The following is a 144179-nucleotide window of genomic DNA, read 5'->3' as shown; positions in this document are numbered from 1 at the left end:
ATTGAAGCCAAGGTCAGCTCAGAGCCATGGATTTATACACCACAGGCTTCATAGATCTATACCTATGCTCTAATACCTATGCTTTTCAATCATGCTGGTAAGCAAATTAGCTGGTTATTTCTGCTCATCAGTTAAATAGTTATTAACATGAACATTGCCATCATTAGGCCTGAGTTAACACACAATTCAGATGGATGGGACTGTTTTTTCAGGCTGTTGTCCTCAGCCTCAGGAAGACATCTGAAAGGTTTACTTGATAGTATAAAAGCAACAACGCAGCCCAGAGATTTTACAAAGGAGTCCTAAAATCTGCTCTACAGCTTCTCTCTGTTTCCCACATCTGCTTACTTAAAAAGTCTCCTCACATGTAATTTATCTGCATTAACTTAATGCACTAACCTAATCATCGTGGAGTTCCTCATTCCTCAGGGTTGTAAGGCCGCACAGTGCCATACTGGAGTGGGCACACTGCTGCCATCTCATATGAGCTAAAATTGTGCTTTATTTTCTTGTTTTGTGAGGACCTGGGAGATGTTCTCTAGCTTCAGAAGACTTAAAAATTATCTCCAGTCATCAAGGGGACAGACGCAACTGAATAATGTAGCTGTCCTTACCAGGGAACTAGATGTAAATAAGATTGCTGACAGTTTCATCCAGAACACTACAATGAGACATAATGTCTTTAAACTGGGATGTTAGTGAAGACAGCTTGTAGATAAGTGCAATGATTTTAATATATTGTAATTCCTAATAATGTAATTATGTAGTTCATAACAATTTAATCATTATTAAAATAGTAAAGATACCAATGATAGACATATTCAATAACTAGAATATGAAAGAAGTGTATAAATATGCTGAAAATAGCCCCCCCCCAAACCTGGCAGAGTGCCCCTCCCGCCTCCAAACATACACACCTTTTCCAAAGCACCCATGGCAAAAACAAAAGTCAGTGCCTATGGAGCCCAGGACTACAGCTTGAATCTAAATTGAGATCCTAGGTGGAATGGTTTTTGGCAGGCTTCTTGATTCTGCTAATATTGCCATGTTCCTTTGATTGTCATAGATTTATAGTCTGCCTCCCTATAATTCTAGGTAGTCTGAATAATTACCTCACCTTTCACTCCTTGAAACAACAGAAGCTAGAATCACTTTGCAAAATGGCATGTGGATCTACAAAATTTCTGTTTTCAGTATTGCCAGTCCCTTAATCTTCACAAAATTTGCTGTGCATGATTCACTATAATTCAAACATTTTAATGGGAAAAGACAGAACTGTAAATTCTCCTCACTTACTGCAAAGATCCCTGGCTTACTACACACCACATTCTCTTTAGTTTTCTCTCTCACATACTGAATGTATTTTGCCCTTGTCTCCTCACCTAGTGATAAACCAGTAGGGAAAGGTCTACCTAATACTGCTAGCAGTGTGTACTCAGCTCAAGTGATAAAGAATGAAGATCATATGGCAAGTCCAGGCTGACGATGATCCCACAAAGTTAAAAGAAAGTCACCCCCACCTCAGACCTGATTTTCAGTCCCCAGCTATGTTTTGAACTCATGGTACCTAAGAGTAGGATGGATTAGGGCACTGAGCTCCCATGCTGACTTCATCAAAGCTTTCCTCTGAACATCTCCATTATCTGAACAGCTCTGTTAACCAAACCTATTATCTTTCCCCCTTGGTTTTCAAGTTGAGAAAGGGAAAGCAACTTCTTTAATGGCCCACAGATTGATGATTAACATTTTACATGTCCCTGCTGGTAAGTAAAAGAACTGTTTTGTGGACAGTGAAAATGCATGAGAGAAGGAAGCGGGAGTCAACTTGCTTTATTAAGTTGTACTGCTTCATTAATCACAATCTTTTTTTATTGCAGTGCTTAAAGCCAAATCTATTGTACTTCTCTGGAATGGATTAGATGAAAACCAAGTGCTCTTAATGCACCTTTGACATCTGGCCTAGCAGCTGGCTATCTGCTGTATTGCTCTTAAGACGTGTCGGGAGCCACATTTACTGTGACCATTCTAGCCCTTCTGATTTAAGCTACTGCAGAGGGCAATGAATTACCTTAAAAGAGCTCCTCTGTAAAACCCTAAGTTTTATACTGGACCCCTGCCAGCTTCACTGCTTCATGAGTATGAACAATCAGACAATTGAACTGATTTGACTTTACCACTCCTGGAGTTTCATTGCCTTTAACCTGGGGATGTAATGATGGTAATGCCATACTAAGTGCCTCTCCTAGGAGGGGAAACGTGGGCTGCTGGATCAAGTAGGGCACCCATTCTTGTTAGTTGAAAACTGCACTGATTTGCAGCAAGGGTTGACATAGATAGAGCACAATTAACTCAGTTCTGAATGCAGCTTATTTTCATTTAAGGCTTTTGGAATTACGAAGTGTCCTGATTTTTTTTTTTAATTGTGAGCACATTAAAAGACACGGGTGTTCCTCTGAAATTCTTTAAATTCTAACAACTGCTGCAAAAGGGTCAGCCCAGATGGGGTCCACCCAATCACACCCACAAATAGACACATGTATACAGAGAAGAAGAAAAAAAGAAAGACCAGTGTGACTTTGTACTGCACACACACGGACGCTGCATATGGAGGTGACCATACTTCTCTGATGAGGCCACAGCTGGAATACAGCAACGTATTATTATGTACACACACTTACATACATTCCTCTAGGACTTCTATGGGAGGATGTATCCCTTTTCAGTCTCTGGAATGATGTCCAGACCCTCTGTAGGTCATGCCAGCTCCATAAAGTCTGGGAACTAAGTGATAGTCCCACAGTCTCCTTCAAACTCCCTGTGTCTCTGCAATGGCAAGCTGCAATTTGCATCAACTGCAGCACTTCTAGTCCTCTTCTTCTTTTCCAATGTGGTGAGGGGGCCTGCAGGCTAAATAAAATAATCTGGCAATGTCACTAGACCATAATCCTTACAACAGACCCTTCTTGTCTTTGCACTGCTCCACAACTGTTTCTCCCCTCTCCTCCAGTCTGGCTCTCACTGCTTCTACTTATAAACACCCCCTTCTCTCCTTGAGGTCCCATTGGTTCCTCTTTCAGAGAGTGACTCTGGGTGTATCCACAATGGAAAGCACCTAACCAGCTACAAAAAGCCAATCAGAATGCTTAGTGCCTGGCACACCCAATTTCTGGAAGATTCTGGTCCAACGTCACCCTGCCTGGCTCTGCCAAGTCTGCAGTCAGACACATTATCCCACAACAAACACGAGTACCAAGTATCCTCCCCCAGTGTTTCTTCCCTTATTCACACCACTAAATGCTGTGATGTAAGCATGTAGGTTACACCAGCAGAAGTTTATTCAACGTCCTCCTTCCTACTGTTCCATTCCAATGATTGTTTAATAGTCACTATGCTAAGTTCTCCCTTCTTAGTCTGACAGCTCTCTGGGCAGGCACCATATTACTTCATATATTTGATGATCAAAAGTGACCATTATGATCATCTACTCTGACCTGCATAACATTGTCTGTAGAAACTCACCCATAGATTCCTACGTTTCATGTAGGAATTTGTACAGAACCATTTTCAGGTGGGTTTTGTATGAGGCCTCTAGGTGCTACTGCAATATAAATATTATATTAATAAAGACTAGTAAAAGCTCCTTGCCCCAAGTAATTCCTAAATATTGTTAGAAGGATTCACTTTGCAAATGCACAGCTTTATGAGTAAAATGGATTATAAGAACATAGAACACCATTCATCTTTGACGCCCTCCCCGGGTTAATTTCTCAGATCCAAGCTGTGGGTCCTTGAGGAGGGAGGGGAGTACAACGGAGGAGCTTAGTGACCTGCACAACAAAATGATGAAGAACCTTTAACAATGTTTTTTGGTCTTGAGGCCCTTCTGCTGGCTGCTAGGCAGTGGTTAATCGACAAACACTTCATCAAGCTGTGCTAATATCACGCAGACAATGCTATTACGCAACCAAAAAAACTAACAAAAAAGCCCTTTTCATGTCAGAGCCTTATGAAATATAAGTGGGGAAAAAAACATGTCAACAAATAAAAAAAGTCACAAGGGCCCTGACTCTCCAAACACTTGCTCATGTCAGTACTAATTACTCACATAAATATCACTACTGAAGCCAAGGGGAGTATAGATCCAACCCAAGCTTGGTAAATAACGATATCTTGGGTGGGACTGGCCAAGCTCTGTTCCTCCTGAAGTTAAGGGTAAAAATAACACTCACGTCAGTGGAAGCAGAGTTAAACTAATGCTGAAGCCTTTTGAAAATGAACAGCCTCATCAACCTTTTCATGCAGATACACCCAGAACAGAAATGGGAAAGGGAACAACAAATTAGTTTACAAGCTCATCACACCAGTCCAGCAGGTGCACAGTACAAAACAACTTTGGAGGCTTTTCTGTCATGGAGTCGAAGCTGGAAATAGTCTATTTTGCTATAGGATGCTCCAAATTGAAGTGCCAAGTGAAGCACATGATCTTGCTGGAGCATTTGACTACCTCAAGAAGGGGAAACAGGGCCTCTCTTTTGGAACAGTTTGATAGCTTTGCCACTCAGAACTCGGTCGTCCTCTTTTGACTGAACACAACAGGATGCTTTCTGTACTGTCGCCCTCTTTTCCTTTCCCACTTGCACTCTTCCTCATCTAGTCCGTATTCCTCCAGCCCCCATTCTCTCTGTAGCTGAGCTGCTCACTACAAAAACCTATGACGTTCACAACTGTATTTTCATTTTGAGTTCAGCATGTCTAGGAAGAGCAACTCTGATCCCCCAAACTACACTTCCACTGTGCTGCTTTCTGCTTCCATGCAATTAGCAATGCTTCTGAGCTGCATGCAGTATTCTGAGGGAACACAGGCTCCAGTCCTCTTTACGGCCAAGCCAAACTACTTACTGCCCAGAAAAGCACATGAAAAACTCAGAAGTGAGCAAGTATAATATAGTGTGCATTATAACTTTACAAATGCATGCTGTTCAGTCTCCGAGGAGCATCCAAAGAAGAGCTAGGAACCAATTGAGTTGCACAAAGCGCTCAGCTTGTTTACTTCTATTAATAAAGAGCTAGTGTTTGATCATACCCAGGGTGTGTCCTTAATGATCCTTCCAAAGGTCCTGAGCGCCAGTGGCTTCAATCCATGCACAGAGAGTAGCCCGTGGCTATTCAATCATACTGGATGTAAAGCATATCGCTTCACTTAATGCTGTGTTCTACATTTGTAAATGTATATTTGCAGTGGTTCCCAGACCCTTTTCTGTCTTTATGAGCTACCAATGTTGTAGTTAGCACTGAATGGCTATAAAATTACTTGACTATGACATTTAAATTGCACAAGAAGTAATGTTTAAGCCTGTTTTGGTATGGATGACTTCAAACTTCTCAGTTTAAACTGATATTTCAAGAGCAATGTTACTTGTCATGTTCCTGTGTACAGAAGAAGGGCCTTGCAATGAGTCCATTTTGTTTGTTAGGAAGTTTCATGGTACGTGACCCCTTGCACTAGATCATGATACAAAATAATAGAAAATGGACAAACTAATGTTTAAACTGGTATGAGGTGTTTGGGGGAGGTGAACTACAATTATTGTTTAATCCTAGATGAACTGGTGAGGTGGCTTTTGATAAAGCCTAAATTTCTCAGGTTCTTTATCATAATGCTAATCTAGTATTGCTGCATATTAGTTGTCACCAGTAGTTTCTTTATCCTTATACTATATACCATATAGGGTTTATCAAACCTATGCTGACTTTGCAGTCTCTACATCATTCTCTCATATGTTACCATCTAATGAAATCCACTCAACCTTATTCTGAGGTGACTTAGCTTTTCAGTGTCTCACAAAGACTTGTTTTGTGGCTGTTAGACTGAACCATAACCAAATTTGCTTCCCTAATTGACAATCCTGTATGATCATTTGAAAGTACACACGGCAGTTGTGGTTGTTAAGTAACTTAGCATTAAAGAGGATCTCTGTTATCGCTCGGCATTTTATTCTAGAGTTTATATAACTCCCTGAATAGTCTCATATCATATGCACTAGATCTCTTACCTGACGTTACAATAACATTATAATATTTGTAAATTATACACATACATATGTTTTGTTTTTGACCTTACAATGGAAATATCAAAGTGAATATCTATTATAAGCTGAGCTGGTCCAAAAATGCCAAAACATTTGTGTGAAACCTTTCATCCAGACTTGTCATTCTTTTGGTGGAAATTCTGAAATCTTGCAACAAGCTCTAGCTATAAATTAACCATACATTTTCATAAATTCCCACTGACTTAAATGGGTCCAATTTACATGTCTAGTCAACTATATAATTCATATATATGTATGCATATATATTTATATATACAGTACATACATATGAAATGTCTGGTTTTTTTTTTGTATAGTTCTGTATCTTTTAAAATCAGGACCAAGTAGAGGTGAGTGTGAAATGAAGTGTAAAAATATAATTAAAAAGACCAAAAAAGAATTTGAAGAAAAGCTAACCAAAGACTCCAAAAGTAATAGCAAATTTTTTTTTAAAACACATCAGAAGCAGAAAGCCTGCTAAACAATCAGTGGGGCAACTGGATGATCCAGATGCTAAAGGAGCACTCAAAGATGATAAGGCCATTGCGGAGAAACTAAATGAATTCTTTGTATCGGTCTTCACTGTTGAGGATGTGAGGGAGATTCCCAAACCTGAGCCATTCTTTTTGGGTGACAGATATGAGGAACTGTCCCAAATTGAGGTGTCCCAAAAAGAGGAGGTTTTGGAACAAATTGATAAACTAAACAGTAATAAGTCTCCAAGACCTGATGGTATTCCCCAAGAGTTCTGAAGGAACTCAAATGTGAAATTGCAGAACTACTAACTGTCATCTGTAACCTATCATTTAAATCAACTTCTGTACCAAATGACTGGAGGATAGCTAATGTGATGCCAATGTTTAAAAAGGGCTCCAGAGGTGACCCTGGCAACTACAGGCCAGTAAGCCTCACTTCAGTACCAGACAAATTGGTTGAAACTATCGTAAAGAACAAAATTGTCAGACACATAGATGAACATAATTTGTTGGGAAATAGTCAACATGGTTTTTGTAAAGGGAAATCATGCCTCACCAATTTACTAGAATTCTTTGAGGGGGTCAACAAGCATGTGGACAAAGGAGATCCAGTGGATATAGTGTATTTAGATTTTCAGAAAGCCTTTGACAAAGTCCCTCACCAAAGGCTCTTACGCAAAATAAGCAGTCATGGGATAAGAGGGAAGGGTCTCTCATGGATTGGTAACTGGTTAAAAGATAGAAAACTTAAAAGATAAGTCCCAGGCAGACTGTGAAGAGCTACAAAAGAATCTCACAAAACTGGGTGACTGGGCAACAAAATGGCAGATGAAATTTAATGTTGATAAATGCAAAGTAATTCACACTGGAAAACATGATCCTAACTATACATCTACAATGATGGGATCTAAATTAGCTGTTACCACTCAAGAAAGAGATCTTGGAGTCATTGTGAATAGTTCCCTAAAAACATCTACTCAATGTGCAGCGGCAGTCAAAAAAGCGAACAGAATGTTGGTAATCTTCAAGAAAGGGATAGATAATAAGACAGAAAATATCATATTGCCTCTATATAAATCCATGGTACGCCCCCACCTTAAATACTGCGTGCAGATGTGGTTGCCCCATCTCAAAAAATATATATTGGAATTGGAAAAGGTTCAGAAAAGGGCAACAAAATTATTAGGGGTATAGAACGGCTTCCGTATGAGGTGAGAGTAATAAAACTGGGACTTTTCAGCTTGGAAAAGAGGCAACTAAGGGGGGATATGATAGAGGTCTATAAACTCATGAGTGGTATAGAGACAGTAAATAAGGAAGTGTTATTTACTCCTTCTAATAATACAAGAACAAGGGGCCACCAAATGAAATTAATAGGTAGCAGGTTTAAAACAAACACAAGAAAGTATTTTTTCACGCAACGCACTGTCAACCTCTGAACTTCTTGCCAGAGGGTGTTGTGAAGGCCAATACACTAACAGGGTTCAAAAGGGAGCTAGAAAGATTCATGGAAGATAGGTCCATCAATGGCTATTAGCCAGAAGGGGCAGGGATGGTGTCCCTAGCCTCTGCTTGCCAGAAGCTGGGATTCAGTGACAGGGCATGGATCACTTGATGATAACCTGTCTGTTCATTCCCTTTGGGGCACCTGCCATTGGTCACTGTCAGAGGACAGGATACTGGGCTTGATGGACCTTTGGTCTGACCCAGTATGGCCGTTCTTATGTTCTTATGAGTAATATAAAGAAACATTTTACAAAAACAAAAACTTGGCTTGTTATCCCATTTCTGTAAAAATCACCCCAACAACAACTATGTGAGTGATACCAGACAATCACTATGCTCTTGAATGAATTCACACAGAAATATGATTAAAAGACAAAAATACCATATCCCTGGACACTAAAAACTATGGACTTAGCAGAGCTACTGAGTTTATGGCCAATTACAACAATGTGTAGCACTCTGCTGCCTGCTAACGCTCCATTGTCCTATGCCTGCAGAGGTGTTTATTGGCCACATTCTTTTAAGTGGTCTCCTACAACATGTGTGAATCCCTTATGCTTCACAAGCTGCTGTCCGACATGGTATTTAGCTTGAACACTCTAGTTACCTTCCCCAAGCCTGAAGAAGAGCTGTGACTCTTGAAAGCTTGTCCTGCCCACCAACAAAAGTTGGTCCAATAAAAGATATTATCTCATCCACCTTGTCTCTCTCCTATCCTGGGACTACCAGGGCTACAACCACACTGCAAACAAATAGGCTAAGGTAGTCCAAATAACATACCAGCAGATTTTGAATAAATTTATTATGACTCATGTCCTTTAAATGATTTTTTTATAATGGTTTAGAAATAATTGTTCTACTTACTCAGGTTCTTACACTGTGCTGATCACCATGGTGTCTGTTAATGGCACTATACCTGTGAAAGAGGTTGATTATGTCATTCAGCAAAGCAATAATTTTACTGATATTTCTCCCCAGGAAGACTAGTGAGATGAGACAAGCTGAGACAGAGGAAGGGCAGCTAAGTGAAAGGGACACATGAAATAGATGGGTATCTTTCACAGTCGTTGTAAAGTACAGCACTGCCTTTGATAGTCTTTTGCTCAGAAAATCTAGTTCAGTATAAAAATATAGTTCAGTATAAGTATTTACTCCACTGCATTTTTTACCTTCTCCAATGTATTTGCAGCATTCCCTAGTCTTAACTTTACTGCAGTATTTCTAACTCTAAAGTCTATGGATTGTAAAATGTCCACTTTTTAATGCTGCCCACTGTGTAAGCTTTAGTATGTGAACCCACTGTTAAATTAAACAATAATACTACACAAACAGCTTGTATTGTACTAGCGTTATGAAAAACCTGTTGCTGCTTTACTATGCTCAGCTACACTTTCTGCATCTTAAATAATAGGTCAGATTCTACCACCCCTTACTTACTTGGGCCCTTGTGAGGGGGCACACCCTCTCCCTAATAAGGAGGCCACTAACAAGCTGTCTGGGGCTCAGCCAGAACTAACTAAATGCACCCTCAAGGAAGAGGCAGATTAAGATTTATTGGGGCCCTGGGCACAAAGAATATTTGGGCCCCCCACAACACTCCTCGCAATGGGGCCTTGCCACCTGCGCCTACTCTTCCTCCTGTGGTCCTGCCCCCAATCAGGCTGGAAGCCAGAATCAGAAGCCAGACCCGGGCCATGGTAAGAGTTGCCCAGGGAACCGAGGCTGCTGTGGGGAGCCCCACACACGCCACCTGCCCTGTACAGCGTACACTGGGGGCGGGGGCCACAAGCCAGAGGCTGCTCTTGGACACCTTGGTCCCCTGCCCAGGACAGGTGGAGGGTTTGGGACTCCCTAGAGTGGTCTGGGATCCCTGGGCAGCTCTTACCAGGGCCCAGCTGCGTCTTCTGGCCTGGCCTCAGGGGAAGAGGAGGAGCAGGGGGCGGGGCCACAGTTCCAGTGCTGGTGGCCCTTCACTTCTACACAGATTCCTGCGCTCCTGGAGCCCAACGAAGACATTCACCTGTGGCAGGAGAGGAGCACTGACTGGAGATGCTGCTGCGGCTACACAGCTAGTTACACGAGTTGCTTCTTTGAATCGGACACAAGGGTGCAGCCATTGAACCACACTGTGCATGGAAACATTTTGGCAGGGGTGTGGTCTTAATAAGACACCTTGCTGCAAACTATCTTCCTCTGTCCCCTGCCTTTCCCTGGCAGCTAGATGGTGTTGGCAGAGGCAATTTGCTCTCTCACGCTCTCTGTCTTCTCATTGAAATGGTGGCTTCGCTGCATGATGCCTCCTTAATGCTGGGAGAGGCAAGCCGAGTGTGCAACCTGCCCCCTCCCCAGCCCTCCCCCCAAACAGCACCAAGTCTCAGATCCCAGGTCAATTGACTGGGGCCTTTCAGCGCTTGGGCTGTGGGGCCAAAAATAGCAGCGTAGACATAGGGGGTGGGAGGTGGGAAGCAATTACTTAGTCCTGGCTGGAGGAAGTGAATTGCACTCTACAGTGCTGAGCTTCAGCTGTGGGGCATGGGGCTCTGGGCTTCTGCTGGGGGCTCGTGGGGGGGAAGGCTCTTGGGCTCAGGGCTTCAGCCCTGCAATTTCTGCTAGGACTCGGAGGCAGGAGGTGCCAGGGCTCAGGGCTTCATCCCAAGGTCGTTGGAATAGGGCCAGCCAGGGGGCCATGGCCCCATCACTTTTAAAAGTGGGAGGGCTATGCCTTCCCACTTTTTACCTGCCTTAAGGCTATGGATGCCTATTTTGGTTGGACATATTCCTGAAAGTTTCATCACATGACAATCTTTAATTAAAGATTAATATTTAATTCCTGGAGCCTCCAGGGCAATCCTGGGGGGGGGGGGTTGGCAGCCCTACTTAAGGGTGAGCAATGGGGAGGGGGTGGAGAGGTGAACATGGGGATGACAGTGCCTTGGGGGAAGAGGACGTGAGGCGGCAGGGCTTTGGGGGGAAGGGGTGGTGCAGGAGCTCCCGCAGCTCCTGTAACCCTGTGGCTTCTGCAGGGTCTTGCGGGGCCCATTTTTCCAGAGGCCCATGCATTAATCCACCACTGCCTCAAGGCTTGCTTGGCTTGCGGGGAGGAAGCTTAACAAAGGAAAGCCTGCCACAGGCCGGGACAGCAACTAGAGACAGACTGCTGTGCTTCAGAGCCAGCTGGTGACATCAGTGAAGAGGGAGATAGTTGCACACCCTGCAGCCATGAGACTGTCTGGACCAGAGACAGAACAGGTGCAACAAAAAACAGGGATGTCGTGAATGGACTCAAACCCTGATCAGGACACTAACAAGTCAAGTCCCAAAAGGGTGACTGAGAACTGTCCAAGAGACTGAGCATCATTTTTCCCCCCGTACCTGAAAACACCTGAAGCTCGTGTCACACATAGCGGTTCCCCGGGGAATACTAACTGACGAAGGGACTAAGTCCACCTCTCAGCTGCTGTGCGAGTTATGGCTCCTTTTAAAGGTCAAACCTCTGTAAAACCATCTCTTGCTTCACTGATGTAATCAAACAAATCAGATATGGAGGCAAACCACCCCACGATCACCTTTTCAACTGGAGGGGTGTGGTATGTGCAGGGAGGTGCACACACTCAGCTTATTAAGGAGAAAACTAACAAGCTCTTCTGGGCTCAGCCAGCACTAACCAGACATTTGTAGGGCTTGCTTTGACTGGTGGGAGGAAGGGAAAGCCTGCCACAGGAAAGGGAGGTAACTGGGGGAAATCTGCTGTGCCTTAGCTTAGAGGGTATGTCTCCACTGCAATTGGAGACCTGGGGCTGGCCTGTGCCAGCTGACTTGGGAGCAGTAGGCTTAGGCTAAGGGGCTGGTTAATTGCTGTGTAAACATTTGGGCTCAGGCAGGAGGATGGGAGGATCCCCAAGCGCAGGCTACAGCCCGCAATTAAACTGCCCCTTAGCCCGAGAGCCTGAGTCAACTGACACGGGGCAGCCACGGATATCTAATTGCACTGTAAACATACTCAAAGACAACTGGTTACAGGGTTAGCACGACAACTGGTTACAGGGTTAGCACAGCAAAGAGGCAGCCAGTCACCGACCCTGCTGCCCTGAGACTGCCTGGACCAGATAGAGAATGGGTGTTTCCAAAAGTTTCCAAAAGCTGAGGGGTAGGGGATGGACTCTAACCATGAAGGGGACTGGATAAATTCATGGTGGCTAAGTCCATAAATGGCTATTAGCCAGGATGGGTAAGAATGGTGTCCCTAGCCTCTGTTCGTCAGAGGATGGAGATGGATGGCAGGAGAGAGATCACTTGATCATTGCCTGTTAGGTTCACTCCCTCTGGGGCACCTGGCATTGGCCACTGTCGGTAGACAGATACTGGGCTAGATGGACCTTTGGTCTGACCCAGTACGGCCTTTCTTATGTTCTTATGTTCTTATGAGGACCCTAAAAAGTCTACAGACCAGCTAGTTCCCAAAGGGGTGACCGAGAAACTGCCCAAGAGACTGAGCACCTTTTAATTTCCTTTCTATTTTCTTACTATGATTCAACCTGTCCTCAGGAAGGTGTGGGGGAGGAGGGGAAGGAGAGAAGGGAGAGAACGTTTATTGCTTGGAGAGTCTCTTGTATGCCCTGAGAAGGACACTGAGTGCCAGAGAAGGGAAGCAACCCAAACGGTGGTGCAGTGGGGGCTCAAGGGGCCCTCATCCACCACAGCCCTGATTCAATGATATTTAGCTTTAACCAAGTGAGTAGTCCCACTGACATCAGACGGACTACATGTGTGATTTGTGTAAAGGTTTGCAGTGTCAGGCCCTATGTAAAGATATTTAGGCACCTAAAGGCACAGATAAGTACCGAGTGGGATTTGCTGCCTCTTTAAATATCTTTAAAAATCTAGCCTTATGGCCTCAGACTCTGAAGATAGTGACTTTCTGTAGCAGTGTTAGTCACTTTTATTACACATAGGTCAATTTTAAAAATATATGATTGACATGGTCATCTTTTCAGTTAGGTGTACTGATTAGAAAATCTTATATTACTCTGAATTTTCCATTCATAGAAGTGGCTGAACTAAAATCCGTCACTCTTCTACTAGCTGAAGCTTTTTCTTAAAAACAAACAAACAAAAAACTCCCCACAAAACAAACCCAAAGAAATCTCTAACATTTACATATTAAAAGTTGCAGTCTAATTTAAATGGTAAATTAGCAGTTGTTTTGGTGTATTGAGGAATACATATATTATACGTCATGCTATAGGTAAAAGAAAAAAAATCCTGAAAATGTTCTCTTTCCTGACTTTTTTTTTTTTTAACTTCCATCACTGAGTAAAATGATAAACCTACATCCCCCACTTCAGAATAAAACAAAGACAGAAGGCAAGTTTTATTTTCTTATACAGTTTTTTTTTAATTCAGCGTTAAAGAAAGGAACTTCATCAACATTGATTGTCATTTACAGAAAACATTCAAAAATCATGTGTGCATTATTATGGAATGCTAAAAGTATTGAACTAATAAATTACAGGACATAAAATAAGACAAAAATCTATTACATTCTAAAGCAATATAAAACCTTTTTATTCGACAGGGATGCTGGTTCTAGGATATTCATGATTTAAAAAAAAAACCCTCAATGGTCACTTTCTAAATGAATCAGGCTGTAGTTTTACTCACATACACATAAATTAGGGCTCATATATTAAACAGGGGAGAAAGAGAGCAGAGAGAGATCAGAAGAAAACTGCAGATGTAAAAACAGTAGATGATATCCTGGCTCTGTTAAAGTCAATATGACTTTTGCCATTGACTTCAATGGGGCCAGAGTTTCAACCAATATGTCTCTTTGTCATTTGTGGTTTTGCTTTTTGCATCTACAGGCTAGTAAAAATACATCATTCATTATTATTAGTATTATTATTATACAATTAAGCTTCAGAAACAAAAATCAATGTTGGCTCTAGGAGGCATTTAGCTTTAGAAAGTACTTTTCATTCTGCTTTTAGTGTGAGTCATTTTTTATTCTATCTATTTGATTTTTTTACACTCGTTGTCAGGCAATGCAGCTCTGGTGTGTTGCCAAAGTGGTGAGCATGCTCATTGAGTAGCAAGTTACCCCGCCTCCCCCCCCCAAATCAAATTAAATCAATTTACAACAATGTAGCTACAGCCAAGCACCAAATAGCTCAGGGTTTTTAAATCTGGGATTTAACATCTCACTTCACTCTAACAAAAGTAATTGGAAATAGGATAAAAACATTAAATCTTTGAAACTTGGAAGTATATGAAAAATCATATCCGCTCACAATCCTAAAAGCAAGGAAGCATTTTCAGGGATATTAAAAATATTAGAAAGTTTCATTTAAATCTAAATAGCTATTTTAATTTTATTTATAAATTGGTAATCATAAAATACTAGCCATTAAAATCATATTTAGGATGCAGGAAAGGCATCCAAATGGTTTGCATCTTATTTATGCTCCTGCTTGTGTTGTTATAGCTGTTGATACACTGGACACAGTTTCTTTTTTCTGTTGTGATCTTTAAAATGTTTATTTGGTGAAGGTCAGTTATGGCTTCAGATTACAGCTAATGAGTGGCCTGACCTCAAATTTGAATAAGAAATTAAAAGCATACAAAAATATTTAGTTCATGGGAAAGAAGAATTTGTTTTTATTAATATAATTCATGCTGGAAAGATTCATAAAAGCCATATGTTGTAAGAAAACATTATTTGCTTGAGTAACCTTTTGCAAATTGTATTGTTCAACTGCAGTCTTCAGGTATTATTAGCACAATATTCACTTTACAGACTCATTGGGAACAGGTGTCATTGACAGACCTGTCTTATTTTTTCCCCATTACAAACTGAAGTATACTCTAAACACCAATGGCTGATCAAAAGGCTTTATCTGTTACAATCAGTTTCCATTAAAAACTGAAGAAAACATTACACTCATAGGAAGCAAGTACATAGTTTGCTCTTTGATGTTTTTTCCTGTTTAAAAAAAATTGTTACAAAGTCTTATGCTTAAACAGAGACATAGAAAAAATCAGTGTATTCACTGTCCCAAGTTATTTACAGCAAAAATTACAGAGACAGCATACATAGTAGTAGACCTTCCACAAGCATATATTAAAAGTAATTGCTTTTGAAAAAATATTTTATTTATCCTCTACATTTCTACAATACATACTCAGTTTCTGTTTGTTTTGTTTTAGTACTTTCTTTAGTGTTAATCAGATGAGGCAGACAATGCAGTAGTAAAATAAGGGATTTCTGTAGTCATTCAGATTCCTAATTTATTTATAGATGTTGTCCATCAATTACAGCCAGGGCAATTAGTTTGACATGGGAATCATCCCATAGAGATTAGCATAAAACTCAAAAAACACCCTACATTTTCTTGAACTGCGTGTGAACAGTAGCTCAGTTAGAGTTTCGGTTGTGCTTTAGTCATGGCTACAAATACAGTCACTGAGCTGCTCCCTGTAGCCCACTGGAGGTCACACTGCAGTAATGCAAGAGACAGAGATTACCACAGCTAGTTCACTTGTTATGCTATTCAGTGATTTTTTTTTTTTTTATAAGAAGTGCATGAACAAATCCCCATCTACTGCACACAAATGCATGGTCCACACTTTAGAACCTCAAAGGGTTACATTATTATTAGAATTTCATATTAACAACAACAAAAAATTTGCCCGATTCAGACATTGAAGTGACACATTTAAAGAAAACAATTATAGTGCATTTGAATCCCAGAAGAAGCTGACAGACTAATCTATTTACTTTGATTTCTTAAGCTGGGCGTCTAATCAAGACAAATATAAGTGCTTTTTTTTATAAGCTGTTTTTAAGTAGAACAGTCTTCAAGGTAAAGCCTGTTCTCTGTGGCTGCCCATCTGGCCCTATTTGTTCTTCAATGCATTTGGGCTTTTGCTGCTTGAATAATAAGGGACCAATGTGGTTACAAAATTGAAAACAAGGAGACAATTTTCTAATTCTGTCCAGATATAGTTTCACTGTTACCAATGTATAGCAATAAACAAGGAGCGTTGCCTTGCCTTGAAGCATATACATGTTTCCCAACAGCAGTATCTTCAATCAAAGATTACCAAGTCCAACAAATATGGAAAAACATTGTCATATCTACAGTAGATGAAGTTTTTTCTTTATGTTTCTGTACAGAAGACAGCGTGCAAAGCAAACATTTTCTGCATGGATAGTTACAAAGAAACACTTAGAATTTATTGCTGCTATATGTTTTCTTTCACTCTCCCTATATGATGCGGTTGAATTGTTAGGATGATAAAAATATATACGTACAATACATCAAGTTACTGAACTCACTGTCAACAGTATTATTCTCATTGTCTGCAATAAATGTTCGGGCAATATTAAGCGCCAAACAAGAATCTAGTCCTTATTCTCTGATGCATTTGTGTGTTTCCTTAGTCTTTTAGTGTAAACTAAATGGAAGGATTGTTTAAAAAGGACACTAGCAGATTGGCATAATCCATCCATGTCATTGTATATTTTTTCTCTTTTCACACTGGATATTTTTTTTCTATAGTGCAGGCTGTGCATGCAAGTGACTTTTATAGTTAAATGATCTGCTTCTAGACCACTTCAGAGACTGTGCATTAGCGGGGCATTACCATTAGTGATTTACAAGATTAACTGTGAGAACCATAAAGTCCAAGCCACTTGCCTATGCTGGCAGAGAGAGAGAGAGACAAAGGAGGCAGTTTCCTGCCTTCCCAGTGGAGAAGGTCTCACAAGGCTCCAGGATAAGAACAGATCAAGGCTTCTGTGGGGTGAATTAGCTTTAAACAGATTCCAAAGTGGGCCAGTCACTTCACAGATCTTGAGTGTCCCAGTCATGTTTGAGGTAGGGAGCTCTCTCATTGGTCAGGAGGCTCTGCCTTCTGATGTGCTGATGCACTACCTGTGGATCTCCATAACCTCCATGACAGGCTCAAAGTAGCCCAGAAAATTGAATAGCCTAAATTCAAGTGATGGCTACCAGTATAAGAACTTGGCTAGATAGATCGATAGCTTTAAACCACTGGTAGCAGGGGTCTTAGTCTCTCCCTTCCAACTCTTGATGTGAGGTTTCCCATTCACCCTCCCTATATGGGGGACACAGAGGTAGAAAGGGATCCTAGCTGCCCCCACCTCTAATAAACTTGGGAGAAGTGATGTGATCTTATCATGGTCAGAGGATAGGAACAGCTTAGCTAGGTCAGGGACCTGGAGGGAATTGATTGTGCGTGTGTGTGCATGTGTGCGTGTGTGTTTTCAAGTTCCCTGCACACGAAGGGCAAGGCAGTTCTTGTAAACAGATGAAGTAGGGGCCTGGTTAAGGCATCGAGGAGTAGGACTGGGGAGGAGGAGCATAGTGTCCCAATTCTAGTGTAGTTGGAATATGGGAATATCATGCCTCTGATGGATTAGTAAAAAATACCAGTGTCTCAGCCAGAGATGAGCATAAGCTCAGAAGGACATGGATATATGCTAGGAGAAGAGTTGGTTTAGTGGCCTGGATGGGGACTGGGTTTGATGATCTGATACATCCACGAGAGGGAAGGAGAGTAGTTAATCTCTTTCTTTTCTATTGCTTGCTCGCAGTGATTATTTCTCCATATGGTCAGTCAGCAAAATGGTGGCTGTTACTACCAACGTTATCATTTATTCTGTGTCCTAGTCCTTCATCCTACATGCCTCCAGCCATTCTGAATATAGCCCACATTAATGGTACTTTACCTCAGTACCTTTAAATCAAACTTTCTTTTGTCAATAGTCTAATTCAGTAAATCATACAGAGCTAATTTACATTCTGATTCTGTGGGGACATTTGAAAACATGAATTAATTGCTCAGAAATACTGTAATGAATGTGAAACAATAAGTGAAGAAGGTACTGCACTGAGCTGAGGAAACAATGACAGTGAATTCAGTTTCTAACCAATGTCGTTTCTAATCATTGGCTTGAAAGCCTTGTCTGGATCTCTCATTTGGGCATCTAAATGTGTGCCCTTCAAAGCCCCTAACATTCTTTTCCTTATTATTACCATTATATTTATTTTTAATAATGAAACATCCCTGAGTGGCATACAGTGCAACATCTGCATCAAGCAGTGATTGTCATTTACAAAGTGTGAAACTTTAAAGGAAAGAAGAGGACTAATACTCTGATCCACTGTTTCTACAGGATGTCAGAGACAGTAGGTAGTCCTTACAGTGGAGGCAGAAAGTGCTGGGTAATGTTAAGAATAGATAGTGTATTTTGTTAGTGTCGGGGAAAAGGAAGCTATTTTTTGGGTTTCAATTTCAACACAGATATTTTTACAGGATGTGCTTAGACCAAATGATGGTGTCATGTTTCATTCTCATCTCATTAGCCAGTGATATTTCAGGAATGCCTAATATTGTATAACAATATGGCCAAATCCTCCAGTCCAAGCAAGGGCTTTGTGTGATTCTGAATGCAGCACAACCAATGGAGATAGGCTGCATGGGGAAGGTGTAGGGAGACTGAACACCCTTTGTGACATGTTCTACAGCTCCATAGTAGCATAGGAGAGATTTTGGGGGCAGGGGCCAGGACCTGTGATTATGCAGATCTACCAGCCAGAACACCTTCCAGCACATCTGAGGCTACAGTAGCCTCCAGGAAGCAGCTCTACTATCATTCCACAACTTGGAGTGGAGGTGGAAGGTGGCAAGGGGAATGTTCCTTTCCCAGCCTTTGCAGAGCACTTCTCTACACAGTTTATTTACACAACTGTTCACAAGGAACAGGATTTGCCCCCTTTTCTGTGTAAATGTCATAATGGGGAATGGGAGGGGGAACAAACCAAAGCTAACCCAAAGAAAAACTCACACTATTGCAGGCTACCTACGATGAACATAAACAAACAAAAAAAACCCAATCACTTCGTAAAACTTGTCTTGGGTAATAAACTTTTCATCCTCCCCACCTCCCTAAACACATAAATTGGCCCAATCTAAACATCCAAGGTGAAGTGGAGGAAATAAATTATCCCATGTGCAATGGAGCTGAAATTAACAATGGGAACCACAAAGTAAAAACATTAAAACAAGTATGAAGGCATTGGGCAACATTTGACATGCATTCTACAAAGCTCAAATGGGAGCTCCAAACTCTGAGGCCTTTGATTTTATCAGGTGCCAAATACCTCCTGGGAGGTGCTGCGGGCCCTCTGATTTCATTAGCTATAACTGGAGCTAAGGGAGCTCGACAAATTGCAGAATCAGACCCTAAATGCTGCCAATCACAAGCCAATCAAAACATATATTGTATTTGGAAACTGCTTGGTTTAATTGAGTGACTTCTATTACCCTGTTTTCCTAGCAATCAGTAAAGTAATTTTCCCATTAAAAGGAAATATGACTCTTGGAATTAATTCTTTACACAAAGAGCTAACAGGAGTGACATTTACATCAAAATTAAGTCTCTGTAGTAGTGTAACAAGCCATCTACATCTGTCTGTTCAGACGGTGCGGATAATTTGGTTCAATGTGGCTGAATTATCTGAGTACAATACTAGAAATGGAGGAGCAGGTATAATTTTTTAAAATTTTCTTTTTTTGTTAAAGCACTGAGTAAATTTGGATAATCAAGGCTTTAGATAATAATAATAGGAGGAGGATTAATCAGTCATTGAAAATCAGTCTAATTTAAAGTGCTTGCCATTAAAAATTTTACATGTATCAGCAATTAACTGGCTGAAATATGACATAGTCTAATTGTAGGGAAATAACCTTTGCTGTCTTTGATATAACTGTGGAGTAACTAGAGATACTAATAATATATAAAATGATGCACAAATATTTTCTGAAATAAAATAAATAAAAACTATGTTCCGTTTGCTGTTAAGTGTGGAGCTCACATTGTACATTGTTCTTAAGACGGTTGTCATCTAATTCATGAAAAAGGTATCAAATCCTCAATCTTTTCAAATTTTAGCACAAATGAATCATCATCCAAAAATTTGCACTAGAGTGCATGATTGATTACTCATTGTTCTCTGGTTTTTATAAGTTTTAGTCATCCAGTCAAGGAGCAAGAACAATACCATTTTACTTAAATTACCAGTCTCACGTCATAGCTAATCAACAGCAATTAGCAACTAGTCAAAGTTTGCAAACAAGTTGTATCTAAATTTGTTTGTATTAAGTATTCAGTGAATACTAACAAATAAATTGGAAAAAATCAGGGTGTATGTGCAAATTATTCAAAAGCAATAAAAAAGTGGGATGCTAAATTGAATAATTATAGTGGTAACTGTTGATACTGTTGCCTTTTTAATGGTGATCAAGGTTCTGTGAATCAGCAATTTTTAAACACCACTGTTATACCCATCTTAATGCAGAGTGGCAGCAGTGCACATTAAAAGTGGTCTAAGAAAAAATCCCTGTTTTCTAATCCCAGTTTGGACACTGCTTCTTCTGTAGCCTTTGGCAAGGTTCTTAATTTATTTGCCTTAGTTTCACCATTTTAAAATAGGTATAATAATCCTTATGCATGAGGAGTGTTGAAAGGTTTAAGTGGCTGAGGGTTAAGTAAGTGCTTTGATGATGAAAAGCACTATATAAATGCTAAGTAATATCTTTTGTGTCTACATCAAGTTAACGTGACTAGAGTGCAAGAGGTAAAATTCCCAAAGATAGTTGTTTTATTTTATGAAAGGAAAGGAATGAAAAACTTTTCAGGAAGCAACACAGCATAATGAAGTACTGTTCTTATTTACCCACGTAACAAAGCCTTATTATTAACTCCCCCAAAAGGACAATTATATTTAATCATTTTCTCTATGGGTCTGGAGGGCGGGCTAAATTTATTATGTCTGGTCACCACAACACTGAAACAAACACTTTGAGGGTTTTCAACTATATGTTTTTGTTCTTGTGCTTAAAAAAAACAAGCAAGGGGGTAATCATGTATAACTATAAATATACTCTTCTGAGCTACTACAACCTGACCTGGTGAGTAGTTTTATTTTTAACTGTATTCACATTTATTTGTTCTTACTGTAACGTATTTGCATACCTTGATTGTCTGACTGTCATGGGGGGCACTGAGTAAATTTGGATAATCAAGGCTTTAGATAATAATAATATGAGGAGGAAGAATGGAATTGGGGTTCTATTCATCATTCTACCACAGATGTCCTGCATGGCCTTGAGGAAGTCACACATTGGCTCTAAATTCTGCTCCAGATGAAGTCAAGTAAAACTCTCACTTACTTTGGAGGTACAGGGTCAAGCCCTTAGTCTTCTTGTGCTTCACTTTCCTCCTTTGTAAAATGGGGATATAAATACATTCCTAACCATACAAGGGTGTTGTAGGGTTAAATCAGTATTTGTAAGTTGTATTGAGATGGAAGTTGCTATAGAAGTGCAAATTTTATTTGTTTATTTTAACTGAGGACATTTTTGGTGCAATTAGTAGATATCAGGGGACATGGCCCTGGTTTGGAAAACAAGGTGTTTCAGAAATGGATGTACAGTACAAAGGAATTTTGCAAACACAATCAGGTTTACAACAAATCCTTTCCCAGCAGAACTACTTCAGCTGTGCATTTTTTGAGATTAGAAAAAATGATCTAGTCTAAAACTATAGGTTACATGCATAATAGAGGCTTAAAAAAATTATTGCTGTTGTGTCTTATCTGTGATTACTAAAGAAAACGAGCATGAGAGGCAAACAATTATTAACTTTGCCCAGATAGGCTCCTCCCAAGCCAAATAAACAGAAGAGTGGCCAGTGGGGGAAAGGAAAACTCCACAAAATTCCCTTATCAGAGTTTCCTATGGATTCTTTGATAAGATGTGGGGTTTGGTCCCTGAGGAAGGAGGAGGAGGAGATTCAGACCAGAACCCTGCAGATCCCTGGAAATGAGCTGGAGACTCAGGGCTACCCATGTGGAAACCATGCACTTCCACATCAGCTGTGGAGTCTCGGGGTGTCTCCTCCAGCTCCCTATCAATGCAGTTCCACTGTGGAGCCATACGGACGGGGCTTTCCATGCAGGCTGCAGAAATCCCTTTATAGGGTAGTTCCACTGTGCTGAATGACTCAGGCTGTATTAATTTCTATGTGGTTTGGGGGTGGGAGAATGGGGAGGGAAATTCATCTCACTGTGGCCCCCACGCACAGAATTCTCCCTCTTTGCCAGCTATCCACACTCAGGTCCCTGAACTTATGGAGAAGCCTCCACAGGATAAGGGGACAGTAGGGATTGTGCTATGGGGGAAGCTGAATCCCTCATCTTTCCACAGGTGGAAGGTCTATTGTGTGTGGATCTGGGAGAGACAAACACATTCTTCATTACTGTTTTTTCAGCTTGTGGTATCCTCCCACTCCCCTCTGCCCAGTATCTGCAGCACAAAGAGACAGACATGAATACAAACCATGGATCTGAACACTCTCAGGTTTGAGAGCATGATCTGGGACCGATTCACATTTGCATTTGAATGCTGCTACTCAGGCCTATCTCTGTTTTTAATTCAAATCTGTAAAAAAAAAATCACATCTCCTCACTTGCCTATCCTGAACCCCTAAAAGTAGCACCTGAGCAATATATTTTTATGAAATGGAAACCCTCCATTGTCATCCAACAGCTTACTGTGACTTAGCTGGCGACAGAGTATCACTGTCATCATCACCCGCACCACCATCACCACATCACATTTTTACTCTTCAAAGCTATATTTTAGGCCTGCTCCTGGTTCAACTGAAGTCAATGGGAGCAAGATGGGCCCTGTATCTATTTATCTAAGAAGCGCTAATAAAATATAATGTTTGGCTGATTCACAATAATGTTCCGTTTGGGATAATTTACATTTTGACTCTGTGGTTTAGATACTTTACTGGCATGCTGTGTTCATTTTTATATATGCTTTATTCCCGTAACAGGGATAAAATTCCAAATCACTTTTCCTCTGTCCATTTGAACCATCCAGACAAGGCTTTTGCATCATTGATACAATCTTAATGTTTGATTTACAGACTGCATACTGCATAGACACACTATATGACAAGTTTCTCAGAAGCGATACCATCCTTTCGTTATACATTGGTGAGTGAGGATTTAACTCTGCCTCGCAGAGCAAAATCCTGATTGCCCAACATAAATCTAATACATGACTTGGAGAGTAAAAACTGCAGGAGAGCCTGACTGAGCATCCTTTGAAAGTAGGCATGGGATTTTTAAGCTACAGCATGTGCATATACTACATATATATATGTCTATAGTACATATACATATGTATATTTCATATATGCACAACAATTTCCAAGACAGCTATAAATTTCCACATGCATTAAACTATCTAAAAACATAGAAATAGGCAAGTGTAATAAGTGGAATTTTCTTAAATTATATTTGAACAATAAACAGCAAGAGTAATACTGCAAAGTACCGCTCTATTCTCATTTATATCTACAATAAAATTCTATGAACAGTTGTCTCCCAAAACATACCCCAATAAAATAAAATAAAAAAGGTAACACCCAGTGTCCTATATTTGTATATTTATGGTCAGTTAAAAAAAAAAGAAGTAAAAGAAAGACAAGAATAAAAGAGCCCCACTCAGAGGTGCATATTTACATTCTTCAAACTGTAGCGGTGAAAAATAATTCTATTAAGTGCAGGACATTCCTAGTGTTGCAGTAGTGACATTTTTAATAAGTCTTCATGAAAACATTTCTTTTGTCTTAACAGTGATGCATTCCAGGACTATGTGACAATTCTATCTTCCCCTTCACTTGCAGCCCGTGGTAGAGTCTGGATTGAAAAGCTCCTTGTATAATGGAGGAAACAGTGTATTCACTATATCTGGATGAGATTGCTTAAATACCTGCAGTTTCTCTCCATGCAAGTTGCAAAGTGCAGTAATGGTTGGTATCTTGGCTACTAACTGTAAGGGAAAAAAAAGAGCAAGAAAGTGTTTAGAAGAAAGCAGGGTTTCCAGAATGAACAGAGGTAGCATCCTGCTGGGTGGAAGAGTAACTGAGAACAGCGAAACCTGTTTAAAATGACCACCCCAACTGGCAATATCAAATTGTCTAGAAGAAACTGTCTTTTAATTAAAGGCCAAACACAATTGTCCTAGAAACCTTGGTGTTACTTTAAAGTGGCCATTTAAGAAATAGGGCTGCATATTGGAGGTGGTCCTTAATGAAGTCTCATTCCCATAATAGCACCAAATAAAACCACTAATGGTTGGAGTGAAAAAGAAGGAAATAAGATAGGGTAGCAGGGAAAAGAATAGCAACTCTCTTTCTTTTCCCTAGAAAAACTAAGCATATAGCTTGCTACTGTTAACTGAATCAAAATACCACTACATAAACCTATAGAATTTCCTGTGGAAAGTAACATATTTTTGGTCTAGCAGCAGATTTTTGTGCAGTTACATGAGGAGCCTACCTAATTAAAATGTCTCCATTTCCTCTGAATTTACAATTTATGTAATGCATGCAACACATTTCATAGTCCTTCCTCTGGCAAAACTCTGACTGAAATTAATGGGAGGTTTTTTATTTATTTATTTTGTTTTATTTATTTATTTACCAGGACTGCAGTATTAGGCCTTGCTTTTCTGATGACAGTTTCAATATCTTTTTTACAGTGGTACATATTTTTGACAGATATGAAATCTCTAAAAATTACAAAATAAGTATCCTTGTGATCCTTACAGTGGACATGAAAAAAGCAGAGGGCCAGATGCACTATGCACTCTCCATTTGATATTCTAGAACAATGCGCCTACACTTTCCCCCAGTGTTAGCAGATATGTGTATAGGAACATTTCAGTAAGAAGCCTTACCAACCCAATTGACAAAGCTATTGTCATAGTTCTACTGAAATCTGGAAGGGACCATCCTCACTTCAAGTCTTACAAATTTTATTTCTCTTTTAAACAATTACAATTACAGCAACTCAGAAGCAAAATAGTTTGGCCAATAGAATAAAGAATAAATACCAGATTTATTCAGAATGATCTATGGCTGTGAACTGTCAGGGATAACTCAATGCTATGTTCCCCTTATGTGATTACAAATTCCAGAATTTATTACCCCCTCAGTCGAACAACTGAAACAAAATATTATAAAATGGTAACACTTTCTTTCTTACCCTTATTCAGTGGGGAAATATATTAAGACTGAGCTTGCTTTCTGAATTCTTATATTAATATCTTCCAGAGTCTTCTGACTCTCATTCTCAGTGAATTCTTTAAAAAAAAAGATTACATTTTGAATACTGCATTAGATAATCTGGTAATGACTAAATTACCACTTCACCTTTGGCAGCACTATTGCTGTTCCTCCACTTTGAAATCATTCTCTATCAAAGCCTTACTTTGGTTATCAAATATATAAGAAGAATTATAATAGAATTGCTATGTACATGTTGGCAACACTCCTGAATCTTAGGAACACTTGTTCCGTTAATATAGTCATGAACTAGCATGTTCAAAGGATCTACCTTTGCCAAGGTCTCATCATCAAGATGGTTCTTCTGAATCACATGTTGAAGTGCAAAATAAATCTTTTCCTGAAGTTTCTGGACCTTTCTTGGTTCTATTAGCCAGGCTCGATCTGACAAAGAAGAAAGGCAAGGGCTAAAGCCAACAAGAACAAGGAAAGAAGGCTCATCCACACATAGGCACCACATACCACGCTGACAAGGGTTAATAATAATTGCATTATGCTGAGGGACTGCTATGCTATTAACACATGATTTCAGAGGCAGAATATTATGAACTATTATAAGATCACCTGGGAGCTCAAGTCATGGACATGAAGTACATCTTGCTACCAATGCACTGCCTTTACATGTTTGAACTTGACTATGTGGACTTTAAAAAAAGGACAAACGAGAGAAAGATGTGACAAAATGGACAAACTCCTGCAAAAAAATTAAACAAGGTCCAAGCAATTCATTTATTCTCTGTTGTTTTTTGGTTCATATTTCTCTATTTCATATCTCACAGGTGAAATACAAGTAATGCTATCTGAGCGTCTATTGAGTACAGAAAGAATAAACAAACTGATCAAAGTAGTCACACCGCTTTGACAGTAATAAAATATAACAATTTAAAAATTAAAAATTAAATAAACTAGAGTCTCAACTGGGCTAACATTTTGAGACCAACATTTAAGTCTGAATGAACAGAAATAGTTTCCTTGAAAAGAGTTTCTTAATGCTTTAGATGAATTTTTTTGTTGCAACATCTTGAAGTGCAATTATTTAAAAAATGCACTTCTTTTTAAATGGCAGCAGATAAACTCTAAATTATCTGGGAGAATATGTCTACAGAAATAGCTGCTTGGAAGCTATCTTGCTTGTACTGAAGTCAAAGGCAAAACTCCCCCTGATTTCAGTGAAAGATGAGGATCTATATTCTCCCAACTCATGGCTTCCTGAAACAACCATATGGCAAGTAGTGCAGCAGATCTTAATTCAATTCTGAGTCCATTAATACAATGCATTTACTCTACCAGTAAACTTTTTTTGTTATCATGCTGCAAATCTCTCTCTCTCTCTCTCTGTCTATTCAGACTGAATCTTAGAAATAGTTTTTGGGTTTCCATCAGGAAATGAAAAATCCTATCTTAGTGCAGAAGATGAATTTTACAGGAAGAGCCAGGAGGTGCAGAAGAGCCCTTCCCCCATTCAGATGCTTATTTTTTTTAATTAGAGGCAGAAGTGAAGTAATGGCACCAATTGGATTATTGTAAACTAACCATTAATATAATTTATCATACAGGCCAGATAATAGTGATGTTTCAACATATAATTAACAGGATACTATCATTTTGTCAGGTCCTGTGTGAGGAGAAGTGCATGAAAAGGGTGTAGCATGAAAATATTGCTGTTTGGAACACACTAGTCTGAGCCTTTGCTGAAAAGAGACAGAGCTGAGGTCTCCAGACACTGAACAGATGCTCAGAGAAAGGAACCTTGTTAGAAAGATAAAGAATCTTGTTCACATAAGGTAAGCAACTGGATTCAGTAACAGCAGTAGCAGCAGTAACAAGATTAGCTAATAGCTTACATAACACCTGCCTAAGTGAGCATACAGTAATATTCAGACTTCATATACTAAGTGTTAAATTTTATGCTGTCATAAAAACATGCACTCTAGTGGATTTAAACCAAGGCCCAGTGTGGCAGACTGGAGCAAAACAGATTTATCACAGAGGGATATTCCCTAAGGATTTCTCTCTCAATAATAAGCATGGGTTTAAAAATGAATCAGCGTTGTTGGTACAGTCTTTGTGAATTACATTTCGGTGTCTAATACTACAAATTAGGGCTGTTACGCATAAAGCATAACAGTTGTTAAGTTCATGACAAAGAAAATGTCATAGTTGTACATGGTGTTTCAACCCATCTGTCTGTTATATCACCCCTCCCCATACATAAACACACACACTGCAGAAAGAAGTGGCACATACTGTTCACTTTGAGATTTGTTTCTTTGTGATGTGGGAGAGAAAAATCGAATGCAAGTGTCTTTATGTCTGTGTGCAGGAAAGACCCATTCAGGAGATGAAAGGTAGAACGATGGGACATTACAGTAGCTAATCTTGTGTCTCTGAAGAGCAGACTGAAATTCCGAGTTGGAGCACAGTGAATATGAGTTTGATAGTTGCTCCTGTTTATTTAAAGGACGCAACTCCCAAACAGCTTGCTATACCCAGCCATTTCTGGTCCAGAGAGGCACAGCACTTGAGTACTGTAGTAGGACTGTTGTATAGCAGGACTGAATGCACTAGCAAAGTTAACGGGGAAGCTTTCAGAACACTTGCTTGCAGTTTAATTGTCTCAAAGTCAGGGCTGAGTCACCCACTTTTTTGAGCACTAAATGCATCCACAAATGGTTTAGAAAAAATAGAAATGAGCAAGGGATTCTCAGTCGACAGCAAATACTGGTATCAAGTAGAAACATTTGGTACTTTCCAAACTATGGGGTATTTAGAGGACCACAGGGATGAATCAGTATTTTGATATCTATGTACCATCTCCCTGCAGCTTAGCACATCTCATAAAAGGCTGCATCAAAAGCAACTAAAGTTAATGGGAATCTTTCCATTACTTCAGCGGGGTTTGGATCAGGCCTAAAGCAGGTGCCATAGTCTTAGAATTATCGGTAGTGTTTTGTTATCAAACCTTGCTGGCTGCCTGTGGAAGTAATTTGCTCTTCCTTCCTGTATTACCTGAGGCATAACATTGGGTAGAAATTTGATTTCACTGAAGTTTCTCTAGCTCCCAAACACATTCAACTGCTGCATTTGCCACACCTTTTCTACGGATGTGCTGTACTAGCCTGATCCAAAGCCAACAGAAATTAATGGAAAGTTTCCCATTGATTTAAATATGCCTTGGATCAGATCCTATATTTCCAAGTCACTGTTGTAAGACATCAAATTGGAACACAACTCTCAATGAAGATTTAAATACAAAGACACAGGGATTCCACCTCTGCACATTGTGAAGGTTTTGTAATATAAAACAAAGCTCGGTTGGAGAAGTATGATTCTGCTCACAGCTCTGCTGCTGTCCTTTCTCCTGTGGCTGAGGAACTTTCCCGCCAAGAAAACATCCTGGAAAAGCAGCTTTGCATCCAGTGACGCCATCTAAGAAGCTAATGGTACTAACCTGCAGCAAGTACTCACTGGATCATCCCTTCCAACACTGAGCAAACTGTTACAGAACACAAAATCTCCTGTAGAAATAACAAGGACCAGAATCCTTGCAGCACATGTTATTATGAAGATATCAAGCGTGTTGACACCATCTGTGCTGGTCTAATTGTATCTAAATTAATCTCCTCCACAGATGTGACAAAGGGCAGAGCAACCTAGAGGAGGCCAGGAGCAGAATTGTGTGAATTGTGTGTGTGTGTGTCTGTGTAGGGGGAATTTATAGGCATGAAGGAGTTAGGCACACAATATCCATTAACGTTCAGTGGGCAAGTGCTTTTCCCTAAGGTGCTTTTTAAAACTTGTCCACTAGATTCAGCTTGTGATCTGATCCAATCACCCATGGTCCAAACCCTATTTTTTCTGCTTTTCCATCGACATTCATGCAGCCAGTGTGTTTTCAAACACATAGGTGTGACTATGGGTATTTTGTGCAAATGAGCATATTCCCATGACAATAAATGTATTTCTGACTGGCCCTTGTATAGGTGCACAGTATGGGGAAGGCCCTTGCCCTGCTTGCTCCCATCCCACATGAGAAGCCAGTCACAGTCCCATCCTTATACTCTACCAAAGGCAGAGCGTGTTCCCTTATACCAACCATGAGAGTGCCTGCTGCCTCAGAGTGGGAAGGAAGGAGCTGAGGTCCGGTGCTTCCTGGAATTCAAGAAGGAATATGCCTCCCTGAGGCACAATATCTCTCAGAGGTCCACCTGGGGAAATGCTGTTCTGCCCCACTTGCAATCGGTACCTATGCCTATCACACACAATCTGGCCCCCTATCTCTTTCTAGTGTTCCTATTTTTCTTCTTTCATCTTATGACAGTGCTGTTGAATGTTGAAGAGACAATACTTGGCTCAGATCCAGCCAGTTATTTTTCTATCATTCAATTCAGGTTCTGAACAGCTGGCCAGAATGTTTTGGATAACAGGCAGGTCATAAATCTGCCTACCTGTGGCTCTTTAGGCTGGTGTAGCCATATTTTGTTCTGAGCCTATTTCCAGTAGGTTAACTGCTGTCGATATAATGTATTAAAGAAAACTTTAGAGAATAATCCAGACAATTCTTCAATTACTTAATGTGCCAGTTTGAGTAGGAACAACAGCTGTTTATGCAGGCAAAAAAATATGAACAAGGATGCAGTGAAAAAGAGGATTCATCAAAATACTTGGAGATAACTACCTGGTGATATCAGAACAGCAGACGAAAACAATGCAATCTCTTCCTCAGTCAGCTGTAAGGAACATAAATTCTTTGCAAAGTCAAACGCTTCATTCACCAGATCATCAGAACCTACAGATCACAGAGAACAAAGTCAATGCTAGAAATTTATCAGCTCCTTAACCTGCCTTGAAAAACTGCTTGTTTTGATGTCAAGAGTGTGTGTGTGTGTGTGTGCGCGTCTGAGTGAGAGAAAGAAAGAGTGCAAGTGAGTGAGCAAGTGTTCTGGTTAGGTCAGCGCTTTCATTGATTACTGAATTTGCACTCACATGGAAAGTGAGGCTATTTAAAAAGTAGCATTTGCAGTTGCATATCACTAAAACTTTCAATGAATCCCAGTAAAACATGTGAAACACTCTGTCTCTGAAAACTCCAAAGAAAAATCAAGAAAAAAAATGTCTTTTGCAATGTCATTCAGAGATGTTAGCCAAGAATTTTCTTTCTCGTTATGAAAGAAAATCTTGTTTTTGAAACTAAAATGACATCTACAAAAGGAATCTGACTAATACAGAACAGTCATCTCCTACAACATCCCATCAGATACCAATATAAGATAGCCTTCTTAGAAGTTTGGAGAAAAACATGCTATGGGACAAAGAAAATCAGCTAAACATACATGGAATGTTTATATATGATGTATATATTAGCAATGAGCTAAATATATACTAAATACTACCAATATTGAAACCTTCATTGGCTTTGGTCCTGATTGCCGAATGATTAACAGGTTAATTATTCTCACAACCAGAACACTGACATCATTTATAAGGTAACACTACGAGCAAGGTAGCAGTCATCATGCATGTTACATATAGTGATGAGGAATGAAACAGTTGCTCTACCAAAGGAATCAGAATGAACCTGAGCTGCGCCTGAATCTTTCTCAAGGTTCAGAGTATTCTCTGAATACTTGGTGCGCCCCTCATGACCTTTGTGGGATCCATGCATCCATCCATCTACCTAAGCCACGAGGCCAAAAATAGACTTCATCCACTTACCCCTTCTGCAACATTCACCTTCCTTCCACACAGGTTTCAATTTCGAAAGCATTCTTTTGGCTGATATTACGCACCAGTGCAAATGTCAAGCACAAATGAGGTTGGGATCACTATAGGCCAAATTCTGAAATCTTCATTCATATTTTACTCAGTCCTTATGTGGCACACTGCCAAAGTGTATTTTGCAAACCTCCCATTGCTCCTTTTCTACTAGAGGAAAACAGCCTACTACTGTTAGCAGCTAATGGAGTTACTTTGTTAGCTTAAATGGCAGTTCTCTGTTCTTCGGTGCTAAAGGTAAAGGATTCAAAAGCTGCTAATGACTTTTTGTTGGGAGGGTGGTTACATTTAGAAAAGTAAATCTCCCACTCACTCCAGAATTTGGCTCATTGTACTGGCTGAAAATAAAAAAGGCAAACCTACCCAAAGCTTTGAACATTTGCATTCCTCCATACTTTCCTTCAAACAGAACAGTGTTGTTGAGTGGGTTGAAGGCACGGCACATTCTCACCAAAACCACTTCCAAGCAGCCTGTTGGACAAGGAAAGAGTATGAAAACTACACACACTTCGTTACTGGGATGTTTCAAGGCACTTTTGAAAGCAGGATGTATTAAATTTCAAAAAAGTTTCTTAGCAAAATACCAATGAACAGAAACAACCTTGGGCACAAATGGTGGGATTTACCAGGGAGGGGCATTCACAACACCCTGCTTAGCAGCCCCCTAACCCTGTAGGTGCCTAAAATCCCTAAGGCCCAGATCCACAGAGGTATTCATGTTTCTAACTTCCACTGGGTTCAATAGAAGTTAGGAGCCTAAATATCTTTGTAGATCTGGGCCTAGGTGCCTAAGTTTCCACTACTGAAGTCCCCAGGGTGCCTAAATGTCAGCAGTGGGGCATGTGCACACCTGCCTAAACCCTGACACTGCACAGCAGTTTGGTGTCTAACTCATGCCTAAACCCCAGATGGGATTAAAAACCTAGGTATTCCCCCACCTATTTGGGGTATTGATGTGGTAGACGTGCTCAGAGCATGTTGAAACTCACACAAAACAGCAGGAGGAGGATGTTGTGCCCCTCCTTATAACCTTTAGCCCTCCCCCAGGGCATTGGAGACCCAGGTTCAATTTCCCCCTCTACCTAGTGTGGCGGAGGGATTTGAACTTGGGTTTCCCATCTCTCAGAAAAAATGCCCTTACCCCAGGGCTATGGGATATTGTGGAACAGGCCTCTCTCAGTCTCTCTTGTTGAAGCTGTTCCACTTTGTTTCCCAGGCTCCATTCCTGCAATGCCAGTTCATATTTAATTATTTGTAAACAGTTGATCAACTTCAACAGGAGAGATTTAGAGAGCCCTACCCCATAATATACCATAGCCCAGTGGCTGGAGCACACCCCTGTTAAACTCCCTTCTTCATATCAGGCAGAAGTGGAGTTGAACGCAGGGCTTCCCATCCCAGATGAATACTCTAAGCCAGGGGTCGGCAACGTTTGGCACACGGCTCGCCAGGGTAAGCACCCTGGCGGGCCGGGCCAGTTTATTTACCTGCTGACGCGGCAGGTTCGGCCGATCGCGGCCCCCACTGGCCGCGGTTCGCCATCCCGGGCCAATGGGGGCGGCGAGAAGCGGCGTGGGCGAGCGATGTGCTGGCCGCGGCTTCCCGCCGCCCCCATTGGCCCGGGACGGCGAACCGCGGCCAGTGGGGGCCGCGATCGGTCGAACCTGCCGCGTCAGCAGGTAAATAAACTGGCCCGGCCCGCCAGGGTGCTTACCCTGGCGAGTCGCGTGCCAAACGTTGCCGACCCCTGCTCTAAGCCCTGGGCTAAAAGTTGTAATGGTGGTTTCTTCTACCACCACTACACCTTCACAAGTGCCAGAAAAAAAATCCATTTTCAGATTTTGTTTCGTTTGACCTGAAATAGAATTTTTTGATGCACTGATATTTTTCAATTTTTTTTTAATGTTTTGATTTTCAGAAATGTCAGCGAACTGAAAAATCCATTATTTGCCCAGCTCTACCTAAAAGTTAGGTGCTGCAATATGGAGTGTTGCAGCATCTGTCCCCCTTGTGAATCCCACCCAAACACCACAACACAACCTACACATTTGATGGTCCTTGGGGCTGGCTGAATTGGTTACTCACAAGACAGCGAGATCTCCTCTGCAGCTGTGGGATCTGAGTAGGAGACAACTTACCCTCCAATCTCTGCCTCTGGCACTAACCAGAGAGGGAAGCAATTCACGATCCAGTCCCATTTCCCTGCAGTTTAGGGCTCCACTTTTGCTAAGGACAATGCAAATTGCCAGGCCATCCCTAATTTCAGTAGTAGAGCTGGTCAAACATTTTCTGATGACAAGCTGTTTTTTTAAAGGGTTTCATTAAACATTTTTTACAATGAAAGGTTTTGAAAAAGCATCCCCAAATTTTTCTATGAAAATAAAAAAATTAGGAAAACACCCCAACATTTTTTCCTGCAATTTTTGAAGTTTTTCCATTTAGAAATTATGGGGGTTTCCACACTTTCTGATAGTTTTCCAATGTTTGCTAGTTTGAAAACTGTAACAAAGGGTTTTCTGAGAGTAAATTAGCTTAAAAATGGAAGTTCTACTTTTAAATGTAAAAAGTGTCCCCCCCCCTCACTTTTCCACACTGTTTCCTTGATGTTTTCAGTTGGAAAACGGTAAGAAAGTGTGAAACATAGGTTTCCCTCTCTTTCTCATAATGGAAAAAGAGGGGAAACAGTCAGAGGGTGTGGAATGTGAGGGGGGAAATAACACTTTGTCACATTTTTAAACTCTACCACAGGGAAACCAGAATTTCCTCACAGGAAAAATTCAAAGGGGGATTTTTATAGGAAACTGTGGGAAAAATCCCAGAATTCTGGCTAGCTCTGCTCAATATTAGCAGCATGAGGGGCAGTGAAACCTTAGCAGTTTATACACTCTGCAGCTAATTAGGGTTCTCTTACAATACATTTTATGTCCAAATGTCATTGAATCTTTTTTTGAAGCGCTACTGTTTCTTTTGCTTTACCAGCCAAATGAATAAGGTTGTTTAATGCAGAAACTGAAATGTTAATAATGATATTATTAATTATTCTCATGCTAAGATCCTTCTTTTCCAGGGGATCTTCTGTATTCCTGTTGGAGCCCTACTGGTCCTCTTATTTTTCTGCAGTTTGCATCTGCCTCCAACATCTTGGTCCCATATTACAGCCACATCCTTCTGAGCAAAGACTGGATCACACTCTTTCTTTCAGAATTGCCTGAGAGTTCTCTATTGAAAGACACAAGGCACTTCTCTAGCTCAAAGAAACTGTCTCATGCTACATCCCAGCCTCTGCCAGATCCAGGGACCAGGATAGTACAGGGTAATGTAGTTAATAACCAGTAGCAGCTTGTTTGATAATACCATTTTGTCCTACTGAGTGACATGGAGTTATTGCAAGGTCACAATTCCTAACAACTAAATGTCATCAGAGTGCATCTTAAAATGATTATTCTAAAAGAATGGCAGGAATTGCTGTGTGACATGACAGAAAAACTACCCCTCCCCCCACATACACCACAATGCACACACACACAACAGTGTCAATGCATGCTGCCACAATCCAACCACGCTCACTCCAGTATTAATTATTGCCAGCAGGGATTTCTCTTACTAAGTACTGACATAAGATTATAGGTATTGCTGTAGCATCATTAAAATGATTAGAGTTGACTAGAGAGGCAGGGTCCAGTTAGCGTGGATTTGATTCACTAAAATCAAGTGGCCGTTTTAGGGGCAGCAGTTGGTGATTCAACCAGCTCAGCTCAATAATACCTTACACTGCGTGTCAAACTGTGGCTTCTGCAATTAACAGTAAGTTTTTCTGTAAATGAAAAGCACAATTGACTTTAGAGGGAATGGGATCTGAAGACATGAATGTTATCAGGAGCGCCGCCAGCTTTTCTGCTGCCCTAGGCGGCGGAAGGTCCCACCCTGAAATGCCGCCCCCCACAGAGGCAGCGGAAGGTCCCGCCGCCGAAATACCGCCGCGGTCGCCGCCCCACAAATTGTAGTGCCCTAGGCGACCGCCTAGGTCGCCTAATGGGTTGCGCCGGCCCTGAATGTTATTAACGCAGAAGATCATGTAGGGTTTACGTGTGTGGGGAGGGAAGGTTGTGATGGGGAGAAGTAAGGTTATTTGAAGAGAGAATGACTGACTAAACCACTCACCTGATTTAAGGAGTAGAATTTGATCATTTTGACAGAGCTCCATGAAGCCTGTTATCCGCTTTGCAAACTCCACTACGTACTGAATAGCATGAGTGATCTGGATGGCACACTGCTGCCACAATGCTTCTCTTGCCTTCCAAAGGAAATATGCAATAAAAAATAAAGCAGTAAGCAAACATAATGTTCAGAGGCAAAACAACACAATGCTGTGTCACACAAAGTGTGTAATTTAGATTTTATAATAGAACTGGTAGCGCCACTTACAATCAAGGTTGCCTGACTCTTCTCATTATAAGACCCTATTTTCAGTTGCTTATAACGTTGCTAAACTTTAACTGTTTGGGCTGAAATTTTCCATGCTGGGTGTCTGCCTCTGGCTGAAAATGGTTTGGAAAAATTCAGCCAAATCATGTCAGGCATTTACAAGAACAAGGCTAGTGACAAATACATTGTTTTGCTCACGTAAAATTTCTTTTTACACCCTAAGCTTTAGTGCCTCCATGCTTTGGAGGAAGGACTTGAAATCTGGTACTTTTGACAATCTCACTGTGCCTCAGTTCCTCATCTATACAATGGGGATAACACCCCCTCACCTGACAGGGATGTTGTGAAAATAAATTCATTAATATATGTGAAGCCCTCTGAGACTATAGTGAGGAGAACCATAGAAAAGCTCATGAAGAAATTAATAGTTCTCTTTTCAGAGCAAGGTTTGGCTAGAGTGCAGTAAACAAGATGTGGGCTGCACATTGAACGAGGAGGAGAAAAGAAAATATTGAATAGATGCTCATTTAGAAAGCACTGTCATTCTGTGCACTGGATTTGTCAAGCTCCTGTGGAAAGAAATAGTATTTGAGCATGTAGGTAAAGACTGTATCGTAATAAAGTCATACAAGGGAGGGAGGTGAATTAAGATTGCACAGACTTAAAGCTAGCATTTCCTAACTTTTGAGTGCTTGACTTGGCAACCTTTGTAATGTTTAAACATAGTTTTTTGTGTAATATATATATGGGCTAGATTTAAAAAAGTAACAGAGGAGTGGTGATGTTGACTGTTGCCACACCTATCTTTCAGGTGCCTAGAAAATCCCTGGGGTTCACAAAGCCTGAGTTCAGCAGTTAGTCTCCTTATATAATGAACAGGGGGAGTTAGGCGCCTCAGAGTGGAATTCTTGACTAAGCTAGCCAATGGGAGGTGCCTAGCCAAGGGATGTGTGCTAAGCCCTGCCCCTCTCTTGGAGATAGGAGCCTCCCTCTGTTTGAGATTCTCAGTCTCCCCTTTCAAAGCTATTGCATTGTGGATGCATAATGAAGGAATCATGGGGGCAGAGAGGATAGAAAGCGCAAAAGCACTAGAATGACTCTGTAGCCTGCTGGTTAGAGTAATCATGTGTGAGAGACCCAGGATCCAGTCCCCCTGCTCTAATGACTTTTTAAATTGTTTATCCACAGTGGAACAGCTTCAGCATGAGAGACTGAAGAAGCCCTACATCAGAATATCCTATAGCCTACTGTTTAGAGCAGACACCAGAGAGATGACAGGCCCCTGTTCAAATGCCTTCTATTCCTCAGGTGGAGGGGGGAGTTGAATTGGGGGTTCTGTGAAGCCTAATAGGGCCTGATTCTGGGATTTAGGCACCTAAAGTGGCAGTTAGGTGCCTAAGTCCTTTTATGAATCTATCTATCTATCTATCTCTTTCTAGAGATAGATATAAATTAATGACAACTAGGCAATGTAAATATGCAAATATATTGCTAGCAAAGGAAATAGACTAATGCTATTTAGTCATCTTGTTGAACATTTCTGCTGGGTTCAAAAACCTTTTCAAAACCACTGAAGTGTAATTACAGTCAGAACAATGACCGCATAAAATTGGGACCTTCTTGTTCAATTTATCACCTTTGTGTGTGTATATGTGCGCACACAAATGTATCTTTGGACTACATCTGCCACAGGTGAGTTTCAACTTCGATCATCACTGGGGAGCCAACAGAGCAAACTGAACTCTATTCTGCTTTGTCTAAATTCTGATTGCTGAATCATTATTATTGGTGAAAATGAAAGAAAGCAGAACTCAGCTTGATTTCCACTGCCTAGGCTGAATTTGAAGAGCTGCAAGTGGGAGAAATATTCTGAACGAATTTGATATAGGAATCATAGGGGGAGAATAAATATACAACCAAATGAAGTCATTTTTACAGCCACTTTTCAACAGTATTACCACACTTTACAGAGTGTGTTAAATTCTGCATTATCTACTGTCGACAGGTGATGGACATTTACTTTCCTTACAATAAAAAACATTCATTTTTCCACATGAAAATGGGGACAGTTTTAACAGTTGTCATAAATATGTTAAACAAATCTATTTTCTGTTTTGAAAAAACTCTTCCAACATATGGAGTCCAATCCTGCTCCCATTGAAATCAACTGGAGTTTTGGGAAAAGATCAGGCCCATGGAAACAAATAATTAATATGGGAGGCTGATTTTATCACCATTTCCTTTGCCCTGACATTATGCTACTAGCAAACACACAAACAAGCTGTTATTTCTATTTTAAAATGCCATTCTCACATCTTCAGTTGCCAAGTTCTTCTAATATCAAACTGCTATTTCCCACCCAAAGGTTTAAAGCTTAACTTGGTATTGATCAACAAGTCCTTGCCAAATATACTGCACTGAATTGCAAGGAGACGGCGAAGCAAGAGAAGGAGTGGTAGGGTATTGTACCTTGCTCTGGTATACTTTAATTTCTTCATATGTGTGGGTCTGCCATGCTAGCTGGTGTAGTTCATCCATTGTATATTGACACGTCTCCAAATGGGACTTAATGATATTCTGTGCAATTCGATCTAAGAAATGGGGGGAAAGCAGAAAGTCATAATGAATAGTAATCTGCAATAGCAAAATTTTGAAGACATCAATGTTGGGGGGGATGATCAGTAGATAACAGTATATTTTATGGCATAGGAGACTGGACAATGTCACATTTATCAATGTGAAATGTTTTCGTATTTATCTAGTTATTGTTTGCGCTGTGGAAATGTTCCTTATTAAATCCAAAGCCACAGGAAATTTGCTTGGTTGTGGATTACAAAATTAAAAATAGCCAGCCTTTGGGTGAAAATATACCCAGTTAAAATTGAAAATGAAAGTTTTATCTGTATCTGGATAGGCACACATTTTTAGAAACCCAGGATGGTATTTTCAAATGGATTTTGAAATGGAGCAGCAGCAGCAAAACCTCATACACAAATGACAATGTATTCCTCAGAAAGAGGCAGTACATTCAAGGTGCTGTAGCCAGACTTGGGCATGGGAGCGAGGAGGACCAGGAACAGCATAGCTTCTTCATCATTGTCTACATCACTCTCAATCTCTCTTGTTGCAGCTGTTCCACTTGGTCTAAATAATTAATTATTCACTGGAGCAGGGACTGAAATCCAGGTGTTCTCCCTCCCAGATGAGTTCCCTAACCACCAGGCTACAGAGTCATTTTCTCACTCTCTCTCTGGCCCAATTAATATATAATTATTTATACAAAGTGGAACAACTGCAACAAGAGAGATTAAGAGAGACCCCACACCTCAATGGTTTGATGGCTAGCACACTCATATGGAAGGGAGGAGATTTGGGTTCAAGTCCCTGCTCTGAAGCAAGGATTTGAACCTAGGTCTCCCATTTAACAGGTGAGCATCCTAACCACTGGGTTGTTAGGGGATAGGGAGTTAGGGGATAGGGAGCCACAACCACTTTGTGAATGGTGCTTAACTCCCCCTGTGACTCTAATCCCAAAATCAAAATATTTCATTTTGAGGTTTCCTTTTTTTAAATGGAAGCAATTCACCAAAATCAACATGAACTCACAAATATGATTTGGTCAATGTGAATTTGTATGTTGCTGTGAAAAAGAGTTGCAGCCAAAATCTTTTACCCAGATCTAGTAATAACAACAAAAGGGCACATTAGTGACTGCGTAGGGTCTATACCATATTATTGTCCAGGAGGGAGAGGTGGAACCTTTGTCCCAGGGTACCAGGCTGCCCTATTTTGTGTCACGAATAACCTACTGTATATCTGGTCATGCTCGGAGAAAGGGATGAAAAAGAAAAGCCTGGGAAGGGAGTAGAGAAGATACAGGAAAGTAAGAGAACGACAGCAGATAAGTCAGGGACTTGGGCTAAAATCATCATACAGATTAACGGCAGGTCTCAATGCACCCATCTCTTGTACATACTATGAGTGGAAGGGAAACCACTTTCCTCCACTTAAATCTGTCATGGCAAAAGCAGTAGTTTTACTAGCATGAAGTGATCTGGGTGCCTAGCAGCTGTGGAGTGGGTTAAAGCAGACCGTCAGTCCTGGCTTGTTCAGGTAGTGTTCTGGGGGAGAGGAGGTGGATCCCATTTATAGTTTTAGAAGGAAACCATATGAAAATTGACTTGTTATCATGATTTTACCCAGAAATTAGACAAAGCCTAGCAGGCTCAATTTAAATATTTCAGGTTAATTCAATCTCCAAATTCAAATTATAACTGAGTGGAAAAAAAATTCTCCTCTTATTTACATGTGTAATTCAGAGCTACTTCACTGACTTCAGCTGAGTTACTGTGGATTTACACTGGATCAAAGCAGAATCCAGCACAAGAACATTTATCATTTCCCAAGAAATTGCACAGTCCATTTGCTGTTGCTGTACAACCAAGATGTTAGAAAAAATTTCACATACTCTTTGGTCAGGTTCAACAATGAATTAATCTAATATAAATTAAACTTAAAAATAAACCAGACTAGAATTACTTACTCATGTCTATAATATGTTTATAACATTTACTAATCATTTAACTCTTTCTAAACCACTTTTAAATGGAGAGTCAATAAACAGTTTGACCATTATATAAAATATATAAATGTGTGTGTATACAATATGTATAATACTTATACATAATATATGTGCTTGTATTTTACACACACACACACACACACACACACACACACACACACACACACACACACACACACACACACACACACACACACACACAACTTAATAAACAAGATGCTAAAAGATTCCTACATGCCACATGGAAAAAATAGCTCCATGAACAAGGAGGCCCAGTTCTGTCCAACCACTGGGCAGTATACAGTGTAAGACAGGGAAGAATTTGCCCCAAATTTCTGGTTTCATGTTAAAATGATGTTAACTTAGCTGAAGCAAGACTATGAAAATAAGAATTTATAAAATATGCCTCCCAAAATCTCCAGGGCATTTTTCAGGACTGAAAATTATTTGCTAAGGGTGTGGCAAGCGCTAAAGATTTTATTGTCTCTTCCCCTCTCTTAAGGGAATCAGAGAAGGTTGATTCTTTTTTTTAAAAAAAGTGATTCAAAGAAAACAATTTTATAATTTTTATAATAACACAAATCTGAAAGATTGCTCTGCTCATAAATAATCTCAAAGCACAACCATGTAAAAATGCTTTAGATTATGGTTAAAAAGAATCCCAAATGGAGTTATCACTAAAAACTAGCAGGCTTCCATTTAATCCTTATTTAACTCACTCAAATATATCTCTGTGTTGCAGCAGATGCAGTCCAGGCTAAAAGATCAATCACTGAATTTAAACTCCAGCAATGTCTGGATGTGATGGGGGTGAGTTAAGGAGGGAGTTTCAGCCTGAACTCTGAACTTTCCTAACTCCTATGAATATATGTTCAGCCCTTGTTGTCATTAAGATATAACACTGAATACATTAATATTAAGGTAATGAGAATGAAGTATATGATGTTTGCTGGAAACATATTGAACCATAGCACACCTGACTGCAGAAATTAAGCTCAAGCTGAAGGGAGTGTTTACGCTGAGGAGGATTTAACCAGATGGAACTGAAGTGCAGTCATAGGAACTTTTATGTTTTTTTTAATCAAAATATCTGATAATGGAAAAATAATTTAAACTTGCATTGCATTTTTCCAGACTATGTTGCAAACCATGTTTTAGCCTCATGCTCTTGGGACTCGTATATTCATTTCCTTTCTACTGATTCCAGATCCTTGCTTACAGTTTCATCGATTCTTCCTACCCCACCCTCCACCTTTCTTTACATGAAGCAAGAATTATTCATACTCTTGATATAAAGAAAATAAAAGACCATATTACTGCATAGCTGGTAGAGGAGGTAGCTTATTGTTTTTCAGTCAGAACGAGGCACACTGAAGGTGAACAATGTGAAAATAATATACACATGCTTTAGCATAACTTGCCTTGAAATACACTTGATTGTTACAGCTAACTTATGGTACCCACTCACATCACTGCTCTCTTATTCTTGTAGTTCCTATTTATGTATTTACTTAGGACGAGCTGGTTCTGCTGCAGATCATATGCTCTTCAATATTTTGTAGGGCTGGCATCCAAGCGATAGCTCTATACAGCTGTACACAGAATTGTTTCCCATATACTAATTGTTTCTTGAGCTGATGTTAAAACCCATCTAGGTGTATGAAGGCCTAGGGGCTAGTACCAGCAGAAGTAGCAGCAGCTCTGCATGCTGCCTTCCAAAATGAACCAGGTGCAAAGACAGACTTGAAATTCTTGTGCTGCAGGCCAGCTAAGTCTGAGTGTATCATGGAAAGGATATGCTTGGTCTCTAGGGAAAGGAGCCTGACAGCTCATTCTGTTGGCTGATTAAAAAGATGCATAAGCATCAGAAGAGACTGCTTGCCTGCTTTCAGAGATGGCAGTCATGAAAAGGAAAAGGGGATTAGTGTTAAAATGGCAAGCGTTGGGCTGATGGGTCTTGCACAAGCTATTGACAAGAGAGAGATGAAAAGTAAAAGTATGGGCTTTCTGAGGGACAAGCAAAATAAGATACTTCAGGTAAAAAGAGCAAAGGGTACAGAATATCTTCTTGTCACAACACTCTAAGGGCATTACATCTTTCTGGGCATTTTTGGTGTCTTTGCCTTTTAGCAGGTCAGTCAGGGGAGCCTCAATTGATGCAATGTTGGGGCTGAACTGGAGATAATATCCTGCCAGGTCAGTAAGTGGCATGTCTGTCTTATGATCTGGGGTGTAGGGTATGAGTTTAATGTATGGATTTTATCTAGCATAGGTATTTGGGGGCCTCTACTTACCTCATTATCCTTTGTACCAGTGGAATGGTGGAGTCTCCCATCAAAAAGACAAAAACCAACTGTTTCAGCAGTGCTGAGAAATAGAGATGCTCATATAGCAGACATGATAGCTCAGTATGAAACAAACAGAGCTGGTCGTAAAATGGGGGGAAGGGTCTAGTGGAAAATATCAACTTTTTGACAAAAAAAATCAAACTGAAATATTTTAGCCAAAAATAAACATAGTTCAATGCAATAATGCTGCCACAGTGCCTCATGAGAGTCGTGGTTTGGGGGCTTCATCTTTCCATTCTCCTCTATACGCTAGTCTCCCTGGTCAGACTACATCTCCCATGATTCACTCTGGGTTCCCCTTGTTGAGAAGGTCCCAAATTATTATGAATTGCTGTGATTGATTTGAATGAATGTGATAAGCATGAGTTTTGTATGACTTGGTATGCCTAAACTTTCTAGAGGATTCTGGGAGCAGAATTCTCTCAGCATTAGATGAATGACGTGGAAAACTGCTGGAGGTGCTGAAACTGCACTTAAATGGTTAATAATGGCTCAATGGGCATCTATGTTTCAATACCGAACTTTGGAATATATCAGCAGAGAACCAGCTCACAAGGTAAAAAAACACATAAAATCATGATATCGGTGGGCTTGGTGCTCGCTGACATGGGACAAAATGACCCTTTTTGGATAACATCACGCTAAGAGCTTAAGTGAATGATTGATGAGAGGGTAAACGTTGATTGAGCTTTGGTCTGGGTTTGTTCTGCAGCCCCTCCTTCCAAAATATTAATTAGAGAAAACCAGTGATAAACGCCCAAGAGGCATATTTCTGGGACATGTGACTCCTTTGAGAACAAAAAGGTATAAATGCTAAACAAAGTAAATTAGTTAAGTTAGTTCCCCAATTAACATCTGAAGACGTTCAAGACTGTGAGACGGAAGTCCTCAGGGTGACCTAGACCCTGCTTTGAGGGACATTTAACAGGCCAAGTACCTAAAAGTGGAAAGAAGAGAAGAAAAGAAGTCTCCATCTAGAATTGGTAGATATATCTGTCTTGTTTGCTAATCAGGATACTGTGTAAGGCCAACATAGTTACTGAGGGTTTATGCTTGGGGAGCTAAGGCTTATAGGAAAAGACGTGCACTGTGTAACCTTAACTACTTGTGTGATTCTTTCTCAAATAAATTACTGTGCATTAAGCATATGGGTTTCTGAATTCTCACTGGGATTGGTAACATCCGCCCAGCCGTGGGCCATTAAAGATCCATTTCAACATTGGTAGCAGAGGGTGGTTTACTGTGCTAGTGGGAAAAGTCGATTGTTTCTGAACTGGTAAGCCAAGCTAAAAGGAACAATATATTGTCTTAAAGCATTTTATGGTGATGGGGAACCGGGGAAATATATCTTGGAACCAGAATATTCTGGCAAGGCAAATTAAAATATTATTTTGAGACATTGTTTGATGCGAGGGAAGCAGGGATTAAATACAACTTGGAACCAGTATATTGAGAGATAGAGAAACACACAAGTACAGAGGGTTGCATCAGTGTCATCTTAAAGCCAATGATGTTCCACAAGTGCAAGCAAGGCGGGTTTACCTCAGAAGACAAGGGGGATGCCCCGAAGCCTCTGGGTATGGTGGAAAAGTGTTTACTAAGACAGGCATGTGAAAGTTTGGAGTCAGATTCATGTCTGTGTGATGCAGTCCCCACACTGCATGAGAAAGGTTTGGACAATTTGTTGTTGGGGTATCAAAAAGGGTTACACTCCCAAGAAAGCCCGAACATCAGCACAAGTCATCTGTGCTATGTATCATGCTGTGAATAAGCTTGTAAAGGAGCAAGATGTTTTGGAATGTCAGCAAGAAAGTTTAGAACAGGAATTGGAAAAACTAAAATTGCAAAATGAAAACCTGAAATGGGACCTGCAAACTGCTGTAGCACAGAATGTAACTAAGGCTCAGCAGATAACGGCTTTAACCAATATATGTCAAGACTTAGAGGAAAGAATTAATATACAGGTGGAAGAGGAAGAGGAGCCCCTTCCAGGATCTCTGGTAATCCAGCCAGTAGTGGTAGTGCAAATGCCTCAGCCTCCACAGCAAATACAAGAAGAAGTAATTCGTTCTCTGACTGAAACTGAAAAACAGACACTGGATAAACAATTGGGTTATTTGACTAAGAAAACGTGTTTGTCTTGGCTGTTGGGATACATGATTAGAAAGCATCTAGATCTTAGAGATTTAAGAGAATTGATAATAACATATGCTGGCCCTATAGAAGGAACGACATTGCTGGCAGAAATTGAGGCAGAATTAAGCAAAGATAGCACAGACGGTGCTATCCCGAAGGTAGCCTGATATTTTCTGACCCCCTCTGAATTAAGGAGATAAGTTTTGTTGATGCATCAGGAGGAAGGGGAATCTGTTATGGTTATTGTACTAGATTGTTTTTGGTATGCTCTCTGGCTGGAATTGAGGAAAAACAGGTGACAGATTTAATATCTTGGATGGATTTAGGGCAAGCAGAAAGGGTAGTAAGTGGAACAAGTAGTTGTCCTCAGAGAATGGTTGGTGAGACTTCCTATAGTAATCAAGAAGGCTCCAACCATGCTCCCACCATCCAACCATGCTGACTTGGGACGTGATAGTTGCAATGAAATAGGACAAGGCAGAGAACGGTATAGTAGAAGACGTGGAGTGTCTAGAAGGGGATTATTGTGAGCACAGGTATGGGCACAACTTGAGGAAAGGAGTGCAGATATGGTTTGTTTGGATAGGCAACCTTTGGAGACTTTGAAGTGATTTGATGGCAAGAGCTAGATCACAGTCTAAGGAGGAGCTAAGGCTGGTGAGACCGGGGTAGCAGGCATAGGAACCCTTTATGGTTTGTTATTCCAGGAATTAGCTCAGATGAACGTGGTGACTCCCTGTAAGGGCGGCTCTACATTTCAGTAAAGGTGCCTCTCCCTTAGCAACCCCGGTCCCCAAGGTTGGATATTAGTGGCCAAATTACAGCCCCACATAACTGGTAGACATATAATGGTTGCTAGCATTAACTGACACAGGAGCAGAGGCAACTTCAATTAAGTCAGTGCAGGAGGATGTGCACAGAGAACAAATCATTCCTTTGTTTGGATTCCACAGCAAAGAAGTAAAAGGGACCTTATTAATACATCTGCCATGTATTAGTATAGGATAGTAGGTCAGACTAAATTTTAAACAGATACAGTGGTTTGTAACAGCATGACTGAGGAAGCTATATTGGAAGTAGATGTGATACAACAGGACTTAATTTGGCAGGAGGCTGTTTGTGGGGAAAAAAGAGAGAGACTGAACGAGTGGATTATTTCAGAAGGATTAAGAAAGTGGGCCTGCAAGGCTATGACAGCTATGGCACTGCCAGACAATAAGGGAATGAGGGAATGTCCTGTGGTTTGGGCTAGAAAAGAAATCTGAATGTGAAGACGTAGATGCAGCAGTGGAAATGGCTTTACACATTTTTCCACCAACTCCTCAGTATTCCCATCCAGCAGAAGCAGTTCCACATATAGAAGAACTGTTACAGGATTTGAAAGCATAGGGGGTAGTAGGAAAATGTCAAAGTTATTACAACTCCCCAATCTAGTCTGTATGGAAACTGAATGGCAAATGGCATCCCACAATTGATTACAGAAAAATTAATAAACCTATAGTACCTATGGTCCTAATTGTAGCCCACCTTCCAATTTTAATGGCCGGAGTAGTGGCAATGGCTAAATGGTTCTTTATGCTGAACATTGCTAATTGCTTCTTTGCTATTCCATTAGCCTCTTTAAATTAATAACAGACTAAGTTATGAAAACTCCTGAGTTCCTGTTAACACCAAAGAAACAAATGCCTGAGTGAATACAAAAGAAGATCTGGGTGGCAAATTTGGTGCAAACAGTTAAAAACATTTGGACAGGGGAAAAAAATCAATGCAGAAAAAAAAAAAAGACCAGAAGGAACAACTGAAATATCAATGAAAAATAGAGGACAAGATGATGCTTAAAGAACTGGTAAATAAAGGTAAAATAAAACCTATATAAAAGGAACTCTTTCCAGTTAAGTATGTGGCCAGTCCCGGAGCAGTTTTAGTTACCACTTTGGATGGAAATGTGTGAAGATATTCTGATCAAATCAAATTATACTTGCCAACAGACTAGATATAACAATTATCAGAAATGAATGCACAGTATGTACTAACCTATAAGGCCCGGTCAGAGGCCTTTGCTTTTTGTTTGCTTATATTTTTGCAGGTTAACCTATGACTTTATTGAAGCAAGAAGAATGCTGTGACATTTGCTTTGTTTTGTTGCTTCTGGGCTTGTTTTCTATGTGATTGCTGCACCTGTTTGTGCCATAGGACCCTATCCAAAGAATAAGCCAGAAGAGTTTTAAGTTACTCAAATTTTAATACAATGATCATCCTTATTAGGGGCACAAATATAAGAATATAAGAATGGCCATACTGGGATCAGACCGAGGGGCCATCTAGCCCAATATTCTGTTTTCCGACAGTGGCCAATGCCAGGTGCTTCAAAGAGAATGAATGGCAATCATCAAGTGATCCAACTTTTGTTGCTCATTTCCAGCTTCTGGCAAACAGAGGCTAGGGACACCAACCCATCCCATCCTGGCTAATAGCCATTAGGACCTATCCTCCATAAATTTATTTGGTTCTTTCTTTTTTTAAATTTTTTTTGTTATAGTCTTGGCCTTCACAGTGTCCTTCAGCAAGAAGTTCCATAGGTTAACTATGTGAAGAAAATATTTCCTTTTATTTTAAACCTGCTGCTTATTAATTTTATTTAGTACCCCTAGTTCCTGTGTTATAAGAAAAAGTAAATAACACTTTCTTATTTACTTTCTTGACACTAGTCATGAATTTATGGATCTCTATCGTATTCCCTCCTTAGTCATCTCTTTTCCAAGTTGAAGAGTCCAAGTCTTATTAATCTCTTCTCATGTGAAGTTGTTCCGGACCCCTGATCATTTTTGTTTTTTTTCTGTGTCTTTTCCAATTCCAATACATCTTATTGAAGATGGGGCATACCCTGGATTTATATGAAAATACGAAAGGGATAAATAATAAAACAGAAAATACTTTCCTAATAATTCCCAATATTCTGTTAGCTTTTTTTGGCGGCTGCTGCTCATTGGGTGGATGTTTTCAGAAAACTATCAACAATGGTTCTAAGATTTGTTTCTTGGACGGTGGCAACTGATTTGAACCCCCATTATTTTGTGTAATTGGGATAATGTTTTCCAATGTGCATTATTTTGCATTTATGAACATTGATTTTCATTTGCCATTTTCTTGCCCAGTCACCCAGTTTTGTAAAATCTGTTTGTAACTTTTTGCAATCTGCTTTGAACTTTATTATTTTGAGTAGTTGTGTATCATCTGCAAATTCTGCCATCTCGCTGTTTACCCCTCCCCCCCCCAGATCATTTATAAATATGTTTAACAGTACTGGTCCCAGTACAGATCCCTGGACACTACTATTTACCTCTCTCTGTTCTAAAGAATGACCATTTATTTGTTGCAAAACCTCCTTTAATAACACCGTAATCTGGGACAGTTCCTCAGATTAACTGTGATCACCCAGCGGCCTCACTGATTGTTTAACACAGAGGTGGACAAACTACGCCCCCCCCCCCTCCGGCCGCGCTGCGGGCCGCATGCCGCCCCCCTCCACTCCTCCGGCTGCGCCCCCCTGCTCCTCCGGCCGCGCCTGCCGCCCCCCCATGGCTGCCGGCCGTGCTGCGGGCAGCCAGCCTGCGCCCCCCCTAGCTCCTCCGGCCACTTTTGGAAAGGCGGGGGAAGCGGCTGCTTCCCCTGCACCCCGCTAGCTATGCTACTGCGGCCCCTCCCCCGCTGTTTCCCCTCCCCCACAGCCTCAGCTCACTGCGCTGCCGGCGCAATGCTCTGGGCAGCGGGGCTGTGAGCTCCTGGGGCAGTGCAGCTGCAGAGCCCAGCCTGACCCAGTGCTCTGTGCTGCGCGGTGTGTGGCTGGCTCCAGGTGGGCGGCGTGGCTGTAGTGCCGCCAGCCACTGGTGCCCCAGGCAGCACGTTAAGGGGTCAGGGAGCAGGGGGAGTTGGATAGAGGGCAGGGGAGTTCGGGGTGTGGATAGGGGTCAGGGCGGTCAGAGGGCAGGGAACAGGGGGGTTGAATGGGTGCAGGGGTCCCGGAGGCAGTCAGGAAGTAGGGGGGTTTGATGGGTCGGCAGGGGGCAGTCAGGGGCAGGGGTTCCGGAGGCGGTCAGGGGACAGGGAGCAGGGGGCGTTGAATAGACGGCAGGGGAATTCGAGGTGGTGGTTGGGGGCGGGGGTGTGGATAGGGGTCGGTGCGGTCAAAGGGCAGGGAGAAGGGGGAGTGGATGGGGCAGAGGTCCCAGGGGGGCCATCAGGGAATGGGGGGGTCGGATGGGACAGGAGTCCCGGGGGGGGGGGGCTGTCAGGGGTCAAGAAGCAGGAGACGGGGATAGAGGGCAGGATCCAGGCCATGCCTGGCTGTTTGGGGAGGCACAGCCTCCCTTAACCGGCCCTCCATACAATTTCCGAAACGTGATGCGGCCCTCAGGCCAAAAAGTTTGCCCGGCCCTGATTTAGCAGGTGTGTAGAAAATAAAACAAACCTACCGATAAAAGTATTCAGTTACCCTGTTTAAACCCTTAACAGACCGAAGAAATAGAAAAAATCCCCAAACCTGAAAGTAGCCTCCAGGGTTAATTCTCCGAGGGAAGGAAAAGTTCCGAAAGAGCTTTTGGAAAGTCTAAATTCCAATACTGGGGTAGATAACAGTACAGATTTGATCAAAATCCTAGCCAAAGTAAACCTTACTGTGGGAAACAACTTGGAACCAATCCCTGCAAAAGTGCTGTACAGAAGTACAATCAGCACATGCTGGGAAGCAAGGAGAAAGAATGGATCAAGAAATGGGATACCCTGTATTGGAACTAAGTGAACTCCTGGGGAAGAGTGTTTTGGAAATTGTTAAACAATAAAAAATATTTGTTCAGGATTGTCCTGGGGAAAAGTGTGTATAGAAGCTCAGGGAATCTTGGGAAAACAATGGAAAAATATCTTGAAACAAAGTCGCAGAGGTAATTGGCCAGAGACACTTATTTGGGCATTGAATTATTATTCCTATATTAACCAATTGATTCCAAGATACCTGGAGGGTGCATGTGCATACATGTACCATACGCCAGTGCACCCGTATCCTTTCCGGTATAGCTAATGGAGAGGTACAAGAAGTGTATCCGGTAATATATGCAAGTGCCTGGGGAAATGAAACAGGGTACTATGAAATAGTGCCAGAGGGAAATGGGGGATTATGGTGGATACGTGAGAGGGATGAAAACAAATAATAGGGAATGGGGCACCTTAATGAAAAAAAAAAGGAATTGGAATTTGGAATTAAAAAAAAATATGGTATGTACAATAAAACAATCAGCCAGACTTGTAATAATTGTAAAAAAATACACTTGCTCGAAAATATAAAATTATTTAAAAAGTTGCAGAAAACTTAAGATCTAAAATGTGTGTTTGGTACAATGTTGTATGTCAAGTAATAAAATAAAATGAAATTAAATGATAATAATATTTCAAATTTGTAAAACAACTGTATTATTTCTGCTATGCTTGTGTTTTAAATACCAAATATGTAAGCCGTATAAAAGAAAAGACAAACTTTGCAGAAAACTTTTAAAATTAAATTGTCAGATTATGTTTTTAAATATCGTAAAATGAGGCTGTAGTTCAAAAAGATCCAATAACTGGCATATTGGTACAACTGGCATGATTGGTGCGATATCACAATTACCCTGGGTAATTGGATATTGAGTGAGGGACTGTTGAGATGATGTCAAATTATTATGAATTGCGGTGATTGATATGAATGGATGTGATAAGCATGAGTTTTGGATGACTTGGTATGCCTGAACTTGCTAGAGGATTCTGGGAGCAGAATACTCTTAGCATTAGATGAATGATGTGGAAAACTGCTGGAGGTGCTGAAACTGCACTTAAATGGTTAATAATGGCTCAATGGGCATGTATGTTTCAGCATCGAACTTTGGAATATATCAGCAGAGTACCAGCTCACAAGGTAAAAAAATACATAAAATCATGATATCGGTTGGCTTGGTGCAGGCTGATATGGGTCAAAATGACCCTTTTTGGATAACATCACGCTAAGAGATTAAGTGAATGATTGATGAGAGGGTAAACGTTGATTGAGCTTTGGTCTGGGTCTGTTCTGCAGCCCCTCCTTCCAAAATATTAATTAGAGAAAACCGGTGATAAATGCCCACGAGACATATTTCTGGGACATGTGACTCCTTTGAGAACAAAAAGGTGTAAATGCTAAGCAAAGTAAATTAATTAAGTTAGTTCCCCAATTAACATCTGAAGAAGTTTGAGACTGTGAACAGAAGTCCTCGGGGTGACCTAGACCCTGCTTTGAGGGACATTTAACAGACCGAGTACCTAAAACTGGAAAGAACAGAAGAAGTCTCCATCTAGAATTGGTAGATATATCTGCCTTGTTTGCTAATCAGGATACTGTGTAAGGCCAACATAGTTACTGAGGGTTTATGCTTGGGGAGCTGAGGGCTAGTCTACACTACCTGCCTGGATTGGCGGGTAGAAATCGATCTCTCAGGGATCGATTTATCGCGTCTCATCTAGACGGATAAATCGATCTCTGAATCGACACGCTTACTCCACCTCGTCAGGAGGAGTAAGCGCTGTCGATGGGGGAGCCGCGGCGGTCGATTTGCCGCCGTCCTCACAGCGGGGTAAGTCGAATAGGATATGCCGAATTCAGCTACGCTATTCGCGTAGCTGAATTTGCGTATCTTAAATCGACCCTCCCCCTTCATGTAGACCTAGCCTGAGGCTTCTAGGAAAAGACGTGCACTGTGTATCCTTAACTACTTGTGTGATTCTTTCTCAAATAAATTACTGTGCATTAAGCATATGTGTTTCCGAATTCTCACTGGGACCGGTAACATCCACCCAGCTGTGGGCCATTAAAGATCTGTTTCAACACCCCTCTTGATGCAGTACATCATGGGAGTCATGGAGATGAAATCTGGCTGGGGAGCACAGCCTATAAAGGGGAATAGGGACGTGACAACGGAACTACAACTCCTATGAGGCAGCAAAGTAGTGTTTCCAAATTGAACTATTTCATTTTTGGTCTGAAGTATGTGGGTTTTGGGCCATACCTGAAAACTTTTGGGTTTTGGGGCATACATTTTTTTTGCCAAAAAAAATCCAGATTTTCCATGGAAAGCAGATACTTTTCACAACAAAAATCTGTTCAATTGTAAACTCAATTTTCTGTCAAAAAAAAGTTTTGGTAGATCATTTTCAATTATAGAAAAAAATACTTATTTACTATATGCAAAACCCATGGAGCCAATACAAGGTCATGAAATACTAGAGAGACCCAGGTAACACATGACATATAATTATCAATTAAACTTTATTTTGGTTCTGTATTTATCTGATTAAATTTCTTAGAACACAGACACTAATATAACTCATTCCAGGCTGATTATACAGGGCCTTAAACTGGTAAAGGCTGCTTGAACTTGACATGGAAACTTATTTGCTGTTAACTGATTTCTACACTTAATTCATAGGAATTTGAAAATTAAAAAAAACAAACACAGAGACATCAAATACCAAAGATTCTGATTCCTGAGAACTCACCACAGTTTTATTGGGCAGAATTTCAAGTTTCTGCTAAGACCGGCTAGTTTAAGTAAGTCACCTCCTTGCTAAAGTAACAGCATGACCAAGAGACCTATTTAGGCAATGAAAATATCTTAAAGAAAGCTGAAGGTGCCAGTAGAAATCTGTTTCTTTGGATTTTAGAAGTGCAGACCAGTAGAAGTATTGGTTTTCCCCAGAACAGATGCTAGTGGGAAGATGAACAAGGACTTGACTTTCTACAAAACCTCAAATACAAATGAAAGAAAGGAAAAGAAATGACAGTTTTCCTATAACAGACCTACAAGCAATTGTCCAACTGGGAAACCAGTTCACCTGAGAATTGATAACAACAGCAGGAACCAAACAAGAGTCATTACCCCTTCCTCAGAGCCATGCTCATATACTGATGAAAGAGACTCTCAAAGGTACTGGAGAAACCATCAAGATTTCTTTGAAGTACTTGCGATATCCTAGAGAACTGCTGATGCAGTAGAAAAAGAGGAAAGCTCAAACAGATACAGAAAGAAGAGAATTTGTATTAGTGCCAGCAGAATAGTTACAGGCACTAGCATCGCCAAAATTGGCAAGTGCGAAATCACTACAGCATTGGCAAAGCTGCCTCATCTGGACAGTACCTGGCTGAAGCCATAATGTAATCAGACTAGGGTGAGTTTGATTCAAGTATGTCTACACTGCAGCTGGGAGTGAGCTCCCCAACTCCAGTAGACAGACATGCACTAGTTCTGCTAAAGCTACTGCACTAAAAATAGCAGCGTGCCTGGGGTAGCCCAGATGACATCTCAGGCTAACTGTCTGAGTACAGACCTGTCCCCAAGCCCTGGGTACATCCTTGAGTGGCTAGCTCAAGCTGCCGCCCATGCTACCCCCAGCTATGCTGCTAGTTTGATGAGCTAGCTCGAGTAGAGCTAGTGTATGTCTGTCTACTGGAGCTGGGAAGCATGTACTCAGATGCCCTTGGTGACCATTTCTTGAGAAAACAGGCAGATTCAGAAGGACTGAAATAAATTACAACTGACTAAGTGACAAATAAGTATTTCAAAATCTATTGATATTTTAATTATTATGGCTGCCCAGTACCCCAAACTCCTAGAGTGTCAGTAGCGTGCCAGGGGTACCATGAGTAGGAGGAAAGTGCTGGAGATGTTTCAGCAGCTAGGCTTGTAGGTGCTAGCTCTGGTGTGTCCCGGTAAGCACTTGGACACACGGCTAAGGGAAAGGACATTTTACTAGGGCTGGCAGGAAAGGAAAAAGTTTCAAATACCCTAGGTAGAGAGGCTTAAACAGAGTTTAGAGTGAGCAACAGCAGTTCTTGTTTGGGTCCCTGGGCAGCCCAATCACGAGTCAGGGCTCTGCAGGCCTAGTGTTCGGGGTACCCTTTCCAGCCCAGAATCGATTCGAGGAAATAGGTGCTTGCAGGGTTCCAGAACAGGGTCAGCTAGTGTCTCCCATTGGGACCTCTCCACACTGGCTCCCTGCCCAGCCTACACAGTGTAACGTCTGGCAGTCACATGGATGTTCCACATGCAGCTTTGTCCACAGTCCCTGGGGTTTCTCTACAGCTCCCTGATGCCATGCAGCTCCCACTTTCAATCCCCAAACAGAACCTGGCCACTTCCTGGTTCAGGACCTTTCCTCTTACCTGGCCAGGAAAAAGGTAAGTGCAGAGGGGTGAGGGCTGATGGGAGTGTAGTCCCTTGCTTTGCAGATCCATCACCCTATGTTATTTCAATGTTAAAAGAAGAATTAAAATAGCTAAAAGGGCAGGATGTAAGTATAGGTATCAAGTTTTACCAGCATGGGAATGATTTTGCTAATATCCGTCAACACAAAGAGCATGCCCAATGTGAAATAGTTGCTTTCAGAAACCTGAGTGATCAGACTCACCTGGGTGCTTGTGCAGTTGATAGAAATGTTGCTGTTAGGGTGACCAGCTGTCCCGATTTTATAGGGACAGTCCCAATATTTGGGGCTTTTTCTTATATAGGCTCCTATTACCCGTACCTCCCAGTCCCGATTTTTCACACTTGTTATCTGGTCACCCTAGTTGCAGTTCTTTTAACAGGAGCTCAGATACTGCAGTGATGGAGGCCCTATAAGAACCAGGATGGATGGATGGATAGATAGAACTGAGTGAATACTGCCCCCTGCTGTGAGACAAGGGACAATCTTTTGTAACCCTGATCCATGTTGTGTGGCTGGAGCCAGAAAACAACAGCCTGTCTCTTCACAGTGCTTTTGTGCATCACACTTCTGTTTCTCTCCTGCCAATTCTGACTCCTGAGTGTTTTGCCAAATGTTATAGTAAGAAAGATGAAGAGGAAATAACAAAATGAGACTCAGCCCAGACAAAGCCAGCTAACATTACACAACTGGGAGGGGGGCATTAATCCAAGCAACATAGATATTCAATGTGTGGGAGAAAACTGGAAATCAGTAATATCCACAGGGACTTAGAAATGAGAGAGGACAACAGAACAGTTATGATTTTTCAAAGAGATATGGCAGAAGAAAGGCAGATAGATTTTGGGCAATTTTGGAAGAAGCTGCAGATCTTGCAGCTGAGAGATAAAAGACCCCTCTGTAAAAGTTCTCTCTGTCCTCACTGCCAAAACTTAGGTTCATGCCATAGTGCTCTCTCATCCCAAGAATTCTATCTTCCTCCTCTCTGCCATCCTTAGCTCTCACCTCTTCTATCTGTCCATCTTGTTCCAGATAAAATAATCTTCTTTCCCCACCACTATGACCACGTAACTCCACTGGTTCCACTTTCATCCATGCAAAGTTCAAACTTTCCATCATTCCTTTTAAGACTCTGCCTATGTATTATCTGTCATCCTCTGTCACTCCCCATTCATGCTCTGCTCATTCTTCTAAACCTCTTGCTCCCTCTCTCATTCTCATCTGGTGCCTTTTGTCATGCTCATTCCTTTGCTTGCAAGGACATCCCAATTCTTGTTTGCTTTCATCTTTGAAAGCAACTTCCTTCAACCTTCTTTCCACCATTGACTTCCTATGCTATCTAGTCTTCTGCCTCTGCACTACCCGACCTACTGGCGATATCAGATTTGCTTTCTGTATAATACGAATTATATTATTCGAATTAGTTTTGTCCCCTCACCCGACTTCCTTCCGTTTTCTGTTATCTTCATGTTGTATGTGTGTCTATTTTAGACTATAAACTCTTCATGGTAAGGAGCCTGTCTATTTAGATATATCTCTGGAAAGTGTCATGCAAAGCAGTGTTACTACATACATGTTTGATATAAATAAAATATAATACTATATAACAATAAGTCAATAGAAATAACAACAACAACAATAATAATAATCCCTAAATGGCACTGGTAAAAGGACATCTGAGATTATTTCCCAGCACCAGAAAAATAGTGACAAACTAGCAGGAGTTCAGAAAATGACAGCTGCATTTCTGATAGAAAAGGACTCTTTAATCTAGAAGGCAAAGGTGTAACAAGATCTAATGTCTGGAAGCTGAACAAATTCAGACTAGAAATAAAGCTCACTGTAACAATGTACCAAGTGATGTGGTCCAGCACTTGAAGTCTCTAAATTGAGATTAGATCTAGTTATATGCTGCAGAAATCACTTGGTGAAATTCTGTGGTCTGTGTTATACTGGAGGACAGACTAGATGATCATCATAGAGCCTTCTGGCCTTGAAATGTATGAAACAACAGTTGTGTGGAAGAAGGGATTTACATGTAAAGAAAGTATAAAAGACTAAAATAATCTAATTTGATTATGTGATGACCAGGGAGAGTGGGGACATAGTAAATATCTACAAAGTATGACCACAATCCTGCAAACTGCTGATCATGGGCAGACAGTTCCATTGATTTCAGTGAGTCTCTGGGCGGGTGCAACAATCCACCCATGCACAAATTACACTATTAGGGCCTATATTTGAATGACGGGGTTTGTTTAGTATGTAGAGGGGATCTAACTGGCAATAATAGAATGAAATTAAGAAAAATAAAATTAAGGCTGATTATTAGGAAAAAAATCTGGACAGTGAAGCCAACCAGAATATGGAATTGTCTTCCAAGGGAAATGATGGGGGCCTATAGTTTGGCACACTAGGGTACAGTTGTGTCCTGGAAAAGGGATGGGCTAACTGACTTAATAGGTCTTTACATTCAGTCAAGGTTTCTTTAAATTGTAGGCAGAAAAAAAGGAAACCAGCATATTTTTGTAAGATTGGCCTAATTTACAATGAAAAAATGCTCTGCAGGGAAAGTGACAATGTATGGTTAACAACTTTGATGTTCTAAAACTGGGACTGTAGCTTACAACTTCCAAAATAGCAAGTGACCTTTTCTATTTTTGATTTCAGTAGCACAGCTGGATTTTTATTTTTTTCCAACCAAGTTTCCTTATTTTAGGTTTCAGTAGACATCTCAAAGGTTACCACCTCTCAAACATACATTGTGCTGGTGAGTTAAGAAGCTACCTACATCCAAGACATATACAGAAAGCTGGACATTCCAGGTCAGGTCCCCATATGATGTAAATCAGCATAACTTGGAGCTACACCGCTTTGGCCCTCCATGTTTAATGTCAATATCAAAAGATCCCAAACTGCAGTGCTGATGGTTCATAAGGGAAAAAACTTAGACTTAGGGACAAATGCAGATCTGGTGTAAGTAGGTGCATTTTCATGTACTTGAATGAAGCTTGCACCAGCAGTGCATTTGGCCTGCTAAATATAAGCTACACTTAGAATTATGTAGTATATGCTTCCTATAGGCTCTTGAGTTCGTTCATTTGTTTCTCTTGTCTCATGAGGGAGTCCAGCTTTCTTAGCATCCCCTTCTTTTGCACTGGGAGCTGAAGAACTTTGAAGTGTGCCTCCTAAAATACCGATAATCATCCTCAATTAAAATGAATAATGAATTTTTAATTTCCCACTTACCCTCAGGATCCAGTTGAGTAGCTAAGAGCTCATCTCAGCTTATACCCTAAGTTGAGCTCTCTTAGGGATCCACTTTGAATTAATGCTGCAATAACACCACAGCTTTGTTTGATAGCTGTTGTAAGCATTTATGTCAGGTTTTTAAAATGTCACACAGCCTCTCAAGCCAAAAATCACTGATGGTGAGCCCAGGATACTGCTAGGCTGATGTCCCAGTGCCATCTGAGTCCTAATTCTAGGTTTTGTGCTTTCAAAATAAAATGTTTTACATTCTGTTCAAATATGGTCTCTGTTCTCTAGGTTTCATTTTATTAATTAATTTGTGGAGTTTTTAGGAGGTGATAGAGTTATGAATGCAGAAAAATGCAAATGAACGTCTCAACTGTGGACCAAAGTGAAGTGTATGTCCTTAATGTATATAGACTATAGCGCTGGCTGAAAAATCTCAAATTTCAAAATTTGCTGGGGAAAAGAAAAGGGGGGGGGGAGGGGAAACTTATTTTTCCTGAAAATGTTTTTTTTTCCCCTAATCTCATTTTCAAACATTTGCCAAATGATAATGCAAACAACAACAAAAATTAAAGTACCAATAGGCACAAACCTATTGTATTAATTTAATTTATATAAAAGCCTAGCAACAGGATTTGACAATGTGACATTCAAATACTGGAAACTACAGTACATTTGAATAAAGCTCTGATCCTGCAAAAAGTTGGACCCCATACTCCCAACCAGAATTCAATGAACTGCATGAGGGTTAAGGATACCTTTGCTGGAATTGGGACCATTTAGCCAAAGATGGATTTTCTGCCGATTAGAAACAGGTTAGCGGACAGTAGAAGCACATACCACAGCAACTGAATAGTTAAAAGACTACAGGACATGGACTCTATAAACAACGTTTAATTATTACAGATATATTTAAAAGTTTTTGAGATGAGCTGCTTTGTGACTCTTTCCAGTGTGGAATCACAGCTCACAGAAAGATATCTTTATACAGTCCTGGAGCATTAAAATTCAATCTATCCTGCAATAAGGGGGTGTCTATATTTATTATTATTATTATTGTTATTATTAGAACAAGAAATAAATTTTCAGCTGAATTTACCTGGAAGGACAGGAAATTCCTGAGGGACTGGTGGCATTTTAAGGCTCTTGGAGTGTAATCAGAAAATCTGTGGCCCACAATAATATTTAATAATTCAGAAGAGAATCAAACACACACAACCAAGTACATTAAAAGAGATGGGACTTCTCATATACTTAAAGTTAGGCATTTGCTTCAGTACCTTGCTAAAATGAGGCCATAGATTTCACAAAATCTAAGAATGAACATTTTGCCTTTTGTTTTTAATATTTTTTAAAAAAATCATGACAATATTCTAAAAATAATTCACATCTTCCCTGGCAGTGTTAGAAACTAACACAGGCCAATATTGAACTAGTGCATAGGAACCAAAAAGTGAAACTGACTAGAAACAAAACTGGCCAGTTCGAGTGATTTCATTGCAAACAGCAAACAAGCAACATATATAGTGAGACTTGCAGCCTTGCTTTAAGAGTCCCGATGAAATAAAACAGATGTTTAAAATTAGCAGTGCCCAGACATTTCTTCCAATGCAAGACACGAGTTACTAATGAAGCTGGGAACAGCAGCATAAACAATACTAAAAAGGAAGTACAACATTCTCAACCGTGAAATAGTGGATAGTGACAAGCCTACAACAAACAATGTGGTTTTCCAACACATCTACTGCACAGGACACAGTATTTGAAAATGGAGACGTGGTTTTGGGAAAAGAACCTATGATGCATATTCCCCATGCATATATTCTAGAAAATGCACTATAGATGTATAAAGTTTAGCTGCTCCAAGCAGCTATAAGCTACACATGCTCACCTGTGCTCTAGTTGACTATGGTTAAAGGGAGATCCACAAAGAACACATGTCAGAGTCTAGGGGCAATGTTAATTATTGTGAGAGAGCAATGCATTATGGACTTGACATGCAGAATAACAGTATACAGAGCAGGAAGGGGATCAGCCAGAGACAACGTAAACAAGCCCTAAGACGAGGGGAGGATAAATGCTGGAATACAAAGGCTGCTCAGATGGTGGAGCAGGTGTCTAAAAAGGAAAGAAGGTACAGAAACAGAACTCCAGCACACATTTACTCTCGCAGATACCATAGTATTTCTGTGCTTCTGCGTGGCATGGGCATCATAGTTGCAGTTGGCATAGTCTCCCAGAGGTGCTCGTCCCTCCATCACCTGCCCTGCTGACACCCCTCTGGATTTCTATCATTCATGTCAGTTACTGTTCATTTAGGGGCCCTAACACTTACTTTGCAGCTACTCTACCTCCCATTTCCGAGCCCCAATTGCTCTTGCAACTTCTGTGACCCATTCCCTCCAGAACGTCCTCATTACGGGCCAGTTGTGACAGTACCAGTTGCCAGATTAAACTACTTCTGCTACTGATTTTGCTGCTCCATGCCATATGCTTTTGTGTGAATTAAATGGCCATCCCTCTGACATTTAATGGGCATGGTGTATCTCGTTATTCATTACTCAGTGCTGGCTGTACATTGGTCTTTTACAATTCTTTATTATGTGCCAGCAGCGTTCAGGGCGCTGTGCAAAACGAAGACAGTCATGATCCCTGCCCTGAGAAGAATACAATCTTTCATCACAATATTTCATGGGAAACTTGTGGTTACATGATGCTTCGCTTATTCTGCACATCTATAGAGGTATGTTTAATAGACACTTTTTTGTGCACTCAATGGAATAAACTAGTTTTATCAGTTTACAATATAAGGAGTTATTCCCATTTTTTTATTTAGACAATGTCCCTTTAAGAAAATTAAAAATGCAGCCTATTTCACTGGAATATATTTAACACATCTTGGAGTACAATCCATGCTAAAGTCTGTTCTTGCTTATTAAAAATTGTAAGTACATTTAAATTTATTATTATTTCTAATTCATTTTGGAAAAGTGGGTCCAAACTGTCATAAAAATCACAAAAATGTTGCCCTGATTTTTTTCCATCAAAAATGTCACTGAAATTATGACTTTCAAAATGTACCATCCATCTCTATTTATTTGTACTACAATTACAAATTTGTAGTGTAATGCGCAAGGTCATGTATTTAGGGTCTAATAATAAGAATTTCTGTTACAAGTTGGGGGCTCATCAGTTGGATGCAACAGAGGAGGCCCGTGACCTGGACAGATGACTCTGAGCCACCAAAGCAATATGGGTATCAAAAGGCCAATGTAAGCCTAGAATGTATTTGCTTAGGAATTTCCAGTAAAGAATGAGACGTATTAATGCCATTGTACAAGGCAGCGGTAAGACCTCACTTGGAATACTGTGTACAGTTCTGGCCACCTGTGTTCAAGAAAGATGAATTTAAACTGGAACAGGTGCAGAGAAGAGCTACTAGGATGATCAGGGGAATGGAGGGCCTGTATTATGAGAGGTCTATCAAAAAAAAAAAAAAAAAAAAACAAGGTTGAGCTGGGATATGATTGCTGTCTGTAAATACATTAGGGGAATAAATACCAGGGAGGGTGAAGAGCTATTCAAGCTGAAGGACAATGTTTTCACAAGAATACATGGATATAAACTGGTCATGAACCAATTTAGGCTGGAAATTAGAAAAAGTTTTTTAACCATCACAAGGGTGAGGTTCTGGAACAGCCTCCTAATAGGAGTTATGGGGACAAACAACTTGATAAGTTTTGAGAGAGTGGACAAATTTATGAATGCAATTGTATGACATGGTTGTTTGTGATGGTAGGGGACAGGGCTCAACAGTCCTGGGCCTCACTGTCTTAGGACAGTTTCTGTCCTATGTTCCTAAAGCTCATGCTTCAGGCTTTCAGCTGTCTAATAGCAGAGGTCAGGAAGGGATTTCCCCCCATTCCTCCAGTGTATTCTGGGAGTGGTTTTTTTATCTCCTTCCTCTGAAGCATAAGGGATGGACATGGCTGGAGATGGAAGAGTGGGTGGGGTGGGCCAGGACTTTGAGGTGGCTCCAAGCATTATCTCTCTCAGGTACTCGGCTGGCTCAGGGTCTAACTGATCACCATATGTGGGGTAGGAAAGGAATTTCGCCCAAGGTTGTTGGTGATTTTAGATGGTCTCGCCCTCCTTTGCAGTCTGTGGGAGTGGGTCACATGCCAGGATTATCTGGGTATATCTCCCTTAATCATTTCCCTGACCTCAAGCACTGTGTCCCTCCTGTTTTCTGTCTGCGGCCCATAATTATCTAGTCTCCTGTGAGTTGCAATGCTTTGGTCTGGTTTTGGTTGTTGGTTTTAGTGCAATGGTGGTGTTGGTGTCCTGTGATATACAGGAGGTCAGATTAAGTGATCTAGTGGTCCCCTCTGGCTTAAACTCTGACTCTTGCAGTATTGCCTCAAACCTCCAATTAAAACATTGTCCCGAGTGCTGTACAAACTCATTTCCAAAGGAAAACTGCCTTCCCACCCATCCCCCCAACATGATATACGATAAACAAAAAGGAAATAAACTTTAAATCACCCTAGGCAGAACTCTGTTTAAACTTCTACAACAAACTTAAAGGGCAATATTTAAAAGGCTTTGAGTCTAGCGTAAATTGATCAAACCCCAATTAGGTACACTGCCGACGGCCGTCATTTGTAACATTATAGTGACTTTATTAGCAGGCCTACAACTGACATGTGAATTGACTTAATCTTAAAAGAAGTTGAGTCCCTTTCAGAGATATACTGAAGCGATTTTGACTTGTAGGAAGATCTGGTCTGAGGCATTCTTTAAGGTATCTACTACATTTTCAAACAGTTAAACTAAATAATTTCAAATTAATTGCTTGATTACATAAATAAGTACTAGACTCATGCAATTTAAAAAAACACATTTCGCCATGCTTATTGAACTGCAATGGTGTATGTGTGTGTGTAAGACAGAGAGAGAGAGATGAGAGATGGTCCGGATCCAAAGCCCATTGATATCAATGGGAACTTCTGGGTGGTAAGCAATTTGAAAATCAGGCCAGTTATTTAGGTGCTTAAATATTGGCCGAGGCACTTAACTTAAAGCCCTTATTTGTGAAAATCTTGTTTATTTTCAAAGACTGAATCATGGGTTATACCACAGACTGAATTCCCCCAAAAGTCATTACAGTTCAGTAAGCAATTAAATATGCCTCGATTAAATTGTAACAACATAGTAAGTTATCTATGTACATTTAGTTCATTTTAAACTGTCACATTGTGTAACAAACTCTAATAAGGCCACTGCATACATCTATAATTAGGTTGTTTTCAGTTAATTTTAACCCTATGACACATGACAACTTGCTTGAATGAGAAACAAAGCATTGTAAAACTAGCAAAAAATAATCCTCTGCATTTCTGCAAAGGTATACAGTACTTTTTGAGGCCAGATCAAACATTTATTTCTAAATGGTAAGCCCAGAGCAGCTAAAAAACCAGGTTTTACAGTGAAAAGGAAACAAATGAAAAAAAAAGGTTCTTCAGTTCAGTATCAGCTGAAGCAAGAATGATGAAGGTGTTTCGGTTTTGCCATGTTCTAGTTTAATTCTCTGTTTTTCTGTCCTTTTGTCCCTTTTTCTGATGTAGTTGAAACAGTTTCTGACTGAGGAAAGCCATCAAATTAGTTTTAAATCTTGCCATACACCTCTCTCTCTCTTTGTGAGTTTAAGAGGGAAAGTATGAGAGGGGAGGAGAGAGAGAGAGAATTAACAAAATAGTTACAGTGATAGTTACAAAATTAAGGGGGATTTTTTTGGTCTAAACTGTGTCAGATGTGCTGAAATGGGCATACAACTGTCATATTAATTTATTTTGACTATCACCTTTAAATAGGTATGGAAAGTAAGGTTATGATGGTATGGAATAGTGCCCAAAGGGTGTCTGTGGAATACACACATTGGAGTAGTTTAATTAGTCACTAGATGGCAACGTTGCTCCATTGAAATATAGCTTTAAGACATATACTGTAGCTGTACTGGAGGGGATTTTAAAACAGGAGTTGAGAAATGTGACTTCATATCACCTCTGGAAGAGAGATCTTAAAATATGGCCTAGGAAAGAGAGAGGCAAAGAGAGACACAAGGCTCATAGGACTACAGTTATAGATGCATCAGTTTGTTCAGGTTTATCATGCATGTGTGTTGCAATGGCAAGAAAATCCTATAGAATAGGTGGGATTTTAACATAGTAGTTGGCAGTATAGTATCTTTGACATTTCTGAAATATTAAGAAGACATTTTAAAATTTTAAATATAATTTTAGGGAGGGAGATGGGTTACAGTACAAGTCTGTCAGTCTCCTGAATGTCCCTTCAAGTAACGTTTGACTGAAAAGATCATCTTAAGTTACATGCCTGCTGAAATCCAACTCGGCAGAGAGGACAAATTCTGGAGTGACTGAAGCAGGAGTTAGAGAAAACAAAATTCATACTCTTGGGGACATATTTTTTTCAACGGTTAGGTTATGTCTACACCTCAGCCTATGTTGGCAAAATTTATGTCGCTCAGGGGGGTGAATATTCCAGACCCACTGAACGATATATATTACACTGACATAAGCGCTCATGTACACAGTACTATGTCAGCAAGAGTGCTTCTCCCGCTAACATAGCATCTGCTGCTCACGGAGGTGGGTTTTTTATGCCGATGGGAGAGGTCTCTCCCTTCAGCATAGAGCATCTTCATCAGATGTGCTGCAGTGGTGCAGCTGTAACGGCGCAGCTATGCTACTGCATATATAGATATACCCTTAGAAATGAAATATACTACATGGTCTAGCAAGAAAGTGTAGTGCTATCATAGGAACCTGGTATACGAGGCAAAGCATATAGCTTCAGTTCAAAGTGCTGCTGAAATCCCGATAGAATGTCAGCACGTAGGGATAGACCCAGCTCCCATTAAAGTCAATGGGAGCTTTTCCATTGATATGAAGGGGGAGTTGGATTGGGCCCTTAAAATGCATCAATGAAGGAGTCAAAAGCTTTTAAAAATTAATATCTCATATAAAAATGAGTAATTGTGTGATAAATTCCTGGTTGTCAGAGTGCTTTAATAATAAATAATAATAACAACACTTTACTGTATATAATGCTGTTTATCCAAGGACCTTCAACATTTTTATACACTGAACTGAATCATGGTTGAAACCTTCAAGGTATTGAGCATTGTAGTTTCTGTGAGGCTACCTGAACCCTTAATTGGAAGTTATTTTGCCCCCTACTTCTACCCATATTTTGGTTTTCTTTTCTGTTAAACACCAGTGGAGGTTTTTTAACTTTAAATGTAACTGTTTATTTTCGCCATGTTGCAGACCTTGCTTTGCTTTTGGTTTCTGGTTGAAGGCAGGGTCAGAGCCAGCCCTACATTTTGCAGAGGCCTGTGTGAAATAAAGCCTGCACTCCTCCCACACAGCACACTAAAGGGTGGCTACAGGTGTTAAAGCACATTAGTTCATTCACAGTGGAGCAGGCTAAGGGGATAATATCAGGCCAGATGATGTCAACATGGTTCACTATTTCACAGTTGCTTATTGTAGTAGAAACTTCTAGATACACAAGGCTGGTAGGTGCAGCTTAAGTAGATTACCACCACTTCCCGCCCTCTGTTAAGAGCTGATGTAAAGAGCTACCAGAGGAAGCCATTTGTGACGCACAACAACATTTTTATTGGCCCTATAAAACCCAGGAACTTTGCTATGCAATTGGGAATGCCATCTACCTTACTTATTAACTATTTGCTTATGTATATATAGATACAGATACTCCTGTAACACTCTCTACAGTTGTATCCCTGAATAGGCTTCCCCCCACCCCCAACAGATATAATAATAAATTGTTATCCTTCTGTGGATTTTTCAGGAACTAAGGGGATGGGGCATGCTCCTTTCCCTCAAAATAATATTAAATGACTATCAACTTTCCCATTCATCTTCCATAGCAGCCAGTTGTCTTGTATCAGACCCCAGTCTTGACAAGAGATTCACCAATGTAGGTGTGGTATTAGGAACTGTACCTTAAAATAGTTTAGTATCCCAGACAGAAAGTGTGGGAGAGGGGCAGTGCAGAAGCCCATGTTGTTATACAGAGGCAGTTTGAACTGTGTCACTGAATAAAGAGGATTTCTTTCAAGCCTCTTGGACCCAAAGTCATTACTGAACACCACAGTGGAATCCCCTGCAATCAAAGGGACTCCATGATGCCTACACTGGTGGCTTTCTTTTGCAGAATCGGGCCTTATAAAATGAGAGAAGTGAATTTAGCTGATCATAACTAGAGCAGTGTTAAATTCAGTGGAGTCATCAAATCCTTGTTCTGCTGCAGTCCACACAGACTTTTATCTCATGAATTTCACTATGAATTTCAGGTTTGAAACCCAAAAATTAAAAGGTAAACTCTGTCAAATCTGCCAAATTTCACCTGCTTTGTTCTAATGGTTCATGATTCTCGGAGAACAGTTTCCATCACTCTTCAAAAAGAAAAAAGAAAAGAAAAAAAAAGGGACCAGATCCTAAGCTGGTGCAAAGCTGAGGATCTGCCCCTATATATTTATTTTGTTTTTAAAACAAATTGTGAGTAGTCTTTTTTTTATTTTGCTATGTAATAGGAATTAGGATATTGGAACATATTTCTTCCAATAAATAGCTTTTCCAGTTATCAAATGCCTTAGTTTTGCATCTATGTTTAATTACCCACAAAGCCTGTTTATTGCTTCATATACTTAATCATGAACATTATTTCTTAGCTAGCAAAAAGACTTCCCAGTTTTGCTTCTATGCCCTGGTTACTGCTTTTGATTTTATATATATATATATATATCCCATATTTAATAGAGGACAGTCATTTTACCCTCTTACCACATACTGTGACCAGATCATGTACAGTTATACAGGGAACTATTCAACCCCTTTGAATAAATGCATTATGTTTCTAAATACAATGTGGGAGCCTGGAATTTAACTACTATTTGTTGATATTTCCTCCTACAGACCTATTTGCTGTTACAATATTTAGGAACACAAATTGACATGCAGTACTTGATTATCTAGCCCATAAAAAAGCCTCATGTTGCCTTGGCATGATAGTATCATGTTTTTTTAAAATATCCATTGGGTATCAGTATTGAACTTCAAAATGAAGAGATGAACATGACATTAACATGTCTACATTTTCATTACTGATATTAATGGCTGTGAACTTAGATTCAGAACATAGTGAAGATTTTTTTTTAAAAGGTTAAAAATAACATGTTTTTTAAAGAACAAATCGTGCCAGGCAAACCTGACTTATTTTTTCTAGGAATTACAAAATTAGTACATGAAGAAGGGACCATCGACAATGTGTAAAGCATTTGATAGGGCACCTCATGAAATCTTATTTATAAAATTAAATCAAATTGGCTTTTAAGTGAACACCATGACATGGACTGCAAATGGCTGATGGGCCACGAACAAAATAATGCTCAAAGGCAATTTATTCAGTTGCAACAAGTTGTTTGGTGGGGTGCAACAGGGATCAGTGTTAGGTCTAGTCCTACAAATATTGAACATTTTCTCTAATAACCTGGAAGAGAGGGTTCGCCACATGTTATTGAAATGAGCAAATGATTCTAAATTGTAAGGAAGTGCAAATGTAAGTGAGGAGAGAGACAATTTAAAGTGACCAAAAGAGGTTAAAAATATGGCTACAGAAAAAGGAGATTCAGCCTTGGAAATATGCAAGCTAGTATATCTTGGGAAGCTAGCCCCAAGTGAGAAATTTGATGTGGGGGAGAAAAGAACAAAGCTCTAATATCAAAAGAGATGTAGGGGTTAGAGCGAGCCGCAAAATAGAGGTTAGTGGGCATATAAAGTGGAAGCAAAAAATGCCACAGTGATTCTGGATCGTCTCTGCAGAGCCAACATGTCCCAAACCATGGAGCCATTTGTGTCTCTCCATTTCTCCACATGATTCTGACGAGAATAAACTTGCAATCAGTTTTGGGTATCTCAGTACCAGAGAGATGTAAAGCAATTTATGGGAGTTGTATAAAATACAGCAACATGTATTTTGGCTGCAGAGTTTGAGAGATTGATTCTTGAGGTAAGATTAATAGAGTGGGTATAGTACCCACTGGCTAAGTGACAACTAAGGAGTGGCAAGATAACCAACTAAAAGTATTTTAAGAATATAAACAGCAGAAGAAAATTTAATCTGAAAAATTTCCTAACCATGAGATTGGCTGGAATGTCTCCAAAGAGTAGTAATAGAATTAATGGAACATTAATGTCACTTGGGACAGTTAAAGTAAGACTGAGTAAATCACTAGAAAATATCCTATAGGGAGCAATCTTCATTGGCATGGTATCAACTTAATACTTACTTTCCATCTCTATTTTCTATTATTCTCTATCATTTTCACATAATACAGGCCATAACTCAGGAAAGCACTTCTACTCACACACCAGTTAAATACATACTTAAATTTAAGCCCAGGCTTCAGTTTCATTGAAGACAACAGGACATAATCACATGCTAAACATTAAGCATAGGCTTAAGAGGTATCCTGAATGGGGGGAGGGAGGACTTAAGCATGTGCTTCAGTGTTTTCATATATTGGGGCCATGGACTGCAGAGCAGTTTTCCAAAAATTCCAGCAATACAGCATTAGCACATCTTTTCTATTTTGCTTAAACATCCCTCTTTACTAAAGAGTGAGCCAGGTAGGCAGAATTATTTATATATAACTGGAAAGTCAACAAAAGGACAGAAGATCTGAAAAATATGTTGATTTCTTATTTATACTAAGCGACATACAGTCATTGTACTGAACAGTTCATTCCCTTGTGAATAATATTACTGGTTCCCGCAGTTAAAGACACAAGGAACATCTCCCAAACTAACAGGATCTTTCAGAATGGAATGAAATTGATGTCAATTGAGATTCAGTAGAACCTCAGAGTTCCGAATACCAGGGTTATGAACTGACCAGTCAAGCACACACCTCATTTGGAACCAGAAGTACACAATCAGCAGAGCAGCAGCAGAGACAAAAAAAGCAGCAGCAGAGACCAAAAAAAGAAGAAGCAAATATAGTACAGTACTGTGTTATATGTAAACTACTAACAAAACAAAGGGATCATTTTAAAAAAAGATTTCACAAGGTAAGGAAACTGTTTTTGTGCTTGTTTCATTTAAATTTAGATGGTTAAAAGCAGCATTTTTCTTCTCACAGTAAAGTTTCAAAGCCGCATTAAGTCAATGTTCAGTTGCAAAGTTACAACTATTTCAGAGTTCCGAACAACCTCCATTCCCAACAGGGCCGGCTCTAGGTTTTTTGCCGCCCCAAGCAAAAAAAAAAAAAAAAAACCTCTGAGAGCGCAACTGCCGAAGCAAAAAAAACCAAACAACAATCCGGAATGCCGGCCCTGGAATTCTGCTGCCCCAAGCACGTGCTTGGTTTGCTGGTGCCTAGAGCCGGCCCTGATTCCCGAGGTGTTTGTAACTCTGAGGTTCTTCTACTGTATGCCAATTGACACTAGTTGACGATCTGGTCTTAAGAGTGTCCACAGTAGTTTTCATTCATTTAAAAAAAAAATAGAACTTGGGTAAAATTTTCAAAAGTAACTTAGACACTTCGGCAGTTAAGTCTCACAAAGGGCTAGATCCATAAAGGAAACTTAAGCTCCATATTGCAATACCTAATGTTTAGAATCCTGCCACCCGCTGAAATCTTTAGCTGTAACTTAGTCATTGGGTCAGAGAGAAAGTGAGAATGACTCTATAGACAAGTGGTTAGCACACTGTCCTGGGAGACCTGGGTTCCAGACCCTGTTCCAATGACTATTTAAGTATTTCATAAAAAGTGGAACACCTTCAACAGGAGAGATGTGCTTCAGTGCTTTCCTGTTTTGGGACCACGGACTGTAGGACAGTGAGAGAGACAGAGAGACCCACCCCAGAATACCATATAGCCCAGCAGTTAGAGTACTCACCTTCTTCCTTTCTGTTTGTGTGGAGCCTGATCTGGTAGGCATGCTCTACGGTGGCCTCTGAGAATGCCTACAGATTGGCCTCCACAGGCGAGATAGGTTAGGGAATTCCTAGCTTGAGGATCCTGCTGGGGCTGAGGTAGCATCAGGATTTAGGCAGTGTGCATGTTCAGTGGCAGAAACGTAGGCACACTGGGGACTTTACCAGTGAAAACGTAGCAACCTAGGGAATTTAGGTGCCTACAGGGTTAGGTGGCGGCTGAGCAGAGGTTTTGAGGATCTAAATTTTGGACTTAAGTGCCTAAATTCCTTTGTGGCTGTAGCCAAAAACATTTGCTTGGTCCTACTTTCCCTACCCAAATTTGGAGCTAATATAAGGCTGCTCACCCACCAAACGGTTTTCAGTTTCACTAAGGGGAGAGCGTGAGAATTCTTCCTGTGCTGAGTTCCACTCTCCTCTGATAAACCCTCACACTCCTCAACCTTGTCCCATCCTCAGGAAGCTAAAGTTACCCTGAATAGCAGAGGGAAATGTAGGGAAAGGAAAGGGCGAGTGCCAACTCAGTGCTCACTAAATCGTCTTATTACAGTGTGTTGAAGAGGCAGTTGTCTGATGTGCTCACCTCTGGTATGATGAGAGGGAGTGGAAGAGCAAGGTGAGCCCAGCCCAGTTTTTTGCTAGGAAAGCAAGGAAAGAATGAAGATTTAGGTAGGGATACTGTCTTATCTGAGTGAACCTGAAGGACGAGAGAGTTTGGGCCTGATCTAAAACCCACTGAAGTAAATGGAAAGACACTCACTGACTTCATTGTTTCTGGGTCAGGCCCACAGAGAGCCCAAGAAGCAGTGGGGCAGCACCTCATCATCCCCACCCGATCAATCTACTGCAGTGTTTCTGTTGGCACACCACAGAAGCTATCGGTGCCCTGGTGCAGGTGAGTATTGGCTCACAGTTTTTTAGATAAACAAGTAGCAAATAGGCTGATGGTACAAATTACAGCAGCATCTTTACTCTCATTACAAAGTCCCTCCCTACACAAGATACTTCAGGGGCACAAGTGGTGGTATCTATTTGACTTGACTTTTCTCCTTTGTTCCCACCCCAGACATCTTTAGGCATAAATTGGAAATGTGACTCTTCCAAAGCATATGGACACGTTTTCTCAAGCCAAGGTGCACATACAAAACATTCAGTGTGTGCAAAGAGCTCAAAGATTTGGTTTTGTGAGAGTGAACCTATTTTAGTTTATTTTTTTACTGATGTTATAGATCAGTGGTTCTCAACTGCGGGTCTGCGAGCCATTTCAGGGGTGCCAAGGGGCCCTGCGGCTGAAGACTGAAGCCCTGAGCCCCGATGCCCTTTGCAGGGCTAAAGCCCAGAGCTGTGGGGCTGAAACTCCCACGGGATTGAAGCCTCCTATGGGATTGAAACCCGGAGCCATGGGACTGAAGCCAGGAGCCCTGGTGCCACCCCGCAGGGCTAAAGCCCCAATACCAAGGGGTGGAGTTGGGAGGATATAAGGGGCATTGTTCCCCCACACACACACTTCAGTGCCTTACCCAGAGCTGGGCAGGCCTGGGGGCAACTCCACACCCTCCCCCACCTCCTTCTCTCCCCCTGCCCCCTGGCCAGGTCAGAGGTGGGAAATTGGAGCCAGGCACTGAGGGCAGCTGCTGCTCTGACTGCTGCCATGAATTGGGCAGCCACAGAGCTCTCCTATCTCCTGCTGCGGCTACTGGTGGTGCCCAGGATTGTGGCTGCTCCTCAGCTCCTAGCACCCTTTTACTGCTGGAGCAGGCGGTAAGAGCCACCCAAGTAGGTGACCCGACTCCTGGGCAGCAGAGTCCTCAGGGAGCAGTGACCGCAAGGCGGGGGCCCCTTCCGGGCTCCCAATATACAGCCCCTAGCTACCTCCCTATCCATGCACAGCCCCTAGCTACCCCTCTTCCCTGCACCGCTCTCTCCACACAGACCCTAGCTACTCTTCTCCCTGCACCCTGAGCTACCTCCCCTGCCTGCACATAGCCCCTAGATACCCCCTGCCTGCACCTTGAGCTGTTTTCAAACTGAGCTGAGCCCCACTCTACTCCCCCCCCATTTGATTTATAAGTTTTGGGTGCAGCGTCCCCCCACCTCCCAGACAGGCTGGCAGGACTGCTGAGGTGAGTCAGGGGGTGGAGGTGGTGATCCCTCCCTGGGCCACGCTGTGCAGAGCTGGCCCGAGCCCTGCTCCCCCCAGATAGAAGTCAAACTACACCTATGTCCAAGGGCACCACCTCCCCACACCTTCCCTGGAGGTTTTATAGCATGGGGCGGGGGGGGGCTCAGATAGAAAAAGGTTGAGAACCTCTGTTATAGATTACCCTTTTCCTCTTGTTTTTTAATTAAACCCAATTAGAGAGGTGTTACCCTATAATTTTATTCTAAACCACAACTGACTCAGCATTCATCACTTGTTGAGGTGGGAAGCTCTTAATTAGTAAGCCAGCCTCTTTTTCTTTTTTCTTTTTCTTTTCTTAGAATAGAATACAGTGCTTTCAGCTGAGTGTGTACAAGTGAGAGCTTGAGCCATTTTATTTAGTTAGAAACCTTCCCTAGAGTGTGACCAAAAGAACATTATTGTTCACCCAAACCCAGCCTTTTTTGCTGTCTGAAACACCTGGCAGAAGGCTTGCTCTATCATTTGCACTGGCAGCTAAAGGAAAACTTGAGTAAGATGTATGTCCAAAACATCCAGAGAGTTAATCAGGAGAATACAAATCACAGCCTATTTCGGGCCAGATCCTCATCTCAGTTACACTGCTTTAAATCAAGAGATCAGTGAAATTACTCCAAATGTACATCTGTGTAACTGAGATCAGAATCTGGTGCTCATTTTAATAAACACAATAGAATGAGCCACCTTAGGGACTCTTTGTTTTGACAAGAATATGTATAGCTGTCAGAAAAGATCATTAAACCCTTCTGGTAATGAGCTCATTTGAAACAAGCTCCCTATTAGTAATTATCACTTGGTTTTGATTGATTCATCAGTTGCTTTCGGTGTTCCAGTTTCATAAACAGTTCATGAATTGCTGAGTTAAGAAATGTAATCATTATTTTAGAATTTGGTAAACTCAGTCAACAACGAAAAAACCCAGCCAGTCAGCCAGCCCTGTTTCAGGACCAGTCCATTCTAAATGAATTGGCTGTGTACCATATCCATTATAGCTGGACTGCAATTTATTCAACAACAAAGAAAGTCATATGGAACAGTGAATGCTTGAGAAGTGAAAATTTTTCTTACCTATTTCAGTCATGGTTATCCCTGGAGCTAATTGCCCATTGTTGAAAGAGCTATAGGTAAACAAGTTTGGTACAGAAGTGAGGTCATAGATTGGTTCCTGCTTTATCTGTTTGATTCCAGTCATGTCTAACCCAGACTGATCTGGGGAGGGCTGGGCAGAATCCACATTATAATAACCCTCGGACTTTGGCAGGTCAATGACATGCCCATTCGAGTAAGTGCCACCAGTTTCGTTGTTCAGGTTGCTCAGGCCGTTACTGATGCTGCTGCTGTATACCCTGGCAAGGGCTTCTGCCTCACCACTCTGCTGCTGCCGTTGCTCCTGTAATCGCTGCTGGTGCTTCTGCACTTCAGCATACAGGCTGTCCCTCTGCTTTTTGGACATTCTTCCAAATTTCACAGCTGAAAAGCAAACCATAACAGAAACCATTGCTCTCTTTTCTTAAATCATTTTCCTATTTACATCACTTTTGCCCTGTCTTTCTGCCGGGGAAATCAGAAATGATACAAAGCTGCAGACTACACATGTATTATGAAAGCTGAAGCATTATGCTCTTGATTTGCAAGGTACCAACATTGCTCCATTTTGACAGACAGGGTCTCAGTCAAGCAACATACTCCTCCCTGCTGTGAATGTTAAAAAAGACCTGGCATCTTTCTCTTGTCTTTCTGCGTTAGCTACACAACAACCCAGAGGTATATAAAACTTACAACCTTTAGATTTGTATCCCATGTGATTTATCAACTTGCTCCCAAACCTGTAAACTATGCACTAACTGATTAGTGCCTTCTGATGAAAACAAATCCTAAAGCCCTATTATTGCAACCTTTCAAGGGGCTATCTTCACACTCCTATTTTTTTAAAAAAACCAACATTACAGGTTAGAGTTAGGACCTGCAGGCAGGGCCGGCTCCAGGCACCAGGCAACCAAGCTGGTGCTTGGGGCGGCACCTGGAGGGGGGCGGCGCGGCGCTCTGGCCGCCTGGGGGAGAGCCGAGCCCCAGCCGGGGCTCGCCGCCCTGCCCCCTGCGCTCTGGCCGCCGGGGGGGAGCCGAGCCCCAGCCGGGGCTCGCCGCCCTCTCGCCGCCCTGCCCCCGGCGCTCTGGCCGCCGGGGGGAGAGCCGAGCCCCAGCCGGGGCTTGCCGCCCTTTCGCCGCCCTGCCCCCGGCGCTCTGGCCGCCGGGGGGAGAGCCGAGCCCCCGCCGGGGCTCACCGCCCTGCCCCCGCCGGCGCTCGCCGCCCTGCCCCTGGCGCTCTGGCCGCCGGGGGCGGGGAGAGCCGAGCCCCCGCCAGGGCTCGCCACCCTCCTCCCAGGGCTCCGGCCGCCCTCCCCTCCGGCGCCCTCCCCCCGGCCGCCGGGGGGAGAGCGGAGCCCCCGCCGGGGCTCGCCACCCTCGCCCCGGGGCTCCGGCCGCCCTCCCCCCGGCGGGAGAGCGGAGCCCCCGCCGGGGCTCGCCGCCCCCCCCCGGCTCCGCCCCCCCCCCGCGGGGGGGGGGGGGGGGCGGGGCAGCAGAGGCTTTTTTGCCTGGGGCGGCAAAAAAGCCAGAGCTGGCCCTGCCTGCAGGGAAATAACAGACTTGAAGGTAAGCAGCATAAATGAATGGCACATCTGCCATAAAGGCAAGACTTATGGATTTACACAGTCATATTTTACATAATCTCCATGTGTAAAATCTGTACATTCTTCACTGATGACAAATGAAGGAAATAGTGTTACTTTTAGAGTAAGTCAGCATTAGAGTGCAAACTGGATTCTCCAGCACTTTAAATCTTTAGAGACTCATGTCTTCCTAAAAGATATGCTCTGATTCAAGCACAAGTTATTACGCTTGATGCAAGAATTACTGGCTGAAAGTCTATGGCCTTCTAGGAGGCCATAGACAGGAGGTCAGTCTAGATGATATTAATGGTCCTTTCTGGCCTTAAAATCTATTAAATATTTTCAGGTAGATCTGGGAAACCTCAGCCCAGAGATGGTAAATAAGCTTTTAGAACAAATGAGGTCACTCAGTTGGGAGAATATCTAGGGGGATCAAGGATGGGGCTCTGAGGGATATCAATACAGAGCACAAGAGAGGGACACCAGGACATTCCTTTTTGGGAATATAATTATAGAATGGCTATTAGCCAAGATGAACAGGGATGGTGCCCCTAGCCTCTGTTTGCCAGAAGCTAGGAATGAGCAACAGGGGACTGATCACTTGATGATTACCTGTTCTGTTCATTTCCTCTCCTCTGAAGCACCTGGCATTGGCAACTGTTGGAAGACAGGATACTGGGGAAGGTAGACCATTGGTCTGACCCAGTATGGCCGTCCTTAATGAAGCATCAAATAGTCCTTTCATGTGGTATGAGAACAAGTGTTTTCTAAAGTCGCTGAATTACTTTAGATCCTTCTACATATTGTGCTAAATTCAGAGACAACATAAATGACTGCCAAAGATGGGCCTGATTCTCATTTACACTAGGGCCACTTTATGCTTCTATTTATACACACTTTCAGGCCCCTTTACGATAGTCAGATCCTATAAGTCTGTGTGAATGTAAGTGTAACTTGCATGCTGAGGGAGCAGAAAGCTGTGCAAAAAGAGAGGAAAACACCAAAGAAAGCAGGGTGCAAGAAGGTATATCAGATAACAGCCTCATCAGTTTCTCACTCCCTTTTAGGGATTGCTTTCCCTGCTATGGCCCTGCCTTTCCATCCCCATAGCACGTAAATTATACCACTTTACACCATCATTTGCATTACCTATGGATCCTGCCCATCATGCACTTCTCGCTCTTATTTTAACCACACCAGATGAGAGCAGGGAGGGCCAATCCACAACGACTTTATGTTGAAAAATGCAACTACATATTTTCTTTAATTTTAGGGCCTCAGTAATAGAAACAAACACCCACTGTTTATGCTCATTATATTTTCATTAATTGGACTCTCCAGCTGCTGTCAATTAGCATCCTGCCTCTGCATGATAGAAATGAGTCTGTTATTAGACTGAGAGTTAAAATTCACATATGATTTCTTTGTAACAACGAAAAAAATCAATAAAGGCAAGACGGTTTATGTGAGTGTTTATACTCATAGAGCAGTGGCTCCCAAACTGGAGTTCGTGAACCCCTGGGGGTTCATGAAGTGTTACAGGGGGTTCTTGGGAAAAAATTCCCTAATGGAGGACAGAGCTGTCCATAGGGACCCCGGGCAGCACGGGGCAAGCAGCCTGGTGCTTCTAGACTTCCAAGAGCTAAGCAGCTCAAAGCAAGCATATCGATCACACTGAGGAGATTTAAACTTCAAAACTCCTTATAAGAAATGGAAAGGGAGGTGGATTTTTTTTTTGCTGTTTTTAAAATAAATAAGCAGCTAGTATTGTTTTTAAAATTATTATGAAGAACTAGTTTGAGCTTTGTTGTAACGTGCGTTGTTTGCCTGGACTGCTCAAGACCTGAATGCTTGTGTAGGAGGAACTCTTTGAGTTGGCTTCTTAAATACCTTTATGCTGTTTCACATCTGATACTCTTTGATGAAACATAGGAGCCTTGTCTTATAACAAGCTTATTCAAAGTGATACAAGCTACGAAAGTGAGATCTTGGAAGAGTGTTGCCGTTTTCATAATGTAATAAAAATACTGTAATGATAAATAATAATTAATAATAAATAGTGTGTAATAAGCATGTCATAAAAACACATTTTATATTTCCAAGATCACTTCTTTTTATAATTTATACTCAGGTAAAGGAGAAAATCCCTAGAAATATTCATTTTTAGGAGGGGGTTCGTGAGACTTAACATTTTAGTGAAAGGGTATTGTTTAAAAGTGTTTAACAGGTTGTTAAAGTTTGGGAACCACTGTCATAGAGGTTAGAGGAAGGCAGCACTGGGAGATGAAACCCTCTGTTCATCTACACCAATGAAAACTCAGGGCCACTGAGAAACTCTGCTTTACAGGTGAGGGACAGAGCACTAGCAGCCAAATACAAAAGTCCCTGTGATACCTTAAAGCCCTCAACTGCAGTCAGGAGATACCACTTTTACGAGGAGACTATATGCTGATTAACTGCTGAAAGAGTACAGCTTTAATCTTCTTTGGGCAGAAATGAGAGGCTAAGAACCCGGTATGCTGCACACTAGATACCAAGCTGAATTCACTTAATGGTGAGATTGTAGAACCCTTACGCATGTTGGATAGAACTTTACAGTGTGAACTGTCTCATTGTACCTATGGAGTAGAGTACTACTCAAAGTGAGTAAGAGTATTGCAATCTGACCTTAAACTAATTTAAAACCTCTGAACCATATAATGAACATAATTTCTCTGGTGATCTACAAAGCTCAGGGAAATTTAAAATAAATTCAAATGGCACATATTTATAACTCCCCAAGACAATTTTTTTGCCACTATACAGATATAGATAACCAAATTAAGATAAATGCCTACAAAATAGGAGACATTTTTGTTTTCTTTTTGGTGATTTTAAAACTTCAGTATGGATTTGGGTGCAATCCAAATTAACAGTAGTAGCTAGGGTTGGAATAATGCAGACAGACTTTGCTCAAGCTTTCTTGCACAGCTCTGCCATTGCACCTCAATGTTAACCTGCAACACAACTCTTATTCTAGTCCCAGGCAATTTTTATTCTCAATTTGTCAATCATGCTGACTTGTGTCGCAGTTTGGGAAGTGGATAAGAGGACTAACAGTAAGGACTAAGAAGAGACCACCAGCACTAAAATATATAGTTTGCTCTGTACAGCCTCACCCTGAAGTGTCAACTGGATACAATAATCTTCTTCATTTTTTGTTTTAAGCAGTTGTGTAGCTCTCTTGTTCACTGCTAAACAGTAGAAGGTTGCACCAAGTCGTTCCTTTGTAATGTAATGTAATTTTTATTGAAGTGCTTTCAGATCCTTTAGCATAAAAATTGCTCTAAGCGTGCATATTTCCTTTTTAACTGTATATTTTATTTATTATACTGTCTCAGGCCCTCAAACATTTTTAAGCATGGGGAGTCTTAATACATCAATATTTAATATTATTAATATAAAATGTTATGATCTGATCCAGCATATGAAGCCCTCTCTACGAGGGGAGGACCTTTTTGCTTTTAATCAGAATGCCACATTTCTCTTTATAACATTTTGTTTTAATCTAATGTTGCTTTCTATTTTGCTATTCCCCCACCCCCATGAAAAAATGCTCCTAAGTTTAAGGGAATGGCAAAGATCTATGTTAACTGTGAACGTGTTATGGAGCAGTTAGGTTTTCTTCTTTCTTTCCAGAAATCTGACGGGGGGGGGGAGGGGGTTAAGTAGTCAGCAGCAATGAAGAACAGTTTCAAAGGGTTTATCTATGAAGCAGGAAGCTAACTCCTTACCATCTCTAGACATTCCTAGGGCAAGACACTTCTGCAGTCGGCAGTGTTGGCAACGATTTCTGTTGGTTCTGTCAATTAAACAGTTTCTCTGCCTGGGGCATGAGTAAGAGGCATTGTTCTGCTGACTCCTCCTAAAGAAACCCTAGAGAGAGCGTGAAAGAGAGAGAGAGAATTACTATATAGATAGATAGATAGATATAGTGGCATGTCACTGCAATAAACTCTAATTCAGTGAAATTTTTTTTATGATACAACTTTGTAAATGCTTTAGCCATAAATAGTGAAATAAAATCATGTTCTCTCCTGATCTGAAAAACCTGTGCATTACTCTGTAAAATATAATATGAGGGTAACAAACAGGATAAAGTGATAAAATAGTGTACATCCTCAATATACAATAAACACTGAACTTCATCAAATGCTCAGGGAGACGCTCACCAATATTTCTAAAAAAGCAACTTATTGCCATTTGCTCCGAATACTTTTTTTTGTTAAAGAAAAGGTACTGGTAATGTCTAAGACTGACAATTTTTTTATTCACTGGCTACATGTGGTATCAGAAGTTGTAATATACTGTGTGATTCCCTAGGTTAACCTGGAGAAGCTTGAACTGATTTGGAGGGACCAGATACTCCACAAGAGAGAGGTAATTCAAATTGAGGCATCTACAAGAGCCCTAGGATTTAATGACCTTACGAGCTAAAGCGCAAAGGAAAAAGAAACACTTTTAAACAATACCACCCTCCTCCAGGAAAAAAAATCATGACATTTCATATGTAAAAGAAATACACCTCTACCCCGATATAACGCAACCCGATATAACACGAATTCAGATATAACGCGGTAAAGCAGTGCTCCTGGGGGGGCGGGGCTGCACACTCCGGCGGATTAAAGCAAGTTCGATATAACGCGGTTTCACCTATAATGCGGTAAGATTTTTTGGCTCCCGAGGACAGCATTATATCGGGGTAGAGGTGTATATTATTGTCAGGTAAATACAGAAAGTTAAAAATCCCAGTTTAGCTAGGGAATAGGCTAAAAAGTTTTAAAACTTTTAGTTACCCAGTCTCAGTAGGTTTTTTTGAGTGTTATTCTGGCCAGTTGTTTGGATTTGTGACTGGGATCAAAAGTACTAGAACCCGAGAGCATGTCCTTACTTAGTCATAGCTGCTGAGAATGGCACCATCAGGCAGCATTAGGGCAGAAGTGACAAGAAATGCCAGAGATGTCAAGAGGAATGGAGCCAGGAAGGGGAGATGAGAGAAGTAAAGCTACACTTGATGTTCTTCTCTCTTCTACAGAACAACGCAAGGTAAAGAGCACAGGAGGAGCAGGGAGCCCAGAGAGGGGGAAGAGAAACAAAGGAGAGAAGTTCATTGGAGAACCTAGCAGCTTTAGAAACAGGCAACTGCACACTTACACAGTGAGAAAGAGATGGAGGGGGAGTCTAGCAACTGCAGGAAGCCATGAAGGCAGATAGAAGGTAAAAAGTGCAGTTAGCATCTGTAGGTGGAAGACAGAGTAAGTAAGGTTTGACACTGGTAGCAGTGGCAGTGAGGTGGTTGAGTGTTGCTAGGATGGTTTGTAGACTAAACCTGAACTGAATCAGCAAGCTAGGGCTGGCTTCATTCAACAGCTAGTCCAGTATTGTTTCAGTACAGAACTATGGATGACAGCAGCAAATCATGACAATAATAATAGCTGTGGAGTCTGGAGAAATAATGGTGAAGAAACAATGTAATTGGATTGTACATGACTGTATTCACTCAGTAAGGACAATATTTGAAGCTTCACTCAAGTCCTAGCGCACTGAACGATGGCCAGAGGTGTCACTAGCACTGGACAACAGGTACTGAGTTTGAGTACAGATACTGACATTCCCGGTCCATGAAGTGAAGTTTAAAAGTCCCATTTCATCTACCCTGCATTGGTTGTGTTAGTGGTTATAACCTATTTAAAATTTAATTTAAGATGTAAGTTTTGTATCTTTGGGAATGCAGTTGTCCTTTAGGGAAAGTACCAATGAAAAATTGTAGAGCACTTATCTGATCCTGACCGATAAAGAATTTACTGAAGCCATGGCTTTGGGATTAATTTAAGGCCATTTTAGCGCTAATTATGAGACATTTCTTATGTATTTGCCATACTTTATTAGAAATTTCCTTTTTGGCATAAAAAGGGTTTTCTGCTTTAAATTTAAGCAATTCCAGTGTGAATAGGGAATTGAATGAATGGATTAATCAGATCAGGTCAATCTTATTTTTAAAGGTAACAGTTAAAAAAATTATTTTTTTTAGAATTGTAACTATTACATAGTCTAGAGTATCATATTTTCGTGCTACATAGCTTTTCATAGTGAAGACTGTGCGGCTTATTTTCTATCATACAGGAATTTACACAGTCATTCTTTGTTCCTATTAGAATATCATGGGTCATATTCAAATTTTGACTTGGTATAATTTATTTTTTCCCTTCCCTCCTCAGATCTAAATGTTTTCTTGGAATATATAATATTTTATATCCTTTTTTTGAATGGCTACATTTATTGGGGAGAACAATTGCTCTTTTGGGTAGAAGAATTGCACTGACCTAGTGCATAGAGTAGAAGAGCTAAAAACAAGTTTCTTGGCTCTTTTCCTAACTCTGACATTGAATCACTTTGTGATGTTGGGCAAGTCACTTAACCTTTCTCTATCTCAGTTTCCCAGTCTGTAAAACAGGTATAGTAATATGTTCCATACCTCAAAGAACTAGGCTGCAGTTTTAACCACTTCCCACAATGGTGGAGAGACAGGTGGAATGAGACACTTTTGAGAGCCCCAGAGACATTGAGGTAGGCACAAGGGGTGAAATCCAGGCCTCAATTAAGTCAGTGGGAAAATTCCCAGAAGATACCAAATTCCTGAAGATACCCAGGCATGCTGCAGGATATGACAGTGCTATTTGCTACACCCTTTAACAAGGTGCAATGAGGACTGATAGATCAGATATAGAGTGATCGCTTTGTGAAAAGTGTTCACACACAGGTGACAGGGTGTTTTTGTCATTTATCATTTTCCTGTATGAGTTCATTTGAGAGAGTAGTGACTATCTAGTTTCACCCAGATAGTTTTTATTGGGGCATTTAGTGCACTCGATGAGTAAAGATGTGTTGTGGTGGGTGTTGATCACTGATCGCAGTGGAGATATGGCTGCAGGTTTTGCATCTGTTGTTCTGTCTGGTTCTGGTGCCGTTCTGAGTAGCTGTGTCCTGGTCTGTGGGGAGCTTACTTCTGATGATGAGCTTGGATTGAGGGGTTGTTTAAAGGCCAGAAGTGGGTGTTAACCAAACAATCACTCTATGGGCTTGTCTTCACGTACAGCACTGCAGCTGCACTACTGTAGTGCTTAAGGGTATGTCTTCACTACCGTGGCTGTGTAGTCGTGGTACCAGGGCTGGGAGAGAGCTCTCCCAGTGTTGTAAAAAACCCACCACCACGAGGGGAGTAGCCCCCAGCGCTGGTGCACAGTCCATACTGCCACTTTACAGTGCTGAAACATGCATCGCTCGGGGGAGGGTGTTTTTTCACACCCCTGAGCAAGAAAGTTTCAGCACTGTAAAGTGGCAGTGTAGACGAGGCCTTAGTGAAAACACTACTATGCTGATGGGAGAGCTTCTCCCATCAGTGTAGTCAATCCACCTTCCCAAGAGGCGGTAGCTCTCTCATTAACATAGCACTGTCTACAGGAGGGAAGAGGGGTTAGGATTTTGCACACCCCTCAGCGAGGTAGTTATACTGGTTATACTAACTATACTGATATAGGTCTATAGTGTAGATGTGGCCTATATCTGACCTCTCAGTCCTCATTCTCAAAGGAAACATTTTGAGCCCAGATGCTTAAATTCATAACTCTGCTAGACACTAAAAATCATGGATTGAACAGAGACACTGGATTTATGGCTTATTACAACAATCTGTTACTCTCTATCCACCTGTTTTTGTCCTATGACTGCAGAGGTGTTAATGGGACACTTTACCTTGAATGGTCCCTTAGAATATGTGCTAACTACTGATGTTAAACAATCTGTTCCAACTTGCATTTTGCTGTGATGCTGGGGTGCCTTTCCCAGACCTGAAGAGCTCTGTGTGGCTCAAAAGCTTGTCTCTCTCACCAACAGAAGTTGGTCCAGTAAAAGATATTACCTCACTCACCTTGTCTCTCTAATATCCTGGGACCAGCACAGCTACAACTAGACTGCATACATCTTTCTTCATGACAGTCTCATGAAACAGGATTAGACTAATTGATCTGCTACTTTGAAACTGGCACAAAAACAAAAGGGTTACAACTGTGTTAAGTGGTAGAGGAGCTTCTTATCTCAATATACACATAGAACTAAGAGGCATTGTCTCCTCTTGAGGCACACACAAGGGCTACCATTAACACTAATCACATCCAGAGGAGACTTTATTCCTTACTGCTTTATGTAGACTGGTTACAGAGACAAGAAGCTCTTTTTCTGCTTAAAAGCATTTTTCTTTATTATTATTTTTGTGCCAATTTTAAAGTATCAGATCGATTAGACTAATCCTGTTCTGTGTGATCATCATAAAAAGAAGCCTATTTCCGGTCCAGTATCACAATAAAACTGTGTCACAATGGGGGATGGCTCATTTACAATTGTTAAAGTTTCTGAAAGACAAGGTCTGATTTTGGACAATATATCACTTCTCAATTTACTGGCATTAAATCAAACTTTATTTTTGGGATGTGATAAATCCAATGTTTTGAATTTTTCAGATGCCTTCAATGTTATAAAATGCTAAATACAAACCTGGGGAGCAAGATATTTCACACTACACACATGTAGATGTGTATGTGCACCCACAAAATGTACAAGTGCATGTTTCTATCTATAAAATGACCAGCAGGTGCTAATCAGAGTCTTTGCATCTTTGCACCTTCAAGAACTGCAAACACGAAGATTTGCCTTTGCAAAATTCTCGGGTGCTGTGAGTGCCAAAATAGCCCCTTATACATAAGTTAGCCACAGGGACTGCTTTAACATATGGCAGCCTCCCCACAGGTGCTGATGGCAGGTGCTGCAGCAGCCCTAAATCACAGGAGCACTATGGGCATTCTCTCTTCTACCCCAACCTGCTCCTTTCCATCCCTGGGGTATGCCAAGCCTACAAGGAGGGACAATGCAGTGCCATTTACACTCTTACTGAGCTGGGGGAATTTCTCGCTGGGCAATTGCAATTTCTTTATGTCCCCTTGAGAGCATAGAGGCTCTCTATGAGTGGGGCCAAAATCAGTCCCATATCTCTTAAAACTGTGCATTATGACACTTAAATTAACTTTGACATTTCACACATATCGTAAATGAAACAAGAGAACAAAACTAGTCCTCAGGTTCATTCGGGGTGGAGCAATTCTAACATACTGTAACCAGCATCTGTATCACCATTTATGCTGCATCACATATTACTAATTCAAAGCCTCAAACAAGGAGCTATTTCCAAATATCATTTGACTGTTGAATAAGGAAGACAACAAGTAAAATTAGACACGGAACACCTGTGTATCAGCAGCAGGCATTACAGCCTTTGGCACGCCTTGTTTGAAAGGGTGTCAGAGTGTGTTGTTAAGTACACAGAAGCCTGAGGCAAATGCAGATGCCAATGACAGTGCTGTATAAAGTCTCATACCTTGCAGCCTTCACATGTGATGACTCCATAGTGTATTCCAGAGGACTTATCTCCACAAATTTTGCATGGTATCACTTCAATTTGTGCTGAAAAAGAGAAAAGGGTTATTTTTGGTTTATAATGCCGTTCGTTTCTTTTCTGCCCTAACTACTGATCATAGATGTTAGAGCTGGTCAGACACCTAACTCTCTGCAAGTGTAAAATTGTTCTTTGTGATATTTTATGATTTTTAGTGCTCTGTTCACTCCAGTTCTAATTGATTCACATGATGGGGCTTCCACCATTTCCCTGAAGAGAATGTTTCACAATCTAATAGATCTCATGATAAGAAAGCTTTCCCTGACATTTGCCGTAAGTTTTTTTTTTTGTTTTTTTTTTAATTTCATCCCCTAGCTCTACCTATTGGATCACTCTAAACAATTACCTTCTTTGGTGTTTACAGCCTTCAAATACTGCTAGCCAGTAATCTTGTCCTCCATCATATCCTCACTCTTCATTTTGCTGAGGCAGAATTGCCATATATGATTTGATGCTCTTTCTATTAAGCTCCCCCGGGCTCTTCCCTCTCACCCCCATCATGGCTCATTGTACTTGTACACTTGATATGATGCAGTTCATGTGATGTTCTTTCATGTCCTCTGATTTGTGGTTTGCTGACATACATCAAAAGATACTAGCAACATCTGTAAATATCTGCAAAGTTCTGCCTCCAAGGAATTGCTTAAACCAGTGATTTATTTGCAGATATACCTCACCTCCTGCAGTCAAAGCCATTTATTTACTGGCTCTAAATTAGAGATGAGCAAGAGCTATAGATCCAGATCCTAACATCTCCAGTATCTGGCCTTTGCTTTGGCTAACTACAGAATTAGCGGCTCGCTGCAAGATTCAGAACTGCACGTAGATTCAGATTTACCCAGAATTGGAAGGTGTTTGCTTTTGGTTCAGGCCCTTCTACAACCTAAATATTCAATCACTTCTTAACCTGAAAATATATTTTCCTCTCTCTACATATCATTTTCTTTTTTCCATCTTATCATTTCCTATATTCGAGACAGAGTATTTGCCTCATTCTCCAACTTTGAATCCTTTGCATGACTTCTCCTGTTTATACTGCGTGGTCACATCTGCTTACTAATATGTAGGGACAGATTGTGCTTGGCTCTGGGCAGGTGCACTGGGGAAAGGGAGCAAGAGCCAGGCATAATTGTAGCCCTTGCACTTTGTGGGCCAGATCCTCAGCTGGTACAAATTGGTATAGCTCTAATGAAGTCAGTGGAGCTGTGGATGTGACCTCCTGAGCAAAATACTGCTTCCTTCTAACTCCCTGATGGGGCATATGCCTCCCCAAAGGGAGTGGGGAAGGCACATACCCACCTCCCACCACAAAGATGCATCTGTCAGTCCTGTCACCGAAGGCTGGCTGGATGCAGAGGGGGAGCATGCTGTATCCTAAGGAGTAGTGCAGTATGCACTCCCCAGAGCTCTAGGAGGGATTGTGGGTCAGTGCCTTCAAGGCACAATCTGGTTTTTAGTAAGTAACAAGTGTGCACATACAGTGAGCAATGATGGGGGTGAAGGGGAAACGGAAGAGCCCAGAGGGAACCTAAGATGCATTCCCTTAAAAGTCATGCTTTCACTTGGAGGTACCACAAATGCTGGAGCGTACACTTAGCTGTAGAGGATGAAAAAATCATTTTCAAACTACTGCACACACACTCGTACACAGGTGTTCATACTATGGATGGTGTTGGAAAAACAGTAAAGTGCTCTGGCTTTATAATCTAGTACCAAACTGTATCTGTCATCATTGTTCCCAGGTAAGAGAACAGAGACTCATTACAATCATCTTTATAACTCCCTTTATAGCTTGACTAAAATCAGATGAGTACCTGGAAGGGGTTGTCCCTACAACCCCTTGGAATGTGCTGTGTGTCTCTCACTACTAAATCATTGTTTATGGTAGTTAAGAATTCATTTTTTAAACAACTCAGTTTAATTTCCAGGCACAGTGGAGTGCACAATTGCCTCCCACGCTCAAGTGGCCTGCAAAGAAAGCCAGTCATAATCGTGGCCCCTTCTTTCAGGGAGGTGAAGTGAATATTCCTTTAATGCATCCGCAGAGGTGAACAGTGTCCCAAAGAGGGCAGGAAGGAGATAGGAAGGAACATACATGGATGGTGAAACTTCCACACCCACTGTGCACTCTAAGGCATTTGGGGAAGGACACAGTAGCTCTTGGGACACAATAGCTCTCTAGCTTCCCTAGTGCAAGACTGGGTGATAAAAGCATGATCTACACATACACCGTTGCATACACTTGTGAACTCCAGTCCACTAAAGACAAATTTTCAAATGGGTTTTCACTCACACAAATCTCCTACACTCATTTATATTTCTGTGCAATTGCCCATCTAACAACCTAGCACACAAGACAGCATCTGCAAGAAGAAATAATTACCCCCCCCCCAACTAAACAATAAAGTAAAGTAGTTCTGCTATGCTATTTCATTACTGTATTGTTTCAAAAATGTGGCGGATTTATGGTTAACCTATCACATATTTTAATTATTAGTTTGAGTTGAATATAATTTTTTGTTCATATATTTTAGGCAGAGATGGGCTAGAACCAAATCCCTTAATGCAAGGGCCTATGAACTCTGGGAAAGGTCAGATATACTGTACATTTTGTTCCTCAGGCCACCCTTGACTTTAGCTTGCCTTAGGTTATGCCTTCACTGCATAAAAGATGGTAGTGGGGTTTTACAGCAGGGTAATTAATAGGCATTAGCTATTATGCTGTAAAATCCTTGTGGAGACACCTAGCTACCTTCTGCAGTTTTAGTGTGAGGTAGCTAGGTGAGGTCAACAGTATACCCCACCTGTGGCTGACCTTGCCCAGTTCATCTCACAGTAAAACTGCAGTTCTTTACCGCCACAAGACTATGCACTGGGAAAGCTAAAACACCCTAATTATGCCACGGTAAAAACACACCCTTTTTGGCAGTGAAGACAAAGCCTGAGAATGATTCCTAGGTGCTGCCAGTTGAGAGACTGAGTTTCAAGTAATTGTAGATCCCTAGGGTGAGAACCATGCAGAGGGAGAAAGCTTAATCTTTGGAAGGATGGACTGTTTTGGGTTGTCAGACCTCAAGGGATAGATGTAGGTCTCAGGCAGAAGCTAAAGTCTGGAATATGGGGAAATCCTCAAAACTCAGTAAGTCAAGATGTGGGAGGCAACAAGTGAAAATAGTGGAATAATAATAAAAAAAATAGATTTTAAAAAATAGTTTAAACACATTTACTATTTATTACTTTATTCCTGTGATAGGAACAAGGGCATAAGGCTTGATTCTGCAAACACTTACTGCATTGAGTGTCATACTTGTTACTGTGAAGAGTCAATAATACTACACCCAGTAAGGGACTACTCATCGTCATAAGTATTGTGCTCAGTTATAAGTGTTTGTGGATTGGGTCCCTAAATGCTGAAGCTATGGATTTCAATTATTATGGAACAAATACAGTAGGCTCATCCGCAATTCAGAATCAATCTAATCATTTTATAAGTTAGTAGTAATAAATATTAGAGAGACAAGGTGGGTGAGGTAATAACTTTTATTGGACCAACTTCTGTTGGTGAGACAGAAGCTTTCAAGATTACACAGTTCTTCTTTAGATCTGGGAAAGGTACTCAAGTGTCACAGCTAAATGTAAGGTGGAAGAAATTGTTTAGCACGTATTTCAAGAGACCATTCAAGGTGAAATAGCCTGTTAACGTCTCTCCAGCCATTGGGGGTGGGGGCTGGGGGAACTGGAGGGCTTAGTGTATTATAGTAACAGTGAATACAAAGTCTCCAGCAGATTGGTGTTGCTGCTTCTAAGGCCTTGTCTACACTGGCAAGGTTCTGCACAGTGAAGCAGCTTTCTGCGCTGTAACTCCCCAGGTATACACACTGCCAAGCCACTTAGTGTGCAGAAACTGCGCAGTTGCAGCGCTGTAAAAAACCTACCCCAACGAGAGGCGTAGAGCTTTCTGCGCCGGGGCTACAGCGCTGTGGTGCCAGTGTAGAAACCCTACTCTATAACAGCGCTGCAATTGGCCTCCAGGAGGTGTCCCACAATGCCTGCTCTTGCCTCTCTGGTCATCAGTTTGAACTCTACTGCCCTGCCCTCAGGTGACCAACCATCATTCCCACCCCATAAATTCCTTTGGAATTTTGAAAATCCCCTGCCTGTTTGCTCAGTGATGCATGCAGTGGTCTCAGCGCATCTTTCCAGGTGGCCATGCCTGCCCCATGCACCAGGCAATCCCTTGGAGCAATGCCAAGCTGCTGGACTTCATCAGCATTTGGGGAGAGGAGGCTTTCCAGTCCCAGCTGCGCTCCAGCCACAGGAATTATGATACATATGGACAGATTTCACGATGCATGACAGAAAGGGGCCATGACCGGGACACATTGAAGTGTAGGGTAAAAGTGAAGGAGCTGCAGAACGCCTACCACAAGGTGCGGGAGGCAAACCGCCACTCCGGTGCTGCGCCCACGAGCTGCCGGTTCTACAAAGAGTTGGATGCAATACTCGGTGGCGACCCCACCTCCACTGCAAAGGCCACTGTGGAAACTTCGATGGCTTATGTCAGTCGAGAGTGGACTGAGCCAGGAGGAGGAAATCTTGGGGGAGTGGGACCCAGAGGCAGAGGACAACTCGGAGGTCAGAGATGCATGCAGCCAGGAGCTCTTTTCTACCCCGGAGGAAGCTAGCCAGTTACAGCTGTAGGACCTTGGTGAACACAAACAGGAGAAGGGGCCCCTGGTAAGTGGATTTGATTTTGGGAATTGCTGAAGTGAGTTGTTGGGGGCAGGAGGGTTGCAGAAAGCAGGCTCGTGTCTGTATGATGCGCGTACCACCACATGCCTAGTCTGAGTGGTGGAACAGGCTGTTGATTGACTCCCTCACTTCACGGGACTCTCCCTCAGAGATCTCCAGGAAACTCTCATGGAGATACTGGGCAATCCCCTGCCGCAGGTTCTTTGGCAGAGCTGCTTTGTTTCTTGCCCCATTAATGGCAACTTTCCCACACCACTGTGCCGTCACGGGGTGGGGGCACCATTGCACAACACAGGCGAGCTGCATAAGGGCCAGGGCACAAGCCGCAGTCTTGGAGAAGACCTTCCCTTGCTTCCCTGCTCACCCTCAGCAGTGAGATATCTTCCATAATGATCACAGCCTGTGGAAAACGTGGGGACAGAAATGATTATCAGGCCCCTCCTACAGTGCTGGCTCTCCCTAAGGGCCACGTGCCCAGTGTACAGTAGGGTCCATGAAGAGTGATTTCCCCTGCCCCTGCAGCTACTCACCATTTTGGGGGTCTTGTGGCTCATGTGTGCTTGCTTGGGGTCAACCAGTTAGTGACAGGTATGTGAATAGTGGCTGTGTTTTAAATCACTGAATCAGTGTTCTGTGTGTTGCAAACAATACTGCTCTGTAAAATGTTGCATTTTGGCTTCACAGAGATGACCTTGGGAGCCCAGCCTCCCTCTTTGTTATCGGCGGCTGAACGGCTGCGCAGAATTAGAAAGCGGCCATGAAGAACTAAGGAGGACTTTCTGCGTGAGGTTATGATGCACTCCGCCGTCGAGAAACAGGAAATGTAGGTGTGGAGGGAGAGCAAGAAGAGGGACCGAAAGGAGAACATGGTGCACCAGAATGAAGCCACGGAGCAGCTCTCAGACGTTATGGAGCGCCAAGCGGACATGCTCCAGGCGATATGAGCACTGCCAACCAAGCAGCTCCGCGCCTGACCACCCCTGCAGCCGCTGTCACATAACTCTTTCCTATACGCCCCTCAGACACCGCCAACACACTCTTATCAACCTCCTGGCTCCAGTCTGTACCCACGGCATTCCACTCCTCCCCCATCACAGTCCAGCACTACCCACTGCACTCAACACGCGTCCCTCTGCAGTTTAGCCCTGTTGAAGTACAGTACTCACTGCACTGTACTCCAAAGGAGAAGGTTGGATATGATCCCTGGACATACACAAATCTTTAACAGTCCTGGGACCCCACCTCCTCTTGGGACCTTCCCTTCCCCCAACCCCCTCAGTGCTGATGTGTTTTTTTGTTTGTCTCTCTCCTCCGGTTGTTGTTTTTAATAAAATAATTGTGTTGGTTTGAAAGCAATCTTTATGCTATTAATTGAAAGCAAACAGAGCCCTGCAAAGCAACAGCAATTATCTTAAACCTTCATATTGCATCATCTGCACCAATCACAATCACCTCCTAGCATTACAAGCACTGCACTCTCGAGCATATCAACAAATATTAGTGGCTTTCAGCTTCAAATTACTGCCTCAAGGCATCCCTGATCCTTATGGCTCCACGGTGTGACCCTCTAATAGCCCTGGTCTCTGGCTGTTCAAATTCAGCTTCCAGGCATTGAGCCTCAGCAGTCCAGCCCTGAGTGAAGCTTTCACCCTTCCCTTCACAAATATTATGGAGTGTACAGCACGTGGTTAAAAGCATAGGAATATTGTCATTGGCCAGGTCCAGCTTCCCACATAGGCAGTGCCAGCGGGCCTTTAAATGGCCAAAAGCAGACTCAACAGTCATTCTGCACTTGCTCAGTCATTGTTGAACCGCTCCTTGCTGCTGTCAAGGTGCCCCGTGTATGGCTTCATAAGCCACGGCATTAAGGTGTAGGTGGGGTCTCCCAGGATCACAATGGGCATTTCGACTTCCCCTACAGTGATCTTCTGGTCCAGGAAGAAAGTCCCTACTTGTAGGTTCCTAAACAGGCCAGTGTTCCGAAAGATGCGTGTACCATGCACCTTTCCGGATCAACCTGCATTAATGTCCGTGAAATGCCTACAGTGATCCACATGCGCTCTGAGAACCATAGAGAAATACCCCTTCTGATTAATGTACTCGGTGGCTAGGTGGTCTGTTGCCAGAATTGGAATATGCGTGCCATCTATTGCCCCTCCACAGTTAGGGAAGCCCATTTGTGCAAAGCCATCCACAATGTCACACACGTTGCCCAGAGTCACGGTCTTTTGGACCAGGATGCAATTAATGGCCCTGTACACTTCCATCAACACGAGTCCAACGGTCAACTTTCCCTCTCCGAACTGGTTAGCAACTGATTGGTAGCAGTCTGGAGTAGCCAGCTTCCACAGTGCAATCGCCACACACTTCTCCAATGGCAGGGCAGCTCTCATTCTCGTGTCTTTGTGCCGCAGAGCTGAGGCGAGCTCATCACACAGTCTAAAGGATGTGGCTTTCCTCATCCAAAAGTTCTGCAGCCACTGTTCGTCATCCCAGATGTGCATCACTATGTGATCCCACTGCTTAGTGCTTGTTTCCCGAGCCCAAAAGCGGCGTTCCACTGTGGTCAGCACCTCCATGAATGCCACAAGCAATCTTGTGTCATAGCTACTATGCATGGCGAAATCAATGTCGCGCTCCTCTTGCCTTTTAGTTTAAGCAATAACTCCACTGCCACTCGTGACGTGTTAATCAGAGCGAGCAGCATACTTGTCAACAGTTGGGGTTACATTCCTCCAGACCGAAGAGGCAGAGCATGCAGTACACAAACCATTGAATGATGGCGCCAAATGCACAGGGATGGAAGCACAGGGATTGCTGCAATGCATCATGGGGCATTGGGACAGGACCCAGGATGCCCCACAACCCCCTCTGCCTTCCTACAACTCTTAGCAGCAGAAGAGGAAGAGATGCTCTGTGGGATAGCTGCCCAGAGTGCACCACTCCAAATACCACTGCAAGTGCCACAAGTGTGAACACACTATTGCGCAGGCAGCTGACAGTGTGAACACACAACAGTGGTTTCTCTTCAGCGCTTGCTGAGCGGCACTGTAACTGCTGGTGCTATAACTCTGCCAGTGTAGACATACCCTAAGATAGCTCATGGAAAATGCAACATCTCTAGGGCAGAGAGAAGAGATTTAAAGAAGTTTGGAAAAGCAGACTTTGCTGCAGTCTCCTAGGCATTTCTCTTTTATTCGTAAGACAGCTTGACAATTTAAGGATTCATAACAGAAAACCTGAGTCGTTAATTGTACAGGCCAGAAGAAAAAGAAGCCACTGTATTACCAGAAACATCTTGAATTACTGTAATTAACACCCAGTGTACCAGGTTTCCTTTGCAGATTTAATGATTGTCAGCAGCTCCTACACCTTCTTCACATTGCATCTTTGTTCAGTGCTCTAGATTTGTATATTTTCCCCTCTCCCTCCTCCTCCTTTCAAACAGAGTTGATGAAATAGTACATGTTACCTCTCTTTCTGTAGAACTATTACAAAAGAAGCTGTTTCGTTTTGAATCCTTTATAAGCATAACAAATGTATCCTTTTATCAAGGGGGTATTTTCAGTTTCTTTCAGAATGTTGAAGTCATTACATTATGTATCTTGAAAATAAACTAATAGTAAAGTTGCCACTCATGGCAACTTTCAGCAATACAGGAAACTATGTCCTTCTCCCATTCAGACACAGTAAACATATTATATATTAGTATAATAGAGAACTGCTTGCCTTCACTTTTCAGGCACTTCATGGCCTATCCCCTTCCTACCTATTATATCTAATTACCTACTGAGAATATTGAGTTCTGTCTCCTATTTGCCAATTATGCTGGTCTCAGTTGTCCATTTGCCAAATTTTCAAGCAAGCATCTTCACACATTCTCCCATGCCTGGGGAGAAAGTGTGAAGATGCTTGCTTGAAAAATTGCATAGGAGGAGCTCCTCATAGATCTGAAATGCCACCGGATCATCTTCCTTCAAATCCCTCCTTGAAACTCACCTCTGCTATGAAGCCTAACAAAATCAACAATGGTTAGGCACTTGCTGTGCTGTGATTGGTGCTTATCACACTAATCATGATCATCTCATTGGTACCTTGTGCTCACCCCATTTGTTTGTTGTATTCACATCTTGTTTTATTCTTGGATTGTAAGTTCTTTGGGACATGAACTGTTCTTTTGTTATGTGTTTGTACAGTACCTAGCACAACTGGGGCTATGGACATTGGGAGCTGACAATACAAATAAATAATAAATTAATAATTAATAAAAAACAAAACAAAAATGGGTTTCCTTTATGGAACCTAATACCACTAGAATAACAGGAGGGAATAGTGAAAGGAGATGGAGTGCAGAAGATGACATTTTAAAGTCTAACAGCAAAGGAAGTACCGACAGAATAAATTAACGTCACTCAAGGAAAACCCCTGAAAAGGGAAGGATTTGTGTACCAACACTGTAAATGTGTTCTTTAAACTATCTTTAAGCCAGACATTAGTTACCCAGGCTCTCAGATGCTCTCCAGAGTGGAAAACAAGCAAACAAAAAATCCCATTGCCTGAGTGGATGCACTAAATGTGATGTAGCTGTAGGTGAACTCAGTCACCTCTGAGCTCAATATGTCAGAGATCCAAGTCTTCAATCACATGTTCCAAGGAGACAGCACATCATACAGCTAACAAACAGCTTCCTCACTCAACCAAAGGAATATAAGCAACTGTATTCAATCAGCATAGACCAGCATTTTTTCTAGCTGGAGCTAATTCCATTCCTACTAGAAATGTCATTCACTGGCTATAGTCAAACCAGACACCCTAAAAAATGAGGAGGTAAGAGTCATATGTTTTGAATATATGGAAGTAGTGTTAAATCTATAATGCAGTGTAAAAAGAGTTTACAAAGTTCATGTTGAAATGTAAGTAAAAGTCAGCAGGTGTCCTTTGTGCAGTGTGCTTGATAATCGCTAGAGTCCATTCCTTCCTGGTCGGAGTAACAAAAAGAAATAGCAGGCTATGGAGTTCTGGATAATGTAAGACTGGCCAAGCATGTCCACATACAGTCTGGCAGGAAAAAGCAGGACTAAATGAGACTCGGTCTCATGCAATCACTGCTTCACATCAGAGGAACTTCACTTTCATGCAAAAGAGGCTGGACTATAATCTTCCAAACTGGTCACTTTGGACTAGTTGGGGAAGGAGCGTATGTGTCAAGGGGATAGTCAAAGCTTTTAAGATGTTGTTCCAGATCAAAAGAGTGTTGTACACAAGAGATGGCATACAACTGGAAGGGAAAGATAGCTCTTAGTGGATTTGTTGATACCACAGAGATCATACTTGGAAAAATCAGTGGAGCTAGCGATTTAGAGAGTCAGTGAGCAATTTGATGGCATCCACTTTAATTCTTCCAGGATCTCTCATCACCCTTCAAACAGGGCCGGCACAACCCATTAGGTGACCTAGGCGGTCGCCTAGGGCGCTGCGATTTGGGGGGCGGCGACCGCGGTGGTATTTCAGCAGCAGGACCTTCCGCCACCTCTGTGGGGGGTGGCATTTCGGGGCGGGACCTTCTGCCGCCTAGGGCGGCGGAAAAGCTGGTGGCGCTCCTGCCTTCAAATGTATTTCTTTGAATAGTGACGGCGGAAATGTCACATTGCACTTCCACGTATATTGTCTCGGTGATTTCAGCTGAAATATAGTCAGCTTTCAAGTAAAGAGATGTTTTTATCTAACTGCCAGTCCTGCAAGATCAGCTTGAGCTCTGTGAGCTGAACAAGATTATCTTCTTCTTATGCAATATCATCAATAAAAGTTTTCATGACAAATTAGGCCTATAGATCACTGCATCTCCACTGCCATCAAATTATGCAGTCAGTGACAACACAGCAAGCTTTCAGTCGGTTTGCTCTGGAATCTAGTAATCACTTCTGTTGATGGTGCACAAGAGGGACTAGATAGACTACAATTATGTTAGTCACTAAAGTAAGCAGATACGACTCTGACTATACACAAAGAACCGAGCTGTTTTATAAAAGGTGCCATTTTTACATAGTCAGTCACAATGTAGATTCACAGTTTAGAAATTTGCCCTGTGCCCAGTCCTCTGGATCCTTGACTCTGCACTACCTTACTTTACTTCATCATAACAGTATAATAGTATCATGTCCTCAGGTGGCATTTTTCAGCTTATAAATACAAACATCAGTGCACATTTTCATGACACATCATTTCTGCCTTTTTAACAGTGAACATCAAACACAATTGCCATCATTCAGTCCTTCTTGTAGTTCAATTCTATGCTTCCTATTTTGTAGCTGTTTTCAACTCAAGTGGGGCAAGATGCCAAATGTAATTAGGGGCCATTGTGACTCAGAAAAAAAAATTATTTATTGGGTGAGGTACTGACTTTGGGCAAGTCATTTCAAAACTCTGTGCCTCAGTTATCCATCTGTAACATGGGCATAATGATGCTTACTCACCTTTGTGAAGTGCTTTGAAATCTATAGATGAGAAGTGATATGAACCCAAATTATTAGTGATTATTATTACTCATGGGGCAAAGGTAATCTCCAGACTGTCCATGTTATCCTAGCTTACTGCACCTTGTTTGCCATATACTAATTTTAGAATACTAAATAGATACATTTCCAAGAAACGTTGATTTATCTGTCTTTACATCCAATAATGAAGGTGAAATTATAGGAGAAAATGAGCTGAGGAGAGCAATTTCTTCCCATTACATCATGAAGAATAGAGCTAGGCAAAATGTCCACACATAAATGCCCTCCCCCTCGAGTTTCTAATACATTAGTGTGATGGACATGCAGCTGCTATGAATACTGTATGTGACCTATTTAGTGAAACAGTTACTGAACTACTATATTGGGTTCTTGGGCTTGCTTATGTGAATGTATGGGTTTGGTTTCCTAGGGGGCTACTGGAAAAACAAGGAGGAAGGCAGCAAACAGCTGTAGATAATCAACCTTCCAACAAACACTTGGGCAATTACAAGACAATGGCTGAGCTATAAGTGGTAAAGATGCTATTTCCAGGCTCCAACCCAAAGTTACTCAGTTCTTTTGCAAAGGCTGGGAGCGTAGCGATCAAAGGGAGCCACAATGGTTAAAAAGACTCTTGGGAGAGCTGTCAATATGCTGTTTGTGAGGGGAACAGGCTGATCCTGACACAAGTCCTGGTGGAGTGTGTGAAGCAGCCGGGGTATCCGCAGCCTTCCAGGGAATGGTAAACGTGAGGAAAACAGGCATTCATATAGACTGCTTATTGTTGTAAGATCTTTTTTTTCTGAAATGCTTTGGTTCTAAATAAATCATACTTTGCTTTCAGAAGGCTGTCTGGACACCCAAGGAACAGACTTGTAGATACTAAATGTAAGTTGAACCTGCTGAGGTAATCACAGTTAGTATCAAGCAACTGCAGCGCAAGGCCTGGTCTGAGAACGGGGGAATCGTGTGATCCCATCCTGATGGAGGCGATAGCTTGAGGCCTGAGATGGAAGAAGGGGTGCATTCAGAAGGGTCGGGGGGGAGTTAGCCCAGTAACTTTGTCTATAAGCACAACACTTCTTAAGCTTCCCTAGGAAAGTGCTTGCTGTTCCACAGCCTGGTATTTCTATTGAAATCTATTAACCCATTTTTACTTTTTACATAATATGGCTGCAAATTATACATACAGTGCTTAATGGAGGTGTTAAAGTAAAGCAAGTCACCACATAAGATAAGAAGCAGGCCTCCCAACCAACAATCTGGGCTACTTTAGTGTGTTCAAATCATAGTAATTTAACAAAACTCTAAAAGCCATATCCTGTGCCCCATACACAAGCCTTAAAAATAGCAGGGACACATGTCCAGCATTACTACTAGGAGAAGATTTAACTGCATAATAAAGGCAGAATTATTAGTGCACAGTTCCCACATCCCATAAAGACTCAAGCAACCGTACTGCTGACGCTGCACGCTTTTCCTAAAGCGATTACTATTGTAATCCAAAATATTATACTACCCAGGCTATCTTATATTTGAGCTCATCAGATCCAACATTCTGCAAATAATCTCCAGCAGCTTTAGCTAGTGTTTACATAAGCTGGTCAGGATGGCTGTTTGAGCAATGACGACCATGTCTTTTCTATGCACAAAATGAACTACACCAAAAATATGTACTTACAAGAGCAATAACAGCATATATGGAAAATATATTACAAATGCAAAGCTCTTCTCTAGGAGACGCATGCTCTATATTCACCGTTTTACACAGTCAAGCTCTTTGTAGAATATTCCCCCCCACACTGTTTCAATATATAATGACCTCTTTGCAGCTTAAAACCAAAATCCGTTTCCCTCCCCACATATTCTACTCCATCGCACACACATACAGTGATTTGTTTCGAAAGCTGTTCATGAGTATTGGTCTGTTAGTATTGATTTCTTTTTTAATAGAACATAAAGTCATGCAAGCATTTGGGAGCTCTTTTGGAGTGTGGAGGGAAGAAACTGAAAGAATGACAAAGACTTTGCAATTCAACTGGACAAAAGAGTAGGGTAAATTTTTGGCCTGCCAAACATATGCCTTAATTTTAATTATTTCTTTTTGTTTTCCCAGTATTCACATGCAAACTTGAAAGCATTTTGCCTATGACAGCTGCTTGTCATTCACATATAACACTCAAAGTGTAAATGTAAATTGATCACTCAATATTACAAGTGTGCAAAGATTTGATTTTTGATAGTTTAAAAATGGTGAGAGCTTTTTTGCATTACTCTGTCTTAATGAACATGATCCTGCAACAGCATATGTGCAGAGTATTGCATGTACTAGTAAGAATATAAAATAAATAGAAATTATCAGGATAGAGAGCACAAGGAAACCTGATCCTGCATTAATGAGAGTCATGCTGCTACACAACCACCACGTTACTCCTGCTTAGTAGCAGAAGAAAGGCTAAAACATGGAACAGATACTGAAGGGCCTCTTTTAAAGGCTGAAGATCACACCTGAGCTCATGTCTCCTTAGACACATTTATTCTCGACCCACATCCCACTCATTTTAACCACTGCTTGTATGAGATCAGACAGCAAGTGTGTAACTGTTGTGAATTATTTCCACTGAGGATGGAAGACTATGTCTAATGCTTACTCTTACTTGAGCTCATGCAGTCTCTGTGAGCAGCCTTCCACTCCCAACTGCGCACCACAGGATAGAGGCCAAAGTGTGCTTATACACTTCCTGTCCTCAAAGGAAAATGTCTTCCTGCTCAAGCTGTCTGAGTTTCATATTCTTTATGTAACACTGAAAACAGAATTCTGTGCCCTGCCTAATCATCAGGGGAGAAGAGGACCATAGTACAATGTAAGTCCTTGACAGAAAACTAGTTGACAATAAGCAACTTTAATATTCATGACTCATGCCACTAAATAATGCTTGTGGCCCACATGCTTCAAGTACAATCCTGTTTAACTCCTCCTCTCAACTGTTTAGTCTCTGAACAATAACATTACAATCACTCAGACTAATAAGAAGGATAAATATTGCAGCAATCTCTGGGTTATAGAGATGTCAGAAACAGTAATGTGTTTGTAAGGTTCTTTATTATTTCATGCTCTACTGAGAACAGTTTAGAATCTAAGGGGTTCATTCTAGAGGTACACACAAATCAAAACCGCACAACCAAACACACCCACACTTTGGAGAAATTTATATCTGGATCTGAACTTTATGGTTTGGGCCTATCTCAAGTATATTATCTTCCTGATATCAGCATACAACTTTCATATTAAGCATAAATATCAAAGAGAGACTAAACTCCAACCCCCATTTATAGGAATGTATTCACCATACATGGAAAAGAATTAAAAATTAAATATTGAATAAGCAGTAAATTGTTAGAAATAAATAAGATTATTTAAACTTATGATACGGACTTAGAAAAGTTACTTGCTAATAACGTTTGAATGGAAAAGATATCGTATTCTGCCATAAGCAAGTCACATTTGCTGCTCATGTTGCTTGGCAGTTATGTTTCATATTGTTCACCTCATGTGAACATTTATTCGTACATGGTAGAAACTTAACAAAGCCTCAGTTCGGTCTCCTTTTTGCACCCACAATTTTGGAAGTGAAAGAAGAAGAGAGTCTGGGATTAAAACATTTGACACCTAGTACTGACCAGACAGAAATCTTTGTTGTTATCAGGGGTGCTGGAACTAGGGGTGCTGGGGATGCAGTAGAATCCCTGACTTGAAGTGGTTTTCATCATATATGAGATTTACAATTTTGTTCAATGGCTCTCAGTCTCCCTACTATAAAAATTGTTCCAGTGCCACTAGTTGTTATCATTAAAGTTGCTGTAAAAAAATATACATATAAAAATGTTAGAATTAATTTGGAACAAACATTACCAGGTGTGGAAATCATTAGTTAAAGTGAAGACATTAATACCTTTGCAGATCATAAATTCCCTTTAAAAAGCAGATGTGAAAATTCTCTTTATACATTGTAACAACCTTAACTCTGACCTGTAATACACAGTTACCAAAAGTAGCACTTCACTTTTCAAGTTTTACAAACTTAAGTTAAAATGACTTAAAGGTACACAGCACTGAAGTATATACAATAACTATAAACTGACTTTCATCAAGCTATCTAAATTATACATTTTGTGGTTTATTTCTCTTTCTGCACATATTGCAGAATATTGAATTATTTACACAATATATTAAAAACAATAAAAACAAACAAACAATTTTTTTGGATCTCATACTGATATACATCAGGGACATGTCTTTATTTAGTAACTATTATAATATGTAGAAAATATAATATATAAAATACCATAACACTTGCCTTATTCATTATCTACCACATTTGCCTTATTCATTACATTACTGATTACTTATGCCATACACTATTTATTAGAAAGTATTTGCACTACCGTATATAATTAAAAAATGAGGAAGGGGGTCAGGGTTAAGATTACTGAAATATCTAATGTGAATTCCCTCATCTATATTTTAAAGAAGATATATGGACTGTAAGAGCATTAAAATCATTATCTACATTACCTTAACTGATCATTGCCATAGTTTTTATTGCTTAGGTTTTATTAAGGTATGTATGTTTTCTCAAAGTTATATTACACACTGTAGCAAACATACTGTAAAGTAATTAAGTAATTTGGGGGGGGATTTCCTTTTATTTATTAAAAAATACAAGGAACATTAAGAATACAAATGAGGCCAGCATTAGCCTATGAAGAACAGGGAGCACTGGATCTTCTGGACATCTAATTTGCTGTACATAACAGTCCTCAACGATTTATAGAGTACTTCAGGGAGCACTAAGTAGGGAATGTGGATCAGGAACCACAGACTTGGGAATGGTCTTGGTGAGAGAAGTGGAAGCATGGACGCAGGGAAGAATAGTCCCCATTTACCATATAGCCTTCCCCTCCCTCCCCAAATAAGATCAACTTTTTCTCCTAATCCAGACATGCTCCCATTTCCTGGTACACATCCCTTTGCTCTTCTGGTATCTTAGTGAAGCTAGATGCCTTTTGCCCTTATTGAAAAATGATATAACCATGCAACTAAGGATATTTTGCTAATTACATCATTTTCTGACTTATGTAAGATGTCTCAGGGCAAAATTTGGCCCAGTTGATTGTTACTACTATCTACTTTGATTAACTACAGTATTTTTTTGAACCACAGGGTATGATGCAATTTTAAAAACATTTTAGTAATCTAAATATACTGTATATTTGCAATCCTGAAATGCCATTAATTAATGCAGCTTTTCATGCTAATATTTTACTGCTTTAGGCTCCTTGCCAAAATAGCTAACTACAATGCTCAAGGAAAAGTTTAGAAGGAAGAATTCATGAGCATAGTTCATGTCTTTACTTTATTAATGAGCATGATTCAGTAGCAAAAACTTTCTTCAAACCTGAGCTGTCGTCTTGTTTTCCCCTTTTGATAGAACAAGAAATTTCAAAGCTAAATTAACCCTCTGCTGAAAGTTCACTAATGTGAGGGAGGATGTGAGTCACTGGTGGGCCAGATTCAGGTCTTATTTGCACGTGAGTAAATCAGGAGTAACTTTAAGTGCATTTACCAGTGCAACAGAGATCAAAATTTGGCCCACATTGTCTTGGAATCTTATACAAATACTATTGAAATTAATGGAAAGAACTTCCATTGATTTTCATTGGGATTTGGATTAGACCCTGCATTAACTGTCCAGTATCATATACGCACAGCAAAAGTTCCACAAAGTAAAATTGTCACAGCTAAAGCAACACAACAACAAATAAACAATAACAAAGATTTCAGGCTGACAGAAAGTTTTTCTGAAATCAGCTAGACTTCCCACTTTATATCTACTCTCATGATTTTCTGTATTTGGTCATATTTTTTATCATTATCTATAGATTTTCAATTTGACATTTTTATTTAATTTCACTGTACCTTCTTTTCAAAGGTAGTAAATCAGCCAGAGAAAGCTCATGGATTTGCATCTGTTCCAAAGTCTACTTTCTGGCTATCTGACAACTTACCAATTTAATTTGATATCTTTTAACTCACTGGGTAATATACAGTCTAAGTAAAACTCCAAGTTGAGGTATATCAGGGATATATTTGGCCCAACATGATTAATATTTTCCATTTATTCTTCATGCGAGCACCTCATATTACCAAGGAATGGAAGAAGAAAAAAGTTTGAACTCACCAATTGCATCGGTTTTTATTCTGAGTTGACTATCAGACATTTTTATGCAAATAAATATAAAGCCTAAATACAGAAGAGTATTCTTTCTACTACTCTACTTACTGGCTACTGCACCTATGCTGCTGCAAAACTGGAATCTTAACAGACTGCATTAGCAAGATTAAATGAAAGAAGTGTTAAAGGCCTAGACTGTTCCATTTCATTAAGAAAGGGTGAGAGACTGTGTGAGGGAATGAGGGATGGAAAAAGTACTCTTTTGATACCATCTTTATGTAGAATGAAAAATCCTGTTTCTTATTTACCTGCATTTTTTAAAAACTAATGTAGAAAGATATGCAGACAAATCTCAGCCTCCTCCTAATATCAGAAATCATTCATTCAGTCTGATAGGTACAGAGGACTAGATTTGAATGGCATGTTGCAGATGCCATATTAATACATATAATAAAACCATCATGTAAAATAATGCACCCCTACCTGTGTTTGAAGCTAAAAGGTTAATTTGCCACTTCTGTTGCTCTCCATCTATTGCATTTGGACCCCATGATATGTCACATACATTTTACTTTGAAAATTTGTATGAGTTTGATACAATTGTTGAGGAATTTAAAAGAGAAATTGACAAATGGGAAAACATTAAGAGGAGTTCCAAAAGTTTATCAAAATAAGGAAAAATATAGAAAGTTAAGGGAAAATATGGGGAAAAAATGCCTTAGAACATGTCATCCTGTTAAATGTTTTTCTCAGTGATGATTTAGCCTATGGAAAGTTAGAGTCCCTAATAAAAAACAGTGTTTTTATTGTATATTATTTTTATCATTGCATTGAGCAACAGCAGTGAGTTAATTACCAATAATAACTAATTTAAATCTACACTAACAGCCTCTGGATATTTTTCATGTGATCTTGCTTAGATTCAGTCACACAGGCTACTTTTTATACTGTAGGTTATAATCCTAAATAAGCAGCAGCTTCATTTCTTATTCCAAAACACTGGGCATACGGCATTTCAGATGAATAAAAAAACCCCAAGAGGCAGTCTTGCATACTAAAAGAACAGGGATAGCCCTAGCTCTATTATTTCATAAAATGCAAGCCTTTGATCTTGCAGGGCATAATTTTTCCTGATTTGATAAATAATTGGTGTATAATTTCCCTCCTGTTGCAACAGCATTTCATTCTGCTGAAAGCGTGATCGCAGAAGATTTCTAAGGCTCACTGTTTCATATTAAACCCACCATGTTTCTCCCATATAAGTACATGGATCAAAGAAATGGCCAAAAGAAATCAACAACATATAAGCTGTTCTCATTTTTTCCTCTCTAATTTGTGTCAGTAAGAATTGGTTCTGCGTAAGTCATAAGGAAATCAATAGATTGTTACCCAATATTACACAGAATTTAACTTCCAATTGGTGCAGAGTTTCAATTACTGATATGCAAGATTTCAAATCCACTTATCCATCTCTTGTGTACTCAGAAGTCCCATTGGTTTCAATGGGAATTTTCAGTGGGCAAGGAATGCAGGATCTATTTATACAATATTTACAGGAAGAGTAACTTCTAGATTTCAGTGGGCATCAGTGAAGGCAGAATTTGGCCCCAAATATTTATAGTCAACTTGAATTTGGTAATGATGTTCTATTTCTAGAAAAGTTGGCAATACTTGAACCACAGCTTTTTAAAATAAATATATGGCTATAACATTATTTCAAGTTCATAGAAAGATGAAACTACAGGAGGTAACATTTCCGGAAATGAATTATTCTATTATTCCTGAACATGTACGTTGAGGACACCATTATAGAAGCTCAACAAATATGGATTGGCCCATTGGAACTCCAATCCTCTTAGTACAGAGGTATATGAGCTCAGGAATCCCTGAAGTTCCACTGCTACCTGCATTTTGAGCTGAAAAAGTTGTGTACTTGCCTAAATGATCAAACTATTGCACAATAGTTATTGCATGAATGTCAAGGACTCAGGCATCTTTTACACATCATGACACAAGGGAGCCAAGAAAAATACATTTTTGGATGTTTGTGAAAAAAAATTGCCCATGTGCAGTATCTCCAGGTTGGCAGTGAAGATGAAGTAGTATTGTTCAATGAAGGAGAAAAGGGTACTCTTTTATGTGAAAACTTCTCTGAAAAAGGGCAAGGAATTAAAATGAAGAGTGCTTTTCATATGTTTCACGGCATTTTATATCTGTTGCTCTATGCATAATCACTTAAAACTGTGGAACATAGTCTTATCTATGAATGCCCTTTCAGTTGTTCTTGCACCATGATTTGCTCTGTATTTTCTCTAATATATGGAGGTAAATATACAAGTTTGGACTGGGAGGGGGAAGAGAGAGAGAGAGAATAAAAAGTTGACATATATTCACCAGTAGTTGAAAAAGAAAATAAACTACAAGAACAACCAACAGTATAGTATACTGGTTGGAAATATAATGATAGCAGCTATTATATCATAATACAAATTTGATCCTCAAAAGTCATAGGTATTAAAAGAGAGAATCTATCAGGTACTCCGGGTTTTTATGAGATTGCAGATTTTGAAAGCAATGTGAAGGTACAGTAAAATCTTTATATCTATTCCACATGTAGGTGACTTAAATTCTATAAAATTAGCTTTACACTTTATTTTTCTCATAACTAGTCAGTAAGACTTGTGCACAAAACGCATGAGGGACTCACAGGCTAATTATTACATGATCAGTGTAGAGCAAAGAAAAGGAGAGGGAACTCTCGATCCCATGATAGCCTCCCTGCCTCCAGAAGTAAATATCAATGTTTTGAGTGATAAAAATGTAGGGCTGGATTTAAAGGCAAAAATCAAACAAATATACAGTTTGAAATAGATCTGATTAAATCTTGTGACAAAGGACCTGATCCTCCAAAGGGCTGAGTGGAAACGGAGGGTGTTGTTCATGCTCTGGTGTGTTGATTCCAGACTGTGGTGTCTCCTGCAATCCTGAATACGTTTTTATAACTTAAAACATTTCAGTTGTTCTAAGGCTAGGTCTACACTACCCGCCTGAATTGGTGGGTAGAAATCGACCTCTCGGGGATCGATTATCGCGTCCCGTCGGGACGCGACAATCGATCCCCGAATCGACACTCTTACTCCACCAGCGAAGGTGGGAGTAAGCGCCGTCGACGGGAAGCCGCAGAGGTCGATTTTGCCACCGTCCCTACAGCGGGGTAAGTCGGCTGCGATACGTCGAATTCAGCTACGCTATTCGCGTAGCTGAATTTGCGTATCTTAAATCGACCCCCCCCTGTAGTGAAGACGTAGCCTAAGTGAGATGGTTCATCTTAACTAAGGCCAATCTGGCCTACGCTTTAGAGACAGCTGTAAATGGTGAGATTAAAGAAGAGTAGCAGCTTGCATTTATTTCTATCCACCCACCCCTATCAGTGCACCAATATTTTAAGATCAAGTCCCAAATGTATCCAGAGTGGAACTTTTTTCTCAAAATATATTTCTTCTATTTTATGAAAATACATCCAACTCTTTTAGGAGAAGGAGGGTTGAAAAAGTATAACTACACATAAGAATAAATTCTATATGGCCAGATCCTGACTTGATGTAAACTGGCATAGTTCCACTGAAGAGAATGGAGTTGTGCCAGTTTACACTATCTTCTCAATTATTCTACATCAGTCATTATAGTAGACTAAAGAAAAGACTAGAACTTTGTAAAAGGAGGTGCAGCTGACTGCAGAACTCTTCTTTTGAAAGCTGCAGGTGCTGTAACCCCCCTGGTTTTACTGACAGTGCCATAGGAAATTGAGCAACAGCTTCTAGGTTGTGGCCCTGCACAATTTGAAAGAAGAAGCTTCTGCTCTTTCATTGTAGAAAGTAGGTATTGTCCTTGGGGAATGTGATCAGATGAACCTGCAGGCTTGCTCTTTTTTGCTTTATATACTTCAGCCATGCATGCTCTGATCCACCTTGCAAATATCTTTTTGGATGCTGGGCTTCCTCCCTTGCGCGTACAGAATACAAAGAATAGTCTCTCTGCCATTCTGAAGTTTGTGATCTGTAAATCTAAGTCTCCATGGCCTTGGGGACATTTCGACAATATGAATTAAATTCTGTTCGCAGGCTTAAAATACAGAAATTGTGACACTGCCTCCTGGTTTCAATGAAAATCAATACAAACGTATACAGAATGAATACAGGCACTTTCATTGGGACTACTATATATGGGGGATCACAACAAAAGGATGAGCACAAGACATTGCCAACAGTTCTCTCTTGGACCTTGTGAAAATAAACCCTCTAGAACAGTGGGGGGCGGAAGGGAGGGAGGAAGAGAGAGAGATAAAAGGTCTATTGGTCCATTGAGCAGTGCATTTAAGTTCAAAGAATTCAAAGATGATAACAGAGCCTTTGCCTTTATGAGGAGAAAGGAAGTGTCTCTGAAGAACCTTACAACATTAGGGTAAGAAAAGAGACTTTCCCCTTCAATATGACTTCTAATAGCACAGAAAACCACCATGTTAAGAACACTGTGAGCTAGAAAGTTATCCATACCAAAGAAGAAGAAAATCAAGGACATGTAGAAAACAGTATCTTCTAAACTGAACCAGTTGAAAAAGCTGACCTCAGATTTTTAGTATGCTCTATTATTAGACTTTCTGCTGGTAACTTGCAATGTCTAGATGACCTTTCTGCCTCACTGCTTCCATTTCACTTTCCAAGCATTGAGTGACAGGCTGCTCTTGGTAAAAATCTGTCTCCTGAAAAATGATCTCAGGCCTCCTGGAAACCTCTAAAGGAACATTTATGGCCAAGTCCACCAATTCAGGAAACCTCACCCCCTTTTACAATATGGAAATATTTTTCATTCAACACATAATTAGACTGTGGAACTCATTTCCACCGGAAGTTAGTGAGGTCAAGAACTTAGCAAGATTCAAAAAGGGATTGGACAATTATATGGATAACAAGAATATCCAGTGTGACTATAATTAATCATAATAATTTTTTTGGAAGGGATACCAAACCTCATGCTTTAAACCAATCTCTAGCTATTAGAGACCAGGATGAGACTTAATGTGGGGGAAGATTATCCCATATCTGCCCACTGTTGAGTTCTTATACCTTCCTCTGAAGCATCTGCTATTGGCTACTGTCAAAGACAGGCTGCTAGACTACATAAACCTTGCATCTGATCCAGTCTGGCAATTCTTATGTTCTTGTGGAATCAGTAAATTTTCCCAGCCATGCAGCTGCATTTTTCTAATATCTTTGCAATCATTAGTAATGAGGAAATACACATAACAGAGATCTGATTGACTTCTAAAGAACAGCACACGTTGGTACTCTCTGACAGTCTCTATAACAGTGAAATGATTGGAGATCTTCTGGTTGTGACTGGAGAGCTGTAACTGGAATTCTTGTTAGGTTTAACCTCAATGTAGCACTCACTCCCACTCTGTCATGGGTACACAGGAAATTATAGTTCTGAAAATGAGTTAACCTAGGAAAGTAGAATCCACATTTAGACATGTTCCAATGTATTTGGTACATCAGACATTTGCCAGCTTATGTCCTGAGTTCCACTTTTAAGTTATTGGTGATCACTTAGATATTTTTGACCACAGTGAGGTTGGCCAATAAACTCTCTTTCTTTTTCATGAATCACCTTCTGAAAACCAGGAAAGCTTTGAAGGCTGCTTTCATGTCTAACATATCAATCCATATTATTCTCTTATGGTCTGATGTTCTGAGCACGTATTATGTAGCTTGGCTACCAAGCAGAGGATGTCTTTGCTTTTACAGGATAAAATCAATTAGAATTGCAGATCCTGGGCTTTGGTAAGTTGCAGAAGGAAAGCAGTCACAGTGGCCTCATGTAAAGCCTTATAATATAATTTCCATAAAATCAAGACATACTGTTTAGTATGGGGCATCACCATCCATCTGTGCCTGTAAGGGAAATAAGTTAGTCATTTTTTCTATTCTTGTCCTCTGGGTTGGGAGGACACATTCACAATTAGGATATATGTGAATGCCTCCTTTTCCCAAATAAATGTCAGAGGGTTATCTTGATCTGTCTAAAGATTCTGGGGATGGATATCTGAAAAGCAGGGCCTCCATTGTGCCTCCACTATAAACTCCGGCTTTCTGGAATAGCAGAACTATCAACTCTTGACACATGGACGGATACTGAGAACTTGGTCTGATCTGCCAAGGAAGTTCGCAAGTGATCAGGGCCTGAGAAGACTGTAAAAGTGTCCAATAAGAAAATGCTACTGATGACTCTTGGCAATAAAAAAAGGGAAAGTGGTATAATCTAAACTGCTTGTACGCTACTAACAGGTCCAACCACTTGAACTGTAGAGCTAGCAATCCAACAAACTGCCTTGAATTGCTGAAGGCAGTCACTGGGACTGGATGATCTGCCAGGAAGAGCAGTATGTTTGCCTCAAGCTGCAGAGAAACGCATAGCAAAACTAGAAGGTTTAGACTAATTTGGGAATAAAGCAAGTATCTCAGTGAAACATGTATGCAAGAATGTGTTAATATGAAATGTAGGCCTTAATGTAACTTATAGTTCCATATTTTACATTATATCTCAGGGGTTCTCAAACTGGGGGTTGGGACCCCTCAGGGGGTCACAAGGTTCTTACATGTGGGGTCGCGAGCTGTCAGCCTCCACCCCAAACCCCACTTTGCCTCCAGCATTTATAATGGTGTTAAATATATAAAAAAATCATTTTTAATTGATGGGGGGGTGGGTCGCACTCAGAGGCTTGCTATGTGAAAGGGGTCACCAGTAAAAAAGTTTGAGAATCACTGTTATATCTGATCTGAAACCTCATCACTGTGTTCAAATATTTCCATTGTGAAGTAAAATTACTGCACTCTGGCTCCTAAATAAAGTCCATTATAAACTTCCCGAATTACATGCAATTTAGTAAAGCATGCACACAGAAAGCCTTACAAGTCTTATCTATCAATGAACAGTGGTTGCCATTACAAAGTCAACATAACCCCATGATACTATATAGGTGAGTCAGAGAAATTTCTATTTCCCATTAAAGTATAGGGCAATACTGTGGGTGAATATTACCTAGTTAGCAGTGGCCACTGGGTGCTGATTGTATTTATAAGAAATACCTCTCTGTCTGCTAAATGTGTGAAATGAGAGATACAACAAAATTATTTAAGTTGGCGTCTTGAAACAATGTGGACATTATTCTATTTGCATGAATTACATTTTCTATAGAATGTATTCAATGTACAGGGTGCAAAAGGGAGGGGGAATCCTGTGCCTTATATTAAAGGTGCTTTTTGACAATATGTTAATTCTCAAGCTAGCTTTCAAAAATAGGAACACTGGCTGCCACACTGCAAGGTCAGCTGCAAAGAAAGCATCAGTACTGGGTTTCTAATCTTGAATCTTGTGCTCATTAATAATACAAAATACATCAAACCTTTCTAAAACAACAAGGCCAGAACTTTGCGTTAACTGCTCTGTCAGGACTTATTTGCACTCCCAAAGATGAGGACTGTGCTCTTTGACAAAAAGAGTGCATCCATGTTTAAGTCATTCTTCTAAACACCCACACAGGCTTCTGTTTCAGAATGCAGCACGTAAATAATACATGCTGAGGTCAGTATTTTTAAATAAGAAAAACAATTAAAAGGACTCTGCTGTTGTCTGAGAAATAAACTTAATTTCTTGGGAGCTAGAAACAATCGTAATAATGTGCTATTATTGTAGTGTTCTCATCTGACAGGATCTCAGAACATTTCACAAAATATATATCCTCTGGCACTGGTCATTAGAGCTTGGTGAAATTTTTCATCTGAAACTTTTTTTTGCTGAAAGATGCAGGTTCTGGTCGACCAAAACATTTTGTAGATTCGTGTCAATTTTGGCAAATTATTTCAATCAAAACAAAGAAAAAAATTCAGAAATGTTGAAACAAATCAAACTTTTATCAGAACAAGTCAGCTTTTCAGGCTAGATTCACAAGGCAAGTTAGGTGGCATTTGCAAAATGGGAGTTGAATCCCCTCTTCAGAGCAGGGATTTGGACCTGGGCGTTTCACATCCCAGGAGAATGTCATAAGTACTTGGCCAATGGATATGGGGGCAGAAGAGGGATGCACCACCTTCTGGACCTCCTAGTTTTCATTAATCTAGACCTTCATTTCCTTTTACTTTTTTAAAGGTTAAAAATACCCCAAATAATTTTTTTCAACTTTTTCAATTCACTGAAAATTCCAAAATTGTTGGTTTCAGTTCAACCTGAACCAATTCCCCCCTCCTCCCCCCATTTTTCTGGAATTGACAGAAACCCCCAAAATTATTTATTTGCACAACTCTCTTGACCACGGATGTCCTTGTGCAGTGCACGGGAAGGCGTGAAAGGGAGTTGTGCTCCAATGCCAGTGTGAGCGGATGCTATGTATAGGCTGAAATAAAGTTAAGCACTAGTCCAGATCCACAAAGATATTTAGACTCCTTTCTTCTATTGAAATCAATGGAAGTTCGGAGCCTAAATACCTCTGTGCATCTGGGACTAAATGTAGTCCTCCACACTGAGAAGAAGTAAGCTCCCTCTATTCTCAACAGCCCATGGTATAAAACAGGTGATGTCTATATGAAGGCAGAAGGGCTTGTGTGAAGATACATAAGCTTATGTGTGATCCTCAGCACACCAATAAGGAATATAGCTACAGTAGGGAACTATATCTGACCTTACTCCTATTACTAAAAAAGAAAAACTTATCAGCTGTGCTGCAGCTCTCTCATGAATGTAAGATCTGTTTTCTCTGTGCTTCTTCTGTTCATCATTTTATAGCTTGCACTTATATGTGCAACAGTCTGACCCTACTGAACTGTACATGATCAAGCCCTTATATATTACAAAATATATAATCACACCAGCCATTGCTGAAAAGCAGCCACTTCTCAAGAGGAGAATGGGGATTGTTTAATAGTACACAGCAAAACACAACACAAACAGTCTAGGACAGAAAGAGAAGAAACATACCATATCCAATTGCATCTGCCAGGGGCATTTAAATAGGCCAAATGTAATTATTTAAACTGGAATCTGACTAGCACACTGGAGCTAACAACCATCCCCTTATAAAAAGTGCTGTGTGTCTTTCATGAATAAAAATGGTCAGGATTTTTTCTCCCTCTTTCTCTTTCAAAACACAGCATTCCCAACAATCCTATGCCCTAACACCTTGCTAAGGCATTGGTTAAAAACTAACTGGAGAGCTGCCTCCTAACGAATCATCAACATGCTGAGTACTCTTACCTAACTAATCATCAGAACTAACAAGATCGCAGCTCAAAGTAATTTGGCTGCAGTTAACTAACCACATTTGTTAATACTTCATAAAAGCAAAGATTTGATTTAAAATGTTGGTGGTCAATTTAATCCATCAATTTTACAAGACAAAACTCATCTGTAATCAGTGATTAAAAATAGTATGTCGAGGCTTCCTTTTCAACTTGCATCATGTTATTGTACATGCCCTAAAAGATGTTTTGGGACACTTATGTGGGATTATGTTCAAAATTAGGAGGAACCTGCAAAACCCAGGATAAATGGCAATCCTATTTTCTGTGGTTTCTTTTACTCACTAGTCTCCTATGTTGTATTTCAGCTGATAATGAAGAGGTGAACATTTCTATATTTGACTTTTAACATAGAGGTGAAAATTACTTTACCCATTACTAGCTCCCTGAGCCATCCAGTCCTCTAAAGGCGACTTTACCGGTTTTATGCTTTGAGTACACAGTGAAATTGGAGTAGATTTTCAAAGGCAAAAATGTCATTTAGGTACCTCACTCCCATTGATGGGTATTAGACACACAAGGTACTTTGAAAATCTACCCTGTTATATTCTCAGTAATGACTAAATAGTAAACTAGATTAAAAAGGAAGGCTGAGGTATCTAACTGTCCCTGTAGGTGCTTCAGTCCAATATTTAGGCATCACTGGCATTCACAACCCCCCTGCTCAGCTACTCCCTAGTCGTGGAAGCATCTAAGTGTCCCTGGTAATGACCCCCTAGGGAGCCTTAATTTCTGCCCCATGGCACATGGCAGCCACCTCAGTCCTGACACTGCCAAATTGCTAAGCACCTAACTCATGCCTAAGTCTTGGTGGGATTCAATATCTAGGCATTCCCCCATCTGTTTCACCTCCGGGTCCCAATACAGTAGGTGAGCTCAGAGCACCCCTCCACCTATGCAAAATAGGGGGTACTACCCCCATTTAGCCCAATAGCCCAATGTTTAGCATAGTCATCAGGGCAGGGGAGACCCAGGTTCAAATCCCTCCTTTGCCTGATGTGGAGCAGGGACTTAGCTGACTGCCCTGATCACTGGGCTATATGGTACTGTAGAGCAGTGGTTCTCAAAGCCGGTCCGTCGCTTGTTCAGGGAAAGCCCCTGGCGGGCCGGGCCGGTTTGTTTACTTGCCGCGTCTGCAGGTTCGGCTGATCACGGCTCCCATTGGCCGTGGTTCGCTGCTCCAGGCCAATGGGGGCTGCGGGAAGGGCGGCCAGCACATCCCTCGGCCTGCGCTGCTTCCCGCAGCCCCCATTGGCCTGGAACGGTGAACCGCGGCCAGTGGGAGCCGCGACCAGCCGAACCTGCAGACGCGGCAGGTAAACAAACCAGCCCGGCCTCCCAGGGGCTTTCCCTGAACAAGCGGCAGACCGGCTTTGAGAACCACTGCTGTAGAGTAGAGCTATGTTTGTCTCTCTTGTTGGAGTTGTTCTTTTGTAAGAACTACTTGAAGTGTCACTGGAGTAGGGACTGGAATGGAGGTCTCCCCCCACATGCCCAGGTGAGTGCCCTTATCCCTGGGCAAAAGCATTATTCCTTTTTCTCTCTATCTGGCCCAAAGAATATTTAACTATTTATACACAGTGGAACAGTTTCAACAGGAGCGACTGAGAAATGCCCACCCCAGAATACCCTATAGCCCAGTGGCTGATACAGTCATGAGGGGAGAGCTGAGTTCAAGTCCCTGCTCTACATCAAGCAAAGAAGGCATTTGAAGCTGGTCTCCTGCATCCTGGGTGAGTGCTCTCACCATGGGCTCTTGAGTAAAGGGAGGGGTGGCATTGCTACCACCATCTGCTCCTCTTTCTTGCTTTTTATTGAGAAAGGGCTTTTACCTGGTTTGGGCACCTAACTTCAGGAGAGAGTCCATACCTGTGAAGATTGAGTGAAGGGAGGCACCTTCCTTCAATCCAGATTTAGGCATCTAATTTCCTTTGAGGAGTGGAGCTTAGGCCATGCCCCTCTCCTCAGCGTTTCCTACTGGTTAATTTAGATGGCTCCCCACTCAGCACGTTGACTTCTGTGAATTTCTTTTTTAGGTGCCTGACTTTCCCTATGCATTGTCTGGGGCACCTGGATGCCTAACTCAGGGCTATGAATTCCACTAGGCACGAGAGGGCCTACGAGTTGGGAAATCCCTCTTACTAATCTATCCTTATAATTTTAGGAATAAGACTAGTATGCAGGATGATGTATCTCCTTTCTGGGATGAGTAGTGAATCAGTAGTGCTGGTGATATACTGTATAAATCACATTCAGTAGATGACCTAAAAATGGAATTTCAGGGTAGCCACCGCTTCTCGGGTTGAATTTTCATGTAATCAGTAAGAGGACTTTTTCTTTTAAACCTCATTCTTCAGGGCTTAAGCCAGTCTCTAAATGTTAGAGACCAAGATGAGACCTAATGGGAGGGGATTACCCCACATCTGCCTACTGTGGGGTTCTTAAACCTTCCTCTGAAACATCTGGTGCCAGCCATTGTCAGAGACAGGATACTGGACAAGATGGAGCTTGCGTCTGATAATTCCTATGTTCTGTCAGAAGTTTTTCAGTTTGTTGCCATTGTGGGAGTTTTATTTCCCCTTCGTGTGAGGTCTTTTGTGCAGGGAGTCCTGTTGGAATGTCAGTGTAACAGAAGAGAAGGATGCCCTATAACTGAAAAAAATCAACTGGTGGAGCATCTTTACTGAGATATCTGAATTCATCTGTCTGGACAGGTATCAGCATTGGAGGGAAGGAGGGCAGTTCACTGAATATCTCTGCAGCGCATCAGAGCATCACAGAGCATCAGCCAAAAATGGTTCATCCTTCTATAAAAATGCTCATGGAACAAGTTAGCTGCAATGCACATAATTAAAACCAAAACTCAGCATGAAGCTATATGAAAACAGAGATAAATTCTAAGTAGTAAAATAGTAATAAAAATTATGCTGACATAATGCTGGTCAACCTAAGATCACAAAGCACTTTACAAGCTATAGGGTAATATAGGGAAATCACTGCAACCAACACAGAAATGCTGCCATCTCTGGGATGGATTAAGGTAGTTATTTAATAGCATCAGATACACCACACAGCTGCTCAAGACAGGAAATAAAAGATACTCTATATATTGAAACCTCACAGGACATTTAGTTAGTTAGGTGGAATGAAACTACCCAAATTCAGGTGTAGCTAGGACTCTAGGGCTGAAGCTCCTATTCTTGCAAAATGGGTCAAGGACTCTTTAATGGCCACAAGGGGTATGGGCCCTCAGTTTAACATTTTATCCAACAAACAGTATCCTGTCATTGTCCAATGCTGAAGCATTGAATAAAAGAGAAGGGAGCCACCCACTGAATCACCAACACAATTTCCTGCCATATAGTATTAAAGTGTTATGGCTTTATCAAAAGCCTTATATAAGGAAGGCTCATCTGATTTACAGGAAACTGGAAGTCAGAAAGTGTAAACTGAAAGTAAGACTGGAGGGTGCAGAGACCACTGACAGAACCTAAGTGTTATTGGAATTTTTTCATAGCGGTGACATCAGATATCCCTTTTTGGGTGGAAAAAGTTTTATGGATACCATCTTCAAGGAATTAGAGGTGAATTTTATTTTAAAAAAGGATGGGAGGATATGATTTTGTACATCTTAACTTAGGACAGAGTCCATGAAAGTTTCTAAGAAAAAAATAGTGCATTTTCTTGATAGGCAAATATACATCTTTCCAGATATGTCTTGGATCATCCTGATTGGAAAGTACAAGTTTACTGAAAGGGAAATGTACTTTGCCTACACAATGAACTGCAATTCTTTTTCCATGCTAAGTTTTGATTGTTCTTGGACGGGATAAAAGACATATCCTCTGATGAAGCTAATAAAATAATTAGATGCAAATTTGGCATCTCCTAATGAGATATGGTAGATGATAAAATGCAAGAATCCAAAGAGGATGGCATAATCAAAAATACTGTTCTCTAGATTTCTAATTCTGATACTTGTGTGATCCCTAATTGAAAGTACACGACATTCCTTTCTAGGTCCTGAAAATGAGAACATAATTTGTTAGAAAAAGTTAAATGAAGGTTACAGTAGAACAATCATATTTTATCAAAGTAAAGTACTAAGATACTTCCACTGTATTCTTAAATGCTGCACTATATTCATATTATAATTGTCAAAAATGGTATCTCTATTAAAATGTGTTAATGGTATACTAAACCTTAGTCTGCTAATAGTGACCTTTTAATCCATTATTCTTTTCATTTAAAATGCTCTTTTTGAGAAAAGAAAATGTGTATATCTTTTTACTGGCTATCCCTTTCCACAGTTCTCATGCATAATGCAATTGCTATAATTTTCTGCACCTCAAAAGTGCAGCCATTTCCCATAACTACACGGAGAGAAGGAAAATGACCTGAATTCAAAGTACCGTGCAAGAAAGACCTTACTAACATAGCTCTTATTACTTAAAATGACAGTGAATAACAAGAGACAGCACATGCATTTTCATTTCAGGTGGTTATATCTTACTTATTATCCAACCCCAGCTTCACGTTTTCTTGGACACTAATGATTTCTGATCATGCAACTCAAAAGATCCAGGTGAAGCTGTAATATTGGCCCACTGAAAAGTATCCAGCAAGGCACTGGGAAACACAATAATTCCAGAGACCAAGTACAGAGCCATGTCACAGTTGCAGCCCACAATAACGTGCTCTTATTGGGTTTAACGTTAGTAGGTACATCCAAGAGGGCAAAAGGGACTTAAAAAACAGCTGCAGATGCTGGACTCAATTCCCATTGCTCTTACTGTTCCACTTAAGGTTGCTAAGCAAAACAGTTATTAAGTCTCAAACATTTTGCTTTGGAGAACAAAATTGGAAAAAAAATAAAAATGTCAGAGAAGCTGTTATAATTAATCAATAAAATTGCAAAAAAAATTGAGCAATGAAAAACAGATGTTTTCAATATGTCTACCTGAAACCTTTTATAACAAAGTTCTCTCTCCACCTCATCGATCTCATGCTTTAATTGGCAGACAGTAAAGTCTGATGGGAAAATAATGGTCTTTTAAATACCTGGGAACGAAAAGCAAATTAAGTTAGCACAGTGTAAAAGGCAAGTAATTACATAATGTCAATCCTGTTTTATACAGTTGAGTCTTTAAACAGCATGCTAAGAAAGGACATGTCTGGAAGAAAATATGAATCCCCTTTCTTCAGGTGACTTCTGTACTCTTTTCTCAATAAGGAATTGGGATTATTACACCTAACAGCAGGCTCTTAGGTTAAGGGTTTCTCAAATGCTGTTGTTAGCTCCATTAGTTTATGTGTATTTAAAGTTTTCTCTCCCTCCTGTCAATTTCAAATGTCAACAGCCATCGATGAGACTGCAGTCTTCATTGAGCAACTTGGAAAATAATTCCGTGTGAAAGAAAAATTTCTGCTATTTCAGTGAAAAATGTGACTCTCCCTTATATAAAAAAATAGGACCAAAAATGAAAAAGACATACTGGTGGCAATCTTGAGCAGATATAACTTAGAGAATTTTTTCACTTCAAGGTCCCAGAAACAAAGGCAAGGTTTTCATCTCGAGGCCAAAAGACCAAAAACTTCAAGATACTTGATCACAGCCTTGGATAGACCAAGAGACTACCTACACTTGACTATCTCATTCAGGAAACTACCAGAGATTTATCCAAATACAGATAAACAACTGATCATGAAAATGAACGGTGTTTTAGACAGCTCATGTCTCAGCTCTTCACAGTGTTTTTGCACTTTTTGGTCCCCTGCCTCTGCAGCATTGGTGCTGAAGCTTGTTCACACAACACACTCATTGCCTTAGCAGGACCTCATTTACTAGTCTTAACACCCTAGGAAGTGTCTTGAAAAGAGGAGTTAGGGGTGACAGGGGCCAGAGCTTACTGCCTTTTTCCTTTAATTTATGATCCCATGCTTTTCGACTATTCTAAACAACTAGGTGGTGCTTTACGGTTTCCCAGGAATGTGTTGTGCTTGTTTAAACTGTGTGCTGTGCATTTGCAAACCTTTATCCTTACATTGTCCCTTGTGCAGTGATTACTCAACAGCAATTACTCATCTCCATTCTGTGGTGACAGCACTAGAAGAGAGGAGGTGATCCTTGTCTGCAATGACAGGGGTTACTTAGGTATATTATGATTATGTGCATAGTACAAATAATCTCAGTGCCCTCTACCAGACCAGAGTGCCTGAGTATGAAGGAGTCATGACAGGATCCCAGGTACTAGCCCTCTGCATATGTGAACATCTGCTTGAAATTGTGAACTGCTATTATGTACAAGAAGTAGGTGGATTTTCTTTTTTGTAAGCAGCATTTTATTACTTGGGTGGCTTCAGGGGAACATGATGCCCACAACAGACAGGAACTACACCATTGTATAGAACTTCTGCATGGTTTGCTGTTACTTCTCTTTGTCCTTTGGACAATGGATATATTAGCTGATGCTACAGGGAAATGCTTAAGGAATTAATCTAGGGAAGTATATGCAGGTAACTGACTACACGGTATACCGGGTGTCTCAAAGGATTCCAAGGGCCATGGTAGCCTTCACAGAAACTGGCAGGACATGCCTTTGCTGAGTCTGGCTCTCCAAGCCATCTTTTCATTCCTGCAGAGAGTACAGAATGCCTGCTTCTTTCTCTGAAGGAACTTCCAGGACCAGGAATCATAGAACTGGAAGGGACCTCGAGAGGTCATCTAGACCAGTCCCCTGCACTCAAGGCAGGACTAAGTATTACCTAGACCATTCCTGACAGGTGTTTGTCCAACCTGCTCTTAAAAATCCCCAGTGATGGAGATTCCACAACCTCCGTTGGCAATTTATTCCTGTGCTTAACCACTCTGATAGGATGTTTTTCCTAATGTCCAACCTAAACTGCCCTTGCAGCAATTTAAGTCCATTGCTTCTTGTCCTATCCTCAGAGGTTAAGAACAACAATTTTTCTCCCTCCTCCTTGTAACAACCGTTTATGTACTTGAAAACGGTTATCATGTCCCCTCTCAGTCTCTCCAGACTAAACAAACCCAATTTTTTTCAATCTTCCCTCATAAGTCATGTTGTCTACACCTTTAACCATTTTTGTTGCTCTTCTCTGGACTTTCTCCAATTTGTCCACATCTTTTCTGAAATGTGGCACCCAGCACTGGACACAATACTCCAGTTGAGGCCTAATCAGCGCGGAGTAGAGCGGAATTACTTCTCGTGTCTTGCTTACAATACTCCTGCTAATACATCCCAGAATGATGTTTGCTTTTTTTGCAACAGCGTTACACTGTTGACTCATATTTAGCTTGTGATCCACTATGACCCCCAGATCCCTTTCTGCAGTACTCCTTCCTAGGCAGTCATTTCCCATTTTGTATGTGTGCAACTGATTGTTCCTTCCTAAGTGGAGTACTTTGCATTTGTCCTTATTGAATTTCATCCTATTTACTTCAGACCATTTCTCCAGTTTGTCCAGATCATTTTGAATTACACCTCTACCCCGATATAACACGAATTCGGATATAACGCGGTAAAGCAGTGCTCCGGGGGGGGGGGGGCGGGGCTGCGCACTCCGGTGGATCAAAGCAAGTTCGATATAACGCGGTTTCACCTATAACATGGTAAGATTTTTTGGCTCCCGAGGACAGCGTTATATCGAGGTAGAGGTGTATAATCCTATCCTGCAAAGCACTTGCAACCTCTCCCAGCTTGGTATCATCCGCAAACTTTATAAGTGTATTCTTTATGCCATTATCTAAATCATTGATGAAGCTACTGAACAGAACCGGACCCAGAACCGATACCTGCGGAACCCCACTCATTATGCCCTTCCAGCATGACTATGAACCACTGATAACTTCTCTCTGGGAACGATTTTCCAATGAGTTATGCACCCACCTTATAGTAGCTCCATCTAGGTTGTATTTCCCTAGTTTGTTTATGGGAAGGTCATGCAAGACAGTATCAAAAGCCTTACTAAAGTCAAGATATACTACATCTACCGCTTCCCCCCTATGCACAAGGCTTGTTACCCTGTCAAAGAAAGCTATCAGGTTGGTTTGACACGATTTGTTCTTGACAAATCCATGCTGACTGTTATTTATCACCTTATTACACTGCTCTACAGCCAAAATGCTTCTGAAATAAATGTAGTCAAACTTTACTAATTCTGGGTCACCAAGAACGAAAATGATGCTTAAAATTGTTGATTGGCTCTAGTTTTCCAGATATGCTATTGGGTCAGTATATACGAGCCTTGACTTGGGAATGGCGGAGGATATGTGAGTTATAAAGGGAAGGGATCTCAATTTAAACCAGAAATGACTAAAATACATCTTTGACTGGATCTATGAATAAATCTATGACTGGGTTTGGACAGTACTTGCTTTTTAGGCAAAACAATGAATGATGCAATACCAGCTTCAGATTGCATCATACTTGATATGAATTGCATCATGTTATTCCTAGAAGTCATGGATGATGCAATCATAACAAGCTTACATCACTCTGCTGAACAAATTGCCCTATATCAGCTCTAGAAATCATACAGTGTCGTGCTCTCTTATTTGTCAGTGTTTGATTTTGCAAAGGGACACATTTCTGTTTAGCCAAAGTGAGCAGAGATGCCTCGTACTTGTGTGAACAGTGCAGATAACTTCTGCTATGTTTGTGATGAAGTGACTTTTGCATCACAAAAGCGCAGTATAACCACTATGGTTAAGAAAGCCTATCACCTTTATTTTGGCTGCAAAATTGGAGATCAGGACAAGAGGTGGGCCCCACACATATGCTGCAACACTTGTGCAACAAAGCTTCGCCAGTGGTTGAACAGGAAAAGGAAAGCTATGCCTTTTGCAGTGCCAATGATTTGGAGAGAGCCAACAGATCATACCAGCAATTGTTATTTCTGCATGGTGCCTCCAGTTGGGAAAGGTGTGTCAAAGAAGAAAAAGTGGACTGTGCATTATCCAAACATTCCATCAGCTATACGCCCAGTACCCCACGGAGAAGGACTGCCGGTTCCTGATGCACCAGAATCATTCTCACTTGAGTGAGACGAGGAAGAGGAAGAGGATGAAACTTCTGGTCCTGAACCATCAATGTCACAGGACCCACATTTTCTCCCATCCTCCTCCTCTGAACCACACCTCATAACACAAGGTGAACTGAATGACCTTGTCAGGGATTTGGAACTACCCAAGAGTAAGGCAGAGCTGTTGGGCTCCAGACTACAGCAGTGGAATCTCCTGGCAGGTGATGTTAGGGTTTCCATGTTCCGTGACCGTCAAAAGGATCTTGTCCCATTCTTCTTCATGGAAGGTGATCTTGTAGCCTGCAACAACATCGATGGTGTGATGGCAGCCCTCAACATCGTTCACGATCCAGATGAGTGGAGATTGTTCATTGATTCATCGAAGACGAGTCTTAAAGCTGTTTTACTGCATAATGGCAATGTTTTGCCATCAATTCCAGTTGGTCATGCCGTCCATATGAAGGAAACCCATGACAACATGAAACAACTTTTGAGGTGCATAAACTATGACCAACATCAGTGGCAGCTTTGTGGTGATTTGAAGGTTGTTGCTCTCTTGCTTGGTCTGCAGACTGGATACACAAAGTACTGCTGTTTTCTCTGTGAATGGGATAGTCGTGCAAGAGAATCCCACTACATCAAGAAAGATTGGCCACTCCGACAGTCATTGGAGCCTGGGAGGAAAAGTGTTCAGCATCCACCACTTGTTGAATCAAGGAAGATTTTGTTACCACCCTTACACATCAAGCTGGGTCTGATGAAGAACTTTGTCAAGGCCATTGACCAAACACAAGCAGCTTTCAAGTACCTCCGTGGAAAATTTCCAAGGTTAAGTGAAGCTAAGATAAAGGAAGGTGTCTTTGTTGGTCCTCAGATTCGTGAACTTCTTCGAGATAATGCATTTGACCATGCACTGCATGGCAAGGAAAAGACGGCATGGAAAGCCTTCCAGTTAGTGGCAATAAATTTTCTTGGAAACAACAAGGCAGACAACTACAGGTTGTTGGTGGAAAACCTCCTCAAGGCATACAAAAGCCTTGGTTGCAACATGTCACTAAAGATACATTTTTTGCACTCTCATCTAGATTTTTTTCCACCGAACTGCAGAGCAGTGAGCGACGAGCACGGCGAGCGATTTCACCAGGACATTGCAATAATGGAGAAACGCTATCAGGGCAAATGGAGCCCATCAATGCTTGCAGACTATTGCTGGACAGTGACAAGAGATGCTCCATTTAATGAATACAAGAGACAAGCCAAGAAGCGCCGAGTAGACACTGAATAGGACTAAACTATGTACAGAATAGTTTTTTGCCTTTTGTTTCATAATAAATTTTATTTATATAACCCTTTTGCTGATTTTTAAAGTGTTACATAAACAGGACAGGTGAAATATTATCATGTAAAGCAACCATAAACACATGAAAAGACCAAGGTTTACAATTTATGATTAAAACTCTACTATCTACACAATATACATAGACATAAAATGTAAAAACTTAAATATCTTAGAAACAGTAGCCAATCAGTTGTTTTAATTGTCATATTTGAATTCAGCACATCAAAATACATAATAAATAGCACATTTTATCTCTGAAGCAGACTACTTCTCAAAAATTGAAGACCAGTGTTATCTTTGTACTGGTTTGTACAAAGATGTAACAAATTAGGTGTTTGCAAATTGATTGTTTAATTATTTGCTCCATTATATTTCCGGGTACAAAAGTTAAGCTGACTGGTCTGTAATTCCCTGGGTTGTCCTTATTTCCCTTTTTATAGATGGGCACAATATTTGCCCTTTTTCAGTCTTCTGGAATGTTTCTAGTCTTCCATGACTTTTCAAAGATAATTGCTCAGATATCTCCTCAGTCAGCTCCTTGAGTATTCTAGGATACATTTCATCAGGCCCTGGTGATTTGAAGACATCTAACTTGTCTAAGTAATTTTTGACTTGTTCTTTCCCTATTTTAGACTCAGATCCTACCTCATTTTCACAGGCATTCATTATGCTAGACGTCCGATTGCCACCAACCTTCTTGGTGAAAACCAAAACAAAGAAGTCATTAAGCACTTCTGCCATTTCCACATTTTCTGTTATTGTCTTCCCCCCTCATTGAGTAATGGGCCTACACTGTCCTTGGTCTTCCGCTTGCTTCTAACATATTTGTAGAATGTCTTCTTGTTTCCTTTTATGTTCCTAGCTAATTTGATCTTGTTTTGTGCCTTGGCTTTTCTAATTTTGTCCCTACGTACTTGTGTTATTTGTTTATATTCATCCTTTGTAATTTGACCGAGTTTCCTCTTTTTGTAGGACTCTTTTTTGAGTTTTAGATCATTGAAGATCTCCTGGTTAAGCCAGGGTGGTCTCTTGCCATACTTCCTATCTTTCCTATGCAGTGGGATAGTTTGCTCTTGTGCCCTTAATAATGTCTCTTTGAAAAACTGCCAACTGTCTTTTATTATTTTTCCCCTTAGACTTGCTTCCCATGGGATTTTACCTACCAACTCCCTGAGTTTGCTAAAGTCTGCCTTCTTGAAATTCATTGTCTTTAGTGTGCTGTGCTCCCTCTTACCATTCTTTAAAATCATGAACTCTACCATTTCATGATCACTTTCAAATTCTCAACCAGTTCTTCTCTATTTTTCAAAATCAAATCTAGAACAGCCTCCCCACTAGTAGCTTTCTCCACCTTCTGAAATAAAAAATTGTCTCCAATATATTCCAAGAACTTGTTGGATAATCTGTGCCCTGCTGTGTTATTTTCCCAACAGATGTCTGGGTAGTTGAAGTCCCCCATCACCACCAAGTCCTGTGCTTTGGATGATGTTGTTAGTTGTTTAAAAAAAGCCTCATCCACCTCTTCCTCCTGGTTTGGTGGTCTGTAGTTGACCCCCTTCCGTGACATCACCCTTGTTTTTTACCCCTTTTATTCTTACCCAGAGACTTTCAACAAGTCCGTCTCATATTTCTATCTCAACCTCAGTCCAAGTATATACATTTTTAATATATGAGGCAACACCTCCTTCCTTTTCCCCCTGCCTGTCCTTCCTGAGCAAGGTGTATCCTTCTATACCAATATTCCAGTCATGCGTATTATCCCACCAAGTCTCCGTGATGCCATCTATGTCATAGTTGTGTTTATTTACTAGCATTTCAAGTTCTTCCAGCTTATTCACCATACTTCTTGCATTAGTATACAGACATCTAAGATACTGATTTGATCCCACACCCCCAGTTCTGTCTTGTCTCTCCCTTATTTCTGCTATAACCACCCATGCTACCCCCAGATTCTGACCCTTCTCCCAGGTCTCCATGTTTTTGACTTACCTGTGGGCTTTGGTCACCTGCCCCCGTTGAAGTTTAAAGCCCTCCTCACTAGGTTAGCCAGTCTGTAGCCAAATATGCTCTTCCATATAGCGAGAAGGGGCTTGTGGACTCTACCTCTGAGTTAGGGCCCTTACTCTTTTCTTTCCTTCTCTCTCTCTTTCTCTCCTCTTCCTCATCTGCCTCAGAATTAATAGGTCCAGCATTGCTGCTTGTTCCTCAGTCCCATTCCCCTGGTCCCGTCTGCCATCCCTTCCCATCAGCTCCACAAAACTCAGCTTATTTCTTCCTGCAACCCCTGGGCTCTCTCCTCTTCCCTTTTTAACAAAACTCCTGTCCACACTAAAAAATTGTTTCTCTCCAATACAAGTAGTGTGTGTATATATGGATTCCTTGCCTCAAACTTTGCCTCTTTGGAGCCAGAGTGAGTTACCTAGCAGAAGAATAGAGGGCTGATGGGAGAATTTCTCCATCTGTGTTCCACCTGCCAAAAAGGCATCTACTTTGTGTGTGCTTGATCCAGCTTCAGTGCACCTCATGCAATTCTGAAAGTAGATTGCGCACACTAACCTCGAGGGCTATTCCCTCTACACTGCCCATTCTGTGGTGTGCACATGATCAGTGCATGGCCACCCACAACCTGTGGAAAACCCAGAACTACTGGGTACTGCCCAGGCCCATGTCCACTACGAAAACTTTGTTAATGAAGAGGAACTCCACTAGTATGGAGTACTTTATGCAAGTGTGGAAAGGAGATTTATCACAGTCCCCTAAAAGAATCACAGAGTATATTATGGGAGTGTTAAAAATGCTTCTGTGGCTTCTATGCCTGATACAACCAGATCTTATTCAAAATATACTGGATGCTACTGAGGATGCACAAGATAAAGGCCTTATACTCTGATGTTTGTTGGTGCTGTATAAGGAAACCTGGTGCATATGCTATGGGACTGTCCAACACTCAGGCAGCTGTGGAAAGAGGTGGACACAAGAGTTAAAATTGTGCTTGGCTTCAGTACGCAAACCTAAGCTGAAAATTACATCCTAGGTTATTTACCTGCTGAGCTCTGCCACAGAGAATTTGGTTCTTGAGGACTGCAATCATCACCAACCTCATGATTTTACAAAAACAGAAAACCAGGCTTATGGCCAAAATAGAACTGTGGTATTCAGACCTGTCTGAGTTAGCAGCCAAAGAAAGAATATCTTATCGCTGTCAAGAGCATTTATATGAATTTGAAGAAATTTGGACCCTGTTTCTAGATAACATTTTTTACCCACATGTTGATATGGCTTGAAGCATGCTAGAGCTCCATTCCTCCTCCTCTTTTCCCCTCTCCCTGTCTCTTCATTCCCTCTTCTCCCTATTCATGTATGTCTTCTCCTGCTTTTTTTACTGTTACCCCCACCCTAACATGTTATGTGTATATAGTAGTGTCTGGGTTTGTACTGTCTAGTCTTTCAGCTTTGACAAGTTGTAAAATTGTGTACTTGAATAATTAAGAATATAAGAATGGCCATACTGGGTCAGACCAATGGTCCATCTAGCCCAGTAGCCTGTCTTCTGATAGTGTCCAGAGCCAGATGCCTCAGAGGGAATGAACAGAACAGGGCAATTTTGAATGATTCATTCCCTGTCATCCAATTCCAGCTTCTGACAGTCAGAGGTTTAGGGACACCCAGGGCATGGCGTTGCGTCCCTGACTATCTTGGCTAATAGACATTGATGGACCTATTCTCCACAAACTTATCTGATTATTTTTTGAGCCCAGTAGTTATACTTTTGGCTTTCACAACATCCCCTGGCAACGAGTTTCACAGCTTGACTGTGCATTGTGTGAAGAAGTATTTCCTTATGGTTGTTTTAAACCTGCTGCCTATTAATTTCATTGGGTGACCCCTGGTTCTTGTATTATGTGAAGGGATAGACAGCATTTTCCTATTCACTTTCTCAATGCCATTCATGATTTAGATCTCTATTATATCCCTCCTTAGTCATCTCTTTTGTAAGCTGAACAGTCCCAGTCTTTTTAATCTCTCCTCCTATAAAAGCTGTTCCATACCCCTAGTCATTTTTGTTGCCCTTCTCTGCACCTTTTGCAATTCTAATATAACTTTTTTGAGAAAGGTGACCAGAACTGCGCACAGTATTCAAGGTGTGGGTGTACCATGGATTTATATAGTGGCATTATATTTTCTGTTTTATTATCTATCCCTTTCCTAATAGTTCCTACCATTCTGTTAGCTTTTTTGACTGCTGCTGCACATTGAGCAAATGTTTGCTGAGATCTATCCACAATGACTCCAAGATATTTTTCTTGAGTGGTAACAGTTAATTTAGAACACACCATTTTGTATGTATAGTTGGGATTATTTTTTTTGAGTGTGCATTACTTTGCATTTATCAACATATCAACATCAAATTTAATCTGTAAAGCCTCCCTTAACTTGTGATATTGCAGAAATTGTGGATTCCGCAATATTAGGCTTCCACTGCAATTATGACATCAGGAACTCCAGCCACGGGGCTAAGAGTGGGAATCTCTGCTCTCAGCCCTGTGGTCCGGCTGTTAGCCCCAGGTCCCCACTCTCAGCCCCAGGCAGCCGACAGTGGAAAATCATGGACAAGTAACAATGGACTTTATTACTGTAAATAATAAGGTCCATTATTACTTTTATGCAATTTTCAGCTGCAATTTTTTAACAAGCATCCTGCAATTCAAGTAGGGTCTTATTCATCTGCCATTTTGTTGCCCAGTCACCCAGTTTAGTGAGATCCCTTTGTAACTTTTTGCAGTCAGCTTTGGCCTTAACTATCTTGAGTAACATTGTATCATCTGAAAACTTTGCCACCTCACTGTTTATCCCCTGTTCCAGATCATTTATGAATATGTTGAACAGCACAGGTCACAGTACAGATCCTTGCTATTTACGTCATTCCATTGTGAAATCTGACCATTTATTCCTACCCCTATCTTTTAACCAGTTACTGATCCAGTCAAAAGAGCTAACAGCATGTTGGGAATCATTAAGAAAGGGGTAGATAATGAGACAGAACATATGATATTGCCTCTATATAAATCCATGGTACGCCCACATCTTGAATACTGCATGCAGATGTGGTCGCCCCATCTCAAAAAAGATATATTGGAATTGGAAAAGGTTCAGAAAAGGGCAACAAAAATGATTAGGGGTATGGAACAGCTGCCTTATGAGGAGAGATTTGGGACTTTTCAGCTTGGAAAAGAGAGGAATAAGGGGGGATATGATAGAGGTCTATAAAATCATGACTAGTGTGGAGAAAGTAAATAAGGAAATTTGATTTACTCCTTCTCATAACACAAGAACTAGGGGTCACCAAATGAAATTAATAGGCAGCAGGTTTAAAACAAACAAAAGCAAGTATTTCTTCACACAATGCACAGTAAACCTGTGGAACCGTTTGCCAGAAGATGTTATGAAGGCCAAGACTATAACAGGGTTCAAAAAAGAACTAGATAAATTCATGGAGGATAGGTCCATCAATGGCTATTAGCCAGGACGGGCAGGGATGGTGTCCCTAGCCTCTGTTTGCCAAAAGCTGGGAATGGGCGACAGGGGATGGATTACTTGATGATTACCTGTTCTGTTCATTCCCTCTGCGGCACCTGGCATTGGCCACCGTCAGAAGGCAGGATACCGGGCTAGACTGAATGGGCATGGACAGTGAACTACCATTTTGCCAGTGAAACCTCCAGGTATTGGTGAGGACATATTGTGAGACAATGAGAGGAACATCACATTACCGATGTTGTGCCTCTTTCATGGATTTAAATATTTATCTCCTAACACTGCTAATCTGACAGCATTCATGAGGCCTAACATCATTGATTTCTCCAGCCCTGGAAAAGTTTTCTTTTTACAGGAGAGATGAGGTTCTCACCCTACCCTCAAAGATCCCACATTGCAGCAACCATTCCTCAAGGCCACAATAATACTGCTGGATGTGGCAGCAGAGTGTATTTCATGACTAAGGAATTTAGAGTAAGCTTCGGACTTGAACTCAGGTTCCTTGGATAGCAGTTGTCACTAGACTAAGGTGCTGACCTCAAAGGTCTATTTTTTAAAAGGACACTATCAATTTGACCCATCTAAAAAGCAATATAGGACCTAGTTCAGCAAAGTACTTAAACACCTATCAACTTTAAACATGCGAGTAGTCCTACTAGTGTAAATAAACAGTGGGTTGGAGGGGTCAGAGGGCTGTTATTTTAAGCTGCTCTTGGTAAGAGAGATCTGAAATCTCTTCAGAAAAGAGGAAGAACAAGTAGGGAATTTGAGGATGATGATGTACCCGCAGAGCAGAAGGTCACTGGCTGGAAGAGGGAAGGACTTTTAAGGAAATGTGTGGATACACAGAGCAGAGGATTTTGTCCCTGAATCCTTTAAAAAAAGAAATGTCTTACTCAAATGTACTTTTTTATTTACTCTTATTGAATTGTAAGAACAATTACCTGTAGCCCCTACATGAAAACCTGGGCTCAGTTGTTCCTTTAAGGTACTGTGTCTCTCTGAGCTCCCTGGTGCATAGGGGAGCACACCCACTCCTATACCCCTTCATGGGCTGCACTGTATCCTTCTTTCTTTGGTCATGGTAGAGAGAGGGGCTATGGTCCCATTTTATCTCTACCTAATTTAGTTAGGGTGGCTACTACTGCTAGCAGCACCAGCCAAGGGGCATCCTTGTGCTAAGTGTGCACAAGAACTTAAATTGTGGCTGGTCTTTGCACAGGACAGGTTCCCTAGCTCAGCAGCACAGGTGCTGGCCACAAACTAACCCTTTATTTGTATTTGTATTTTGCAGAAATTCCTGTTCATTATTTTTCAAGAAAGATCCTTTCAGAATGACAAGACACTTCCTAAGTACAAGGAGGAAAGCAACAACAACAACAAAAAGAGAGAGAGAATGTGTATATGTGTGTGTGAGAGAGAAACAGGATTCTGTACTGAACCAGCGTCTTCCAAAGTTAATGCCAGCATAGCTTGTTTTGGGATATATGGAGTGGTTAAGGAAAGTACAATATTGCTCCTTAAAGTGTGTTTGCACTCTGAAAAATAACACTTACAAATTGCATGGTGAGTTCTATCTTTATTGTTTCTTAATTCTTTTCAAAGCAGATAGATTTTACAAGATTTTTTGTTTTGTTTTTCTAATTGTAATCCCTGAAAACTCAACTTGGGATCTGAGAATAAAGTGGGGTTCTTTCTGAGCCGTCATCTAAGTTAATAAAGGCTCTGCAAGAAAAATTAGGTCTTCAGTTATACTCGTGCAACCTCAATGTCTTCCAGTCATGGACTCAATGACACCTGTTCAATCTCACTTCAAATTGTGTATTTGAATAAGTGTAAATGACTGGAATTTATTAATCAATTCTGATGCTGATACACAAGGAGGAACAGAACCCAGATCATGCTCTCTTAGGTGTCATGGTTCTACAGCTTTAACAGGAGTATGAAAAATTAAAAACTTACTGTTGTTATTAAAGTGATTAGCTATAAACTCTGAAGATACATCAGAAGCAAAGATCCATCAGGGGACAGAGAGAGAGAGAGAGAGAATATATAGACACATATACACACATGTGTGCACACACACATACACAGAGTACTTACTTTTCAGAGTAGAACAAGAAAAATGCAGTGAAGTGTTTCTTCAGGAAAAATGAGAACTTGGTAAACTCAGAACACACAACACAGCACCATAACATTTTGATATAGTTATTCCAGAAACACCCAGGTCTAGGCAAGGTTTCTCAGACCCATGCTATTATCCCTCTGTCCTCAGTGGACTTATAGGAAGCTTTCTCTGAGCCAAACTGCCATAAAAAAGGGATTTTCATAATCCCAATGCATCTGGGAAAGGATTTTCTTGATCTCGGAACTGAACTTTTCATATAAAAATAAGAGGAGTGACCAGTCCTGCTAACACATATCATCTGCGTTGGGGACAGAAAATCAAGATGGGGTCTCTCGGTTTATTTCATAAAATGTTTATTTGTACATACCTTATTGTTACAACTGATAGTATTTAAAAGAAAATAATTTTTCATCTTTGGTAATCCTGGCAATTGGTGGCTGCTCTTGGTCATTCCTTTAATTCACTTTTTTTGTTGTTTTTTGTTTTGGGAAACTATTTAAACAAGAGGTGTTTTTACAAGTTAGTGATATAGAGAGAAGCCCCAGATTCAAACAGCCCTGATTGGTAAGGGGGGGGGGGGGGGGGCTTCTCTCTGTCTCTCTTTAGTTGAACTGCAATTCCAGATTGGAACACCCTGAAAATCTGGGAGGATTCAAGATCTGCTTTCAGATCCAGAATCAAATGTTAGCATTCAGGACCATATCTAGTTTAAGCAAAACGACCTTATAGGACCTGTTAAAGTTTCTGTGGTATCACTTTGGACAATATAACCGAACTCCAACACTAGCTGATCAGATATAAATGCTTTACAAGGCTGGATATATACTTTGCAAGGCTGACAGGATAGTTTCTCTCTCCTGCTTATAGAGTTTTACTTTAAAGCAATTTTAATATGTTATTATAAATGGAGATATGCAATGACAGGTCTGCTTTAAGGTAGACAGAACACAATAGATGTGCCAATATGTATATACATTCCAAATTTGTTATCTACCCTCCTTGTTATTTGCTTATTCATTTTCTGAAATTAGCGTCAGGAGCACATTTCATGAGTGCTACGAAGTCGATGTGCTTACTTCCCTGAATGCATTGTTAGTAGGGAGTGGTCAGCACACATGTGACTGTACACATTTTTCAGCTAACTCAGAGATCCAGAACAAAATTCAGTGCTCTGAGCCATTAATGTAGGTCTGCGATACTCACTAGGGTTTTCTGGCTCCACAACCAAATGAATGGCTTAACACTCATCCATATGGGGGGGAAGGGATAGCTCAGTGGTTTGAGCATTGGCCTGCTAAACCCAGGGTTGTGAGTTCAATCCTTGAGGGGGCCACTTAGGGATCTGGGGCAAAATCAGTACTTGGTCCTGCTAGAGGGGGCTGGACTCAATAACCTTTCAAGGTCCCTTCCAGTTCTAGGAGATAAATTACATATTAATGGAGATATCCTATCATCTCTGGCAGATATAACATGGGCAATACTCCTCATTTAATAATTAATTCAACTATCATTCAATATAAATTACCTGCGTCAATTAGATATAGGCTAGTTTATTTAACTGCTTCTGAAACTTGTGTATGGGAAACACTGAATGGAAAATACAAAATACCAAAAAGTCCCAATGGTGGGTGAGTACTGCAGAGTTTTGGTTTGTACAAATAGAAGACAAGTGATGCCTTGGGATTTTGAATGAGGAGTGGGTTGGAAAGTCTAAAAAGCCCTCTTATGATGTGCCTTACTCTGGACCAAGAGGCAAGTCTCATGTCACAAAAAGTTGCAACCCTAAGTGCAAAATCCTGCTGTAGATACCAGTCAGGAATATTACATTGTAATTTCTGATTACTGCACTCCCAAAAGGAATATAAGCAATAAAAGCAAATATACATAGTATTTTCAGCTCACGCATGTTGGTTAGACTGTTTGGAGCCTACAATTTCATTCAAATATTGTTTATTCCTGATTTACCATTAAACAGTTACTTTGCTTGCCTAAATTATGCTCAGGTAAGAGCATATGGCTAGGGAATAAGCCCTGAACTGGACAGCCAGAACAATGTGGCAGACAAATAATCAACAAAGAAATTAATATGACACATGGTTATAGGCACAGGCTAAACATTGATCATATGATCCAGGAGCAAAGATAGGTCTATAAAGATTTTCAAAGCTGTCTAGTGGATTTGGACACCCCATTCCCATTAATAATAACTGGCATTCTCATTTCCCAGCATGGCTTTGAAAGCTCAGCCATAGTGTGCAAACATATAGCTACTTTTCAACTAATTCACTATTTTTTTAAAACAAAGAACAGAACCAAGGCCCCACATAGAGCAGTGGCAAGGAAGGATGTGAGGATGATCGCTGTGTGAGAGTTTCAGTGATGTGACATCTCTTCCAGCCATAGCAATGGAGCACAGAGAAATGATAGTGGTGACTGGGTGACAAAATGAGCTGCAGTTTTCAAAGCATCATAGAATATCAGGGTTGGAAGGGACCTCAGGAGGTCATCTAGTCCAACCCCCTGCTCAAAGCAAAGAGTGATCTGTCTGAAATACTAGTGGACTTAAACTGTCCTGCACTGGACTCTCGTGGAAATTTGATTTTTCATGAGTGAATTCACAGAGATACTCTTATTTAAGACAGTACTGGTAACTGGTGTTACTGATATAGAAAACTATACTTTTATAGTAAACGCAAGGGTGAACATCTGAGACAATATTAAAGCTAGTCAATAGGAGGATAGCCATCATAAAAACAGAATGGTGATTATAGTTTCCAACATCTTTTTCTGCAGTGATAGCATTAGTCCAGTTGATTGTCCTATGACAGTGTCATCTGGTTTATTACAATAGTTTTTCTTTAATGCACAAAGCTATGTGGTGAACATTACTTATTTTCCCTAAGGGATAGATTCCAATACCAATGTTCATCTTGAATTGTCCACTGAAGCTAGTGGGACCTTTGTGGAGTAAGGTGCTACTCAACATGAGTAAAGGTAGCATGAGGAGCTAGCCATTATTAAGCACAGTGAAAACCTAATTGAAGAAGAGAGCAAAAGAAATGTAAAGGATGGATGATGTATAAAGTGTCTGTCTATGGGGGGTACTTATATGGCCCCCATCATTGTAGTGTCTGAGCACCACACAATCTTCACTGTATTTATCCTTACAGCACCCCAGTGAGGTAGGGAAGTGCTATCATCCCCATTTCACAGCTGGGGAACTACAGCACAAAGAGACTAAGTGACTTGCCCGAGAGCATCCAGGGAGTCTGTAGCAGAGCAAGGAACTGAACTTGAGTCTTCCAAGTCCCTGGAACCATCCTTCCTCCCCCAGTAACAGTAAAAATATTTGAATTAAACCTCACTATGTACTTCACTGAAACCATTCTGTGGGTCAGATCATGAGGTCCTTACTGAGTTTTACTCAGTCCTTGTTCAATGTGATGCTGTCTGATTGAAAATGACCATTCTTATCATTGTTGCTATCACTGTTCTACAATTGCAACAAATCTTATACAAAGTGTATCATGTAATGTGTCAAAGAAAAAGTTACAATCTGTCAAGTATGATTATCCTGGTTAAATCCATGTATCATCACTCTACCCAAAGTTATGAGCATTGGCTATGTATCTGTCTCTTAAACGTATTTGTTAGTGGGGTAACACCCACGAGGTTGTTTACATTCAGTTTTGCCAACCCATTGTGAATGGACTATTCAAGCTTGATGAGCCATTAGGAAGAATGAACTCTCCAGATAGCTCTTCCATTAATAACTCTTTTCTTTTATTAATAAACGTTTAGTTTTAGTCACTAAAGGATTGGCATTAGCATGATTATTGGGTAAAATCTGGGTTATAAATTAATGTGGCTATGTGGCTGATGGGATGGTTTCTCAAGTCCAGGGTGGACTTGAGAGAGAGCCCCATGACCTTTTTGATCTGAAAATGGATGTTTTGACACAATTCCGTTTCATGAAAACCTTTGGAAGGTTGTCCAATGCGTAACAAAAACAAATTACGACACCATTCTGTGCCTGGGAACAAGAGCTCTCCTCTTATCCTTGGGAGTAGAGAAGCACTGGATTTCTGGGCCTACCTCTTGGTATCACGACAGGGCTCAGGACAGAGGGAGCTTGCTAGCACCAGCTGCTGTTTCAACTTGCTGATCTACTTAAAAAAGCAATGTACTTAGAGTGGGGTCAGAGTACTTAAAGGGGCAATGCGCATCTCTCTCACACATGGTGTGTGTCTCTGTCTGTGTCTGCCATGCTGTCTCCCCTCCCTTCATTTGTGCTGCCTTATAGAATGTGAGGCTAAATTAATAACAATGTGTTAACCCTTGAGAGCTCAGCCAAGTTCTAGTTCATCATTTAGCAGTAAGGCATTCCCTGGGAAATATCCCACCCTCTTCCACTCTCTGACTTCACCATCTCAACGAAGCTTCACAATCATCAGTGCTGTGTACAGTATTAAATTGTTTGTTTAAAACTTATACTGTGTGTGTGTGTGTGTGTGTGTGTATATATATATATAATTAGTCCTTTATCTGGTGAAAAAAAATTCCCTGGAACCTAACCTCCCCTATTTACATTAATTCTTATGGGGAAATTGGATTCACTTAATATTGTTTCACTTAAAGTCCCATTTTTCAGGAACATAACTACAATGTTAAGCGAGGAGCTACTGTAGATGCAAATAGCTAGTCACTTTGAGGACTTTCTGAAAGACTATGTTTATGTCTATTCTCAGAGGTATACACCTCATAGAAATAGCACCCAATAGAAATCTAAGAACTCAGAAAATTCAATGAACCAATTGATCCCAGACAATTTTTTATTTCATTTTTTATTTTCTCTTGCTGACTTTTAGATAAGAGAAAAAAACCAACAATTTAATGCCTGCAGAATATGTGCAGTGTGCTTTCACCTTTACATTCTCAAAGCCTTGCTGAAGCATTCTCAAAACTGTACTATACAAGCAGCAGACAGAGGACCAAAGATCAAAGATACATTCCAACCATGTCTTAGTACCTCAGTACTGGATAGTGCAATGCACTGAGGGGTAGTAGAGAATTTATTTAACACAATCTATTCTGTGTGTGCATGTGTGTGTGTGTGTGCGTGTGTGTGTGTGTGTTCATGTTGTGCGCTGTGGGGGAGAGGGGAAGAGGAATAATATAAAACAGCATATTGAACATATGTTGTGTGCATAACAAAAAATGAACCCAAAAGTACATCTTTTGTTACGCTGCCAAAGGGTACATTAAAAATATCAACCCACTGACTCAAAGCTATCAAGAGAGCCTCCTTATGCTAATAATGCAAACCAAGGGCTAAAGAGTCCCTGGTCTTTATTAAGATGTGCAGGGGATTAAAGTTTCTCCATTATGGCCCTTCTTGGCTGTGTGTGGCAGATCTGGCCATGGGGATGAGACAGAAAGCAGGGGCTACTTTCCAAATAAAAGCCATGAAAGCCAATAGGCTGGGAGAGATTGGGAAAGGGTAGGGAGAAAGAGAAGCCCCAGCTTTACCCTCCCTACTCATTGGCAAAATTCTCTGTTCTGTGTGGCAGATCTGTCTGTAGTATTTTGTTCTTCTGACATGTACATAACTCTCACTGAGATCAATTACTCATCTATGAGGAAAATGTTACTCCTGTCTTCTGAATGATTTTCTCTTCTCACCTTTTCATCCAGTGCAAACAATCATTCCAGCCTCAGAAGATGTGAATATTGTCTTCAAATTCACACCTTAAATATAAAGGAAATAGCAAAGCTATTGTTCTCGGTGTCGGTGAGATCCTATTTGGTAACAGAAAAGTCCCTACTTCTGCTCTGAGTAAGAGGGCTAAAATCTGATAAAAACAAAATAGGACTTTGTTTCTTTCATACTGTAAATGATCACCTTCTTCCTGGCTCTTCACTGGTATTGGCTTAAGTTCTTGTAGTCTGATAGGTGTAACAAAGCAGTAATAATACTAATGGTAAATTAACAATTTAAATTTGTCCAACTCTACAAAGTACCTCCAGAATGTTTTCTTATGCAAACTTTAATTAGTTAAATTAGTCTCTGTGTATGAACTAATTGGCTTAATTTGTTAAGATTGTGCAAAACTTTGAATGTGTAAATCAGTATATGAGTGAAGTGTTATCATTATTCCATACTGTTAATATACTGTAATATGAAGTAATGTATAAATACGACTATGTATTCTCTCCTTTACTAAGGGGTAATCCAATGATACTGATATATATATATATATATATATAGAGAGAGAGAGAGAGAGAGAGAGGTCAACCCTAATCCTTTCTGGGCAAATGGTTTTAACAATATTGGCTGCTCTTGCCAGTGTCAACATACAACATACAAACTTCACTGAAGTGCAATTGTACTCTGAGAAGTGCCTCTCTAAAAATAGCATGGTGAGGCTTCATGGTTACAGTCTCACTCAAGGAATTCCATGTCAAATGTGCTCAGTCTACAAGGAAAAAGGAGGTTTTTCTCACTGTTAGCCTTGCAAACTCAACCTGAGGTCACTTGGTTGAGTTGGGTTCTTTTCTTCTCACATATGATCACCTGTAATAATGGTTCTAAAACTACACCTCAGTTAGATCTATGGCACTCCATTGCCTTTTACAGATGTAAGTGACATAATGCATGGTTCTACTGAGCAAGAAGGTGTCATATTTATATAGTCAATTTACAGGTAAAACCCCAGTTTAACTACCTGGCCTGGGCTCAGTCCTTTTAGTCTCTTGACTTTGCTCTGAAATGTCTTGCTTTGGTCCATCCTGGTAGTGATAATGGGCTCTTGACCTGAGGTAGAGTTTTCCAGAAGACAAATACAAACATAAGTGGGTTGACAATATATGTGACATCATTTCCACTTTTTAATCAATGCCCATCAAATATGGTTGAACATGGTTAGAACTTTGTAGACAATTCTACTGAATCTAAGTCACTGTCTCCTAGCTATGTTGGTTCTGCCTGACTAGCAGGAGTAAAAAGCAGTGCAGAAATGTTCTTCACTAAAAAGAGAAGATATGACAACTGAGTACACACGAGGGGCAGTTTTGTAAATGGTGCCATTTTAAGATAGTGGCAATCTGTTTAATTTTGTATACTTTTGCCTATGAATATTAGTAACAGCAATGAAAATCAAAGCCCTCTTCTTTTCCTAGTGACCTCTGAATTGGACGATCCTCTGTTTTCAGGGTAAGGAATAGTTCATTACAGTCCTGGGCTTCCCCTCAGCAGACAGTTAAGTGCTCAGTCATGTGTGGTGGTTTGCAGTGGACTCCAATTTGCTAGGCATCCAGCTGAGATCAGTTCCTTTTATTTCTTAGGAAATCTATCCACACTTGAACACTGGTCCCAGCAGTGAAAGATGGAACAGTGCTTTTTCTGCTATACCTCTCAATTCCTATGTATAAGCATTTCAACATTACAAGTACTTTATAGAGCTCTCAGTTGTATTTCTCAAAGTTAGCCCATGCTCTACTTGCTTGCTTATGAAATAAGGACAAAAAATAATAGTATCCTATACTTACACAGAAATGCTACTAATAATCTCACAATTAAACCCTGGAGGTGCAGGGGATGGGGTGTTTGCCTTCTTCCGCAGCATGGGGTACTGGTCACTTGCTGGTTTAAACTAGAGTAAATGGGGCATTCTCTGTAACCTGAAGTTTTTAAATCATGATTTGAGGACGTCAGTAGCTCAGCCAGAAGTTATGGGTCTACTACAGGAGTGTGTGGGTGAGGTTCTGTGGCCTGTAATGTGCAGGAGATCAGACTAGATGATCCTGATGATCTTTTCTGGCATTAAAGTCGATGAGTCTAAATGTTAAAAAGGAAATAGCAGCATACGACCTGTAGCATTCACAGATCCACATTGTTATTCTTTGTAACTAGTTAGGTACCACGTTGGGATAGGTGAACATAATGAATAAAATAGGAAATAAAGAAACTTCTTACATCTAAAACTTCATCAAGCTCTGACCTTCTACTCAAATTCATAGACAGAATGGGGGAGAGTTTCAAAGGTAAAGAAAGCAGTTAGGTGTCCAATTTTCATTGACTTTAATGGGAGTTGGGTGCTTAACTCCCCTTTGCACCTTGGAAAATCTTCTTCAAACAGCCCAAATTTACAAATTATGCAGATGTAAAAATACATATGCAACTGCACATCTAATTTGCATGTAAAATCATTGTGCCTGCATATGCAAATTTGCTAATTGTGTGTGCATGACTATTTGCCTGCAAAACCATCTTTTTGCATATGCAGTTACCTGATTTGCATGCACCTTCAGAGTAAATGAATGGAAAAAATAAAAATCCAACAAGTAGGCCTGATTCTGATCTCACGTGGCTGTAAATTAGGAGCCACACTAGTAAAATCACTGGGGCTAACTGGTAAAGTACTGACGTGAGATGAAAATGAGATGCAATGTCAAAATCAGGCCAGAATGAGGATGACGTATCTCTCTACAAAACAATCATCTGACATAACATATTTTAACTAATTGGGGTACATTTCTAGAGGGACCTCAACTTGGACTGCAGTTTTGGAAGTGTAAGCAGGTAGGCGGACAACTCAATTATAGCATTTGCACTAGAAAAGGTGGCCTTTTTAAAATAGCCCTTTATGACATTAGCATTCTTCACATTTATTTCATAGCAGAATATCTCTGAATCATTAACATGATACAGTCAAGTAATATAGATCTGGTAGTAAAGAAGATTCTCTGGATTCACAGGGCCAAAACATAGCCTGATCTATGTGGCCACGCAGAGGATTAATGCGGAGTAAGATATCCTTGTCCCCCTCATGAACTGAGCAAGTGGGCATAGAGTGGGCATAGAGGGATAGAGGAAGGGGGAAGTCTTGGCTCAGCCTTCCTCTTCTTACCAATGCTCTGGCTGGTGCAGCTGAGACAGTGTGCAGGTGGGGAGGAGTAATGTGCTATTGGCATAAACAAGCGGCAGATCTAGGGTGACCACACAGCAAGTGTGAAAAATCGGGACAGGGGGTGAGGGATAATAGGCCTCTATATAAGAGAAAGCCACAAATATCAGGACTGTCCCTATAAAATTGGGACATCTTGTCACCCTACACAGATCATATAACCCATTGGAATGAGTGGGGGGCAGGAAGAGGTGATGGAAGGGAAGAAATTGCACCTCTCTCAGACTGCAGTGCCCTGGGGTGGCAGAGGTATGTGTTGCTCTTACACAGGGCAGATTTCATATGCACCATCTAGTCCTATTTATGTACTTTACTAATCTAACGTGTCACTGCCAAGAAATATGAGAAATATGAAAAAAAAATCTACAGTTATGTGACTCCACAATCTCGTTATTCTGATACTGGAAGCCCAGCCAGTCAGATCAAATTAATTAAGAACTTACAAACCCAACCACATAACAGTGCTGACATAATCGTATACCTAATCAATGACAACTCTGCGGGCAAAGGTCTAAACAAACAAAAAGCCATGTTGCCTTGTGTTCCACAAAAAACAATGAGTATTTCTCCAAAAAGAAAAGGACTAAAAGGTAGAGAAATACATGAGACAGTGTATTCAAGCTTCCTAGAGATATTAAAAACAACAGAAAATAAAAATTCAAATATAAAACCTGAAAATAAGTCCAGCAGAGCATCCCTTTAAAACCCCGCTTCGGTATACTATCTCTTGCAGTGAAAAGATTCACACCTACATGGATCAGAAAAACCACTGAGTCATGCAGCATTCATTTGTATAAACCTTATAATGTGGAATGCATAAGAAAGTTTATGCTTTCCCTATTTTAATAAAAAGGTTTAAGAACTATTCAGTAACCTTGCAAGTTAAACTAAAGAGGTTACGCAGGGCCATAATCAAGGCAGGGCAAGAGAGGCAGCTGCCCAGGGCACAAAGCCATGGGGTGGAAAAATGGGGAGGTTTTTGGGGGGGACACACACAGGGTCATGTACTCACCCTCCCCCCTGATTTCAGCTTTCCATTTAGCACAGAGGTTTTCTTGCTTGCTTACCCTGGTCACTAAAATGCCTAGTCGACTCAGGTTAAAAGTGTCATTTCTTTGTGTTGCAGTTACAGGAGCGCCGCCAGCTTTTTTGCCACCCTAGGCAGCGGAAGGTCCCGCCCCCGAAATACCGCCGACGACCGGGGCGGCCGAAGATCTGGCCGCCACGGTCGCCGCCCCCCAAATGTTAGCGCCCTAGGTGACCACCTAGGTCGCCTAATGGGTTGCGCCGGCCCTGTGCACTTATACTGGAGAATAAAAAAAAATAAAAATAAAATAAAACATAAAAACCGAACCAACTAATCAACCCTCTCAGCACCATTGTGTAATTTAAAAGGTAGAGTGAATCGTGAATGTTAGCTTGATTATTTCTTAGCATTTGTACACTTAGCCTTTTACTGGAGATAAATTTTAATAACTCCTGCAAAAATAATTTCACTCCATGCTTACAAAATGGGTGGGTTCAGCAATTCCTGCACTAGTAGGCAAATGGGGCAAACCTGTCACTGAATTATAATCACATTCTGCTCTGCCCAACCAGTTGAGTCACTCACACCACAAAGTCTACAAGGAAGGTGCCTACTGATGGCTTTTCCACTTGCTGTAGCTCTAGCCAGTCTTTACAATCTGAGCCCAATGATGCTGGTATAACGCAAAGTGATAAGGCATTTTAGCTACCCCCTTCCTTTCTTAGGGGAGATGGGCAGTCTAATGGTTATACAACGAGGTCTGGGATACTCCGTGGGTCTACTCTTTGCTCTACCAACAACTCACAGCCAATGAGGCCAACGCTTTCAAAAGTGTCCACTAATTTGGGGTGTATCCATTATGAGAAATTGAGGACCTGACTTGCAGAGCTCCAAAGCCCCTGTAGCTCTCACTGATGTCAGCTGAAGTGAAAAATACATCTGATGGACACTTCTGAGAATGTATTAGTACTTCTATTTACTAGTTTACATATCATTTAAATATATAGTTTATTATATAGGGTGTTGTGTAGCTCAGTTAACTGGAGCCCAATCCCCTCCTCTGGATCAAGACTGACCCAAAGGGTTAAGCACAGGTGTTGCATGGGGGAATGGAATTCTGCATTCCAAACCCCGGAACAACACAAAATTGCTCCATGGCTGTACTTGAGCCTTAATGCTACAGTTAGCTTCCATGTTAGCTGTGATCCCTCCCTACTTTACTGGTGGATTGGGGGTACTTGCAGATCCACTGTGCACACGCCTAGCCCATCCCCAAAGCATTCCTCCATACTACTGTAGAGGAAATTCCACAAAACACACCTTTTTGTACCCAACTGTGTCCTGCCCTCTTGCGTAGGTTCCCCACATCCTCCCCATCTCCCTTCAAAGTAGAACAACCCACCAAAGTTTTTAGGCACAGATTGGCATTGACATTGAGGAGGCAGGATTTGTCCCTTTATGTTTTGAGATCCTTAGTTGGAAGGAACTATAAAAGTAAAAATATTATTAGTAGCACATTTTAAATATTAGCCATGATAAAACAAATCTATTGCCTGGTAAATTGTAATGCCACCACCTAGTCCACAGTATTTTCATATCAGAACATTTATTGATCTTACAAAAAAATACAGTTTAAAATGCAGTATTTCTTCCACTGAGGAATAGCTCACATAAGTAAAATGAACAGCTTAAGACCCCAATATATTTAACAGTGAAGTTATCAATTTAAAGCTCCATTTTGGAGTCTGGATTAATGTTAAAGCTAAATGACTTCCAAAGGGGAATGGTCACAATGAGGAAGTGTTTCAAAAGCATTCTCAAGTTTTACTTGTGTTTGTAACGTGCTCTGACTTCTTTGGCTGAAAGGCACTACTTTATATATAAACAAAGTATTATAAAGAACAAAAGCCTTTTGCATAATGTACCATAAAGCCTAAGGACAGCACCAAGGTAAACCCCAAATAAAAATAAAATGTACTGTATCAGATTCTAAAAGAATATGGAAAATGATGATAGAACATTATGATCAAAGAACAAACTGCTTCCATTACATGATTCCATTTAGTCACCTAGAAGAATCTCCTTACTAATACTGAGTCTATCTAATGTAACATTATATCATTGAAATTCTCTCTCAACGGAAAAAACATGTTTTTTGTATCACCAGTTGGATGCAATGGGAAAGTTCATGTATAAATAAAGGCTCAAGTTTACAAAGAATTACATACGCTTTATGTAAGAGAGGACAATGAACACGCCATATTCAAAATAGAATAATAAAAAACAATAAAAACTTAGGTCTGATGTTGCATTTAAAGGGCCAGATTCTGATAAATTGCTGTCACTTCTAGTGTAACTCCATTGGATTTGATTGAATTATTCCAGATTTACACCAGTGTAACTGAGATCAGAGTCTGATGAGGTGATTTGCATACACCAATTTAATGGCAGAGTTAGGATTAGGGCTCTGAAGTTCCTGGATCCTAGACTCACACTTGCTTTACCAGACCATACTTCCTCTCTGCTACAATCATCAGACACGAATGCAATCAAAAATCACATGAAAATGTAGAATATTATCTGATTTATTGATAGGAGCAAAAAACTAGGTTTTGCAAGTGTGCATGATTGAATGATATTTGGACCATGCCTATCCCATGATAGTCTGACGGAATGCTACTCATGATTTTGGACGTTTATATATAGTATGTACATTACACACAATCCTCTCCCATCATATTAAAAGAGCATTATTGTGGTTGCAAAATCAAGCACTCAAAAATTAGGAAATGCCAGAATTAAGGATGCCTGTGTAACCTTAATTTGTACTCCTTGTGGTTATGCTCTAGGAGACAATCTGTAATTATATGGTCAGATACTAAGTTTGCACAGGACCCAGCTTCAGTCAGTGCACAGAATGGATGGTGCTCAATTAATGAGTCAATTATTCAATATTTTGTTTCTCCTCATTGTTCAATGTGCAGCCCTAGGCCTCATTTACTGCACACTATTGAAACTTTGCTCCGAAGACAGAATTGTTAATTTCAAACACGAATGAATTTATTTTCACAAAGTCCCAGTGAGATTTGGGGGCAGGGGGTATTATAATCCCTACTTTACAGATGCGGAACTGAAGCACAGAGAAATTAAGGTAAAAGTATCAAGTAATTCTGGCTATCCAATTTGAAATAACTAGGACCTGATTTTTCAGAATACTTAGCATTGTATATCACGTTATGGTCTCAAAGCACAGCTCCCATTGACTTCAACTGCAGCTGTGAATGCTCAGCATTTCTGCAAATCAGACCCTACAGTTTCACATCAGGTACCAAGAAAATGAGGAACACACAATTAGTGACCACCTGTAAAAAGTTTGGTTTACGTGACTTGACTAGCATTACATAGGAACTCTTTGGCTGAGGCAGACATAGAATCAAATTCTCCAGCACAGCATTAAACTTGCTCACCCGGTTCTTTGGCAGCCTGTCTGGCAGACTGTCGGGAAGCTGGGAGCCTGGAAACCCCGGGTGCATTGGTTCCCAAGCTCTGAGACTCCCAGTTCAGCCAGTGTGCTCAGGGCTCCCAGGCTCCCAACTCCCACTTCAGTCCATTAGGCAGAATATTGTTTTGAAATGATCAAAACAAACTTTTGATTTTTCATTTTTTTTCTGGATTCTGTTTCATAGAGAATTTGGAATGCAAACCAAACATTTCTAAACTGTAATTGAACCAAATTTTGAAATTCCTAAATCCTACAGGAAATTGAATGGTTGTTCTCCACACAGCTGTAGTTGTTATCCTTTATGTAGACCAGCACTAGATGCAATGCGATACTTTGTCAGTGGGGTTTACAGATACACCTCTACCCCGATATAACGCAACCCGATATAACACAAATTCGGATATAACGCGGTAAAGCAGTGCTCGGGAGGGGGGTGGGGGTGGGCAAAGGGGCTGCGCACTCCGGCAGATCAAAGCAAGTTCGATATAACGCGGTTTCACCTATAATGCGGTAAGATTTTTTTGGCTCCCGAGGACAGCGTTATATCGGGGTAGAGGTGTATTTGTTGACAGCAGGGGAATGGTGAGATTATGGAATCTTTGGGTTCTGTTCCAGGCTCCGGAGGGGAGTGCGATCTGGTGGACAGCCTCCCAGTCCCAGTTTCCCCTTGTGATCCTAAGAACTCCTCAATGCCAGCTGGCAAGGGCATTACAAGAATATCCTGATCCTGTACATTTAAGCAAGGTCTTAAATGAAAGCCAAGGTCTCCCTTTAATATCGCTGTGAAATGTACATACAGGTACTCTGTAAGGAGTTATGTACTTGTGCTGAAAATATGCTCCTAAAGTCTGTATCAAGGCAGAGTGGTTTTCTGTCACACAACAGCTGTTTATTCACCTGTCCCTTTGACATGTAAATTAAGCATTGTAAATTAACACACCGGAGAGTCATTTACATACAAAGTCATGGGGGGTGGGGGAGGTCGGAAGGGGGAGAGGAGATGTGAAATCATCAGGGAGGCAGCACGCCAGAGAATAAGCTGCAGGGAGTTATCTCTGGCTCTGAGATACTGACAATGAACTTTGGGGAATATAAGAGGAAGGCAAGGAGACACTCCTTTATCCTGCATCTAGGAAGTAACTAGACAGTATGGTTACATTCATGAAAATGGGATCACAACCTGCCCCGGTTGGAAACACTGAAAAAGACAGAAGTTTAGCCTAAGTGAAACTTAATTTCTAGAAATCATGGTGTGATTTTGTTTTATATGTAACCCCTTTGTTTCCATTATCTTTTCTCATTATCTCCTGAACCATGAACCTTTCACTATAAACACATTGTTGTTTTCACTATAAATATATCTCAGTGCCATGGTATCATACAAGGAGCTTGTCCTGTGTTGAATCATTCAAGCTGGTACATTGTTCCCTGGGCGGGGACCACAAACCTGGAATTCCTGTGAGGGTTCAGTGGATAAGGAGCTGCAGACTAAAGGGGAATACTTCAAAGGGGTTTTGGGAGTGGGGTACACCTATTGTTAACCTGCAAGGCAAAAAGGGAGGGCTGGCACAGGCTAGAGAAGATTCTTTGGGTGGCTGGCAGACTGGAGGTGTCAGGAAGTGGATACCCAGTTAAGCACAAGCAATTCTCCCTCTCGGGACAAGGGGGTAATAAAATTACTCTCACTCCTGGGTACCCTGAGAACATTCACACCCTCTCACCTCAACTCAGTTTTCCTCTCCCCTCCCCCCACCAGTCTCAATCTCTCCACAAGCTTCGACATCCCCATCTACTCCCCCAGCACCACCCCCAGGTCTGGTGCCTGTCTTTTCTGTATTTGAATAATGCAATTTCCTCTGTCACACTACCTGGGCTTAGCAGGAGGGGCCTTTTAAATACAACACCTAACACATAATACATAGAGATGTAGTATCCACCAGAAATTTAACTACTTTTTAAAATTCAGTGTAGTATTAAAGTGTGGTAATAATATTAATAGTTGTATTATTTTCTGTAATAATATTCCTATAGTGTTTGAAGGGAACACAAATACCTTGTAAAATAATTGGGCTGGTTTGTAGATCTTAAGGGAAAGTTATTATTGTTATTATTCTCTAATTTCAATAGGGAATTGTGTTTGTGAATAACAACATAGATTTTTTTTTGGCATTTCTTTTCCAAAACCTAGAGTGTATTAATGAGTCTACTAGATGAACAGTAAATAAGAAAAGCTAAGAGCAGGCTATGACTCACAACAATCCTGTAATCTAGAACTTGCA

The 144179-nt window shown here is 40.9% G+C and overlaps 1 protein-coding gene across 1 annotated transcript; it reads right to left on the bottom strand.

Moving 5' to 3' along the window:
- Positions 1-23851: 23851 nt before the first annotated feature.
- On the bottom strand, positions 23852-83532 carry RORB (RAR related orphan receptor B). Its single transcript, XM_065406253.1, has 9 exons — positions 83449-83532; positions 77756-77897; positions 72382-72783; positions 37974-38095; positions 35241-35373; positions 31443-31550; positions 29983-30093; positions 25576-25688; positions 23852-24007 (listed from the first exon to the last, which is right to left on the bottom strand). Exons 2-9 carry the CDS (start codon positions 77766-77768, stop codon positions 23852-23854), a joined length of 1158 nt encoding a protein of 385 aa, XP_065262325.1. The 5' UTR covers positions 77769-77897; positions 83449-83532.
- Between the last annotated feature and the right edge of the window lie 60647 nt (positions 83533-144179).

The sequence above is a fragment of the Emys orbicularis genome, chromosome 6 (assembly GCF_028017835.1).
Source record: "Emys orbicularis isolate rEmyOrb1 chromosome 6, rEmyOrb1.hap1, whole genome shotgun sequence".
In the NCBI taxonomy this organism is placed as follows: Eukaryota; Metazoa; Chordata; order Testudines; family Emydidae; genus Emys; species Emys orbicularis.
This window is presented reverse-complemented; position numbering and strand designations above follow the sequence as displayed.

What these genes read in the sequence shown, in the direction of transcription:
- RORB (XM_065406253.1), bottom strand. An exon ending in TTAAAGTATACCAGAGCAAG is followed by an intron (nt 35,374 to 37,973) that starts GTACAATACCCT and finishes TTCCTTTGGAAG; the next exon opens with GCAAGAGAAGCATTGTGGCA. An exon ending in ATGATGAGACCTTGGCAAAG is followed by an intron (nt 24,008 to 25,575) that starts GTAGATCCTTTG and finishes TTTCCCTTACAG; the next exon opens with TTAGTAGCCAAGATACCAAC.